Source organism: Saimiri boliviensis, chromosome 3, assembly GCF_048565385.1.
Source record: "Saimiri boliviensis isolate mSaiBol1 chromosome 3, mSaiBol1.pri, whole genome shotgun sequence".
Taxonomy (NCBI): domain Eukaryota; kingdom Metazoa; phylum Chordata; class Mammalia; order Primates; family Cebidae; genus Saimiri; species Saimiri boliviensis.
The window spans coordinates 62,843,915-62,959,057 of record NC_133451.1 but is presented as its reverse complement, the minus strand read 5'-3'; the positions used below and the strand labels follow the sequence as shown (position 1 = coordinate 62,959,057).

The window sequence follows — 115,143 nt, the reverse complement described above, 5'->3', positions numbered from 1 at the left end:
AAAGTCAATGGTAGCTAGAGGGGATAGTATTAAATCTATAGATTAATTTGGGCAGTGTGGCCATTTTCACAATATTTATTTTTCCTAACCATGAGCATGGAATGTTTTTCCATCAGTTTGTGTCCTCTCTTATTTCCTTGAGCAGTGTTTTGTAGTTCTCCTTGAGAGGTCTTTCACATTCCTTGTAAGCTGTATTACTAGGTATTTAATTCTCTTTGTAGCAATTGTAAATGGAAGTTCACTGATGATTTGGCTCTCCATTTGTGTGTTATTGGTGTATAGGAAAGCTTGTGATTTTTGCACATTGATTTTGTATCCTGAGACTTTGCTGAAGTTGCTTATCAACTTAAGGAGATTTTGGGCTGAGATGATGGAGTCTTCTAAATATACAGTCATGTCATCTGCAAATAGAGACAATTTGACTTCCTTTTCACCTATTTCAATAACGATACTTCATATGCTTTCTTGATTGCCCTGGCCAGAACTTCCAATACTATATTGAATAGGAGTGGTGAGAGAGGGCATCCTTGTCTTGTGCCAGTTTTCAAAGGGAATGCTTCCAGTTTTTGTCCATTTAGTATGATATTGGCTGTGGGTTTGTCATAAATAGCTCTTATTATTTTGAGATACATTCCATCAATATCTAGTTGGTTGAGAGCTTTTAGCATGAGGTGTCATTGAATTTTGTTGAAGGCCTACTCTGCCTCTCTTGAGATAATCTTGTGTTTTTTGTCTTTGGTTCTGTTTATGTGATAGATTATGTTTATTGCTTTGCATATGTTCAACAAGCCTTGCATACCAGGGATAAAGCCAACTTGATTAAGATGGATAAGCTTCATGATGTACTATTGGACTAAGTTTGCCAGTATTTTATTGAGGATTTTTGCATCAATGTTCATCAGAGATATTGGCCCAAAATTTTATTTTTTAGTTGTCTGTCTGCCAGGTTTTGGTATCAGGATGATGTTGGCCTCATAAAATGAGTTAGGGAGGATTCCCTCTTTTCTATTGTTTGCAATGGTTTCAGAAGAAATCGTCCCAGCTCCTATTTGTAACTGTGGAAGAATTCAGCTGTGAAACCATCTGTTTCTGGACTTTTTTGATTGGTATGCTATTAATTGCTACCCAATTTCAGACTTGGTTATTGTTCTATTCAGGGATTTGAGTTCTTCCTGGTTTAATCTTGGGAGGGTGTAAGTGCCCAGGAATTTATCCGTTTCTTCAAGATTTTCTGTTTTATTTGTATAGAGGTGTTTATAGTATTCTCTGATGGTAGTTTGTATGTCTATGGGATCAGTGGTGATATTGCCTTTATCATTTTTTATTGCATCTATTTCATTCTTCCCTCCTTTCTTATTTGTAATCTGGCTAGCAGTCTATGTATTTTGTTGATGTTTTCAAAAAACCATTGTGACCTGAGTCAAGTCGGGGTCACCACCTGAGACAACGACCACCACCTGTGGAAGTCTGGCCTGCAGACCCTCACTATGATAGATGAATACATGCACTCTCACACCATTACAGTGATTCAAGGGGACTAGGGATGGTCATTGGTTGCTTTCAGAGGGCAAAATGCAACCAATCGACCAAGACTCCCATACTTCTATTTATTCCGTCAAATTTTATACCAGAGGTTCTAAGTTAACACACTTGAGGATAATTAACATGGTTAAAAGAGTGGTTTTATGAATGATAAAGGCTTTAGGTTCTGGGCCCAGAGTAAACACTATTAATGGATAACAGTGTTTGATCTCCCCCTGAGAGGACCATCCAGAACAAAGTTTACATGAGTAAACAGAGTAGAGACAAAGGGACGTGAGGTAAACAGACTTAAACTGGGAAAGTGTCTTAACATCTCTATCTCTTTCCTATGCTAATGTAAATGAGGCAGCTGCCTTCAGCTTGTCCCAATAAAATCTTTTGGCCTTCCAAAAGTCCTAAAAGACTAATCTAGAACTTTCCATAATATTTTTTGTAATATTTTGCCCCAAGTGAATCTCAACAAATGAGCTCCTAGATTCATTGATTTTATGAAGGCTTTTATCTGTCTCTATCTCCTTCAGTTCTGCTCTAATCTGAGTTATTTCTTATCTGCTGCTGGTTTTGAATTTGTTTGTTCTTGCTTCTCTAGTTCTTTTAATTTTGATGCTGCAGTGTCAATTTTAGATCTTTTCTGCTTCCTCTTGTGGGCATTTAGTGCTATAATTTTCCCTCTATACACTGCTTTAAATGTGTCCGGGAGATTCTAGTATGTTGTGTCTTCTTTCTCATTGGCTTCAAAGAACATCTTTATTTCTGCCTTCATTTCTTTGTTTATCCAATCACCATTCAGGAGCAGTTTGTTCAGTTTCCACATAGTTGTGCATTTTTGAGTGAGTTTCTTAATCCTAAGTTCTAATTTGATTGCACTGTGGTCTGAGAGACTGTTTGTTATGGTTTCTGTTCTTTTGTATTTGCTGAGGAAACTTTTACTTCCAATTATGTGGTCAATTTTAGAATAAGTGTGATGTGGTGCTAAGAAGAATGCATATTCTTTTGATTTGGGGTGGAAGGCTCTGTAGATGTCTATTATGTCTGCTTGGTCCAGAGCCGAGCTCAAGTCCTATAGACCCTTGTTAACTTTCTGTTTCTGTTTGCAGATGCCCCTCCCCCACCAAGCTCAAATGTCCCAGTAGAGCTCAGATTGCTGTGCTGGCTGGGAGAATTTCAAGCCAGTGGAGCTTAGCTTGCTCACCTCTGGTGGAGGTGGGACCCACCGAGCCAGACCCCTTGGCTCCCTGGCTTCAGCCCCCTTTCCAGAGGAGTGAATAGTTCTGTCTCATTGGCATTCCAGGCACCACTGGGGTATGAAAAAAAACAAAACTGCTGTGGCTAGCTCAGTTTCTGCCCAAATGGCCACCCAGTTATTTGCTGGAAACCCAGGGACCTAGTGGTTATGTAGGTGCCAGAGGGAATCTCTTGGTCTGCGGGTTGTGAAGACTGTGGGGAAAGTGCAGTATCCAGGTCAGAGTGCAGGGAACAGTCCGTAATGGCTTCCCTGGGCTAGGAGAAGGAGTTCTCCAGCCCCTTGCACTTCCCAGGTGAGGTGACACCCCACCCTGCTTTAGCTAGCCCTCCTTGGGCTGCACCCATTGTCCAACCAGTCCCAATGAGATGAACCAGGTACCTCAGTTGGAAATGTGGAAGTCACCCACCTTCTGTGTCAATCTCACTGGGAGCTGCATACCAGAGCTGTTCTGTTTGGCCATCTTGCCACTGCAATCTAAAGGCATCTTTTAAAATGGGATTTATAGGGATTATTGACCAGGCATGGTGACTCACTCTTGTAATCCCAGCACTCTGGAAGGTCAAGGTGGGCCAACCACTTGAGGTCAGGAGTTCAAGGCCAAGCTGGTCAACATGGTGAAACCCCATTTCTACTAAAAAAAATCGTAAAATTAGCTGGCTGTGGTGGTGTGCACCTGTAGTCCCAGCTACTCAGTAGGCTAAGGGAGGAGACTTGTTTGAACTCTGGAGGTGGAGATTGCAGTGAGCCAAGATCATGCCACTGCACTTCAGCCTGGGCAACAGAGCAAAACTCCATATCAAAAAAATACATAAATAGATAAATAGGGATTATAATAATAATTTATTTATGGGGTACTATAAAGATTACATGAGCTAATGTATGCATTTCAATTTTAGCATGTAAGAGTATAAGGCCCTAGATGTATGTTAACAGTGAAGAAATTGACCCAAACTGAACATTTATCTTCTTTCCAACACTGAGTATTCTATATTCCTTATCTGTGATTTTGATGAGGACATCTGTTAGATCACCAGTCCCCAACCTTTTTGGCACCAGGGACTGGTTTCATGGAAGACCATTTTTCCATGGACAAGAGAGAGGAGTGGTTTCTGGATGAAACTATTCCACTTCAGATCATCAGGTATTAGTTAGATCCTCATCAGGAGCTCACAACATAGCACCCTTGCATGCACAATTCACGATAGGGTTCACAATCCTACGAGAATCTAATACCACCACTAATCCAACAGGAGGTGGCACTCAGGTGGTAATGTTTGCTTGCTCGCCTGCTGGTCACTTCCTGTTATGCAACCCAGTTCCTAAAGACCATAGACTGGTACCTGTCTGTGTCATGGAGATTGGGAACCCCTGTTGTAGATGCTTCTTGGGAGCATTTGTTATTCACTTCTCTGAGTTGGGTATAATTTTGATTCTTTTAAATTAAGCCATGAGAAGAAAATGTCAGAAGAGCAATATTACCTACTACTCAGGGACTTAATAGTATGTAGAAAATGAGCTCGGTACAGTGGCTCATGCCTGTAATCCCAGCACTCTGGGAGGCCGAGACAGGCAAATCCCCTGAGGTTGGGAGTTCAAGATCAGCCTGACCAACATGGAGAAACCCCATCTCTACTAAAAATACAAAAATTAGTAGGCATGGTGGCTCATGGTTGTAATCCCAACTACTCAAGAGTCTGAAGCAGGAGAGTCACTTGAACCCGGGAGGCAGAGGTTGCACCAAGATTGTGCCATTGCGCTACAGCTTGGGAAGCAAGAGTGAAACTCCTTCTCCATAATAATAATAATATATAGAAAATGTAGCCGGGCGCGGTGGCTCAAGCCTGTAATCCCAGCACTTTGGGAGGCCAAGGCGGGTGGATCACGAGGTCAGGAGATCGAGACCATCCTGGTTAACATGGTGAAACCCCGTCTCTACTAAAAATACAAAAAATTAGCTGGGCATGGTGGTGTGTGCCTGTAATCCCAGCTACTCAGGAGGCTGAGGCAGGAGAATTGCCTGAACCCAGGAGGCGGAGGTTGCGGTGAGCCGAGATCGCGCCATTGCACTCCAGCCTGGGTAACAAGAGTGAAACTCCGCCTCAAAAAAAAAAAAAAAAAAAGAAAAGAAAAAAGAAAATGTAAAATAAAATGGTTGTTACTAACAACAATTTCTTCCTCAGAAGACGTAATATGAGCAGTCAGAACACTTCTCTGTTTTGAAGCAATTATTTAGTCATGGTCCAAGACTTGACCACTTAGTATGGGCAAACCTTTGTGCCCTATGTCTCTTCTCTCTAAAAAATAGGGCCATAGTAAATCTACTGTCAATAATAATAATAACAATGTTTATTATATTAATTTATATATTATGTTATTATTATTGTAGCTACTTTTTTTGTACTTACTGCTATGTGCCAGATCACACCTATGCTTTACTTCCTAAATCTGCACAGTGACTTTCTGAGGTAGATATTTTGATTCCTAAGTACTGTCACAGAGGAGGACACAGAGTACAAAGAGGTTAACTGATTAATACAATCAACTGAATAACTCCTAAGTGGCAAAGTCTGGATTCAGAGAGCCCCAATTCCAGAGTTCTTAAAGAGATACAGATAAAATCTTGAAGAGTTCAGCTGCCTACCAGTCTAATCACTAAGTGTTTTATTAATTTCATAGAGGTTAATGGAGTCCCTTGAATTACTTAACACTTTGTTGTTGTTGTTGTTGTTGTTGTTGTTGTCTTGTGCATGGGTGTGTGTGTGTGTGTGTGTGTGTAATGGAGTCTCGGTCTGTTACCCAGTCTGGAGTGTGGTGGTGCACTCTCAGCTCATTGCAACCGCCACCTCCTGGGTTTAAGCCATTGTCTTGCCTCAGCCTTCTGAGTAGCTGGGATTATAGGTGCCCACCACCATGCCTGGCTAGTTTTTGTATTTTTAGTAGATAAGGGGTTTCACTATGTTGGCCAGGCTGGTCTCGAACTCCTGACTTCAGATGATCCACCCTCCTCAGCTCGTAAAGTGCTGTGATTACAGGAATGAGCCACCACACCCTGCCATTGTTGTTGTCTTTTGAGGCAGGGTCTCATTCTGTCACCCAAGCTGGAGTGCAGTGGCATGATCACAGCTCACTACATCCTCAACCTCTCAACAAGTGATCCTCCCACCTTAGCCTCCCTAGTAGCTGGGACTACAGGCATGCAAAACACCACACCTGGCTAATCTTTTAATTTTTGGTGGAGACAGAGTCCTGCTATGTTCCTTAGGCTGGTCACAAATTCTTGGGTTCAATCGATTCTCTTGCATTATCCTTCCAAAGTGCTGGGATAATAGGCACGAGCCACAGCTCTTCCAGACACTTGTTAAAATGGCAGATTGCCAGACCCTACAAAGAGCCTCAAATCTGATATCTGGTATTAAGACTAGAAATCTGCACTTTTGACAGGTTTTCCTGGTGAATCATATACACGGTATAGTTTGAGAACTTTTGATGAAAAGGATGAATTTTGAATTCCCTATTTCTACATTAAAAACAATGCCTTGGGAAGTGCCTGCTTTGTAATAGATGTTCAACAAATGCATGTGGGAAAAAACCCAAGGAGCCAGGAAGGGAAAGAAGCAAGGATGACTAATCAGGCTACTTAAATCTTGGATAAAATTAAGCCTTGAAATGAAGGAAAGGAGGATAGACTAGATCCTCTACAGACATTTTGTGCTTATTAATTTCAAACTTCGGTCAGCTTTCTGCCTTATTTTTCTTTCTCCAAAACATTAGGTACCCCTGGAAAAACAAATGCAAAGATTAACTAAGTATACATTTAACCACTCAATTTTTAAATGCCTTTCATTCTTTTCTCCTTTTTATTACGACTTTCTCTGCTTGCACTGGCATGCAAACTGGTTATGCTGGTCAAACGAGTCAATTCAGAGGAAAGCATTAATTTAAATGAGAGCATGCTTGTGTTGAAATCTTCCAGAGGCACATATAGTCACACGTGCACAAAAAAAGTGGCTCCACATCTGTGTTTCAGTTAGCCCAAACAATTTATTAAATATTTCTGGAAATTTGTCCTGGAAGTTGTATTAGAAAGTTTGGCACAATTAAGTCCAAACATAACCAAGTGAGAATTTCCCTATTTTTCAACCACTTCCTTTCCCTTATCCCCACCACTGGTCAAACAGAAAAGAAAAAAAAAAAAAAACAAACAAAACAAACAAACAAAAAAAAACAGTGATATATACTTCTACCACATTCCACTATTTAGAATAATAGAAAATTAAAGCTAAAATACTAAGAGCCCTGCTTAAAATTTTTATAGCATTTTATGCTTATAAATGTACTTTCATATGCACAGCTAATTTGATCTTCACAATAACTCTGTGGCTGACATTGTCCTCATTTTATAGATGAAGAAATTAAAGCCACTTGACTTGCCCAAAGTCAAGGAAAGTTCAATTTCTCCTCTCTCTCTCTCTCTTCTTTCCTTCCTCCCTCCCTTTCTTTTCTTTTTCTTTCTTTCTTTCTTTCTTTCTTTCTTTCTTTCTTTCTTTCTTTCTTTCTTTCTTTCTCTTTCTTTCTTTTTGTTTTCCTCCCTCCCTCCCTCCCTTCCTTCCTTCCTTCTTTCCTTTCTTTTTCTTTTTAGACAGAGTCTCATTCTATTTCCCAGGCTCAAGTGCAGTGATATGTACAATCCTGGCTCATATCAGCCTTCACCTCCAAGGCTCAGGGGATCCTCCTGCTTCAGTCTCCCAAGTATCTGGGACTACAGTCATGTGCTAACATGCCCAGACAATTTGGGGGGGTATATTTTGTAGAGATGGAGTTTCTCCATTTTGCCCAGGTTGGTCTCAGAACTCCTTGGCTCAAGTGATCCACCCACCTGAGCCCCTCACAAAGTGCTGGGATTACAGAGAGGAGCCACTGCGCCTGGCCATCAATCCAATTTGTTACTGGACAAATGAGAAAATGAAGGAAGAGAGAGAATAATTTATATAGAGTTGATTGAATGCTGATCACTGGCAGAACCCAGAGTTCTTGATACCTTCTGTTTATTCTTGTTTTCTTCTCTTCATTAAATACTTGTTTGATACTTTTTACATGATAGGCATTCTGCTGGGGCTCCATAGTAACTTAAAATTTATCTATAATTATAATTGCTGTAATAGAGACATGTACAAATATAGTGGGAATGTAACTAATAAATGCAAGTTAGTCGCTCACTGCTTGCAGAGCCCAATTAACAAAAGCAAGGCCTGACATAAAAAAGGTGATTTATTTCCAAAGCTAGCTTAGGGGAAGAAGCACAGGAGTCTTGCCTTTAAAGGTACTGCTTTGTTTCTGGAGCAAAAAGCAGGCACTTTTTGTTTTTCTATTAGTTTTATTCATTTTCTTTTTAAACTTGTTATTCTACTTTAAGTTCTGGGATGCATGTGCAGAACGTGCAGGTTTGTTACATAGGTATACGTGCGCTGTGGTGGTTTGCTGCACCAATGGACCCGTCCTCTAATTTCCCTTTCCTCACGCCCAGCCCCTCAACAGGACTTGGTGTGTGTTGTTCCCCTCCCTGTGTCCATATGTTCTCATTGTTCAACTCCCACTTAGGAGTGATAACCTCAAGCAGGCACTTTTAAAAGGCAGAAGAGGAAGTGAGCAAGGTGAGAGGTCTGTGTGTTAGGTTGATGCTTTATCTACCAGGAAGTCAAGCTGGTGACTTTTGACATCTTTGTGGGCAGGACTATGGTAAAAACTCCCTAGCTAGGAGAGAGTAGTGGGCATGTTTTTCGATTGTTATCTCTTGAAGCAACCCTCTGGTGCGTAAGAGTTACATAGCAGGCATGCTTTGGTCCATAAATTGACTGTTAACTCTCAAAGACAGTTCCATCTTAGAGCACATAGATGAACTTACCCTTCAGGGAGCGTCTGGTGAAGGGGATGGTAAAAGGCTATATTTCCATTATTAGAAGACAAAGTAGAAAGTGGGGAACAGAGGTGTATCAGTCCATTTTCACATGGTATAAAGAACTACCTGAGACTGGATAACTTATTTAAAAAAGGTTTAATTGATTCACAGTTCTCCATGGCTGGGGAAAACTGAGGAAACTTACAATCATGATAGAAGATGAAAGAGAAGAAGTACCTTCTTCACGAGGTAGCAGGAGAGAGAGAGCATGAAGGGGGAACTGCCATGCACGTTTAAACCATCACATCTAGTGAGAACTCAGTCATTATCATGAGCATAGCATGAGGGAAACTGTCCCCATGATCCAATCAGTTTCCTCCAGGTCCCTCCCTTGACATGTGAGGATTACAATTCAAGATAAGAGTTGGGTTGAGACACAAAGCCAAACCATATCATTCCATCCCAGCCCCTCAGAAAGCTCATATCCTTCTCACATTTCAAAACACAATCATGCTTTCAAACAGACCCCCAAAGTCTTAATTTTTTTCTAGCATTAACCCAAAAGTCCAAGTCCAAAGTCTCATCTGAGATAAGGCAAGTCCCTTCTGCTTATGAGCCTGTAAAATTAAAAGCAAGTTAATAACTTCCAAGATATAATGGGGGTACAAGTATTGGGTAAATGCTCCCATTTTGAATGGGAAAAATTGGCCAAAACAAAGGGGCTACAGGCCCCACGCAAATCAGAAACTCAACAGGGCAGTCATTAAATGTTAGAGCTCAAAAATAATCTTCTTTGACCCCATGTCTCACATCCAGAGCATGCTGATGCAAGGGGTAGGCTCCCAAGGCCTCAGGAAGCTCTGTCCCTGTGCCTCTGAGCAGGGTACAACCACCACAGCTGCTTTCATGGACTGGCATTAAGTGCCTGCAGTTTTTCCAGGTGCATGATGCAAGCTGTCAGTGGGTCTTCCATCTGGGAATCTGGAGGACAATAGCCCTCTTCTCACAGATCCATGAGGTGGTGCCCTAGTGGAGATCCTGTGGGGGGGGCTCCACTTCGCATATCTCCTCTGCATTGCCCTAATATGGGCTCTGCACGAGGGCTCTGCCCCTGCATCAGACTTCTGCCTGGACATCCAGGTATTTCCATACACCCTCTGAAATCTAGGTGGAGGTTTCCAAAACTCAACTCTTGTTTCTGCATACCTGAAGGCTTAACACCATGTGGAAGCCATAAAGGCTTGGGGCTTGTACACTCTGAAGCAATGGCCTAAGCCAGGCATCCCCAAACTTTTTACACAGGGGGCCAGTTCACTGTCCCTCAGACCATTGGAGGGCCACCACATACTGTGCTCCTCTCACTGACCACCAACGAAAGAGGTGCCCCTTCCAGAAGTGTGGTGGGGGGCTGGATAAATGGCCTCAGGGGGCCGCATGGGGCCCATGGGCTGTAGTTTGGGGACGCCTGGCCTAAGCTGTACCTTGTCCTCTATTGGCCATAGCTGGTGCTGGATCAACTGGGAAACAGGGCATCATGTCCCAAGGCTGAGGCCCTGGGCCTGTCCCATGAAACGAATTTTTTTCCTCCTAGGCCTCTGGGCCTGTGATGGGAGAGCCTACTGTGAAGAACTTGGCTATTAACATTTGGCTTCTCTTTACTTTTACAGATTTCTGAAGCTGACTTGAATTTCTCCCCAAAAAGCAGGTTTTTCTTTTCCACCACATGGTCAGGCTGCAAATTTTCCAAACTTTTACACTCTGCTTCCCTTTTAAACATAAATCCCAATTTCAGATTATCTCTTTGTGTACACATATGACTGTAAGCTCTTAGGAAAAGCCAGATCCCATCTTGAATGCTTTGCTGCTTAGAAATTTCTTCTGCCAGATATCCCAAATCATCTCTCTCAAGTTCAAAGTTCCACAGATCTCCAGGCCAGGGGCAAAATGAAGCCAGTTTCTAGAGTAAAGCATATGAAGAGTGACCTTTACTCCAGTTCCCAATAAATTCCTTGTCTCCATCTGAGACCATCTCAGACTGGACTTCATAGTCCATATAAATATCAACATTTTGGTTAAAACCGTTCAGCAAGACGCTAGGAAGTTCCAAACTTGTTCCCACGTCTTTCTGTCTTCTTCTGAGCACTCCAAACTGTTCCCACCTCTGCCCATTATCCAGTTCCAAAGTCACTTCCACATTTTTAAGTAACCTTACAGCAGTGCCTCAAACTCTGGTACCAATTTTCTGTGTTAGTTGTTAAACAGCTTTAAAGAACTGCTTGAGACTGGTTAATTTATATTAAAAAGGTTTAATTGCCTCACAGTTCCACATGGCTGCGGAGGCCTCAGCAAACTTATAATCATGGTAAAGGGTGAAGGAGAAGCAAGCACCTTCTTCACAAGGTGACAGGAGAGAGAGAGTAAAGGGGAAACTGCCACACACTTTTAAACTCTCAGCTCTTGTGAGAACTCACTATCAAGAGAATAGCGTGAGGGAAACTGCCTCCATGATCCTATCCCCCCACACCAGGTTCCTTCCTCAATACATGGGGATAGATTACAATTTGCAATGAGATTTGGGTGGGGATACAGAGCCAAACCATATCAATTGGGAAAGGAAAAAGATAAAAGAAAATAATAATAGTTATTTGTTTCCTTTTTCTTAAGAAATATGGGGATACTCAGTTATAGGAACACAAAAAGGACAACTAATTCTTAAGGAGAGATTGACAAATTGCTTGGTGAGATGCAGAATGAGCTGAAACCTGTAAGGAAAAATTGTGTTTTTCAGGCAGTAAGTACAAAGAGAACAGTCTAGAAAGGAGCACATGACTAATTACTAGATTTATTCATTCCCATCGTGTGGCTCGGGGGTATTGTATACTATTCCTGCTGTAATACTTGCCTCTCAGATATGTAAATCAGCCATTGTCTGTACCTTAGCTCCTTTTCTCCTTTACCCCCACTGCCCCACTGTACTGCAAGTGCTGGAGGTGTGAGGTGAGGAAAGGGCTAATTCCCAGATCCCTAGCATGAGTAAGTTAGCAGATTTAAAACTGAGCTAATGAGGCATCCAAGAAAAGATGTCAAGGAGACAACTGACATCAGGTGCGAAGTCTGGCTGAAGTAATCATTCCTATATAGATGGCATAGATTATTAAAATACAGGAGCTGATGAGCTTGCCAAAGGAAAGCTCTTTAAATTTCAGCTGCCTCAAAACAATCTTGTTTACAATGAGAGGAAGTTAAATCCAGCACACATTACAGTAGAATCTACAGAGAAAGGTAGCTATGTTTAGATTGTGGTTTTCTCAAAAAGGAGAGTTGAAATATTTATCTTAATGTTCATTATGTACTAATAGAGTTAGGGCAAAGCTCTCTATTTTGATCTATGAGCTATAGAGCAATTGAACATTTTTCACCCCGTATTATATGATCCTTATTATTATGCTTATTTTGGTATTCTATTTTTCCTTCATGTTTGCAGATAACAAAAAGCAATTCAAGTTTTTTTAGAGGAAAAGGAAAATACCGTGAGGATAGAATGCAACCAGGCCTCAAGAACTGCAGCTGAAATCTAGAATGCTTTAAGACAAATGAGATGCGTTTCCCCATTCTGGTTTCCCTTTACATATTTTATGCTCCTATACTGGAAGATAAATCTTACTTGCTACTCAGTCCACATAATGGTCAAAAGGTGACTGCCTATAACTTCAAATATTCGAGTTACAGTTTCAGTCACACAAACAAAACAATTCCCAGTCTGATTCCATTTCCAGATTCTGGTAGAAATGACATTGAACCTATTCCTATTCCTATTTACTCTCATCAGCTGTGGACTAGATATACTACAACATCATGCATATATGGCTACTGAGTTCTGTGTATCTGAGGAGCAGTTAAGCTTAGTGGTGTGCTGAAACTTGCTTGTAATGACTTATAAGAGCCAGCTGTTAAATTTTTAAATTTTTTGTAGATTGGTTGTTAAACATAGAGTTATTAAAAAATAAATTATACAAAGTAATATTAAATATGTTAAGTAATCTATATTAAATACAAAAGTAATAAATATTCAAAATTCACCACGTCCTGATTCTTTCAACTATAACTTAATATTATTTGTTCTTGAGGTTATTTACATTAACAATTATTGCATCTGTATGGTGAAAATACAATAAAATTGTGTTACTAATTTTTTCCTGTGTTCAGTCATGTGATGCCACATTGATAGTTTGAAATTGGTCATGGTAGGAGTATATTTACACCACAGAAATTGACAAGCATTACAAATAAGTTTTGTTTTGTTTTGTTTTGTTTTCTGGAGAGCTGGTTGTTAAACATTTACCAATTCACTACTAGTTAAAATAAGTCATTATTAGAAAATAACCTTTTACCTCACTGCAGTATCTACTGCTTCTACTATACTAGAAGATAACTTCCTTCAAAGTAACAATAACACATTTGCTTGCAATATAATTTTTTCTTCCAGTTTTTGGCATTCTAATTAAGTTATGAGAAAGCTGATACATGGCTTGGTTATCGTGATTAGAATTTAATTATTCATGACACTTCCAAAAAAGCCTGCCATCAGAGTGTTTATGTCCCCTCACCTCCAAAATCCATTTGTTGAAATTCTAATCCCCGAGGTGTTGGTATTAAGAGATTGGACCTTTGGATGGTGATTGGATCTCTAGGGGAGAGATCTCATAAATGGGATTAGTGCCCTTATAAAAGAGGTCCCAAGGAGCTTGTTTTCTCCTTCCACAATATGAAGACACAATCTATAATACTTTGTTATAGCAGCCCCCCAGCAATAAAACATACCCACATACAAATGTTTTTGTTTCTTTTTTCTTTGTCTGACAGTATCTTACTTTGCCAACAGGGCTGGAATACAATGGCGCAATCATAGCTCAATGAAACCTCAAACTCCTGGGCTCAATCACACCTGAACAATTTTTGTAGAGGTAGGGCCTCATGTTTACATTCTACAAGCATTTTTTTCTTTCCCAGATATAGGATCTAGCTCTGTCTTCCAAGCTAGCATGCAGTGGCACTGTCATAGCTCACAGCAGCATTGAGCAACCCGGCTCAAGCAATCCTCTCACCTCAGCCTCCCAAGTAAGTGGAACTACAGGCATGAGCCAAACACAGAATCACACCCAGCTGAGTTTTTAATTTTTTGTAGAGACAGGGCTTCATTATGTTGCCCAGGCTGAACTCTGATTCATGTGAGCACAGGGATGATTCTGAGTTCTGTCTGTTCCTTGTTCTCGAGGAATTTCCTTGTGAGAAAATTGCGAGCCAAGTATATAGCATTTTTATCTTTGCAGCCATCTTATTTTGGAATAGAATAGGAAGCAGGTGAGCCCGTTGCAGTTCCAAGGTTGACTTCCTTTTGGCTTAGTGATTTTGGGGTCCCAAGATTTATTCCAAGAGTAAAGTGAGTTCTCCCAGGTTGATAATAATGATGATCAATTACTGAAGTACTTAGCACTAACATGCATGCACACAGCAGGTTAGTGGTGAGTACTTCACATATCACTTGATGAAGAAAAAAACTATTGGATTAGCTGTCCTAGTTAAATCAAATAAAATGAGGTTCAAAGAAGTAAATAATTTGCTTTGGGTGGTAGAGCAGGGATTCAAGCCACATCTCTGAGACTGGAGTCAGGGCTCTTCACCTCTATCTTACACTTCTCCAAGTTCACATAGCTTCTAAGCAATAAATGTTTGCTAAAATGCTAATCTTATGCCCAAGCCCTTACTCCTAAGCAATGAGAAAAGGTATGACAGATTATATTTTCAAATGTGTTTTGGAAAATCACAGAGTTAAGACCTAGCCTAATATTTTTCAGATCTGAATTGACTCTTGAGAGTTTCTTTTCTTCTTAGCAACAGGTCCTGAGGACTGCAGTTTCCTTGTCTCTTCTCTTTGGAGTGGTTGTCCTGGAAATCACCCCTTAGAATTCTTTTTTACTTATGATTGGCTACTAAAAATGCCACTGTCCCACCAGTTCTAACCTTCTTGGCTCATTCTGAAGTCAAGCTAAATACATTATTTATTAAATGGTGGTGGTGGTGGTTGTCATCTTTTTTTTTTTGGCATTTGTTTTGGTAATCTCTGCAGTATAAGGAGACAAAAGTCACATACACAAGAATTGCAAGAGTTGTAGAAATTTCAATGTTCTTTCTAATTTGCAGTTTTTGACTTTCTTTCTTAGGTTGTATTTTGAGGCCTTACTAGATTCTTTATCATCAAAGTGGTATCACAAAAACTCTGTCCAAGAAGAGGGTCACTGGGAAATTCGGTGGAAATGTGCTTCTGAATGTCTACATGGCATTAAGTGAAAGTATATATGATTGCACCCTATTTCCTGTTTGGAATTGGAAGTAGAGTGCCTAGTGTCAATGTGATGGCCACAGTAGAGTTAAAATGGTTAAGTAGCACTTTTAAGCAGAGGAGCCTAAGAGATTGTCTCTTGGTTTCCCAAGATATAAAGAGAACTAGAAGGCTGGGCATGGTGGCTCATGCCTGTAATCCAAGCACTTTGGAGGCCAAGGTGGGTGGATCACCTGAGGTTGGGAGTTCAAGACCAGCCTGACCAACACGGTGAAACCCCATCTTTAAAAAAAAAAAAAAAAAAAAAGAGAGAGAGAGAGAGAGAACTAGAAATGCCAATGCAACTCTGGAGGGATATGCAAGGTAGCCACAAACTAAGTGCGTTTTTCTTCAAGGAGCTACCACTGCAAAGGCCAGTGCAAAGGTCAAATGGAGTATGCATATGAGTGAGTCTTCAAAAATCCAAAGTACTGGCAAGAGCTGAAGTAAGGACTCTGGTCACCCTGGGGAGATGGTGGGTTGTGATCCTTATAAGCAATTGCCATACATTGGCTGGGCCAAAAGAAGAACAGAACATGAGTTACAGCCATCTCATATACTTCAAAACAGAAACTGAAGCCTAATCACCAAGATAAATAAGATGTACTTTTATTATGTCTTCAAGTTCAAGAAGAGGAGAATATTTGGGTCAGACATTCTTCTTAGCTTGGGTAATGTTCTCTGATTGTCTCCTTTGTATAAATCAGGATCCTATCAGAAAACAGTTAGCATGAATGCCAATTAGGGCGAGTTTAATCAAAGGACTTACAAAAGTATGGGCAGAGTGTTAAGGAACTATAGAAGATAATGACTTACTATCCAAATCAGCCAGCTTGGGCTTCCATAACAAAATGCCACAGACTGGATGGCTTAAGCAACAGAAATTAATTTTCTTACAGTTTTGGAGACTGGAAAGTCCAAGATCTAGGCTCATTCTAGCAGGAAACAATATCTGCTGAGGGCTCCCTTACCGACTTACAGACAGCTGTTTTGTCCTCACATGGCCTTTCCTTGGTGCCTGAATGAGAAGAGAAAGCAAGCTCTCTGGTGTCTCTTCTAATAAGTCCATTAACCTAACTGGATCAGGACCACACCCTTATGAACTCATTTAAGTTTAATAACCTCCTTAAGGTCTTATCTTCAAATATAGTCACATCAGGGATTAGGGCTGCAACACAGGAATCTAGGGGAGGATGGAGTTTATTCCATAGCACTATTCTGGGCCTGGATGGGCAAGTGGAGGGAAACGTTACCAGAACCCAGATAGAATAGCCGTATAGATAGGGTTGACAGGGAATTGGAGATAGAGAAACAGAGCCACCCTCTGCCCGCAGTTAACCCTACATGGAGGGAGCCATGAAAGCAAATAAGTCAAAACTGTTACTTTCTTCCTATCTTCAAATGCCTAAACTCAACCAAAACTAAGAGAAGATAAACAATTACTGTGTAGTCCCTATGGATGAGCTTCTTAAGATACAGAGCAAAATGGAAAATTGATCGGGGTGGCCAGAGATATCCAGCACACCCTATATCAAGATGCCACCAAGAAGGTGGTGCAGTGGCTCACACCAACGGAATCCCACCACTTTGGGAGGCTGAGGGAGCCCGAGGTGGGTGGATCACTTAAGGCCAGGCGTTTGAGACCAGCCTGCAACATAACAAAAACCCATCCCTCCTAAAACAACAAAACATTAGCCAGGTGTGGTGCTGCGTGCATGTAATCCCAGCTACTTGGAAAGCTGAAGCAGGAGAATGCTTGAACCCAGAAGGCAGAGGTTGCAGTGAGACAAGATTATGCCACTGCAGTCCAGCCTGGGCAATAGAGCAAGACCTTGTCTCAACAACAACAACAAAAGATTAAATGTTTTCCCGGAAGAAACTTAGCTCCTAACAAAGTAAAGATAACAAGTCAGGTGTGGTGTCTCATGACCTGTAATCCCAGCACTTTGGGAGGCTGAGGCGGGCAGATCACTTGAGGTCAGGAATTTGAGACTAGCCTGGCCAACATTGCAAAACCCTGTCTCTACTAAAAGTACAAAAATCAACCAAGCATGGTGACACTCATCTTTAGTCCCAGCTACTCAGGAGGCTGAGGCAGGATAATCGTTTGAACCTGGGAAACGGAGGTTGCCATGAGCCCATATCACACCACTGCACTCTAGCCTAGGCCAGAGTGGAGACTGTGTCTCAAAATAATAATAATAATAATAACAATAATCTCTTATAAGACTGTTATATGAATTAAGTGAGGTAAAATATAGGCAGCGCACAGCAGATTGGCACAGTCAGTGCTCAGAAAATGTCAGCTACCAATATTACTAAAAAGTAAGCAAAACATCTTGGGAATTCCAGAATTCTATAAATATCCCAAGAATGAATAATCAAGTTTTCCAAAACAGATATTTGTAAAGTTTATCTTTATCATTTTTTGGAAGTACTTATATTTTGAAAATCTATTTTCTGTTATGAGACTTAATAAACCAATATAATTGCTATTAAAGGATTCAAGGCAGCATTCTGTGGTACATGTAAAAGCTAGGTGAAAATTTAACATTGACATCCTAGTGCAAAAGAAAAGGCTTAGGTACCCGATCTTAAATCTGAAGATTAATACATTTCCAAATTTAAGAATACCCAGTGATATTTAAATATTCCCTTTATTGATTTTTCAATTAAAAAATATAATTGCTGTTATTATAATTAAATCACCAGCTTTTTCAGAATATTAAATGAGATAACATATCTGAAAAACAAGTTATAAGTAAACATATTGGTAAAATGTTAGCTATTTTAAAACTACATTATATGCTAAATTGTACAGGCAGGAACTCGTCCCAACACAGGACTCTTCGACATTACACTGTTAAAGAAAACCAGAGTTGAATAGTAGCTAAAGTAGAAAAACCAAATTTTATTTAGCAACTATTGCAATGTAGGAAAATCAACCTCAGTATGGAATTGGGCTCAATTCTAAATACAGCATGAACAAGGAGAGATGTATAGCTAATGAACAGGGTGGGGGTCAGCAGATGGAAAATTACTAAGAGGAAACATTAGGGGGGGTCTTTGTCCATTTCGTGCTGCCGTAACAGAATACTTGAGAATGGGTAATTTATAACGAACAGAAATGTATTAACTCATAGTTCAGGAGGCTGGGAAGTTCAATGTCAAGGTACTGGGATCCAGTAAAAGCCTTCTTGCAGCATCATTCCATGGCGGAAGGCAAAAAGTCCAACAGAGGGTGGAAGTCTCCTTTCTATACTGGTATCAATCCCACTAATTGGGGTGCAGCCTTTACTACCTAATCACCTTTTAAGTGTCTCACTTCTTAATGCTGTTACAATGGCAATTAAATTTCAACGTGATTTTGGAGGGGACAAACATTCAAATCATAGCAAGGGGTAAGAGGAGATTCTTGCTAAACCATTTGACAGTATTCTTTCCAAAATCAGGTTAGGGTAATCAGATATCATCTGGGGGGAAGTGGAGAATAATCAATTTGATCAGATATTTAAGGTGATCAGATATCACGAGCAAGGGATTCTTACTAAAGTGAGTCAATAGGATTCTAGCTAAAACCGGACAAAGACAGACGTGGAAACCTAAGGTCAAGGACCAGTTAACAAAAGGGATCAGAGGAGCCTAAAGTTTGGTCAAGGTCAGAGTCTTTGTATTCATCCATGTAACCACCACAACAATCAAGATACAGAACATTTCCAACTCCCAAGAAGGTTTCTCATGCTCCTTTGCCATTAAACTTCTCCAACATTCTGCATCTGGGAACCACAAATGTGATTTATTTCTTAATGATTAGTGTTGTCTCAACCATATTGTGTCCAGCATCTTTCACTCAGCATATGTGTGAGATTCATCCATATTGTCATGTGAAGTTTGTTTGTTTTATTGCTGAGAAGTATTTTGATTGATTGATAAATATGACACAATTTGTTAGGAGGGGAAATATTGGGTCCTGTGATAAGTATTTGTTTAGATTCATAATAAATAATAAATTATTACTATTTTCCAAAAAGGTTGTATCATTTTATATTCCTATCAGCAAAGCCTAAATGCTCTAATTGCTTCATATTCTTGCCAACACTTACTATTTTCTTTCTTATTTATTTAGTTACTTATTGAGACAGGGTCTTACTCTGTCACCCAGGATGAAGTGCAGTAGTGTGACCAGGGTTCACTACAGCACTCTCCTCCCCAAGCTCAGGCATTCTTCCCACTTCAGCTTCCCAAATAGCTGGGACTGCAGGCATGTGCCACCATGCTCTGCTAATTTTTAAAAATTTTGTAGAGATGTCTCAAATGACCATAATATTTGTGACTCTACTTTTGGACACTGTGTTCTCATCTGTTGATATATTTGTCTTACTTTACATAAATACCATACTGTCTTGATACCATAAGTTTGTAATAAGTCCTGAAACTAGGTAATGCTAGTCCTCCAAAAGCGTTCTTGTTTTCCAAAATTGTTTTGGCTATCATATATCCATTACATTTTCTTGTAAATTTCCATTCATATTGTGAATTTCTGTTTAAAAGTACACTGAGGTTTTGATTAGGATTGTTTCAAATCTACAGATGAAATTAGGTAGAATTGACATCAATATTGCCCAATGCTTTTTACACTTTTTGTTACTAAATTCCACTAATCTCAATTCATAATTTGTTATCAGTATAAAAGGAACTGATTCAGAAGCATTATATTTCTTTTTACTACATATTAAAATTTTTTTGGTAATTATTGAAGTTTTTTAAAAAATTTTATTGTAGTAAAAACTTGAACATGAGATATACCCTCAACAAAATGTTAAGTGCCCAATACAGTTTCATTAACAGTGGCACAATATTGTTCAACAGATCTCTAGAACTTATGCATCTTGCAGAACTAAAACGTTATACCTGTTGAACAGTAACTCCCCATTTCCCTTTCTCCACAGTCCCTGGCAACCACCATTTTACTCCCTGTTTCCATGAGTTTGGATATTTTAGATACTTCAAAGAAGTGGAATCATGCAGGACAGTATTTACCCTTCTCTGACAGATTTATTTCACTTAGCATAGCATCCTCCAGGTTCACTCATGTTGTTACATACGGCAACATTTCATTTTTTTGTTTGTTTGTTTTTTTAAAGACACAGTCTCCCCTCTGTGGCCTAGGCTGGAGTACAGTGGTGCGATCTTGGCTCACTACAACCTCTGCCTCCCAGGCTTAACTGATTCTCATGTCAGCCTCATGAGTGGCTGGGATTACAGGTATGCGTTATCACACCAGGCTAATTTTTGTATTTTTAGTAGAGATGGGGTTTTGCTATGTTGGCCAGGCTGATCTGGAATTCCTGGCCTCTAGCCTCTAGTGATCAACCTGCCTTGGCCTCCCAAAGCGCTGGGATTATAGGCATGAACCACTGTGCCTGGCCGATTTTCTTCTTTTTTAAGACTGAATAGTATTCAATTGAATGTATATGGGATCACACGCCTGTAATCGTGTACAGTGCTGTACATGACATGCCTGTAATCCCAGCACTTTGGGATTTTTGGCTGCTGAGAGACAGGCTGGAATTTGTACCCAGGTCATGATGACTGCAAAGCTTACTCTCTTAATCATGACACAATAGCTTCAGACCATGTTCAACACATCTAGAGTTCATCCTTTATAACATCAAGAACTTTTCCTCTTTTCTAACATGACTGAATTAAAAACCACATTTTTTACAGGTATGCTCTTGGTTTTACATAAACTTGTTTCAGTTTATTTTTCAAAACAGGGTCTCACTCTGTTGCCCAGGCTGGAGTGCAGGGACGCAAACATTTCTCACTGCAGCCTTGACCTTCAGGGCTCAAGCAATCCTCCCACCTGGACCCCCAAAGAAGTTGGGACTACAGGTGTGCACCACCACATGCAGCTAATTTTTAAAATTTTTTGTAGAGATGGGGTTTCACCAGGGTGCCCAAGCTTGTCTTAAAACTCCTGAGCCCAAGCGATCCACCTGCCTCTGCCTCCCCAAGTGCTGGATTTACAGGCATGTGCCAGTGCAGCTGTCCCCATCAATTTATTTTAATAACAAAGATGCAAACATGGAATTTTATTTACATTAAAAATTACTCCTTAGTTCTAATAGGACAAATATAGAATCAGCAAAAATGGCATTTTGATATCTTCTAAATTACTTGCCTGGTTTCTTTTGCTCTTCCTTATAAAAATTAGTAGAGGAAACTCAAATACACAAAAAAGTAGAGAAGAGAGTATAATATCTACTTACGTGTGTGTAAATCAAAAGGTATCTGAGGCAAGTCTCAATCAATTTAGAAAGTTTGCCAAGGTTAAGGAAGAGCCCGTGACTGCCTCAGGCTGTCCTGATGATACATGCCCAAGGTGGTCCTGTGCAGCTTCGTCTTTTACATTTTAGGGACACATAAGACATCAATCAATATATGGAAAATAGCTGGGTGCAGTAGCTTATGCCTGTAATCACAGCACTTTGGGAGGCTGAAGCGGGTGGATCACTATGTCAGGAGTTTGAGACCAGCCTAGCCAACATGGTGAAACCTTGTCACTACTAAAGATACAAAAAGTACACACCTTTAATCCCAACTACTCAGAAGGTTGAGGCAGGAGACTCATTTGAACCTAGGAGGCAGGGGTTGCCCAGGACACAGGTAGCTAAAGACAAGTGGTTGCATTCTTTTGAGTTTCTGATCAGCTTTTCACGGAATGCACAATTTATAGGAATAGTCACTCATGTCTTAGCCTGGCTTAGTGGAACAACAGGGCAGAGGAAGCCATCAGATATACATTCAACTCACGTGAGCAAAGGGATGACTCTCAATTCTGTCTGTCCTTCGTCCACAAGGAATTTCCCTGTGGGCAAATTGTGAGGGAGGTGTGTAGCTATCTTATTGAGAAATAGAATAGGAGGCAGGTTTGCCCTTTGCAATTTCCAGCTTGACTTCCTCCTCCAGCTTAGTGATTTTGGGGAGATTTTCCTTTCACATATGTATTGCTGAGCTTCAACAATTATTAATTTGTGGGTAGACTTGTTTAATCTATTCTCCCACCCACATCCCTACACCTGCCACTAGTTTATTTTGATAAATCCCAGATACCATATAATTTCATTTGTAAATGTTTATTATTATTATTATTATTATTATTATTATTATTATTTTTGAGATGGAGTTTCACTCTTCTTACCCAGGCTGGAGTGCAATGGCGCGATCTCGGCTCACCGCAACTTCCGCCTCCTGGGTTCAGGCAATTCTCCTGCCTCAGCCTCCTGAATAGCTGGGATTACAGGCACACGTCACCGTGCCCAGCTAATTTTTTTTGTATTTTAGTAGAGACAGGGTTTCACCATGTTGACCAGGATGGTCTCAATCTCTTGATCTCGTGATCCACCTGCCTCGGCCTCCCAAAGTGCTGGGATTACAGGCTTGAGCCACCGCACCCGGCCGCAAATATTTATTATTATAATTACTGAGACTGAGTCTAGCTCTGTTGCCCTGACTGGGTGCAAGTGGCACAATCTTAGCTCACTGCAACCTCTGCCTCCCGTGTTCAAGCAACTCTCCTGTCTCAGACTCCCCAGTAGCTGGGACTACAGGCACCTGCCACCACACCTGGCTAATTTTTGTATTTTTAGTAGAGACAGGGTTTCACCCGTCTGGTCAGTTTGGTCTCAAACTCCTGACCTAAGGTGATCCACTCGCTTTGGCTTCCCAAAGTGCTGGGATTACAGGCATGAGCCACCAATTCTGGACTGCAAATACTTTCATATGAATCATGAAATTATAGGAAATCCTGCAAAAAACTTAACTTATTACAACTAATAATACAAATAGCAATTCCTCAGGATCATCACATATTCAGTATTTAGTGTGTGTGTGTGTGTGTGTGAGAGAGAGAGAGAGAGAGAGAGAGAGAGAGAGAGAGAGATCCAAATTAGTGTTCAGTTAAGGTCCTAGAATAGAAACGGGTCAGTCCTGGTGGCTCCACACCTGTAATCCCAGCACTTTGAGAGGATTGCTGGAGTCCAGGAGTTCAAGACCAGCCTGGGCAACATGGCTAAGCCCATCTCCACAACAAATAAAAAAAAATTTGCTGGGTGTGGTGGAGCATACTCGTAGTTCCAGCTACCCGGGATGCTAAGGTGGGAGGATCACTTGAGCCTAAGGTTGCAGTGAGCCATGATCACACCACTGCAATCAAGCTGTAGTGAGACCAAGTCTCAAAAAAAAAAAAAAAAAAAAAGTACCACGTTATAGACTTACTTGTCTTTCTCTGAACAAGCAATTAGTTTGTCAGTTTGTCTCCATATCATGAAGTTACGTTTTTTCAGATTTTTCTTTCCATTTTTCAGATTTTTCTTTTCAGTTATAGTGCAGTGAAGCAAAATTAGATTTTCTTTATGTTGGACAATGATTTTTAAGCAAGTTTCTCTTACAGATTTACCACACTATGTAGTTATGTATTTATTGGTCACTTCGGTAGTTTCAATTCCTCAATGGTCTGCTTAAATCAATTGTGTGCCCCAGGGCCTTGATACATGTTTAAATTTGTTGTTAATTACAAAGATGTATTAAATATAATTCTTTCCCCAATTAGAAACAAAACTAGGCCGTAGGCGTGGTTCACTCTGTAACCCCAGCACTTTGGGAGGCAGAGGAGGGCGGATCACGAGGTCAAGAGATAAAGATCATCCTGCCAACATGGTGAAACCCCGTCTCTCCTAAAAATACAAAAATTAGCCGAGTGAAGTGGCGTGTGCCTGTAGTCCCAGCTACTTGGGAGGCTGAGACAGTCGCTTGAACCCGGGAGGCGGAGGTTGCAGTGAGCCGAGATCACGCCACTGCACTCCAGCGAGGGCAACAGAGCGAGACTCCGGCTCAAATACGCAAAACAAAAAACTAGTAGGCGTTTCAAATGAACAGGTTGCATGCAGCACTGCCTTTGGGTAACAGTGGGACCCCAACTAAGAAAATACCTCAGGTAAATTTAAGGGATTCGCCCAGACCTTTTCTAAATAAGATTCCGATTTCCTGAACTGAATGAGGAGTATTCCAGAGCGACTCTAGCTAAGGCCTGTCAGGTCCTCCACTAGCGGTTTCCCGTAAGAAAACTGCCCAATCTGGGTATAGGCAGCATAGCAGGAACGCCACAAAAAACCCAGGAAACCTAATCTCTGCATAAGACTCCTTCCAGGTACAAGTAAGCGAGGGCAGCAAAGCGACGCGCTGACGTCATGTCACGTTCTCTTGCACGTCCCGCCTCCCCGCCCCTCTCCGCACTGTGACGTTCCCAGAGAGGAACGAAGCGTAAACAGCGCAGGGCATTTCGGGAGCGGGATTGTTTCACGCAGGAAGCAGGCTCCATTTTAGCGCCGCCCGCCGTCGCCATCTGTTTCCCTTCCCTCCCCCATACCCTCGCCCGTATCTGAGCCCCAACGAGAAGGCTGGCCCTAGGCCGCTGGAGGCTGCAGTGAAAGGAAGGAAGGGAGAAAGGGAATAAGCGGGAAGAGTCGAGAAGGGTGAGTGTTAGGAGGCCAGGTGCGACGCGCGCAGCCGGGCGGACGGGCGGACGGACTGACGGACCGGCCCGTGCCTCTGCTGCCGCGGCTGCGGCGCCCGCGCGAGTCGCGTCTAAGCGGCGGCGGCGGCAGCGGCGGAAACCGGAGGGGAGCAATGGCGGCCGACAGTCGGGAGGAGAAAGGTTAGTGCGGAGAAAGGTGACGGGCGGAGGCGGGGCTGGGGCTCGGGAGCCGGGTGATGGAGCGGTGGTCTTCGTTGAGGGGAGGGGCGGGAGTGGGGGTGGGGTTGGGAAGCTTAGCTTGCCTCTTGTGGAGCCGGTCGCCCCCACCGAGACACTTGGACTTACTGGCGGAGACCAGGCCTGCCCGTTCGTCCTCGGTCTCCATATGGCCTAGCACTTCATCTCGCGTAGGGTTTTTCTTTCATCCAGATTTCACGCTTGACTTTCCGTTTAGCTGTCCTGGGCGCGGCTGAGAGGGGGCCTTTCTGAGTTGCAGGCTCCTAGTTTTATTTCCTGGTAGGATCATGCGGATGTAATGCGTATTTTCAGGACAACTATTTCTGTTAGGCTAAAATTTGAAAACCCCTGATGCCGCGATCAACACTTGTAGTGTGGTAAGTGAGCATGTTTAAGATTAAAGTGGCACTGGCAGATTATAAATCTCGAGAAATAGCTGCAAGTAACTTCTGACTTTTGCTGTTAAATAAGCAAATTGAATCACCCGTTTTGTTCCTCGAATACTTATTTTGGAAAAACATCGTATTTGGAAAAACGGATACTTAGTTTGGAAAGATCACGATGTGACTTAGGCTGGCAAAGAAATCCTGGGTTTATGCTAGAAAAACGTGTGTAGCTCCCAGAGGTTGCAATCAGAAACAAATGGGTGCAAGTTATAGAAAGTTGGAGGGGTAAATTTCACTGAAATATAGTGAGAACTGATGTTGATAAAATGGAAAGATATACTGAGCTCCCAAGCCCTAGATGTTAATGTAGGTCCTGGATCAATATCTGTCTGGAGAGTGACCTAGATTAAATGCTACTTTAAGATCTTTTTCAATCCTAAGATTAACATAATAGTCTTGGAAAGATTTTAGTTAAAAATATGGCCACAGTCACTGCTCTGTGTCTCACAGATCTCTTCTGTGTGGCTAATTGATTTGGGGGATTTGTGTAGGGGTTTGTTAAGTGGGCTCTAGAGTCAACTTACATTAGGCCTGTGATCCTTTTTTCTTATTTTTTCTGGTTTCTACATCAGGAGAGTCTTCATGCTTCAGTGAACTGCCCTAGGATAGGGACAAGCTTGGGAAGTGGAGTGGGTGGGAATATGTTTAAGATACTACTCTTTCCTAAAAAAATGTCCGTTGGCTTTTTTTTTTTTTTTTTTTTTAAAGAAATCCAGAAGGAATGTGAACTTAGGATTGCATGGTGTTAGTGAGTAAAGGAAACTGCTTTTAATTAGGTAGCTCAGTTATTAAAATAAAAAGATTATCTTAATTAGTATTCAGCAAACATCTGATTGTCTTTATAATTTACGAGTTGTTGATATTGGAGTCTGTAGTGGTTTTAATAGGAGAAATGAACCAAACACAAAAATGAGTAACATTCAGTACTTCTCAAGAATTCATTGTCTAAGATGAAAATATTCACAAGTCACTCATACGGTAGACCTAGTAATGTACATTGAAGAAGAAAAGTAGATGATTTTAAAAAGTTTTGCTTTGGAAATGATTAAATGGTGATAGTGCAATGCAAATACATAAACTCTTTAGCAGCTATTAATTGGGAAGTAGTAATGTCACCTATTGGCAATACATAGGATACATTTCCCCACTTTTGAAAAGGTGCTTTGCCTCACATTTGCTTAGCTTTTTTTTAAACTTAATTTTTCATTACAATTTTGTATTTAAAAACTTTAATATAGGTCCTTTATAGTTTAGAACAAAGATTGTTTCTGGGCTACATGGAGAACTAGCACATACCTACTGGAATTGTTTATTTCGTTTTGGGAGAGTTCTAGATAACCTGCAGGTTGTATCATTTACTTGATCAACACACAGCTAGCTTTATAGTTAGAGTTAGAATCAATGCTTGGCTCTTCCTGTCTTAAGGAAAAGTGGGACTGGAAGTACTTTATTGTCTTACATTATATAGGAAATTATAAACCCTATAAAAATCTTAGCCTGTCACAAATGTTAACTTCCTTCTCAAATGATTCCATTAATACGGAACAGTCAAAAGACTTGGTCATAGAGTTCTTCAGTTACGGGGTTTTGAGTCTGATCTGGGTAATAAAGACATTAATTTCTATAATAATTCTATAATCTTCTATAATACTCATACAAGCTGAAGCCTATGTAACTGGACAGATTGCTAGCTCCCTGTGATTCCCGTGGTGAATATTTGCCTAAGAAACTGGATTTGAAAGGAGCCATTAGTGAGTAAAGTAAGGGTTACTTTGAACACTGGCACTGCCCTATCTTCATAGTTGATCTACCCGAGACAGTTACTAAATGACTAATGGCATGTAGCATATGCAGTGCAAATATATGTTGACCAGAGGGGCGATTGGCTTCCCAGGCAGGTTGGAGTGGGATGGTACGTTATTTCATCACACTACTTAGGACAGCGCAAAATTTAAAACTTACAAATTGATTTGTTTCTGCAATTTTCCATTTTTATATTTTTGGACAGCGATTGACTTGGTTGATTGGGGGTAACGGAAACCCTCAAAAGCAAAGCCTTGGATAAGTGAGGGACTACTGTATGTATACACACAGTTGTTGTTGAGACAGGGTCACTGTCACCTAGCCTGGAGTGCAGTTGGACAGTCACAGCTCACTGCAGCCTCAACCTTGCAGGGCTCAAGTGATCCTCCCATCTCAGCCCCACTAGTAGCTGGGACTACAGGTGTGTGCCAACATGCCCAGCTAATTGTTTTTACTTTCAGTAGAGATGAGGTCTCCCTGTGTTGCCCAGGGTTGTTCCAAACTCCTGGGCTTAAGCAGTCTGCCTGCCTTAGCCTCCTAAAGTGCTGGAATTACAGGTGTGAGCCTCTGTACCCAGCCATTATACATAAACAGTTACATGCAAGTGTATATATGCACGTGCACACACACGGAGTCCTGCCATCTAACAATGAAGATGGGCATTGTTAGGTGGTTTCGTTGTGTTATAGTGTATTTACACAAACTTAAATGGTATAACTTACTACATGTCTAGGCTATATGGTATAGCCTATTGTCCCTAGGCAACAAATCTGTATAGCATGCTACTGTACTGAACCTGTAGGCAGTTGTAACACAATGGGAAATATTTTTGTATTTAAACATCAAAATGGTAAAGATAGGCATTATAATCTTAATGGAACCACTGTTATTTATATATGCATTTTATCATTGACCAAAATGTAGTTCTGTGGCACATGATGACTGTGTGCATACTGTGACCCTCACTATAGTAATTTCTTAGGATAAAGTGGCCTTTCCTGGTTCACTTTAGTTTGGGCTCTGTAAAGCATAGAGTATGTGATTGATATTCCAATGTATTTATTTTACCTATAGTAGAAGTAAGGTAAAAAATTTAAAATGCTATCCTTGCACTTCAATTGTATGTTTTTTGGAAGACGGGGATTTTGGATGGGAAATCTTAAGTTTTTTAACTTCATTTAGAGGAATGACAATTTTGAATGACAAAAAAAGCTGAGAAACTGGTCTAAATATACAATGTACATTGCAAGCTAATAGAAGGGAAGGTTCTAGTAATCTTACTCCTTTGCCAAATCTCACTAAAATTATATTAAATGAATTAAAACATAATGTATTTTGGTACCTTGTGTTAGAAAACAAAATGTATATAAATATTTCACTTTTCTTTCTTTAAATACTAAATCTTAGTCTGATGCTGGAACCTTACATATTAATAAATAGTACTGTCTTCTGACCCAGAAGCTTCTGCAGTAAAAAATGACTGTCCTAGATAAAAGTTAATTTTCTATCCTGATATCCCTGGAGTTAAGGGTTGTAATCATAAAGTCGAAGAATAAAAAGATTATGGTAAATTTTAAGTTCCCATGTTGACCTAAAATAAAAATCCCCCAGTCAAGCAACAAACAGCTAGCTTTGTTATTTCTGACATCTTGTCAGTTTTTGAACAGGCTTTAAAAATATGATGATTTATTTTATTTTGGTTGTGGGGGAAGACAGGGTCTTACTCTGTTGCCCACAGTAAGTGCAGTAGTGCAGTAAGGGCTTACTGCAGCATTGACCTCCCAGACTCAGGTGATTCTCCCACTTCAGCCTTCTGAGTAGCTGAGACTATAGGTATAGGTGCGCACCACTAATTTTTGTATTTTTTGTAGAGGTGGGGTTTCGTCATTTTGCCCAGGCTGTATTAAAATTCTTGAGCTCAAGTGATCTGCCCACCTTGGCCTCCCAAAGTGCTGGGATTACAAATGTGAACCACAGTGCCTGACCTGTTACTCTTTTTATGTCCTTGTTTACTTCCTGTATCCTGGAATCTGTACCTTTACCTCGAAACTCAGTTTGCTAATAGTTTGTGATTATATTAATGCAAAATATTTACAGATGATTGTACTTTCACAGAAGAATCTAGCAGGCAACTGTTTTATTTTTAATTGAAGCAACACTTAAAAGTCAGGCAATTCCAAATACAAATCTGGGTTTCAGAGTCCTCTTGAAAATGTGGACGATCTGACACTACAGTGCTTGCAACTGTCAAGGAAATTAATCTGCTGGAGTTGAGTAGGATTGTCCCCTTTTTCTTTCCTCTTCTTTTGCAAGTTATTATGTACTGTTATGCTAAACTAGTGTCTGATATCCCTGTGCCTTAGTGTATTGAACTGAGCCTTCGTCTGTTTTGAAGTGTAAGATCAGTGTTACGTGGTGTTGCAGATGTGTGTGCATGCTAGAATCTGGTGGATAAAGTACTTGCTTAATACAATAGGTAATATATCATTTTTTTATTTTTTATTTTTTATTTTTTAAATAGCAACCATGTTCTTTGTTCAGGTAGTAATAGTAAATACCCTGATTCACCATATACCAACCCAGACTGTCTCATGCAAAACTTCGACATATGTACCTTCTTTGTGTCTTAACAGAGGACTGTCAGAATTGCTCCAGCTCGTTGTTTTCAGGTGAAAATCTGGATTCTTAATAATCAAATAGTATTTTTTTAAGTAGGTGTTCATATTAAATCCTTAGAATTATTTAAAACAGCATTCAAGAGCCGAGTTTATCCTATAGACTGCTAGTGTATAACGTTTGGATGGATTTGAATTTTAGCTCTACGTGTAAATACTGTTTAATGTAGGATTCTTTCATTAAGCTTATTGGTTGCACGGGCACATTATTTTTGTGACATTTTAACTTTGAAACAAAATTTTATGGATTTTAACCTGAGGTCAGGAGTTCAAGACTAGCCTGACCAACATGGCAAAACTCTGTCTCTAGTGAAAATACAAAACTTAGCTGGACATGGTGGCGGGCGCCTGTAGTTCCAACTACTCAGGAGTCAGAGGCAGGGAGAATTGCTTGAACCCGGGAGGCGCAGGTTGCAATAAGTTGAGATCATGCCACTGCACTCCATCCAGCCTGGGGAACAGAGTGAGACTATGTCTCAAAAAAAATTTTTTTTTTCTTTTTTTAGAGATTTTTAAAATGATTTTTAAGGCAGGGCATGGTGGCTCATGCCTGTAATCCCAGCACTTTGGGAGCCCGAAGTAGGTGATCACCTGAAGTCAGGAGTTGAAGACCAGTCTTGCCAACATGGCGAAATCCTGTCTGTACTTAAAATACACAAATTAGCCAGGCATGGTGTGGTGGGTGACTGTAATCCTAGATACTTGGGAGGCTGAGGCAGGAGAATCACTTGAACCTGGGAGGGGAACGTTGCAGTGATCCCAGATTGTGCCCCTGAACTACAGCTTGGGTGACAAAAGCAAGACTCTGTCTCCAAAAAAAAAAAAAAAAAAGTGATTTTTAAAGTCTGTATAGTTCTCTATATAGACATCTAAAAAATGCTTTCAGTGTGAAGTGTTATATGTCATAGAAATTAGGATTTTTATAGTGCATTGATTGTTTGTTTACAGACCTTTTCTTTCTTTTTTTTTCTTTTTTTTTGAGACAGAGTTTCGCTCTTGTTACCCAGGTGCGATCTCGGCTCACCGCAACCTCCGCCTCCCGGGTTTGGGCAATTCTCCTGCCTCAGCCTCCTGAGTAGCTGGGACTACAGGCACGCGCCACCGTGCCCAGCTGATTTTTTGTATTTTTAGTAGAGACGGGGTTTCACCATGTTGACCAGGTTGGTCTCGATCTCTTGACCTCGTGATCCACCCGCCTCGGCCTCCCAAAGTGCTGGGATTACAGGCTTGAGCCACCGCGCCCGGCCTACAGACCTTTTTTTAACCTGGCATTTGCTAATCTTTGTTTACTGTTATTATTCTTGGGTTGGGGTGCTACTGTCAAACTATTGTGAAGTAATTGAAAGTGTACATATCTCTTTATATAGAATATCAATAATGTTAAATTTCAGGACAGAGGAAATGGTTGCTTAATACAATAGGTAATAGTATCATGGTTTTTTGTTTTGAAATTGTTAAAAACATTTCAGGTAGGTTAAAGAGTCATCCTAAAACTAGTGAATATTACTTTATATCTTAAAAGAATATGCTAGGGATAATTACACTCTTTAACAGCTGTAGCTTGTGAGAGTACTAAAATGTTTCTTTTATAATTAATTCATTCTACATTTTAAAAATGATTTAAAATGTATACAAAAGGTACTCTTTCAAGTCAAGTGAAGGATATGGCCAGAGGAAGCAGCTTACTTTAGCTTTGTAACCTAATACTATAAGCTTTAATATTGACCTGTTTAAATCAGTTTTTTGTTATTAAAAATGCAGCTCACATATATAATTAAAGTCTTTACCATTAAAACTGTATGTAGTAGTTTTGGAAACATCTGTATATTACATATGACACTTCTGTCAACAGTGATTGGAGTATGTGTCCCCTCTCTTTGAACCTAGGTAAACTTTTGTGATTGCCTCTATGAATAAAATACTGTGAAAGTGTTGCTGTGTTTCTACCTGGTCTTTTCTGTGTTAGGACATACACATTTAGAGTCCTAAACTACTGTATAAGACGTCTGCCTACTCTGTGATTGCCATAGTAAAGAGTAATCACACAGAGAGAAATCTGGAGAAGCTCCAACTCTGAATCTTAACAGCCTACACATCAGCCAGACTTGTCAATGAACAAGTCTTCAAATGATTTCAGCTCCAGCCCTAGCCCCATTTGCAGCCGCATGAGAGACCCAAGTTGAGCCCCAGAACCATGAGCCATAATGAAAAATGTTACTGTTTTAAGTCAAGTTTCAAGGTGATCATCTTATACAGCAGATCATTAAAACATGTATGTATATACTAAACCTGTTGTGTTGAAGAAGGGATTTCATTTTGTGTTCTGGGCCAGATTTTATTTATATGTATCATGTAACCTAGTCATTAACAAAAGAGTTGGGGCAGGCAGGATTTATTCAAGTCTGATAGTGATAAGGAAGGGAGAGTCTTACAGGTTGAAAAACTCATCAGAAGATTCAAATGTCCTCCTTTTCCTTTCCCCAAAACTGAACTTTTTATTCTAAGTTCCTCTTATCAGAGGTGAAGAATCTTGAACTCAGAGACTGGGAATTTCCTGATACCTGCATTATCTTAACCTCCAAGACTTTTTCCCCTGTATATTATATTCCAGTATATATATAAGGAGTTTCAATGATGGAGAAAAGTAACTTAAAATTTGGTTATTTATATTATGTCAGGGATTGGCAGAATTCTTTGTAAAGGGCCAGATGGGCTTTGTGGGCTCTAACTATGTTATCTGATACGCTCTGCTTTTTGTTGTTGTTGTTGTTAATAAATACCTTAAAAATTTAAAAACCATTCTTGCAGGCCTTTCAAAACAGACAATGGGCTACATTTATCCTGTAAGTTTTAGTTTGCCAATTTGCGATAAAACCACACAGTTTATTGATGTCATAGACTGTAATACAGATAAAAGTATTTATAAATGAGGATGTTATAGTTGATTTTAAATATTCCAGTAAATTTTAAATGTTGTAAAGTTAAAGATACAGAGCTTTCTGGTACACTAATTTGAAATATATGTTCTAGTATGTATGGCCTTTTAACGTTTTGCATTTGTGTTCTTTGCACTTTGTTTAAAGGTGCTTTTAATGTTCCCCATCTAATTAACTGTAAATTTGTAAAGTGGGCACTTCATACTAATATTCGCCTCTTATTAGACAAGAGTATTTGGTCAACTCAAACATTTGAGCTTCTATTTCTTTATCTGCAAAGTAATGAATGATTAAACATGCCTTATTTTATGTGATTTGTATATATGATACGTAAAAATGATAAAATTTTGAAGTGACGAAGTGTTTTTCAAAAGTAAGCCTTGGTTAATTGTTGTCTTGAAAAATATCGTAGGTGTTTTCTAAAAATACAACCAATGTCTGAATTTGAATTTGTTAAAACTTTTTAAAATAGTTAGACCCCTTTTGCTAGGAAAACCAAGATTTGAGTGTCCTTGAAACTCAAATTTATTTAAATTAACATTCTGCAAATTCTTTCATTCTGTATTAAATTTAGCATGTCTAAAGTATATAATATGTAAATGTTCATGGTTTGAGGGTGCTATTTCTAATTAAGAGCTAGCGATCTTATGAAAAGATTTCTGTAGCATTGTATTTGCATATTTCATTGTGATTGTCTTAAGTTGTTTTTTTTTTTTTTTTTGCTTTCTATAAATATATTTTGTTCTGTGAAGATCTATTGGATCTACTTTTTTACTGATTAGAGAGCTTTGACCCAGTACTTACTAAACATCTGTAAAACGTGGACTGCCTCTAGCAAACTATTTTTTATTTATAATGTAGAGTCCAGAAATAGTGTTTGCCACCATTCAGATCTTGAAGGAATTTTGTCTTAGCAAAAACATGAATCTAGATGATGAGAGAAGCTTTTTTGTTTGACGTATCTTGATTTTGAATAACATTTTTTGAAAGTAAACAAAACTAAAAACCCAAATAGTATGTTTTCATTTTAGAAAAATGGTAAGGCACATGTCAGCATTGGGACCACTCAAAATCATAAATTTTGCTATTCCAGACGTAGTAATTTTCAGATATCTTTAGAGACTGTGTCTCCAAATATAAAAGAAAATGTTATCTTTACCATTTCCTGTGTAACCTTCTCTTCTTATCGTTCGTATTAACTGTTCTCTTCAGTCACTGATTTCTTTCTCACTTTGGGGAAAATTTGAATCTCATCTAACCTATTTATAGCCCCCAAGTTAATTAATAGACCTTGCTATAATTCAAGTGGGCTTTGTTTCTTTCTTTTTTTTTTTCCTGGAGCCACCAATAAAATTGTTCTATCTTACCAGTTTTCATGGTACACTTCTCCTTTGCCACACCTTAAGTTTGTAAAGATTTTTTTGACACTGGAATAGTTAATGTTTAAACATTTACTTTTAGCATTGGTACGTTATTTTAAAATTTAAAGTGGTGTTTGCATGTATTTCTGAGATTGTTGGACAAGGTGGAGGTGAGGACAAAACTGAGTTTTATGCTTTCATGATCATGGAATATGTCAGTATAGTCATAGTTGCCTTCTCTGAATAAGTTTTATACTTTTACAGTCCATACCAGCAGGCTGCAAACTTTTTTTATTATATAGTACATTGGTAATTTTTTCATTTAACTTTCATTTTGACATAATTTCAGATTAGCATAACAGCTACAAGTGCAGTGTAAAGAATTTTCTTTTTCTCTATAACCACATTCTGCAAATGTTAACATTTTGTCACATTTGTCTCTCATTCTGTGTGTTGTGTATGTGCACACTTTTTTTTCCTGAACCATTTGCAAGTTGCAGGCATGATACATCTTTGTCCCTAAATACTTAAATATGTGTTTCATAAAATAAGGACTTTCTTTGACTTAACCATCGTACAGTCAAAATTAGAAAAATAACATTGATACTCTCTCTGATCTACAAACTTTATTCAGATTTCCCCAGTTTTTTCAATTATGTCTAGTATTGTAGGCTGTGTTCAGTTATCATGCCTCTCTAGTCTGCTTTGATATGAAATACTTCTTACTCTTTGTTTCATGACAGTGACATATTTGGATACCCTTTAATTTGTGTTTGTCTGATGTTTCCTCATGTAGGTTCAGCTTTTCCGTTTTGCATAGAACATTAAAAAGCGTTCTGTTCTCAGAGCATTATAACAAAAGGTCCATCATATTGATTTGTCCCATTACTGGTGATGTTAACTTTGATTATCTGGTTAATCTGACCTGTGCGACATTTCTCCACTGTAAAGTTGTTTTCCCTTTGTAATCATGGAGAGTACACATTTTGGTAAATGTGTATTTCTAAGTTGTACATACATATTTCTGTACTAATTTATTGTGCATATTTTAAAGCCGTCACAAAAGTTTGAAATTAAAGAATAAAGTAAAAGTAGAGACATTTTTATATTTTCTTCTTAAACTCGTGTATCTTTTCATGCCCTCTGAGTTGTATACTCCTGGGAGTATATCTCACTCTTATTGCCCAGGCTCAAGTGCAATAGCGTGATCTTGGCTTACTGCAACCTCTGCCTTCCAGGTTCAAGTGATTCTTATATCTAGCCTCCTGAATAGCTGGGGTTACAGGCACGTGCCACCACGCCCTACTAATTTTTGTATTTTTAGCAGAGACGGGGTTTTGCCATGTTGGCCAAGCTGGTCTTGAACTCCTGGCCGCAAGTGATTGGCCTGCCTCAGCCTCCCAAAGTGCTGGGATTACAGGCATGAGCCATTGTGCCTGGCTAGTTCTTTACCCTATATTGTTTTATAGAAGTTAATCTTGTGTGTTGATCCTGAAGTAAAAGCTCCTAAGCGTTTGTTGTCTCACACTAAGTACTTAAAAATACATGCTTAATAATAGTAATTTTTCCCTATTATTTTCTGATTTCTTTTGCAGATGGAGAACTTAATGTTCTAGATGATATTTTGACTGAAGTACCAGAACAGGATGATGAACTGTATAATCCAGAGAGTGAACAAGATAAAAACGAGAAAAAGGGTATGTAAGAGTTCTACTATTTTTGTTGAAATAACAGCGTAGAGGAGACTCAATTTCTTAAAAGAAGTGACTCTGCTTTTTTGTACTTGTTCCTTGAGGCATTTAACACTAAATGCACATAACAAACTGGCATCCATATGAATTGGGGTAATCTGGTTTTTTCTAATACATGAAACTAATCAAATACATGGATTTATTCCAGTAGTTGAAAGCTATGTTTTCTTTCTGGAGCAGAAATATTTCAGAAGACTTTTAAAGAAATAAGGCCTTTCCCCCCTTCCTGATATATATTATTGTCCATCTTTGGTGAAATAAATGGAATATTACAAATACTTCTGTGTTTTTTTACATTATTTTAAAGGATCAAAAAGAAAAAGTGATCGAATGGAATCCACTGATACCAAACGACAAAAGCCTTCTGTCCATTCAAGACAACTGGTTTCTAAGCCACTGAGCTCGTCTGTTAGCAATAACAAAAGAATAGTCAGTACAAAAGGAAAGTCAGTCACAGAGTATAAAAATGAGGAATATCAAAGATCTGAAAGAAACAAGCGTCTAGATGCTGATCGGAAAATTCGTCTATCGAGTAGTGCCTCCAGAGAACCTTATAAGAATCAACCTGAAAAAACCTGTCTCCGGAAAAGGGATCCTGAAAGGAGGGCCAAATCTCCTACGCCAGACGGTTCTGAGGTAGTAAATGTTATTGCAGATATAAAACAGAAAGCCATTCATTTTGAGGCTTTAGAACTGTTTATTCACCCTGACCTTGTCTTTTATATGACTGCTGATTCCCTTTTTCTTTAAACATCAGAGAATTGGGCTTGAAGTGGATAGACGTGCAAGCAGATCCAGCCAGTCTTCTAAGGAAGAGGTGAACTCTGAAGAATATGGCTCTGACCATGAGACTGGCAGCAGTGGTTCTTCTGATGAGCAAGGCAACAACACCGAGAATGAGGAGGAAGGAGTTGAAGAAGATGTGGAGGAAGATGAAGAGGTAGAAGAAGATGCAGAAGAAGATGAAGAGGTAGATGAAGATGGAGAGGAGGAAGAGGAAGAGGAAGAGGAGGAGGAAGAGGAGGAGGAGGAAGAGGAAGAAGAAGAATATGAACAGGATGAGAGAGACCAGAAAGAGGAGGGAAATGATTATGACACTCGAAGTGAGGCCAGTGACTCTGGCTCTGAATCTGTCTCCTTCACAGATGGGTCCGTCAGATCTGGTTCAGGCACAGATGGATCAGGTACTACTTTTTGTGTGTAAAAGTTTCTCTTAAAAAACACTTGATAGGTTTTGGTCTTGAAAATGTTTAAATTATAAAATTGTTGAGGAGATGGGGGATATTAATAGGTTTGTCTTGTGATCCTTTATAATTACATACTGTTGAATGTTATAAATACATTTGAATAATCTTGGATAAGAGTTGCATATTTAGTAAGGGCATTTCCTAGCTACAAATAGGTTGTGTTATAAATGGACACAAGTCCATTTGTCTCTATATAAGGAAATATATTTCAGATTTTAATGTTGTAAATTCTTAGATTTTCATACCAGTTAGCAGTTTATTTAAACACTGATGTATTTGAAGTATGTTCATATGAAACCTGTTCACTGGGTGTTACAGTATTTCCTTAGTAAAATGCCCCTAGATTTCCATTATATGGCTGGAGAATCAGATTATTTCTTTTTTCCCTGGGAGCACAGACTTTTTTTCTAATTCAGTGTCTGTCAGTTGACTGGCTAAGACAGGGTCTACAAGAGGACTGGGGTATAAGGTGTAAGATGGAGATGAAGACTATAAATAAAATTCTTGTGGAAAAATTAGGTAAGAGCTGTCTTGAGTCATTTCTTCAATGCTACATATTCTGCTTCTTTATTCCTATGAGACAAAAATGTATGACTATTAGGTATTTATAGGCACTATGCTTAGGGCAACCTTTCTTGGGGTAGGGTACAGCAAGGAGAGGTCAGGGTATTTACAGAGCACTGTATGATGATTATAATGGCTGTCTTATGTAAAGATGCTACCAGATTGCTACATAAGCAGAATGTGCTAAACATAGGAAAATTAACTATTCTTTTGAAATACATTTACAGTTTCATTATTATAGAACTTTATCGTTTATAATAGTACACTGTTATGTGTATAATATAGAAAAATACTTGAGTTGCCAATCACTAGAAGATATCTGGCCATCTGCTCTACCTATACCATATACAGATGTATATATTTCTACTATATACATTATGCTATATATTTATACTTTATAGTATGTATACTGTATACAGTATAGGTAGAGCAGATGGCCAGTTATATTCTAGTGTTTGGCAACTGAAGTGCTTTCAACCTTTTGTTCACTAGAATTCTAGGTTTGGGAGTTAAGATAGGCTTTTCAAGGGAGGTAGAGTTAAACTGAATAGATGAGTAGTTGGATTTGTTGTAAAAACTTGTGGAGTCTTTACTTCTGTTCTTCCATCGTGCCTTTTGCAAACTGATAGGACGTATTTTTTTTTCTTTTCTTTTTTTTTTTTTTGACAGTCTGTCTCTGTCACCCACGCAGGAGTACAATAGTGCGATCTCAACTCACTGCAACCTCTGCCTCCTGAGTTCAAGCGATACTCCTGCCTCAGCCTCCTGAGTAGCTAGAATGACAGGCATGCGCCACCACGTCCAGCTAGTTTTATATTTTTAGTAGAAATGGAGTTTCACCATGTTGGTCAGACTGGTCTTGAACCTCTGACCTTGAGTGATCCACCCACCTCAGCCTCCCAAAGTGCTGTGATTACAGGCGTGAGCCACAGCACCTGGCCAGGGTATATATTTTTTATAATTTAAGATAATGGATAGAGAAGAGATACTTAGCATTAGCAATAAATACTTCCCATTAGCAACATTTCAAAAAATGTTGAAAGTATTTATTGTGGAGAATGTGTGAAACCACTCCCATGTAGGGAATGTTTTGTTACAATATCTTCTTTTTTTTTTTTTTTGAGATGGTGTTTTGCTCTTGTTACCCAGGCTGGAGTGCAATGGTGCGATCTTGGCTCACCGCCACCTCTGCCTCCTGGGTTCAAGCAATTCTCCTGCCTCAGCCTCCTGAGTAGCTGGGATTACAGGCACGTGCCACCATGACCAGCTAATTTTTTGTATTTTTAGTAGAGACAGAGTTTCACCATGTTGACCAGGTTGGTCTCGATCTCTTGACCTCGTGATCCACCCGCCTTGGCCTCCCAAACTGCTGGGATTACAGGCTTGAGCCACCACGCCCGGCCCACAATATCTTCTTTTTGGTATCTCTGTTATTTCTTAGACTTTAATGTTTTTATTGTTTACATTAAACAAAGGGGACTGACTTAAATGAATAGGACCAGAAATCTGCATTTTTTATTTATTTGTTTTTGAGACGGAGTCTCACTCTTGTCACCCAGGCTGGAGTGCGATGACACAATCTCCATTCATGGCAACCTCTGCCTCCGGGGTTCAATCGATTCTCCTACCTCAGCCTCCCAAGCAGCTGAGATTACATGCACGTGCCGCCACACCTGGCTAATTTTTGTATTTTAATAGAGACGGGGGTTTACCATCTAACTCCTGACCTTGTAATCCACCCACCTCCACCTCCCAAAATGCTGAGCGACTGTGCCCGGCCCAGAAATCTGCATTTTTAACAGGCTCCTAGATGATGATCATAGTAAGATAACTTGATTAATATACTTTGTTTTTGTGGAGAAGACATTTCAAAATAAATGGTAACTGTAGTTTTATAACAAATATTGATCTCAAAACTGTTAATAGACCACATTTATTCTAAATGAGATACCTGCAATGTGGAACATGCTTTAGGTACTGTATTTACTATGGAGGAAATTATTTTTCATACATTAGTTTGTGAAAGAGTAATGGGTTGGTTTTGGAACTCCTTGATTAGGAAATGTCAGTTTTTAAATAAAAGTGATCACAGTTTAGTTTCTGTGTCATGAATTTTCTAGACTCCAGTTTATTTTACCTTATTTTCAGAATTTTTGGTAACTTTATAAAGCGACAGACAGGCTTATTCATGGAGCTTTATTTATTAGATGATTTTTATTGTTCTTTTGACCTAAGAGTAATAGTTGGGGGAGGCGGCCATAAACTTAAGAGCAGTGGGAGTTACTCATACAAAAATGAAAATTCCTTGGAGATTTCTCATGCTAATGCTAGATTTGGCATTATATAGGAACAATTGAGTAGGATCTTCTGCTTCTGTTATTTTCCCTGCATTATCTCAGAGATCTTTTTAGTAATTTTTTAATTATTATTGTTTTTGTCTTTATATAGAGACAGGGTCTTGCTGTGTTGCCCAGGCTGGTCTTGAACTTCTGAGCTCAAGTGATCCGCCCGCCTCAACCTCCCAAAGTGCTGGGATTACAGGTCCGAGTCACTGTGCCAGACCCTTTTTAGTACTTGGACCATAAAATATTCTTTTTTCACAGCAATAAGAGATACATTACACTCAGTGTGATCCATTTGTAATGCTTAGACTCCTGAAAGAAATATCCCTGGAGGAAAATTTAGAAGAAATATGTCAGACTTTTGAAAGAAATAATGAAAAAAGCTCGCCAAAGCAGTTGAACCTGTAGTCGTGTTTCAAAAATACTTGTAAAATATTGTTTCTACTTGCTCAAGCCAGAGGACCTGCCTTTGAGTCTAGGTTCTACCACTCAGCAACTGTGGGACCCTAGTCTAGTTGCCTAACCACCTGTCTAATCCAAGCTTCTTCATCTGTAATGAGAGTATCTTGTGAACTTGTTCTGAGGATTAAGGGAGATAGTACTTAAAAGCTTTTTAAATAGCTGTCATTATATAGTAGGAAGCTTTTTAAATAGCTGTCATTATATAGTAGGTTATTGTATACATGATCACTGATTATTCTTTTTCAGCTTTCCATTGTTTTTGTAAAAATAAGTATATGCATTTTTTTCCTTCCCTTATCTCTAAGCTGAAAAGCAAAAGGAGCTTATCATGGTATAATTAAGATAGCAGTAAACAGGAGAGCCAAATTCCATTTCAGTCCTGATTTATATGTTTACAAAGTTCCAAATTAAGCTTGGGACTGCTTTCCTAAATGACAGGTAATCCAAACCCTTTCTATTTACTGAAAAATTTCAGCTTTCTTACAGAAATACACAGGCTACCATTAAAATTGTAGGGGTAAATTTTGAATTGAATTTGAAAATAAGAGCAGTAATCCAGGGAGGAAATGGCTAAGAAGAATGAAATGGAAAATACAAAAACAAGCAATGGCAACCAGAAGGGAATCACGAATTATGGGGTATATATATATTGTTTTTCAGTTGTAAAGCTTTGGGTTCTGGGGTTCATCAGACTTCTTAAGATAGAATCAGAATTGGAATTGTGATGAAGAATGGCAGTGGAGTTTAAAAAGATAAGGACTTAAGACAGTGTTACCTGGTGCGTAGAAAGGACGCAGTTTTGAAAGAAATTGTTTTTGCTTTGCACATTTTTCCCTATCTTGGAAAATTTTATTCAAAGTCCACCGATGGCAATTAAGGACCTGATTTTGCAGTTACTTCATGTGTTTTTATTTGACTGAAATTGATGAGAGAAGCAAGATGCCCTTAGTTGTTAGACAGTGTTTTTAAAAAAAAAAAACATTCTTCTGAGGAAATTGAGGGATCAGGAGAGAGGAGCACAGTCTAATATAAGGGCTATACAAAAATTAGACATGTAATGATACATTCTTGTTTGATTATTTCTCTTAGTTTCTGTGTTATATATATATATTTTTTTTTTAAAAAACTCTTGTTTGGTTCTTTTTAGATGAGAAAAAGAAGGAAAGGAAGAGAGCTAGAGGCATATCTCCAATTGTTTTTGATAGAAGTGGAAGCTCTGCATCAGAGTCATATGCAGGTATTCTCATTTCACTTGTATTTGTGATCGTATCTGACTGATTCTAATGTAATCTGCTTTAGAAAGTGTGTGGAGGCTGTAGTTTAGTGTGAACTTGTTGATGTCCATTAGTACTGATTTTTGGCATGTTCAGTGTAATAATTCTAGAGAAAACTAAGCTTTTTCTTATTATTTTAATCCTGTTCTGTTACTGCTTAAGTGGAATTTTCACTTTTTTTTTTTTCTTGGAAGATGATGATTCAGTGACTAGTTTTCTGAGTGGGAAACTGTTCAAATATACATACTTTTTAAAAAATCCAAACAACCAAAAAGCAAAACACTCGTACACATTGAGAAGTTCTTTTGTGTGTGTGGGTGCGCCAGGAAGAATAATTTGTCTTGAATGAGAATTTTATGTGACAAGACTGTAGAAATTTTGTCTTATCTCTATTAAAGCTCAATCTGAACAAATGTACTTTGGCTAAATACAGGTTCAGAAAAGAAGCATGAGAAATTATCATCTTCCGTTCGTGCTGTCCGAAAAGGTATCATTTAAATTTGAAATTGTTTTCATTGCATGCTGCATAGTCCTTATTTTGCCTTATTGGTTCTCCATTAATAGCTGCTTTTAATGTAGTAATGTTCCGATATATTACATGAAGAAAAAAATAATATCTTACATAGAATGCTCTGTGTTTGCTTCTTACTATATATCTTTTAGGATAATACCAAACATTTCAGAATATTTTAGTTTTTGGACAAAATGGGATTGTGTGTGTGTGTGTGTGTGTGTGTGTGTTATAGATGTGTGTGTATAAATATGTATGTGTATAGCATAATGGTCCATTACCACTCTTGAATCCGATTAAGAAAATCTATAAAACTCAGTAACTATTTTCATTCTTATATATGGATTTTATATATCGGAACATCACTAGGTTAGGTTTAACTTCTTGCAATATGCTGGTTGTCTTTTTCTTACCTTTGCTTTATTACATGTTGTGGCTTAGCCTTCCAGGTTGAATGGGTGATTGTTGCTTTTTAAAAGTTCAGCTGGGTTGTGGAGGGCTGATTTCAGTTAGTACAGTTTTGACCCCTTTGTGTGATAATGGCCTGTGGTTAATCAATTTGGGTTTCTTTTTTTCAGATCAAACCAGTAAACTCAAATATGTGCTTCAAGATGCAAGATTTTTCCTCATAAAGAGTAACAACCATGAGAATGTGTCTCTTGCCAAAGCTAAGGTATTAGCATCAGTTCTGTTGAAACTATCCTAATACTAACATTTTTAAATGGGAAAATAGACTTGTATTGCATCAAGTAGCATAAAGTACTGTGATTTTCATTACAGTTTTAAAGATCTGCATTCCAGTTGCCATTTAGGATATGGTTTGTAGTCAGTCAACTTGCTTGTAATTTAGTTTTGTTTTTTTTTAAAGATGATTTTAGGAGTCGGAATATTAAATCTTGAAGGCTATACAGTTTAACTTTTTGCTGTAAAAGATCCTGTTTCTATTGATTTTTGTTTCTGTACTAAGTGGCTCATTTATTGTGCTAACACTTCTAAAAGTATCTGTAGTTAATCAATTTTTTTATGTTGCTGCTTGATTTATACTTTGAGGTTCTTTTGAAATCATTCTTTTATGGAGAGTTTTATTTTTTTAGAATTAAGATCATGGGGATTTAGAAGAAAAAGGAAGAATTAGCTTAAAGGCCCCTCCAGACTTTGCAAAAAAGATACGCATAGTTGCTATAGGATGTTGTAAGATACTAATTTCCTTTTTATGTTTGGCTACAAAATTACAGTTGCGTGTTACACTAGCTGTTATAATGTTTTGCTATTCTTGGTTTAAGTTGAGTAACTGTACAGCTTCAACTGATTTTCAGAAACATAAAACTAAAGCTAAACATTTTTCTAGCCATGTTTCTGTCAATATTCTATATTTCTAACTTCAGGACACCCATAAAACTTTACAAACAGAAGGAAACAGTATACGAGATAGCCTTATTCTTATCTCCAACTGAAGTGGATTTAGGCAGAAGTACACTTGGCCCTCAGTATCCACAGGGTTCCTCATCTTTGGATTTAACTAACTGGATTGAAACATTAGATGAAAAAGGAATGCTAAATAATACAACAGAAAATACAAATTTAAACAGTGTAACAACTATTCACATAGGATTTACATTGTATTAGGTGTAGGTATTCTAGAGGTGATTTAAAGTATATGGAATATATGCGTAGGTTATATGCAAATACTATGCCATTTTATATGAGGGACTTGAGCATCCTCAGATTTTGGTCTGCATGGGTCCTGGAACCAGTCCCCTACAGAGACTGAGGAACAACTGTAAGCACTTAGTGTGCATGTCGTTTGTATGAGCAGATTGGTGTGAGCTGAATGATGGCATAGCATCTGTCTTACCTTATTATTCTGTTTCTTTTTATGTGTTAAGAATGAAGAATTGGTTAAAATGCCTTAGAAATTAACAAATATCTTCCAGCTCTAGGTAAAACATAGGCCTCTTCAGTCAAACTGTTGATACATAAATATTTGAACTTAAAAATTGCTTTAAAAAATGAACTTAAATAGAAAAATGCTAGATTCTTGACTAATACAGTAAGTTTTAATTTTTTGATTAGGCACAGTTTTTCAGGAATACAAACTTCTAAGTTGTGATTCATCTTCAAACAGGATGTATTTACCATTGTAAATGCTTGTACTAATAAAATAATTGTAGGTGATTGGTTTTACTGTATAGAATTCTGGTCCCTTTTATTTGAACCCCACCTGTATGTGTTTACTAGTAGCTTTAATCTTGTAAAGTTGGTAATTGTCTCCATTTTTCTCTTAGGTTTTTATAAATTATTACTACATTATTCTGACAGCTGATAAATCAAACCTTTCTTCATTATAGATTACTTAAATTGAAAGCACACCAAAACATGTAGCCTTTTTTTTTTTTTTTCAAATATAACTGAAAACCCAAAAGAGTTGTAGTTAATTGCACTTTGTGGTCTCTATGTTATTTGTATAGGGTGTATGGTCCACGCTCCCTGTAAATGAGAAGAAATTAAATGTTGCATTCAGATCTGCAAGGAGTGTTATCTTAATATTTTCTGTCAGAGAGAGTGGAAAATTTCAAGGTAAGAATAAATATAATTTGGACATGTAAACACATTTAATTATATTAGCATCTACATATTATATTATATTATGATTCTCTTAGGGTTTGCAAGACTTTCTTCAGAATCACATCACGGAGGATCTCCTATACACTGGGTGCTTCCAGCAGGAATGAGTGCTAAAATGCTGGGAGGTGTCTTTAAAATTGACTGGATTTGCAGGTAAATTAGACACTTTAGTATTGATAACTGAAGTTTTGAATATGCTGCCAGTTTAGCATAATGTGTTAAAGTAAAACCGTCATCATATGCTTACCTTGTTTACTACCTTTATCATCTAATGGAGGACACAAACAACAAAGGTGTATTAAGTCTGAAGTTGTATTTGTTTTCTGTTTTAGTAATATAGCAGTAAATGAATTGGACAGTTGTTTGAAATGTCTGGCATATCTATATAATTTTAGTAATTTAACATGTCAACTATTGTGGAATGGGAAATACTCTGACTTGACTAACAATTTCAGAGATAACTAATTTAGTTGTGGACAATGCGTTTTTTTTAAGGAGGTTAGCAAATGATGTTTTAGTTGCTATTGTGATCTTTTAAAACTGCGTTACGATTTAACTATTTATTAGAAAAATAATAAGGCTTCTTTTGAACAGAGTTGTCACTATTTTTAGGTCCTTACTGCTTACTGAATTATTTTACACGAAAAGCTCATTATTTAAGTGATCTTTACATGGCATACACAAATCTATTACCTATAAAATTAATTTTTGTTAAAAAGTGAAAGGAGATGGTTACTTTGTGAGTTTTAAGTTATTTATGGGTATTGGATCTTGAAGAGCACAAAGGAATTGGTTAAGAAAAAAATGCTGTGCATATGCAGGAAAGCAGACTAAGTCAAGGAAGAGCATGGAAACAAACTATGGGGGGTGGGAGGATATATGTTTGAGTAGGATCAGGAGCCACCTTTTTTTTTTTTTTTTTTTTTTTTTTTTGAGACGGAGTTTCGCTCTTGTTACCCAGGCTGGAGTGCAATGGCGCGATCTCAGCTCACTGCAACCTCCGCCTCCTGGGCTCAGGCAATTCTCCTGCCTCAGCCTCCTGAGTAGCTGGGATTACAGGCACGTGCCACCATGCCCAGCTAATTTTTTTGTATTTTTAGTAGAGACGGGGTTTCACCATGTTGACCAGGATGGTCTCGATCTCTCGACCTTGTGATCCACCCGCCTCGGCCTCCCAAAGTGCTGGGATTACAGGCTTGAGCTACCGCGCCCGGCCGAAGCCACCTTTTTTAATGAAGCAGATGGTAGTAAAAGAGAAGATCAAAGGGCAAAGATGGGTAAGAATGAATGAATATGAGTCAGTCTAAACTTTCATTGTAGGATAGTGAGCAGCTGTGAAGATAGGGGCAGTGATAAAGTAGAAATGCCAATACAGTCACTTACTGCATAATGACATATCCATTAAGAAAGAATCTTGTCCCATAAGATTATAGGACCTGTAAGTGGTACCTATAGTACCATATTTTACTATATCTTTTCTATGTTGAGATACACAAGTACTTTTCATTGTGTTGCAGTTACCTACGCTGTTCACTACAGTAACATGCTGTGCAGATTGGTAGGCTAGAAGAAATAGGTCTTACCATATATCCTAGGTATGTAGTAGACTATACCAGTTAGGTTTGTTTAAATGCATTCTGTGATGTTCACACAGTGGAATCATCTGATCAATTGTATCCTGTCATTAAGTGACACATAACTGTATTAGGTTGATAATAGCATAACAAAAAGTTATCAGAAAAAAATACTACATCTGATTATTACTTTCTGTGGGGAAAAATTGGACATCATCTAAATTCTTTGAAGTAGAAAATAGTTAAATTATAGTTTGTCTCTTAAATATATGTGGAAGTAATTGTGCACATATCCTCATGGAAAGGTACAATAAATGAAAAAATACATAATTGTGGTATTGGAATGCAGTGTTAGGTGGTGAGCATGTTATGCTATCCCCCACTTCCACTCTATTGCTCCCAGGAATTTAAAAATACAAATTTATAGTTCGTTAGAAATCAAAATTATAATTAAGTTATAATTAAAGTTTGAAAATCTGGCAACAATTTATAGGGGAAGGAGTGATTACTTTTTAGTAGATAAATTCATATTTTTTAAATTTTGTGCGTGTGTGTGTGTGTGTGTGTGTGTGTGTGTGTGTGTCGGTGTCCGTAAAGGCCAGAGGAAACATGGTAATGTAACATATTTGCAGGTGTTGCTTTCTTGAGAACAGGAGAGAAAATAATTGTCCATTTTTACGTGGGCGGCAGCAGATTTTGTTTTGAATGTTACTTATTGTGTTAGCCTTCATTTTTACATTACTGATAAAAAAAATTTGTTTCTTAATTTTAAGAATATTTTTTTCATGGATTATTCATCGTGTTCCTCTTCATTGACTCATTGACTATTTTACTAACTTGTTTGAAATGTGTAAAGTGGCAGAAGAGGTAAAGACAAACCCAAATTGACTGTCCTACTATTGTGAGGTATAAAATTATGGACAGTAAAGTACTTTTATTATTTTAAAGTAAGTTTATAGGTTTAGATAAAAACATTTAGAAATATTTTTATACAATAAAACTATAATTTTTTTAATACTACTGAGTTCTGTTCAAGAGTAATTTTACAATACTTTATAATTCTGGAGGGCATGTGATATTTCTAACATTGATATTTCCTTAGGTAAATCACTTGAACTGTGAGTTTAAATTCTATATAGTGAGAATTACATTTGAGTCTCACAATTAAAACGATTTAAATTTAATAAATACAAATGCTAAGGACTTTGCTATCAATAGCAGTAACTGCTGTTAATATTTTTTTCTTTTTCACATATGAAAGTCACGAGATTTCAATTTAAGGACCCTTTCGATTTAATAAAATAACTAGACTTAAGCTTCTTTAGGTGTTATCCCTCGATGACTTGTATTAGTAGTATCTGATTGTTAAAATGCAGAATCTTGAGACCCACCTCAAAACCTGTTAAAATCCCTGACGGTTCAGGTGGTTGGTAGGCATGTGGAAGATTGGAACCAGATAAGTGTCATGTTTTAGCTGAAAAACAGAGGGAGGCATAAAAAGTGACTTACTAAGATTTCCACCTGTAATTAGCTCAAAATAAGGCATAATCTATGAAATATTTATCCAGAATTATATTTACTGACTAGGTTTTATATTCATGTCCATTCTAAATAACCCATTTCTCTTTTCTTTCAAAGTCTCTACATTATTCCTTTTAACTTTAATCAACAAACCACATTCAGCATATAAAGCCTCTGCATGGCTGGGCATGGTGGCTCACGCCTGTAATCCCAGCACTTTGGGAGGCTGAGGCGAGTGGATCACTTGAGGCCAGAAGTTCAAGACCAGCCTGGCCAACATTGTGAAACTCCGTCTCTACTAAAAATATAAAAATTAGTCAGGTGTGGTGGTACATGCCTGTAGTCCCAGCTATTTGGGATGCTGAGCCATGAGAATTGCTTTAACTCAGGAGGCGGAGGTTGCAGCAAGCCAAGATGATGTCACTGCACTCCAGCCTGGGCAACAGAGTGAGGTTCTTTGTCAAAACAAAATAAACAAAAAACTGCACAATTTTACATTCTTTTGTTCAATTTCCCCTATTTGCAGAATCACTTAGGTCAGAGAGTCCCTCCCATGTTCTCAAAGAACTCACAGTAAAGATAAGTTGTATCTGTATGCTTCTTTATAACATACCTGCTTAGAACGTTTAACTGTTAGGTTGCTTGTTCTATAATTGTGATCTGAGAAGAAAGGATAAAGTAAGAATGATATATAGACCACGGACCCTGTAATTTCTCTTAATTTATTCTGAGCCCTGTTTTGCCTCAGGCTTCACAGTTTTCTGTGATGTTCTGGCTGAGATTAACTGTGTTGAAACAGTGAACAGATGTCTCTTGAATCTAGTTAGAACTAGTGCCACCAAAGAATCTCAACCCCAAATGATACATCTAGCTTGGCATATGCTTTTACTTCTACTTTGGATCATGGGGGTTTAATTGCTGACATTTAAATAACAGAGATAATCCCATTTAAAACCTTCCTGTATTTTGGTGGCTGTAGGTTTTCATTTATTCCTTTCATATAACTGTTTTAAACTGGCAATTAGAAGAAAAATCTAAAGTATTGAACAAAATACAAAGAAAACCAACTAGATCGCTGCCTCTTAATATTCTAAGCTTTGGTGTGGACTTATTCTAGTATTTCTTCTTCTGACAGCCTGCAAAGGGGAAAAAAACCTTCTTCACTCACTTTTGATAAGTGAAGTAAGGTGCATATTAGACAAACCAAGCTTTTAAGTGATACTTGGTGTTTTCATTACTCACTGACCACTGTTCCGTGTGTGTGTGTGTGTGTGTGTGTGTGTACAGTCATGGAACATACCACCTTGTTAATTTAACTCTAAAATAACTTCTGATTCCCTGCAAAATGTCAAAGCTTTTTTTTTTTTGAGGTTTAAAAAAAATTATATGAAATCCAAGCGTTCATGCTGGGTGCAGTGACTCATGCCTGTAATCCTATCATTTTGTGAGACTGAGGTGGAAGGATTGCTTGAGCCTAAGTGTTTGAGACCAGCCTGGGCAAAATAGTGAGATCCTATCTCTAAAACATAAAAATAAATTTAAAAAAAGATCTGAGCAGTCAATATTCACTTTCAAGAAAATTCATGTAAGGTTATGTGTGTGGCATGTTCACTGGACAAAGTTACTTACGTTTTCCTCTTTTCTTTATGCCTCTGTTCTTGCCCTTCTCTTTGTTTCAAATGTAACCCTGCTTAGTTCTCTACATAAGGCTTTACCTGGGTCGCTTTTCTTTTAAACTTATCTCATGTGCCACTTCTTTCATAAAGCATTTTTTGTTTATTTTTCTTCTTTCAAAATAGATACAACCACCCCTATTAAGAAAACAAATCTGTATTGTGCACATGGTACCCATTCTCTTTGAAAATTGCGCATAATTGTTTTTCTTTGATGGTGATGGAAGAAATGTTAGGGATGCAAACTCTTGTTTTTCTCATCTTTGTCCTTTGTTGAACAGTTTCGTTTGTATTGTAGGCACAGTGAATAGTTCTTTAAAGTATTTATCTATTTTGGCATTATTTGTTTTATGCAAAAATAGATAAAACCTTATCAGATACTGTTAATTTACAGTTTATTCTTGGTAGCTAACAACTGTTATGTGTCATTTTTGTATTCATATGACATTGTGTTAGTTTGACAAAGAAGTAGAAAAATACAGGATATCTTTTTAAGTTTGGTAAGACCATTTTGTCCTATGGCTGAGAGATCTTAAAACGAGGTTATTAGTATTTAAATTATATAGATACTGCCCTTGATTTCAATAGAGGGCATAATTAATACAAATATATGAACTTATAAATATTTATTGCACAACTCAAGCCATTCTATGGGTAGTGAAGAATATTGCCATATTGAATGAGGGACTATACTTGGATCAGGGAAAGCAGCCTTCAACTAAAATTAGGAGACACTTCTATTTTCATTTGATGTTAACAACTGGATTAAGATCCAGCTTCTTTTTGATCAGTTAATAAGTACTTTTTGAGTTCACAGAAACAAGGGATATGCTAAATATTTTTTGTGTCATTTCATTTGCAAACTGCGTAAAGCAACTATAAAATATATGGTGATATTCTTGTTATCAGAGGAATAGATTCAGGCTCAGAGAAGAGAGCTGGGGTTTAAACCCCAATTTGTATTGGTTCTCAAGCCCTTGCTTTTAAGCTCTTTTTAGAAAACTGGAGAACATGGAAATTGCTAGTCTCTCACGAGTCTTTCTGTAGGGAAAGCACTGAACTATATTAAGTGATTTTTAAAATTTTAGTCATATTTAAGTCACAATACAGGAATTCACTACTAAAGGTAGTGAATTCACTACTAAGGTCCTCACAGGATTCTGCAGCAGAATGTAATTGATATTACTTTGTATTTAGGCGTGAATTACCCTTCACTAAGTCGGCTCATCTCACCAATCCTTGGAATGAACATAAACCAGTAAAGATCGGACGTGATGGACAGGTTTGTGGTTTTAATTGATTCTTCGAAAAACATACATTTAATCAATCCTTCTATAGATCTTTATTGGATTTGTTTTAACCATTTTTGATGAAAGAGATCATGTATTTGAGAAAATAGTCTTATCTGAAGTTATAATTACTGTGATTAAGACTAATAAGACATCCATTAATATTGAAATATAGGTAGCTTTATATGGTACTTTCATATAATTGAAGGAAATATTTTTAAAGAGAATTGGCCAGATTTTGATTTTTTTTTTACTCTATTATCACTGTCTAACAGATTCTTCAGTTTCTGTAATACATTTTAGAATTGTTACTAAGTATATGTGCTTATGTTTTCTGAGTTGAAAGCAATTTTCTGAAAAGATTAAATATATTTAGTCAGGTTTTCAAATTTGCAAAAGGAATTGAAAATGTGGAGTAATTTAAAATAAACCAAAACCTTTGACCCTTGTAATTCTCTCATGTAATTCGGAACCAGAAATTATATTTTTTAATATTAATTGTTATTTTTTTTTTGGAGACCAGTTTATGCAAGTGGCTAATTTTTGTATTTTTGGTTGAGACTGGGTTTCACCATTTTGCGAGGTTGGTCTCAAACTCCTGGCCTCAAGAGATCCGCCTGCCTGGGCTCCCAAAGTGCTAGAATTACAGGCATGAGCCGCTATGCCTGGACGCACAGAAGTAATACGATGTTTTATTCCTCATAAGTAAAAATGTTTGTAATTGAAAGTGATTTAATTTTTAAAAGTCCATAGATTAGTCTGCCTTTGTGGTAAATTTAATGAATTTCAGTGCATTTTGTAGATTATAATTATCAAAGTTGCTGGCACATACACTAACATGTATTTTTCCTGCATTGTATTAAGATAAATGAGTTTGCTCTGATATTTTTGTATTTTGCACAAAGAAATATTCGCTTTTTTTTAGAGGGCGATTGTCACAGAATTTTAAGCAACTGCATTTGTGTATTTAACTTTGGAGATTCTGCACTTTTAGTTATTACCCTTCATATAAATATATACGAAACACTTCTGAAATATTTTATAAATCTGGAAGTCTTATTCGAATCCCATATGATCATCAGCCTTGGAAAGAAAGCCTCAAAGTCAGTTTTTGTTCTACTACATCAGGAAAATACAAGCCTGTTGAAAGGGTCTGTTTTTGTTTTATAAATTGCTACTTTCCTATTCTAGGAAATTGAACTTGAATGTGGAACCCAGCTTTGTCTTCTATTTCCCCCCGATGAAAGTATTGACTTGTATCAGGTCATTCATAAAATGCGTCACAAGAGAAGAATGCATTCTCAGCCCAGATCTCGAGGACGTCCATCCCGTCGAGAACCAGTCCGGGATGTGGGAAGGTTAGAAACGTTCTTTGGACTGATAATAGGCACATGTATCAGAATAACATGATGGAGGAATATGATTCGTCAAAAGTTTGTCCTGCGGTAAAGAAGAAAGAGAAAATCCTCAAATCAAGCTGCATGGACTAGTTTGTGGCTTCATTGAGGATTTCACATGGTCACCTTGGTCTCAGTCATTTTTCAAGAGGAAAATGGGGATCTTTCCTTATGCAGAAAAAATTATCTGATAACCAGTGATAACCAGTTCAGATTAGATAATACTCTCATAATACAATGTATACAATTGAAATGAGGTAGGCATTTGTTGCTAAGAACAGGCTAGAAAGGAAGAGGAGGAAGTCTTTATTTGCAAAAATTGTTAATATTTTGTAAAAAGCCTTTTCTTTCAGGTGTGTCTCTGGATAAGCCTTATCAGATATGGGACTTTTATAAAGGATCACTAATATTTTTTCAGAAGATGACGCCTCATTTAGAGGATAAAATATTTTAAGTTATTTTGATATTCAAGAGGAGCATTATTGGGACTATTTCAGATTTTATCACCGTGATGTGTTAATCCTATTGCCAAATATTCTCTAACATGTACCCAGTGAATTCATACATCTTGCTGATCTTCTGAAAACAATAGGTTCTTTCCAAAGGGGATCAAGTGGCCCTGGGAGACCCGGCAACAAACCAAAAAGAAGGGCTGTTGCTGTGTCTGTTTACAACTTTTCCAGATGCTGGCAGTACCTGTGGACTTAAAGTGTTTTTTAGAGGATCGCCATGTTATTGATCACTACTTTATGAACTAAACAGCATTTTCCAGAAAAAGGGGGTTTAACTTGTTACAGAATTGGAGAAGTCTTTGCAAAGAACTGATTTAAGCCCTTCTACCCAACACCTTCCCCTGTGTAGATTTGCACACAGCTAAATCTAAAATATTCTGCTAAAGACTATTGGATGTATGGTTGATGGGATGAAACCTTTGGTTAAATTTCCTTTTGGTGGAAACATCCTGTGGTAGGTACAGATAATCCAACAAGAGTCCCCATTTCTTTGAGCTTAAAAAGGACACTGTCGAGTAGGTAGGAGGAAACCTGGCAGAGCCCCTTATTTTTGGCCTAAAAGGACTGAGCACCAAGGATGTCTTTTGAAGTTTTAAGCTAAGAGGTTTCCAGTGCAATACAGTATATACAAGTGAAGTTTTTACCTCAGTTTTGCAATGGACTGCAAACTATACTTATTACACCACTACACCTTCTCTCAAGCCTGCCAGGGCCTCCATTTATGTATGTGGCTTACAGCTTAAAGTCAGTAGTTGGACTACTATATGAACTGTTACTATCATGTTTTATACCGGTCGTAAATGCACTCCCCAAACTACAGGAAAGCGGTATGTTTATTTTTTAAACCAGCTTTTAATTTTCTTAGTATTATTTATTGTAGATGCAACTGTTTTTATTCTGTTGGGGGGCTTGGGATTATTGCACAAAACTTTACAGTTTGAGTGAACTTATGTTGAAAAAGTTAATGAAAGCAGTTGGTATGCAGAGGGATAGCTGAAAACTAGTGAATGCCAGGTTGTTATCAAGTTTTTATTACATCTTAAGGGTAAAAAGATACATATATTTTCTAAATATTTTGGACTTTTTTTTTGTTTAATTCTTTATTAGCTGCTAAGTAAATTGAAGTGTATTTAATGATGTGTTAACCCAATTTATGGAAGACAGTAAAGAACAGCCCTCTGTAGTCAGTAAAATTTCACCTTCCAAAGAATATATTTTGAACTAGTTTTATGAACTCTGTTAAAATTCTGACCCATTACTTGCCGATTTATAAAAGCAATTTTATTTTGAGGCATTGTCTCTGGAAAAAAATTCCCTTAATTCTTAAATGTCATTAAATGTAGAAAGAAAAACTAAATGTTAATAAGGAATATTAAGAAATTAGTTTTTTAAACTATTAAGATTTTTAAAACTTTCATGTAAAGTTGCTTTTAATAAGTATCAAATTTTCTGTGTGATCATGTAAAATCATAATTTTGTGCAAAGAAGAGGAAAAATAAATTCTTAATTTTGTTTAGACGTAACCTAAAATGACATTTATAAGTTTTAAATATATAGATTTTAGAGTTACATATTGTACAATGATGATAGGTTTTCTATTTTTATTTTTCAACTGAATGGAGACTTTATTTGAGAAAGTGTTTTAATTGTTAAACTGGTATTTAGTTTGAGAATGGCTTTGTTTACTTTTGTTTAGACTACTAAAATGTGACTTACATGTTTTGATCGGACTAGTCTGCAGTTTCCTCATTATAGCATGAGATGGCAGAGGATATCTGCTTCAAGCAGTACATTTAAAACTTGGTTTATAGGAATTAATTTGAGAATCAAAATGTAGGAATTTAAAAATAATTTGCTTACTAAAAATTAAGATGTTAATTTAAAGTAAATAATGGATTATTCTTTGTACTTATCTCTGTCAGAAACTCTTGCTTTACTCTTTGTTCTCCCAGCAGTTTTTGGTTTAATTTCTAATATGTCTAATTTGTGTAGGCGTCGACCAGAAGATTATGATATTCATAACAGCAGAAAGAAACCAAGGATTGACTATCCCCCTGAGTTTCACCAGAGACCAGGTTAATATTTTATAATCCTGCAGATATTTGATTTCAAATTATTGAAAAAAAGAAAACAAAAAACCAAAATTCACAATCCTACAGTTTTAAAAGTGAAAAAAATTCAAGACCTGACTACTTAAATCTTGGAAAATTTTAGTAGTTCTCATTAGTGTAATTCTTCCCTTAACTTTGTTAAGGTTGTCTAATCTATTCCAGTGTAACTCATCATGCCCTATTAATTAACTGAAATTGCTAATTTTGCAAAAATGGAAACTTACCTGCACGTGTTTAAGATGAACTCTAGTTATGAAAAGCAATAATCTTACATTCTATCAGGTTTTTTTGTCCTTGTGGTAGTTAGCATTTCATGTGATATATATTCATAAAAGTGCCTTTTTTTTTTTGTAATCTTTATGTCTTTGGAGAAGAATGGGAAATATTCAGTATGTAATGTAAATATAGCTTTTCAGTTTATCCCTTACTGGAATTTAAAAGAGCAAACTATATTCAAGAAAGGATATCATATATTTAGAACAGAGTCAGTGATACATTTGTGAAACTTAGGCAGTTAGGAGGTTGATGTCAGTGATCATCATAGCATTATTATATAACAAGTGGCTTGATAAGCCTCATTCTTCCAAAATAGGAGATTCTGTTGTAGAAAGTGAAAATAGTTTTTCCCTAGTAACATGACAACTCAAATGTTTTTACATTTTAATTTGTTGGATTTTTACTAAAAGAAACAGGGGAAAGAATATTTTTCTAATCACCATGGATTTTTCATTTAGACTGTATACATCTTCATTTTTGCAACATTTGCAATTTCCCCCCATTTTAAGTTTACATTTTGAAAAGCTTGTCTGTGGTTTACTTGGTAAGGCCTATATATACCCAAGGTGAAAAGTAAACATTTGTTTTAAGGGAGTCAGTCCTGTTATAGTGTGCTCAAGATAGTTCCTATGCCCTTGCCTTCCCTATGATACAAAATGAAGAAATTTTCTGATTAGCAAGATTTGGACTGTGAACATAGAAGATTCATATATGAAAGCTTCTCTAGCAGTTTACAATTCTACAATATAATTATTTAGTTATTTCCTAGATTATCATGTAATCTGAGAAGAAAATTTGAAAAGGGGATAATACAGTAGTAGCATCACTTAAAGTACATATTTCATGGAAAGAATTGAAACGAGTGGTAAGGAAGGTTTAATTATAATGCCAAAGTAGAAAAATATAAATTTGATTTACTCAAATGCTTGATGTTTGAACAGGGTATTTAAAGGATCCACGATACCAGGAAGTCGACAGGTAAGTCGGGTTCACTCTTGCCTAGCTTTGAATTACATTCTTGGAACTAGTTTATGAATTACCTGAATTTAGTTTCACAAATCTTATTCCCAACAGACGATTTTCAGGAGTTCGCCGAGATGTGTTTTTAAATGGGGTAAGCATTTTATTTTATCTTTAATAGAGATAAAGTCAGGCTCTGATTTATTTTGCAGTTCTGTGATAATTTTTAATTATATTGACATTATCATCTTTCATTTTAGTCCTACAATGATTATGTGAGGGAATTTCATAACATGGGACCACCACCACCTTGGCAAGGAATGGTTTGTATTGCTCTTATTTTTACAAGTTATGTAACTTCATTTGCAGTTCTAATATTTCGGGTGCTTAGTCAGAATATGATTGCTACAGTTACTCATTAAAGAGACTTAAAATACAGGTTTTTGGCGGTAAATAATTGTATGCTGTCTTTCAAACTAAAGACTAAAAGTTATTTGTGTTAATAGTACAGGCTTAGTACTGTAATAGCATATTATGGTAGTGATTAGTAGTGAAAGGTCTGCTTGGGTTCAAATACATTTCTTTTTCTTCCCAACTGTATGACCTTGGGTCAATTTCTTAATATAACTCTTAGTTTTCCTCATCTGTAACATTTCATGGGTATTCACTGATTCTTTGGCTCATCAAATGTAATATTTAGTACTTACTCTGTGCAAGGTACTGTGCTTGTTCTGATGATGTCCTGGTGAATGAAATGAACATCATGACTGTCCTGGTATAGCTTAATATTTAATGTAGTAGTGTCAGTCTCACTGTCAAGAAAATAAATTTACAAAGTATTTGTGAAGTTTAGCATAGTGCCTCACTAAATTTAATTTTCTCGGTAAAATAAGATTAATTAAACCCTGATTATTCCTGCTGTTTAATTATTTCCTTTAAGAAAACTGAATTTTTCTCTTAGAGTATATTTTAGGATGTTGAAGATAGCTGAAGTATTAATTTTTGAGAAATAAAAGAAAAGAAATAAAATTTTAAAAAAGCTTAAGTAGCTTCTATGTTTCTTCACATACTATCTATTTTAAATGCTATATGTTATATGACCTCTTCATCTGACTTTTGTTTCACTTAAGGTATACGGTTTTACACCATTATATGCAGATGATTATGACACTTTTCCCTTTAGACTCTAGGAAATTTTAAAAATGGAAATATTTAATATATAATCTTGATAGTAACTATGAAAATAATCTTTGATCTACACTTTATTCATTTCATAATGGCATTTAAAAAGTTAATTATTTAAAAGTTAATTAGCTCCTGGACCTTTTTTTTTTAAGAGATGGTTTCATTTGGTCTCTCAGGCTGGAGTGCAGTGGTGTGAACAACTCCTGGGCACAAGTGGTCCTCCTGCCTCAGCTTCCTGAGTAGTTGGGAGTACAGATGCATGCCACTGTGCCTGGCTAATTTTTTTTTACAGAGACGGGATCTCACTCTGTTTCCCAGTCTGGCCTCCAACCCCTGGCTTAAGGGATTCTTCTGCCTCAGCTGTCTAAAGCATTAGAATATGGGCGTCAGCCATCATACTTGGCCTGTTGATGTTTTTAAGAATAGATATATACAAAGTGGTTAACCAGTTCACCAGTTGTAGAACTAGGATGCCTGATGTTGTATGCCTGCTTCACCACTTAACAGTATGCGACTAATAAGTAGGTTACTTAACTCCTTGTTGCCTCAGTTTACCCTTTTGTAAACTAGGAACAAGAGTATCTATCTCATAAGGTTGCTGTGAGAATTAAATGAGACTAGTAAAGTGCTTAGAACAATGCCTGGCTCACAGTAAGCACCATGTAAGTATTCGCTATTTCCATTAGTATTTACAGAAGTAGAAAAGTGTAAACATGTTATATCTTGGATGATGTATATACTTTTCAACAAACAAAAAGGATATTTTGAAACACTTTAATGCCATCAAAGTAAATCTCTAGTTCAGATTCAGTTATTTGTTTAGGATTGGTGGTTTGGATGAAAGGTTCTAAGAATTAGCTTATTTACAAAGGTATTTGGTAGATTTTTAATGGAAATGGTTTTCCCTTTTTAGCCCCCTTATCCAGGAATGGAACAACCTCCACACCATCCTTACTATCAGCACCATGCTCCACCTCCTCAGGCTCATCCCCCTTACTCAGGACATCATCCAGTACCACATGAAGCAAGATACAGAGATAAACGAGTAGTAAGTGCACAAGGAGGCAAAGGTGTGAGGGAGCTATTTAGAATTCTGTAGGTAATTTAAATATGGGGAGACTAGAGTATGGTGAATGACAGACCATTGTGTATTCTTACTGCAGACCGTTTTGGAGTAATTCTCAGTTTGTTTTTATTAAAAATGCCTGATTATGCCTCTTTGGATTATATAGATAGAATATATTTCTTTCACTGATCAAATCACGAACTGCTTAAGGCAAACTCCTACAAATATAACTCCTTTTAGGTAAATGTCATAGGTATATATATACGTACCTGGGCTGTGTTCTTTCCATATTCAGATTTTAATTATACTATGTAATTAATATTGTTAATAGGTATTTCTGAACTTTTGTGAATTCTGATCCAAGTTTTGTAGGATAGATGGTGTATAGCTGATGAGCTCTAATCTCATTTAGTCATTTGTTTTTATAGTCTATCAAATGTTAAAACTAGTAACTGAATTGTTTTACCTCTGGTTATTGCGATGATGCTAGCAGAAAATAATAACCAGATTGTTATGGTATGTAGCAGAAGAATAATTGTCCTTTATTAATTGGTTCTGTTAAATTATTTGATAAGGTTGATGTGAAAACTCTCTTCGATGCCTTCAAAATAGGACCAATGAAAAAAGATAGAGACTCTAGCTTTTTTTTTGTTTCTGGGTTTTTCAATAGTGGGGCTGAGTTTATTAAATGCTTCTTACTTATTTTTTACTGATAGTACTCTTATTTTAAAACGTGGAATTGTCCTCTGGCAGGTGTTGGAAGCATAATTCATATGCATATATGTTTGATAGCTTAGAAAGTAGTTTTGTTGTTAAAGTAGGATACACAAGTTAGAATGTTTTCCCCTCCTTAGGGTGATGAGTTGTGCCAAATAAACACCTTTTTATTTTCCCACTTAAGATGAAGAGTGAGCATATTTGTGAGAGTAAGAGCAGCTTTAGTCTATCTTTGAGACATTTTATGTGTTGTCAGTAACTTCCTTATCCTCATAAAGGTAATAATTTTCTCTAAATCAAATAATTTGAGAGTACTAATTAACCAGTTGACAAACTTTAAATTAGTAATTTGTTTTTAGTTAGGCATACAAGAAAGAAATCATACAGTCTATTTATGATGAAATCTTAGTTGACTAGATGGGTTGTGGTGTCTTAAAAATTCCTGTAAGTGATCACGTGGCTTTTAAAATACAAAGTCTAAGATTTTTTTTCCCTGAACTGTATTTCTCCTTTTTAACAAGTTCTGTTTTACGGATCTTTGTGTAGTGGATTTTTGGTTAGTATACATATTCTCTGCTTATATAATCACATATTATTATATATAAAGGGTAATGTGAAATTGTTTTTGAATCTTACTTTAGCTAAGTTTTGAAAAGGGACCAAAATCAATAAGGTGAGCTGAGAACTCAGAGTAGAAAGTTCAAACTAGAGCAGAGGCCAAGTTTAGGAGCGGCCACATCTTTTCCTTGCACATCATGTAATTGTAACAATTGAGTTTGAAAGAAAATACGGAATATAATACTTTCTAATTTCACCTTAAGAGGGCAGAGTTGGTTCAGTTTGTAAAATTGAAGTTGGTAGAATTGGAGGAAACATATAGAGCTGGCCTATTCCAGAAAAACATTGGTGACACTTAGCATAATTGGCAGCATATATGAATAATGGTTGACGGTCATCACTAGTTAATTTCTTTGGCCTAAATTTTACTGAAGGGATCAGATGGATAAGTCATTAAAGTTAAATGGAAAACTGCATGAAGAGATTTGAATAATCTCTTATAGATATCTAATGAGACATCAACCTTTTTCCAAACTATGTCAGCATGTTACTTTCTGGGAGTTAATTTATTAATGCATTTCTTTAGAGTGTTCTCTAAAGAAACTCAGTTACCTCATAGGGAATTTTTTATTTTTTATATATATTTTAAAATTGTTCACATAAATTTTTTTTTTTTAAATCAGAGATCCACTTACACTATTTGCATTTTTGACATACCTAATACATTTCGTCCCTTTTCTAGCATGATTATGATATGAGGGTGGATGATTTCCTTCGTCGAACACAAGCTGTTGTCAGTGGTCGGAGAAGTAGACCCCGTGAAAGAGATCGGGAACGAGAGCGAGACCGCCCTAGAGATAACAGAAGAGACAGAGAGCGAGATAGAGGACGTGATAGAGAAAGAGAAAGAGAGCGATTATGTGATCGGGACAGAGACCGAGGGGAGAGAGGTCGATATCGAAGATAATCCGCTTTTGGAAGCAATGATTGTTTAAAGATACAAAAAAATCTTGTATTTTTTTTGTGTGTGTTTACAAGTAGTAAATTTATTTTCAGCTGTCTACCTATAAAGTTCATTGTGTAGAAGAATTTATTATGACCCCCCCCTTTGTTCCGAGCATGCAGTATCATAAGAACTGGAAATACTCAAATCCGCCAAAAATGCACCGTTGACAGTTGAATTGACACTTTTGTTGAGGCAGAATGGAACAGTCCAAGAATGTAGATATTGATTCTTTCTCCATAAATGTTCATCTTATAGTGTGTTCATCCTAGAGTTATTGTTTTGTTTTTTTCTTTTTTTATCTTGATTGATAACTGCCATGATATTTTACTTTGATGTGTTTCTACATGTAGTTGCACACGGTTCAGTAAAAATAATGCTGCTATCAAGTATGCAAATATTGAAGTATGATGGTTTGTATGGCAGTGTTGTAGCAGCCTCTTGGTTTTTTTCCCCTTTGCCTCTTTTTTTTTTTAAACTTATAAAGTCACTTTTTATTTTTCTTCAGTCTTCAATGATGAGAGCAATATTAAGAAGACATTGGTATCTAATTTTTAATCTTTTTAAATGAAAAATTCCTATGTTCAGTAGCGTGGTTGATGCTATTGTTTAGCCTTCCTCTCCAAACTGTATACGTTGGCTTGGAATGTTCACAACTTGCGTGCGTGGCAGCGGAAGATGATTCCCATATTCTACATTGCTACTGTTTTGTATAAAATAAATTGGTAAAGATTGACACTTATCTTCTGTATTTTTTTTCTTATCTAATTGCAAGTTTTATTATGCAATAATGGACATAAAAGAATGCTGTTAAGGGATTTTAGGAATCACATTTGCTTTTTTTGAGGCACATTTTAGCAGAAGTGATTGACCTAGGAGTAATTAAAAGCTTGCTTCTCTTTCTAATATAAGATACACAGAGTTATGTTAGTATTTTGGCTAAGTATTTATACACCTGATAACATTTTTGAGTGTACTCTGATTACAGAATCGTTTATTTAGGTTTTCTATTTATTGTTTCAGTCTTCGGTAAGTGAAACTACTTTGTACATGCCTTCTACTTCATAAATGGACTTTTAACTCTCTTAACATTAGTTCTGTATTTTAAGTTAACTGTCCAGCTCTCCCAGTGGTAACCAGCTATAACATAGAAATAGAACTGCTCAAGAAAACAATTTATGAAATAATTTTTTGAATTCTAATTTTCTTGAATTACACCTGGAGTTTTGACCTTTGGAATTTGGCCTTTATAAACATTAGGAATATTTGAATATTTGACTAATTTTTTTTTATAGTATCAAACTTAGTTTGTGTAACAAGTTGCCATAGTTTTACATTTAATCTATATTGGCTTGAAAAAGAACATGGGCACTTTACTCTTACAGGATATTTAAAACTGTAGTTTTATTGCATTCATTTTCATACTAGCATGCAGAGTATCTTCCCCTACATTCACAGTAGTTTTCTTTACCAATGACAAAACTAAAGCCTAAGGATTTGTTTTAAATCTACATTGTGATAGAGAGGAAAAAATAACCTTTTAGGAAACCTGAGTTCTAGTTTATGCCTTGCTTTTAATTAAACCAGTTGGTGGTATGTGGTAAGTCACTTCACTGGCATTATGTTTGTATTCTTCAGTAAACTGGACAAGATGATGATCTGCAGTTTTTTAGGAATTTCTGTAACCGGTTACACAAAACTGGTAGGTTCTGTTAAAGGTATTTTCCAGAAATAATAGTAAGTTATAAATAATACTGAGCACCTTGTATGCAACAGACAGCTTTGTGCTTTTAGAAAGAGACTCATTTAAATGGGCTCAGAGAGGCTAGTAAACTTGCCCAAGATTAAAAAGGTAGTAATTGATGGGCCAAGATTTTATCCATGTTTTTATTAAATTTGGTGTTTCTAAAGAAGCCACCTCATCACTTTTGAAAAAAATAGCATATAAATTAATGTCTGAATTGATGGTACAGGCTTATATTGAGGTTTTTTTTTTTTCTTTGAGATGGAGTCTCACTCCATCGCCCAGGCTGGAGTGCAGTGGCACGATCTCAGCTCACTGCAACCTCTGTCTTCCAAATTCAAGTGGTTCTCCTGCCTCAGCCTCCCGAGTGGCTGGGACTACAGGCACGCACCACCACACCCAGCTAATTTTTGGAATTTTAGTAGAGGGGGTGGTTTCACCATGTTTACCAAGCTAGTCTCAAACTCAACCTCAAGTGATGTGCCTGCCTCAGCCTCCCAAAGTGCTAGACTTAGAGCTCTGTGTGAGCCACTGCATCTGGCCTGAGATTTTTAAACATTAACATTTTCTCCAGGCTTAATTTTAAGCACAGGATTTTTCGAAAGTTCCCATCCACTTAAGATGTTAAGTCATGCTTTGTGTATTGGGTGTTAAAAGAGTTTAGTATTGAGTCAATCCTATTTTAAAAAGCTAACATTTTTACCAAGTATCTGGCATTATTCCAAACCCTCGTGTTGGCTCACATAATCCTCACTATTTTCTCCCTTTCTGATTTTTTTTAAATAAACTGACAGGAATATTGTATTAAAAAAATGCAATATTTAAGCTGGGCGCAGTGGCTCAAGCCTGTAATCCCAACACTTTGGGAGGCTGAGACGAGAGGATCACGAGGTCAAGAGATCAAGACCATCCTGGTCAACATGGTGAAACCCCGTCTCTACTAAAAATACAAAAATTAGCTGGGCATGGTGGCGCATGCCTGTAGTCCCAGCTACTCGGGAGGCTGAGGCAGGAGAATTGCTTGAACCCAGGAGACGGAGGTTGCGGTGAGCCAAGATCGCGCCATTGCACTCCAGCCTGGGTAACGAGCGAAACTTCGTTTCAAAAAAAAAAAAAAAAGATTTTTTTTTTTCCTGTACAGAAGAGTATATAAAATCAGAATTTTTTATTTAATATTTGTACACATTTATGACAGCATTTTTCACCATGAGAGACTTGGTTTCTTTCATGTACTCTACAGTACTGTGATTCTAAAAGTCTCCAGAAGTATGATGTGTTCAGGTGAAAAACAAAATTCAGCCGGGCGCGGTGGCTCAAGCCTGTAATCCCAGCACTTTGGGAGGCCGAGGCGGGTGGATCACGAGGTCAAGAGATCGAGACCATCCTAGTCAACATGGTGAAACCCCATCTCTACTAAAAATACAAAAAAAACTAGCTGGGCGTGGTGGCGCGTGCCTGTAATCCCAGCTACTCAGGAGGCTGAGGCAGGAGAATTGCCTGAACCCAGGAGGCGGAGGTTGCGGTGAGCCGAGATCGCGCCATTGCACTCCAGCCTGGGTAACAAGAGCGAAACTCCGTCTCAAAAAAAAAAAAAAAAAAAAAAGAAAAACAAAATTCAGTTATTCAGAATTTAGAAATCCAGTCAAGGGTTTTATTGGCTAGAGTAATAGTTCGAAGGAGTGAGAATTCAAGCATGTAATTTTTAGATTTGATTTCCTCTATAATGGCTTTTTCTCAAGATAGTCTACTTTTTCAGAAAATAGCCATTATCTCCAAGCTTCCATCATGTAGTTTCAGTGGTAGGAGACTTCTCCTCCCAATGTCCGTATTAATTCCCCAGAAGGACTGAATAGCCATGTTGGCTCTGGAGCCAGCCCTAATCCAATCTGTATGTGCAGGGAAATGGAGTTCTTTGACTCCCAGCATGGGAGGTTAGTTGTTACGGTCACCTCTATGAGGACTGCATCGGGAAGGATGGTTTCCAAAAGACATGAACAGACAAAATTTAACAGATGTCCGTTAAATCATGATTTCATAGAAGTTCTAACACCTGAATGGGTCTGACTTCAGAGTATTTTGTCATCACAGGTGTGCCTTCTTGCTCTTGGATATCTCTGCGTAGATTCTGCTGTAGAATGCCATGGTCATTCTGAGGGCCACATACATCCTGTCATATAATGTTAAACCTTTGGTCATGTCAAGGGTATGGATTTGAAAAAAAGAAGCAATTGTTGCCAGCATTTAACTGACCAAGCTAGAGTTTCTTGACTCACCATAAGGGTGACTGTGACACATGGATAATTTTATCCTGATGTGTAAGATTTTATTTGGATAGGAAAATTCCAAATGCAGTTTGAAACACATTAAAACTGAGGCACACAGGAAAGAACAGGCTCAAGTTTATAGTCTTCAATTTCCTTAGTAGGAATAGGAATCCTAAGAGCATAAGCAATCCATGCGTAGGATTCTATTTATCATATGGGTCATTCAATCTCTAATTTTTGGGGAGTGGAGGTTCTCTTATTTCTAAAGCTTACACTTTTTCCCTTTCAGATTCTTCTATGTCTTAAATATAGATTATTGACTATTGTATTAAGTACTAATATCAAATACTGTTGACTATATGCCTTAGACTGTTGACTATTAACTGTTTTCACTTGTAACCTTCATACTAGAGATTTGAAAGATTTATAGTCAAAAATAACAGCTCTGAAAAGTTAAGGAATATATAATATAAAAAATGTAAGGCTGGGTACAGAGGCCAACACCTGTAATCTAGCACTTTGGGGGGCCACCTTAGGTGGATCACCTAAGGTCAGGCATTGGAAACCAGCCTGGCCAACAGTGATGACACCCCTCCTCTACTAAAAATACAAAAATTAGCAGGACATGGTGGCGCATGCCTATAATCTCAGTTACTCGGGAGGCTGAGGCAGGAGAATTGCTTGAACTTGGGAGATGGACATTGCAGTGAGCTGAGATTGTGCCATTGCTCTCCAGCCTGGGTGACACAGCAACACTTTGTCTCCAAGAAAAAAAAAAAAAAGTTACGGCAACAAAAATATAAATTGTTGGGAAGAGAGTAAAAATCTAGAATAATTGTATATGATCTATGTTAGGTGATTACTAGCTTAAAATAGTATATTACAACTATAACAGGTTTTATGTACGCCCATGGTAATGACAAAGCCAAAAATTACAACAGATAAACAAGAATGATGAAGGACAAAGCTTAGTACTACAAAAAATTACCATATCATAAAGTTAAACAAGAGAGGAAGAAATGAACAAAGAATCTACAAAACAACTACAAAATCAATTGCAAAATAAGTCTTTACCTATCAATGATAACCTTGATTATAAATGAATTAAATTATCCAATAAACAGTGGTTGAATGGATTAAAAAACAATATAACTATGTGCTACCTACAAGAAACCCACTTCAGCTTCCAGAACACACGAAGGTTGAAAGTAAAGGAATGGAAAAAGATACTCCATACAAATAGTAACCAAAAGAAAGCAGGGGTAGCATAATATGCATGAGATAAAAGAAACTTCAAGGTAAAAACTTATAAAACCAAAGATGATCATTAATGATAAAGGGGCCAGTTCAGCAAGATGGCATAACAATATATATGCACCTAACAACAGAGCATCTAAATTTGGCCAGGGTTGGTAGCTCACACCGGTAATCCCAGCACTTTGGGATGCCGAGGCAGGTGGATCACCTGAGCTCAGGAGTTCAAGACCAGCCTGACCAACATGGTGAAACCCTGCTAAAAATACAAAAATTAGCTGGGTGTGGTGGTGAGCACCTGTAATCCCAACTACTCAGAAGGCTGAGGCAGGAGAATCGCTTGAACCTGGGAGGCCGAGGTTGCAGTGATCTGAGATCCATTGCACTCCAGCCTGGGTGACAGAGTTAAGATTCCATCTCAAAAAAAAAAAAAAAAATTTACAATGTACACGAAGGAAAAAAAATAGCAATACAATAGTAGGCGACTTTAGTACCCCACATTAAACACTGAAGCACTCAACCAAACAGAAAACTAAGGAAATACTGGATTTGAACTGCAGTCAACACCAAATGGACCTGAGAGACACAGAACTTTCCATCCAAGAGCAGCAGAATATACATTACTTTTCACCCTAGTACCCTACATTAAACACTGAATAGCTCAACCAAACAGAAAACAGCAAATACTGGATTTGAACTGCAGACTATACTAAATGGACTGACAGACATAGAACTTTACATCCAAGAGCAGAATATGCATTTCTTTTCTAGTGCACATAGCACATTATGCCTCAAAAAGCTAGAAAAAGAACTAAAGCCAAAGTTAGCAAAAGGAGGAAAATAACACAAATCAGAATAAAAGCAAAAATAAATCTTTGAAAAAAATAAGATTGGCAAAACACTAGCTGGACTTTGACAAAAAGAGGGAAGATTCAAATAAATAAAATCAAACATGAAAATGGAGGCATTACACCAGATGCTTCAGAAGTAAAATGTATTATAAAGGCCAATTATAAATAATTATATGCAACAAATTGGAAAATCTAGAAAAAAAAGATAAATTCATAGAAAAATAAAACTTTCCCATTATAATCAATGGGGAATGACTGAAAGCTTTTCCAGTAAGATCTGGTATAAGGCAAGAATTCTCACTCTAATCACTTCTATTTAACAAGAATTAGAGCAATTAAATAAGTTAAACAAATAAAAGGCATCTAAATACGAAGTAAAACTATTCCTGTTTATAGATTATATGATTCTATATGTTGAAAACCCTTAAAGATGTGTAAAAAACACTGTTGGAGTAAATCAGAAAAGTTGCAGTGTACCAAATGAACATAGAAACAAAAGTAATATTTCTATAGACAAAATCACCTAGCTAAAAAAAGGAATCAAGAAAACAATCCCATTTATAATAGCACACACAAAAACAAAAGAATACATTTAACCAAGGAAGTAAAAGACTTGTACAATGAAAACGATAACATACAGATGAAAGAAATTGAAGAATACACAAATAAATGGAATGATATCTCTTATTTATTGATGGGATTAATATTTTAAAAATGTTTAAACTACATAATGCAATACGTGAATTCAACACTATTTGTACCAAAAGTTTAATGGCATTTTTTACAGAAATAGAAAAAAAAATCCTAAAATTTGTACAGAACCACACACACAGATACACACACACAAACTGAACAGCTAAAGCAATACTGAGAAAAAGTTGGGGGCATCAAACTTCCTGATTTAAAAATATGTTACAAAGGTATAATAAATAGAATTATACTGGTAAAAAATAGAAACATGGACTAATGGAAGAGAATAGAGAGCACAGAAATAAATGCAAATATATATAGTCAACTAAATTTTGACCAGGGCACCAAGTGAACACAAAGGTGAAAGTATAGTCTCCAATAAATGGTGCTGGGAAAACTGTATTTCCACTTGCAAAAGAATGAACATGAACCCTTATCTCACACTGTACATGTGAGATACAAGGCAAAAATAAACTCAAAATGGACAAAACACATAAATATAAGACCTGAAACCAAAAAATTCCTATAAGAAAACATAAGGAAAAATCTCTTCAACAATGGCCTTGGCAGTGATTTTTTGGATATCATACTGATAGTTCAGATTACAAAAGCAAAATATATAAATGGGATTACATAAAACTAAAATGCTTCTTCACAGCAAAAGAAACAATCAATAAAATATAAATTCAGCCTACTGATTGGGAAAATATTTGCAAATTACATATCTGATAAGGGGTTAATGCCCAAAATTTATAAGGAACTCTTACAACTCAATACCAAAAAAATGAATAACACTATTAAAAAATAGCAGGGACCTGACCAGAAATTTCTCTAAAGAAAACAAAAATAGCCAATAGGCATATTAAAAGTGCTCAACATCACTAATCATCAGGGAAATACAAATGAAACCACTATGAGATATCATCTCACATCCATAAGAATAGCTGTTACCAAAAATGCAAGAGGCAAAAAATATGCTGGTGAGAGTGTGGAGAAAATAGTGAACCCTAATTCAGTATTGGTAAGAGTGCAGAATGGTGCAGTCATTATGAGAAACAGTATGGAGGTTCCTAAAGAAATTAAAAATAGAACTACCATATGACCTAGCAATCTCTCTTATGAGTATAAAACAAAAGGAAATGAAAATCACCACTTTGTAAAGATATCTGCACTCCCATGTTCATTGCAACAATATTCACAATAGCCAAGATATGGAAACAATCTGTGTCCATTGACAGATGAGTGGATGTGTGTGTGTGTGTGTGTGTGTGTGTGTGTGTGTGTGAGAGAGAGAGAGAGAGAGAGAGAGAGAGAGAGAGAGAGAGAGAGGGAGAATTATTCAGCCTTTAAAAATATGGAAATGCACCGGGCACAGTGGCTGATGCCTGTAATCCCAGCACTTTGAGAGGCCAAGGCAGGCGGATCACAAGATCAGGAGATCAAGACCATCTTGGCCATCTCTACTAAAAATACAAAAATAATTTTAAAAAAATTAGCTGGGAGTGGTGGCATGTGTCACCCAGCTACTCGGGAGGCTAAGGCAGGCACTTGAAGCAGGAAGTTGAAGGTCGCAGTGAGCTGAGATTGCGCCACTGCACTCCAGCCTGGAGACAGTGAGACTCCATCTAAAAAAATATACAAATAAAAAAGATGGAAATGCTACCATTTGCCACCACAAGGATGGACAGAGAAGACTTTATGCTAAGATAAATAAGCCAGAGATAGAAACAAAAATATTGCATGATTTCACTTTCACGTGGAATATATATGTTTAAAAAATCTCAAATACACAGAGAACAAAACAGTGGTTGCTACTAGCAGGGGTGATGGGTGGGAAGAGGAAATGGGAAGATGTAGGTCAAAGTATACAAATTAGCAGATATGTAGAATGAGCAAGTTTAGAGATCTGACGTACAACATGAGGACTATAGTTAATAGAGTTGTATTATATTAGTGACTTTTATTGAATAAATAGATTTTAGCAGCTCTTGTCACACCAAAAAGTAACAATATGAGACAATAGACACATTAACCTGCTTCACTGTAGTAACCATTTTAGGATAATGTATATGTATCCATAACATCACATGTTACCTCAAATAAACATTATCACTTTCCCTTTATATGTATGAAGTTTTTCAAGAATAGGGGTTAATTGGTTAGAAATTCTACCAAACTTGCCTCAGCATTTTACCTTGTGAAAGTTACCATAGACAGCCTAAACAATTTGCGGTCAAAATGGACATTGAGTCTTAACACTTGAATAAGATTTCAGTTTTATATTGCTGCCAATAAGAACACAGACAAAAATAATATCTTAAGAGATCCTATAGTACATAAAGAATGCTTCCTTTCTGCTTACATTTTAGAAGTATGATATTAAGTTAGAATATGTTGATTCTTGTGTTCCTTCATAAGGAATATCATCCTATATGCTGACAGAACTGATACAAGTGTTAGAAATTATTTCGTCTGTAGCCCATGTATATTTTTCTATGCTTCTCTATCAAGTAGCTATGATATAGCAAGACCCATGTTCCCCAAATGAGCTTTACTGACGTGTACTACAGTCTTGGAATAAGGCAGAAAACACCTCCTCTAAGAAGGTAAACCGCCATTGTATTCTCTAAAATGTAAAGTTCGGGATCTCAAGTAAGAATAGGTTTAAATACTGGAATAAATGAAAGTAAATCCTGCAGGAGTCATTGCAGCCAGCAACATGTTCAAGGTAATTCAAAGGTTCATGAAGCCAACCATCCTCCACTTGTTCACCTTCAAAATCTATACAGCACGAAAAAAGGACTCATCTCGCAAAAATCCTGTGAAGGTTAATGAGCTTTCGCTCTATTCGGTTTCCGAGGGTCAGCTGAAGTGTGTAGAGGAGTCAAAGAGCCAACTTGAAGAAGGCATCTCGCAGTTCTGACGCTAGCTAGTGTGAGCCATGTAGAAGTTTGTGTCAGGGAACTACTCCCAAACTAAGCCTAAGATGCAAAATTTGGTTCAATGTGGGATAGACAGCTGTGAATAACTCCAAAATGGACCTCCTGGATTTTTTCCAAGACTTGGTGTTATTGGTTTTGCTGGCCTTATTGGACTCCTTTTGGCTAGAGGTTCAAAAATAAAGAAGCTAGTGTCCCCGCCTGGTATGGGATTCGCTGCCTCCATCTTATCTACAACAAGCCATCATGTTTGCCAAGGTCAGAGGGGAGAGATTATATGACTGGGGTTTACTCGGGTAAGTAATGGAAGATTTGTGGAAGGAGAACTTTTTTTTTTTTTTTTTTTTTTGAGATGGAGTTTCGCTCTTGTTACCCAGGCTGGAGTGCAATGGCGCGATCTCGGCTCACGGCAACCTCTGCCTCCTGGGTTCAGGCAATTCTCCTGCCTCAGCCTCCTGAGTAGCTGGGATTACAGGCAGGCGCCGCCATGCCCAGCTGATTTTTTGTATTTTTAGTAGAGACGGGGTTTCACCATGTCGACCAGGATGGTCTCGAACTCTCGACCTCGTGATCCACCCGCCTCGGCTTCCCAAAGTGCTGGGATTACAGGCTTGACCCACCGCGCCTGGCAGGAGAACTTTTAAAAGCCAGGAAATGTGAAGAATTCACCTGGAACTAAGTAGAAAACTCCACGCTCTGCCCATCTTAATCAGTTATTGGTAAACACTGGAAACTCCATACAATAAATCAATATTTCGAGAGAAAAATGGAGGAGAAGTCAGTATTGAGTGTATTAAAATGGCTTTCTTCTTCAGGAAAAACTAGACCAGGCCTCTGTTATCTTGGGTGTTCCCATCCTACAAGCAAACTAATCTGAAAATCGTTTCACCTAGAGATAATGTACAAGCCTTAGAGTGCTTTGTTCTCATGTTGCTATTTCTGTACCTAATTAAAACCCAAGTTAAAAAATGAAAGAAAGTAAATGTTGGGTTTGTCTGAAAATATAATTGAGATCATATACTTATATTGTTGAGGAATAGTGTTTCTTTTAAATTAGAATACAGGTGAAAAGCCTCAACCCTTACAAAAAAATTTTAGCATTTCCACTTGCTCATCTGATCCATACATCAACTTTTAAACCAATCCACAGGATATCTGTTCTCTGGGACTTAGGTTGAAAATGCAATGTTAATCTGTTAGAAGACCAGTTTCTATAAAATGAGGAATAATATCTAAAGTGCTTGGCACAAATTGGTAGTATTAGTAATATAAACAAAACAGCAATAATGATGAGTCAATATTACTCTGGATCACTATGTACCAGAGATATTTCAAGTGTTTTATCTATATTAACTATTTTCTCCACATACAGAACACAATATGAGGTTGGCCTATTATTGTATGAGTATACATAGTCATCTCTATGAACATTCTTTTTTTTTTTTTTTTTTGGATAGTGTCTTTGTTTGTTGCGCAGGCTGGAACACAGTGGCATGATTACAACTCACTGTAGCCTTTATCTCCTGGGCTCAAGTGATTCTCCTGCCACAGCCTCCCATGTAGCTGGGACCACAGGCAAGCGCCACCATACCCAGCTAACTTTTAAATATTTTTTGCAGAAACAAGGCCTCACTTTTTTGTCCATGATGGTCTCAAACTCCTGGGCTCATGTCTGCCTTCTGCCTCCCCCTCCCAAAGTGCTGGGATTATAGACATGAGCCCCTGCTCCTAGCCTCTGTGAGCACTCTAGTCTAGTTGTCTGCCATCTGTTGCCTGAACCCTTGGAAGAACATTCTTCCAGAAGTTCCCTTTGAAATGGTTCCCCTTTCTATAGTCTTGCCCTTCTACAATCAACTCAGTGACTAAACTTTGAGATTTTTTTAAAAAAGGAAATCTGATAATATCTTTTTTTTTTTCTTCCAGAAAGGTGATTTTATTTAGGTAGAGAAAAGAGAAGCAAAGGAGAAGAAGAAGGCTCTACTAAGAGTATGGAAGGGGATTCCAGAGGGGAAATCCCGGATGGAGTTCCACCGTGTGGGAGGGGGATAATATCTCTTTTTTGTTTAACTTTTTCACTATCTCCCCCGTGCCCTTAACATATGCTCAAACTCCTATAGTTATCTGGCTCTATCCTACCTCACTAGCATCATCTGCTTCGTTACTTAGCCTTTTCCTGCAGAAATAAACTTAGGATCTTTGGGAACTGTCCTTACTTCTCTACTTGCTTTTCTTTATGTTTCTTCCTCTCCCTCTCATCCCTTCACCTGTCCCTGCATCTTGTTCAGGGCTCACCTTAATTATTACTGGCTCAGAGATAGTTTCTGTAATCTCCTCTAAATGTTTCATTAGCATTGTGGTCTTTCCTTAAGATAACACTTTTCACACGATTTTTTTTCATTACTTGCTTATATTTTACCTTTCAAAGCAGAAGATAAAATATATGGGAGCAGAAACTGTGTCTACTTTGTTTCTATGCAAATCTGACACTTGTATATTTTAGTCACTATAAATATTCTTTAAATGAATAATTGATTCTTATGTGTGGAATAATAAGAGCTTCATTTAACTGGCTATATTCTCAAAGTCTCCCAGGTATCTCATGTTATTTTGTAATGATAATGAAATTCACATACTTGTGATAGTACAGAAAAGAAATATATCAGTTTCTAATTCACAGGTCACTTTCCCCACTTTTCGTATCTATCTCACTATAAGACAAACACTCGGAATTAAGAATACAGTCATTCCCCCTGAAATGCAAAGCAAACAGAATAAAACAATTAAGAATAGGTTTACCTTAGGCAGGGGTCGACACGTTTGCAGTAGAGTCCTACAACAAATTCAAAATTAAATAAGAGTGAGAGAGGAAACTCCAAATCCCAATAGGCTCGAATGAGCCACATTTCAGCTTTTCCCACTGTCTCAGATAATTGTAGTGCATTTTCCTGAAGAAAATAAAATTGTCATGTGAATATACCAGGCAATTTTCTAAAATTATTTGAATTAATGGAGACAAAAATGTTTGTGTCTTGTTAGAGCAAATATAAATATGCAAATTTATACATAATGTATATGTTTTATAGATGTTGTTCCTACATATGTAAATAAAATGTGTGGGTAGACTCTAATGTCACATCAGTATATCCATAATAATGAATGGTTATTAAAATGAGTCACTATAGAATTAAACATAGATTTTTTTTCTCTTTAAAAGTACAAAAGTAACCACTATAAATTTAAAAACTCTTTGTATTCCACCATCAGTTAATCCTACAGTAACCATAGACATATCTTTTTCAAGAATATTCAATCTAGTTTCTAAAATTTAGGAAGCTACCTATTTCCTTAATCTTTAATTCTCCAAATGAATTGCAATGTTTTAAGGTTTATAGTAACTACTACTACATTTGATTCATATTAGTTGACTAATATTAGTTTATTGATATTGAAAGTAACAGCTGGAAAATTTTTACAAATTATTAAAATAGTTAATTGTGGTCAGCTTTATTTAGGTTCATATTTTCTTTCATGGAAAGATACAGTTTTTAAAATATAAACTAATAATTATATGTTAACTCTCTTCAACAAGATTTTAGTGCTTAAAATACATGATTTGTAAGCAGTTGTTGAGGAAATAGGAAAGTCTGAGAAACCTCAAATTATAGATTTTTGCGTCTGAGACAGAGACACTATTCACTCAAATGTGAAAGAATCCTCATAATAATAATAATATAGAAAAGTATTTTAATTTTCTAAATTAGGAAACTAAGTTACATAGAGGAAACAATGTCCTAATGCTATATAAATAGTTGTAGAAATGTATATGTAATCTACGTGTCTGCCCTCACCAAGACATTTATTGAAATTTCTAATGACTATTTTAAGGACAAAATAAAAGCATTGTAAAATGGATATGTAATTGCTTAAGAGAAATACTCAGTGGTTGAATTTGCAGGATTATGACCTAGTGGAGTGTCCTGTACAACTGATGGTCCCAGAATTCTAATTGACCCTGTAATGTCAGCCTTTCCATAGTATTTGTGAGACTGGTTGATCATCTTATATTTTCATTTTGTCATTTCATTTACAAAAAACACACCTCTCTGATTTTATATTCCTAGAAATTCACCTTTAATGGCATAAGGAAAGTTAGGACTGAACCACAAATTAAAAACATGACTTACCTAGAACTTCACTGTAAAACTGGTCTCACTTCTTCATATCAAATGTTTGGAAGCAAAAGTCAAAATAAAGCACATTATATAATGTTTCTTACTTTCTCCATGAATGTCATTGAACCACTTAATTCTGACAGAATAACAGCTACATAGGAAGGCATAAATAGAAATCCTCCACTATAATTCTCAAATGTGTAGCCCACAGAAGTGAAGACTACACAAAGGATATTTTTAACAGCTCAGCCAGTAGCTCTCCACGGGGACCAATGGCATTTGCATGAACAACATCAGACCTTGATTCTTGTAGGTTTGTCATAAGTTTCTTGTTCAAAACTACATCTTTACTGAACTTTTCAGTATAATCAGAACATTCCCAAAGAAGTTCTTACATTAGTGAAAAAATATGTTCAAAATATATATTTTGGAAGATCATGTATTCGTTTAGTAATCTGTTGTGTGGGAAAAAAAAACTGCAAAATTATCTTTAGTTACAGATGCAGAATAAACCTCAAATGTAGTAATAAATGATATGTTGTGGTCAACAAGAATGGAAGCTGACAATGTTAGAACGGTCACTTCATAACCTCTCTGCACAAGTTTATCCAGGGTTCTCTTTATATTCATCCAATGACTGTATTCCATGGGCCACACCAGCACCTTTCCACAGCTCCCACAGCTAAGGTAATCGCCCAGTTGTATCAGCAGGACTGAAGTCCATTTCATAGCCATCTTGATGAAATACAATGCCTCTTTTAAACTGTTGTTCCCTCTGCCATTCTTATGTTTTGTTTTTATGGAAGAATAAATCAATCTGGAAATTAAAATATAACTCTTACACCTCAAAGTAAATACACTATGTAAGTAGTCTGAACACGTCAATGGCAAGTAGAAAAACAAAAGGTAGATGGCCCTGGGCTTACACAAATGTACTTAATGTTTCTTTTGCATTTTTAAGTGCTTTCATCCAGCTAAGATCAATGATTTTGAATGAGCAAGTCATCTCTTTTATGTAATATATTTTAGAATATTGCCAAAAGTAGTGGCAAGAGAGAGGCTCTTTTGTCTTCCATCTCCTTGACACAGAACTAGAGATAAAATAATCATGTGGATGAATCGGCATTTTTTAGAGTGTTTTTATGGAAAGACTTTAGTCATAACTTTTTGATAGATAATTCACAAACTATGTAATTCATCCATCTAATGTGTATGTATTAGTCTGTTATTATGCAGCTAGTAAAGACATACCCAAGACAGGGTAATTTATAAAGGAAAGAGGTTTAATTGACTTACAGTTTCACATGGCTGGGGAGGCCTCATAACCATGGTGACGGGCAAGAGAGAGCTTGTGCAGGGGAACTCCCACTTATAAAACCATTGGATCTCATGAGACTTATTCACTACCGCAAGAACAGTATGGAGGAAAGCACCCCCATGATTCAATTATCTCCACCTGGCTCCACCCTTGAAATGTGGGGATTACTACAATTCAAGGTGAGATTTGGGTGGGACACAGCCAAACCATATAAGTGTACAATTGAATGTTTCATTGTATATTAACAGACTTGTGAAACCAGAAAATAATTTTAGAATAGGTTCATCCACCAAAAGGAAGTACTTTATTATTTAGCTGTCTTCCCCACCCTGTGCAATTTCTGCATCTCCCAAGTCCTAGGCAACCAGACACTAACCTACTATCTGTCTCCATGGATTTTATTTTTCTGGATATTTCATAATAATGGAATCATACAATATGTGGTCTTTTGTGGTTGGTTTTCACTTTTAATAATATTTTAAAAATTCATTCATGTTATTTAAAGTATCAAGATTTCATCATGCTTATTTCCAAATAATGTTGTGTAGTATGGATATACTACATTTTGTTTATTATTCATCAGTTAATGAACATTTGAGTTTTTTTCCCATTTTTGGCTATCATGAATAATGTTATTTATTAAAATTCATGTACAAGTTTTGTGTAGACATATTTTCATTTCTCTTGGGTATATACATAGAGATGGAATTGCTGGGTCACATGTTAGCTTTATTTTTAACTTTTGAAGAATTATTAGATTGTTTTCCAAAGTGGCCTTATCATTTTCCAGTCTCATTAGCAATATATGAGGGTTCCAATTCCTCCACATCCTTGACAACACTTGTTATTAATTGTCAAAACAAAAAACATTTGTTTATTAGGCTCTTTCCCTATTGAACTGTTTTGTCACTCTTGTCAAATATCAACTGACCATTAACATACGGTATATTTCAGGATTCAAAAACCTATTCCATCAATCTATATATGTCTATCTGTATGCCTATGCTGCATTTTCTTTATTACTGTAGATTTACAGTTGGCTTCAAAATCAGGACATATAAATACACCAACTTTGTTCTTTTTAAGATTATTTTGCTATTTCTAGGTCTCTTAAGTATCTAATATGAATTTTAGGATCATCTTGTCAATGTATGCTATGAAGTCAGCTATGGTTTTTATAAGGATTGCATTGAATTTATATATTATTTGGGGGAGTATTGTCATTTATAAAATATTAAGTGTTTCAGTTCAGGAAATACTTAAGATGTGTTTCCAATTAGAGGTGTCACATACAAATGGAAAAACATTCCATGCTCATGGATAGAAAAAATAAATATTGTTAAAATGGTCATATTGCCCAAAACAGTTTACAGATTTCACGCTATTCCTATCAAAGTATCAATGACATTTTTCACAGAATTAGAAAAAAAAAACATTCTAACATTAATTTGGAACAACAACAACAACAAAAAGCTCAAATAGCCAAAGCAATCCTAGGCAAAAAGAATAAAGCTGGAGGCATCACACTACCTGCCTTAAACTATACTACAAGGCTACAGCAACTAAAAGAGAGTGATACTGTTACAAAAACAGACACATAGACCAGTGAAACAGGTCATAGAACCCAGAAATAAAGCTGCACACTTAAAACTATGTTGTTTTTGAACAACACTGACAAAAACAGTGCTGGGATAACTGGCTAGTTATATGCAGAAGACTAAAACTAGATACCTTCCTTTCATCATATAAAAAAATTAACTCAACATGTATTAAAGATTTACATGTAAAACCTAAAACTAAAACTCTTGAAGAAAACCTAAGAAATATCATTGTGGACACAGGCCCTGGGAAAGACTTCATGACAAAGACTCCAAAAGAAATTGCAACAAAACCAAAAATTGATAATGGGTCAAAATTAAACTAAAGAAACTATTAGCAGAGTAAACAGACAACCAACAGAATGGAAGAAAATATTTGCAAAGAAAGAATCTGACAAAGGTTTAATAACCAGAATCTATAAGGAACTTAAACAAATTAACAAAAAATAACCACATTAAAACAATGGGCAAAGGACATGAATGCACGTCTCCAAAGAAGAAATACATGTGGCCAACAAGCAAATAAAAATGCTCACTATCACTAATTATTATAAAAATACAAATGAAAACCATAATGAGAGATCATCTCACACCAGTCAGAATGGCTATTATAAAAAACCCAAAAATAAGAGATGCTGACAAGATTGCAGAGAAAAGGGAGCGCTTATACACTATGGTGGGAATATAAATAATTTCAGCTACTGTGGAAAGCATTCTGGAGATTTCTCAAAGAACTGAAAATAGAACTACCATTCAACTGAGCAATCTTACTGAGCACATACCCAAAGGAATATAATTGTTAAACTGTGAAGACACATGCATATGTATGTTTATCATAGCACTATTCACAACAGCAAAGACATAGAATCAAACTAGATGCCCATCAATGGTGGACTGAATAAAGAAAATGTACATATACACTATGGAATACTATGCAGCCACAAAAAAAGAATGAGATCACATCCTTTCCAGCAACATGGATGGAGCTAAAGGCCATTATCCTAAGCAAATTGACACAGGAACAGAAAACCAAATACTGCATGTTCCACTTAGAAATGGGAACTAAATATTGAATACACATGGGCACAAAGAAGGGAACAATAGACACTGAGGTCTATTTTTGGGTGGAAGGTGGGAGAAGGATGAGGATCAAAAACCGATCTATTGGGTACTATGCTTATTACCCGAGTGACTAAATTATCTGTACACCAAACCACTGTAACACACAATTTACCCATATAATAAACCTGAGCATGTAACTCCTGAACCTAAAATAAAAGTTGAAAAAAAAGTTTAGGGCTGCTCTGCCTATGGAGTAGCCATACTTTCATAATACATTTGTTTTCACTTACTCTATGGACTTGCCCTAAATTATTTCTTGCATAAGAGCCAAGAACCCTCTCTTGGGATCTGGATCAGGACCTCTTTATAGTAACATCTTTCTGGTGAACCATGAAGAGACTATACTGAGGAGACCTCCCCATCTCAAAGGAAATAGATACCAAATGGTCGATTTTGAATAAGTGGGGTGCATTTTACCCAGGTAGAGGATGGGTCTGGGTTACAGGCCCAACTTAGGGGGATTTGAGTTTCTCCTAAGAGAGAGAGGGTTAAAGGCCCTGCTTAACAAAAGGGAAGAACACTTGAACAAACTTGTGTTTGAGGCCCAAGTTAGGAAGGTTAGAGTCCTTCCTAAGATTTAGAGGGTGAGAGACCTCTCTCACGCTAAAGTTCCTCTTGGCTAAGAACAGATTTGGCACTATGGGATGTTAACCATTATTATGTTTGGATTAATCTGTCTTGTACTCTTTGCTGACGGTTATGGGTGACAGGACTAGGCATGTGCAGGATCAAAAGACCTGGGGAGCTTTTTCTCCCTAAAAGTGGAAACTTGAGAGCTGATGGGGCCGCTGGAAAAGATCCCTTCACTACTGACAAGTGGCCACCTGAACTTTAGATTCAGTGTTATTGCTATGAGCGGGTCTTTCTCTGGCCTCCCTGAACACCTCGCCTTCTGCACACTGCCACAGCCAATGCTCGTCTCCCTTTCTCTTTTCTATCTTTTCTGTTACTCAGGGCAACTGTCTGCCACTTCATCTTGCACAGTGAACACATGTTGAAAATATCCTTGGGAGCTTGACCTTGTAGCTACCTGGCAATATTTGCTCTTGGTCTCTGCCTTGGGATCAAATTTTGGGGTTCATGTCATAGTTAGCCCTAAAAACTACCTTGCTCACTTAAAAGCCATTGCAAGTTCAAAATTGGCTGCTCTAGGGCTCCTTCTGGGAATGACGATGGAACCACCCAATGCTGTAGCTCAGCAGCTAAGGCTTTGTCTTTTCACAGTGGTGGCCTGAGTTCAGGGTTCAATTCCTGGCTTAGAGAATGAGTACTTTCTGGGTTGCTATTGTGTGAACTTTATTATTCATTAATTCTCTTTCCCTCCATGAACCATCTTGAATTATTTTTCTCTGAGCACCTGGGAGGTTACCTTTGGTAAAATTTAAAAACCAGAGATACTGGTGGTTTGGCATGGCTAACGTCTGCTAATAGATTTAAAAGGACTTTTTTAAAAGAGTGCTATGGTTAAAAGTGAGCTTATTCAAGCTTTAGCAGCCTAGGACACCTTGGAAAAAACAGAGGAGGAACCAAAGACACCCTTTTGGGAAAAATCTCATGAAACCCCAGGAATTAGAAGTGGATAGATTCCTTTCAAAATCTAAGGCTCTGTTCTCTTTTGCATTGCATTATCTGAAAGTTTTGACTTTTGTGGGTAACAGAAATTATTTCACATTATGAGAGAGCTTTGTTGTATTATAACTAGGTAGAAAATATACTTGTGGGAAAAGGAAATAGCAGTGATCCACGAATACATGGCACTTTATGTGTTTAGATCAGAGAAGCATGCCCTTGGCCACCTAGAAGGCATGAAAATGCCCTCACCCCACACGGAATAAGACTCCCATGGGAGATGGACTGATTTCCTCTTTTGGGAATCCAGGTTTTGGTGTAAAAGTAGGACCCTTAATTTTGAGGGATATGTTTTGCCTTCCAGCTGTGCCTGCTTATTAAGCCCTAGAAACTACATTCTTTAAAGAGAAATTTAGAAACTAGCAAATAATAAATCGTACAATTACCGCATCTTTTTTTGTCTGTCTGTAAACTTTTATGTGTTGTGCATGTGATAGTTATTATTTCTAAATATGGAAGGAGAAAACAATTTTCTTATTACTATGTATACAGTTGTGCTAGAAATGTGTTTGTAATCCCATATATGCATCTATGTTCATTTAGAGATGAAACTAAAACTATAATTAATTTGTAAGTTCCTAAAGAAATTTAAAGGGTTTCCATTTGCAAATTTATGATTTCTTAGAGTGTCTTGTATGAGTTATGGCCACAGGGTTCTAACTGACCCTATAATGTAAGCCCCTTCAGAATATTTATGAAATTCATAGATGATTTGATATTTTCATTTCCTTATTTACCTATAAAAGAAAACTTTTTTGATTTTATATTCATATAAGCTCACCTTTAAATGCACAAAGAAAGTTAAATGTTTATGCTACCAAGTAAAAACATAACGTACCTAGTCCTTCTCTGTAAAACTGATCTCCTTTCTTTTCATTAAACATTTGGAACCAAAAGTCAAAATAAAGCACATATATCATATTTTTACCTTCTCCATAATTTTCATTTGGCCACTTAATTCAGACATAACAACAAATAAATAGTAAGGAAGAAATCAAAGTCCTCAACTACATTTTTTCAATGTATAGCCAAGAGAGAAGCAGAGACTATACACAAAGGACATTTCAATATCTCAGACAGTAGCTCACTGCAGGGACCACTGGCATCTCCAAGAAGGACATTGTCTTAGTCCATTTGCATGGCTGTAGCAAAATACCTGAGAGTGGATAATTTATAAAAAAGAGAAATTTGCTTCACACAGTTCTGGAGGCTGGAAAGTTCAAGATCAAGGGGCTAGCAGGTTCATTGTCTGGTGAGAGTCTCTCTGGTCTCTGCTTCTAAGATGGCCCCTGGAGCATGAGTCCTCTGGAGGGGAGAAATGCTGTGTCCTCTCTTGGCAAAAGGCATAAAGACAAAAGGGGGCAAACTCTCTCAAGTTCTGTTATAAGAGCACCTAGCCCCATTAACAGGGGAGAAGAAAGACCTTATGGCCTAATCTCCTCTTAAAAAGTCCACCTCAATACTATCACACTGGCAACATTTGAATTTTTAAGGGGACACACTAAAACCATAATATATGTCAAACCTTCATTTTTATAGTTTTGTCATAAGTTTCTTGTTCAGAACTATATCTCTATAGAGCTTTTCAAAGTAATTAGAATATTCTTCCCAAAATATTTTTGTAGTAGTGGAAAATTTGTCCAATATGTGTCTTTTGGCAAATTATACACCCATTTCCTGACTCATTTTGTGAAAAAAAAATCCAATTCAACTCTACTGTAAGATTTAGAAAAAAATTTCAAATTTAATAATAGTTTATCATGATCAAGCATAATGGAACATGAAGGTGTCAGAATCTCATGAACTATCGTCATGAACTATCAAGACAAGTTCATTCAGTAGTGTCTTTAAATTGCTCCACTGATTATATTTCATTGTCCACAATAGCACTTTTCCATAATTTTCAAAGCTAAAGTAATAATTTAACTCACTTTTTTATTGTGTTTTCTTATTGAATTTTAACTTTTCTTTACATTTTCTTGATACAAGTAACTTATCCGATATGTGGTTTGCAAATATATTCTCTAATTTTGTGCCTCATCATTTTATTTTCTTGATGGTATTCTTTGATGCACATAAGTTTTAATTTTTATGAAGCCTAATTTCTTCATTTTAATTTGGTTGCTTCTCGTCTTGGTGTCATATCTAAGAAACCATTGCCAAATTAAATGTCTCAAAGATTTATCCATATTTTTTGTATTTAGAGTTTCACAGTTATAGCTCTTTTGTTTTCCCACCACATTTGTTAAAGAGGTTATTCTTTCTTTATTGTATAGTTCTGACATTCTTGTCAAAAATTAATTGACCATAACATATGGCTCTACAGTTGGTCCTTGAACAATGTGGGACTTAAAGGCACTGATCTCCCAGGCAATCAATAATTTGCAGATAACTTTTGACTCCCTAAAGCATAACTCATAGCCTGCTGTTGAACAGAAGCCTTTGCAATAACATAAAAAGTTGATTAAACTGTATTTTGTATGTTGCATCATTACTACATTCTTAAAAAAAACTAGAGAAGGCTGGGCACGGTGGCTCATGCCTGTAATCCCAACACTTTGGGAGGCCAAGGTGGGCAGATCATGAGGCCAGGAGATTGAGACCATCCTGGCTAACACAGTGAAACCCCATCTCTACTAAAAATACAAAAAAAAAAAAAAAAAAAAAATAGCTGGGCGTGGTGGCATGCACTTGGAGTCCTAGCTACTCAGGAGGCTGAGGCAGGAGAATCACTTGAACCCAGAAGGCAGAGGCTTCAGTGAGCTGAGATTGCACCACTGCACTCCAGCCTGGGTGAAAAAGCAAGACTCTGTCTCAAAAAAATAAATAAACAAACTAGAGAAAAATGTTACTAAGAAAATTATTGATGTGGCTTGACTGTGTTCCCACCCAAATCTCATCTTGAATTGTAGCTCCCATAATCCCCATGTGTTGTGGGAGGGACCCAGTGGGAGGTAACTGAATCAATGGGTGGGTTTTTCCTGTGCTGTTCTTGTGATAGTGAATAAGTCTCTCAAGATCTGATGCTTTTATATGGGTAGTTCCCCTGCACATACTCTCTTGTCTGCTGCCACATAAGATGTGCCTTTGTTCCTCCTTCATCTTCTGCCATGATTGTGAGGCTTTCCCAACCATCCAACCATGCAGAACTGTGAGGCCATTAAAACACTTTCTTGTTTTTTAGAGGCAGTTTCACTCTTGTTGCCCAGTTTGGAGTGAAACAGTGCAATCTCGGCTCACCACAACTTCCGCCTCCCAGGTCCAAGAGTTTCTCCTGCCTCAGCCTCCTGAGTAGCTAGTATTACAGGGATGTGCCACCACATCAGGGTGATTTTGTATTTTTAGTAGAGACAGGGTTTCTCCCTGTTGGCCAGGCTGGTCTCAAACTCCCAACCTCAGGTGATCCACCTGCCTTGGCCCCCAAAGTGCTGGGATTACAGGTGTGTGTCACCACACCCAGCCCAACATTTTTGCTTTATAAATGACCCAGTCTTGGTATGTCTTTATTAGCAGCATGAGAATGGACTAATACCAGGAGTGGGGTGAGATTCCCTCACACAGAGTCCCCACTGGGGCACTGCCTAGTGGTGCTGTGAAATGACCGCCATCCTCCAGACCCCAGAATAGTAGATCCACCAACAGTTTGCACTGTGTGTCTGGAAAAGTTGCAGACACTCAACCCCATCCTGTGAAAGCAGCTGGTATGGGGGCTGTACCCTGCAAAGCCACAGAGGTGGAGCTGCCCAAGACCATAGGAATCCACCTCTTGCATCAGCATGATCTGGACGTGAGACATGGAGTCAAAGGAGATCATTTTGGAGTTTTAAGATTTGACTGCCCCACAGGATTTCAGACTTTCATGGGGCCTATAGCTCTTTGTTTCGGCCATTTTTCCCCATTTGGTATGGGTGTATTTACCCAGTGCCTATACTTCCATTGCATGTAGGAAATAACTAACTTGCTTTTGATTTTATGGGCTAATAAAGGGAAGGGACTAGTCTTGTCTCAGGTTAGACTTTGGACTTGGACTTTTATGTTAATGCTGGAATGAGTTAAGACTTTGGGGGACTGTTGGGAAAGCATGACTGGTTTTGAAATGTGAGGATATGAGATGGAAGAGGGGCCAGGGGCAGAATGATATGGTTTGGCTGTGTTTCCATCCAAATCTTTTCTTGAATTATAGCTCCCATAACCTCCAAGTGTCATGGAAGGGACCCAGTGTGAGGTAGTTGAATCATGGAGGTAGGTTTTTCCTGTGCTGTTCTCATGATGGTGAATAAGTCTCATATTTGATGGTTTTATAAAGGGCAGATTCCCTGCACATGCTCTCATGCCTGCTGCCATTTAAGATAAGCCTTAGCTCCTCTTTAGCCTTTTACCACAATTTTAAGGCTTCCCAACCCATCTGGAACTGTGAGTCCATTAAACGTCCTTTTCTTTAAAATTACCCAGTCTCAGGTTTGTCTTTATTAGCAGTATGACAAAGGCTAATATAATTCTAAAAAAGGAAAAATATATTAACTATTTATTAAGTGGAAGTAAATCATAATAAAGATGTTTATTCTCATCATTTGTATGTTGAATTGGCTGAGGATGTTGAGGAGAAAGGGGTTATTCTTGATGTTTCAGGGGTAGTAGAAATGAAAGAAAAACTGTGTAAGTGGACCTGCACAGTTCAAACTCATATTATTCCAAGTTAACTGTATTTCTGAATTCTAAAATCTATTCTGTTGATGCATGTGTCTATCTATATGCCTGTATCGCACTTTCTTGATTACTACAGATTTTTGAACTATTATTGTTTGGATTGTCCATTTCTCCTTTCATTTCTCTCTGGTTTTTCCTCCTGTATTTTGGACTCTGTTAATAGATGCATATATACTTATTATTGTTGTACATTGATGGATTTACACTGTCACAATTATAAAATGTCCTTCTTCTCTGATAACATTTTTGGTTAGAAGTCTACCTGCCTGAAATAAGTATAGCCACTTCAGCTTTATTATGTTTGCTATTTCCTTATATACATCTTCTATCTTTTCCTAGTTGTATATGTAAATTTATAGCATGTCCTATTACATAGCATATGGTCAGATTTTAAAAAATGGTCTGTAGTATGTGTCTTTTGATTAGATTTTTAAAATTCATTTACATGTGGTGTATTATTCTTATGATTAAATTGTCTTTTGCTATTTTACTATTGATTTATAAATACAGTTTTAATTTTTTAATATTTTTTGCACTAAGTGAACATGTTCCAGTATAGCATTTTAATTTTTAAATGATTTTTACTATTTTTCATAGTTATTTTCTTAGTGATTGCTCTAGGGCTTGCCTTGCCAGATATATATGCTAAATTGTGAGAATCAACTTCAGATTTATGCTGACTTAAATTTCTGTCCTCTGTAGAGATATTATTCACATATAGTTCCAGTCTCTTCCCATTTTTGTGATATTAGCATTACCTTATGGGTAAATAGTAAGTATATATATTTATGGGGTATGTGAGATATTTTGATACAGGGATACAATATATGATTATCACATTAAGTTAAATAGGATATCTATCCCCTTAAACATTTATCATTTCTTTGTGTTACATGTGGTATTATTAGGATATCTATCCCCTTAAACATTTATCATTTCTTTGTGTTACATGTGGTATTATTGTTATAGATATTGCATCTATGTATGTTACCAACCCAACATTACATCGTTATTATGACATTATATAATTGTATGTCTTTTTAGAAATGGAAACAATTTGGGGAGCAAGTATATATTTTATCATTGATTATACCAATCATCTTATTTACCATTATTGGTTCTCTTTAGTAAAAGGTGAAAGATTTATATAACCTGAAGAGAAATCAGAATATTATTGGTTCTCATTATTTGTTCCTGTGGATTCAAGTTACTATTTGTTGCCATTTCTTACCATAACAAAGCTTTCCTCCCAACCATCTCTTTTGTGCTGTTATTGACAGACACATATATGTATAGGTGATATGCCCAACAATATAACTGTATGTATACATGCTCTATATACTTCCTTCTAAAAATTTTTCCAAAAAAAAAAAAAGGAGAAGAAATGTGGATTTAAACTGTCTTTATAATTATATAATGACCTTTATTGTTGCTCTTTGCTTTATTGTGTGGATTAGACTTGCTTAATTGGTTTCAATCTGAAGAGCTTCTTTTAGTGCTTCTTGTAAGACAGGTTTGCTAACAGCAAATTGTTTTTGTTGGCTTGGGAATGTTTTTTATTTCTCATTCAGTTTTGGAAGATAATTTTATGATAGAGAAATTTCTTGGTTGAATTTTTTTCTTTCATTAGTTTGAATATGACATGCTAGTGCCTTATGGGGTCTATAGTTTCTAGTGATAACTCAGCTGTTCATGATTTTGGAGTGCCCTTGTATGTCATTAATTGTTTTTCTCTTCTTTCTTTCCCATTTTCTGTCTTTAGCCTCAGCCTTTCTGTATGATATTTCTGTGATTCATTCTCTGTTGTTTATCTTGAAATTTGTTGTATTTCTGGCCTTTGTAAATTAATGTCTCACATTTGAAGAGTCTTCAGACATTATTTTTGTAATTTTTTCTGTTCCCTTCTCTTTTTCTTCCTTTTCTATTACTTTCACTTTTTATATGTTGATGTGCTTAAGATTGTCTCAAAATTCTGTAAGACTCTCTTCGTTTTTTTTTTTTTTTTTTAATTTTCTGTCCTCTGTTCTTCTTTGTACAATGTCTACTGACCTACCTTCAAGTTGGCTGGTTCCGTCTTCTGCTATCTCAAATCTACTGTTGAATTCCTGTGATGAATATTTTTTTTATTTCAGTTATTGTAATTTTCAACTGCAATACTTCTATTTGCTTCTTTTTTTTTTTTTTTTTTTCCCTATCCAGTCTATCATCGTTGGGCATTTGGGTTGGTTCCAGGTCTTTGCTATTGTAAACAGTGCTGCAATGAACATTCGTGTGCATGTGTCCTTGTAGTAGAATGATTTATAATCCTTTGGATATATACCCAGTAATGGGATTGCTGGGTCAAATGGGAGTTCTATTTTTAGGTCATTGAGGAATCGCCACACTATCTTCCACAATGGTTGAATTAATTTACACTCCCACCAACAGTGTAAAAGTGTTCCTATTTCTCCACATCCTCTCCAGCATCTGTTGTTTCCAGATTTTTTAATGATCGCCATTCTATTTTTTTTTTAATTTTTTTTTCTTTTTTTTTCTTTTTTTTTTAAATTTGCATTTTAGGTTTTGGGGTACATGTGCTTCTTTTTAAAAAATATAATTACTATCACTTTCCATATATCTTCTATTGGAATTGTTACTATACCTGCTTTTCCTCTTTTGTATTACTTCTTTCAGGTTCCTGAACATATTTATAATGATTGTTTTGAAGTTTTTGTCTATTAAATCCAACACCTTATCTCTTAAACAGGCAGATTCTGTTGCCTGCTTTTGCCTTATGTGGGAATCATACTCTCCTGGTTTCTTTTCAGCATGTCATTTAAATTTGTGTTAAAAACTCTACATATTTGATAATAGATTATAGCAACTACAGATATTAGATATGCACTTTCTGTGGATTTCAATCTGTGGCTGATGACTACATGGACTATTTTAGTGAAGTGGCTTTCCTTTGCAGTGTTAAGCTCCATATTGCTATGCAAGGGTGCAGCCTTGGCATGCCCACATGGCCTGTAATAATGGTGGTTGTATTAGGACATTCTTTGACTACCTCTTTTACTGCTGAACCCTGCTGTTAGCCTTCACAAGTTGCTGATTACTTTTGATAATGGCCTGAGAGTATAAATTGTTCCACAGTCTGATCCAATAAAATTCAGTGATTCGTTTGCATTGATAGTTTTTGAGGTCAGTATTTGATCATTGTTCAGAACCCAGGAAGATTTTTTTCTATCTGTATCTTTGATTTCCTCTAATAAATTAGTTTGCTTGTGGTTTAACAGCATTTTTCTCTTCTGAAGTTAACAGCTTCCTCTTAATTATTTACCAGAAAGCCTCCGTGTTTTCAGAGCACTCTTAGGATTAAAGTTTTCACAGTGTTCCAAATAAAACAAGTCCTTTTGGAAAGACATTTGTAGCTCAGTGTTTATGGCCTGACTCTCCCCTAGGCAGTGTATCCTGACCTTGACTATAGAACTGGGGGCACGGACAGTGGTGCACTTCTACTTTGGCCTTTATTCTTAGTTTTCCTTTTCTCTTGTGGAACCTCCAGCTGGGACAGTGACTATTTGGTACTCAGTGTTCTCTGTGCTGTGCATGAGTAGATCCTCTGTGTTATGACTGTGGCTGGATGAAATATGGGAAATCCTTCTTAGCCAAACTTGCCTGGAATTTAGCCTCTGTAACACGTACTTGGGTGTGTGTATAAAAAATTCAGGGAAACATCCCCTCCCAACAAGATACCATAGTCCTTAACTGGGAGCTTCAAAGAGGTGGGAACCCTGTGGTATTGTTTATACTACGTTGGAATGATGGAGTTTCTGTCACCATTAATTAGGAGGTGGGCAAATTAGCATGTTGTGGTTTAATTTCACCAAGAAATAGTGTATTTTCTTTAGCACTTATTTCTTATTTGTTTTATGTTCTAAGGACAATTCCTAGAAACTGTAAATGATAGTTAAAAAAATAATAATTATCACTAGTTACTCTTGTTTTACTTGGGAGCTGGTCTGTGGAACTTTGCATCCCATGCTGCCATTTGGAAAGTGACTGGTACAAGATTTTCTTGTAAAATATCTCTACCATCTGCATATATTGTAGCAAAAAAGCAATCAGGAAACTAAAAGTACATTTTTACACATCAGAAAATAACAATTAAGCATATGTGAAAATTAAGGGAGAAAAACTTCACTTTGTTAAAGGCATATTCCTGTATGATTTTTTTTTGCTTGTTTGTTTCTGTTTTGATTTTCTAATAGCCATTAGAGCGATTTTTAACACACGATGACAGATTACCAGGCTGGGGGATGGTTGAATGGGAAGTAACTGTCTAATGTTTACAGACAGTCTTTTAGTGGGATGAAAATGTGTTGATTCTAGATTATGGTGACAGTTGCACAACACCGTGACTCTATTAAGTGTTACTGAATTATTCACTTTAAAATGGTAATTAAAATTTATTGTAAATAAAATGAAATTTTATTGTAAGTGATTTTACCTCAATTATTAAAAAAACACATGGATGGTTAGATTTGGCCCAGAAGCCTCAATTTACCAGCCCTTGGTTTATACCATAAAGTTAATTCCTACATTTGAAGTAGCATAGGCTTGCATTTTTATCATTTATATTTGAACCATACTACATTTTTAAAATATGTTAGGTAATAAAAGAACTAGAATCATTGTGGAAATTTTTCTATTTGCTTAATAGTAATTAAAATGAATACAAATTTAAGTTGCTATACATTGCATTATTTTTACCAAATTAGTGCATTCATCTTTTCGTCAACCCCATGAAGTAGGGTAATGTTAAGGGTCCTATACTGCTAGTTACAAACAGCACATTCTACAGGGATATCAATTTTACAATATGATTTCAGTGCAAAAGCTAAATAAGCCCAAAAATAGGGCTCAGTCTAATATGTATTATATATGTATTGTTGTGGATATAAACAGAACTCTTAGGACTATTTCATGAAAATTCCAAACCAGATTACCAGACTTCTGACTGCCAGAAACTCTTAACCTCCAGCTTATAAGAGATGTTTTCAGGGAAAAATTTAAGAAACTCTTGCAATTTTTAAGGTGAGTTATAAAAGATCATAGAGCTGAGAAAACCATAAGTAACTTTTCCACACTGCTTGTAGTTAAATAAGTAAAGCCAAAAGACTCCAAATTAAAAGTATTCTCCATAAAACTTACATAGAATAAACACAAGTGATTTAGTAAAAGTATAACAAGATAGAATTAAAACTGAATTTAGAATTAGCAGTGATGCCTCCTTTCAGAAATCTATATTAGTAATTAGTAATATTAAAATTAAGCATCTGAATACATTATTGTCTAACATTATCTCTCCCTGACTACTATATACTAGCTCTATTTCATTTCTTTCTTACACACACATATACAAACATTTACATAATATGCCTAATAGAGGCCATCTGTTTCAGATGACACATCTCCTTCCAAAGAAACTGAGTGGTGAAGTCATTTTAAAAATACCCACACTCTATTAATTTCTGGTAATATAAAATTTTCTATTCTAAGTTATTTGTATCAATCCTTTCTATAGCGTTTGTTGCGATCTTACTCTTGTGATGGTGAAAATTCTTTCTTCACAGGAAATGGAAGACGTGGTCCTCAGCTCAACAGAAAAATGGTGTTGGTGGTGTTTTCTGTGGGATCAGTGATCATGAAGCATGAAAGAAGAAAAAGCCAGAGTGATTGTATCAGCACTTTCCCAGATCCCACAAAATGTTAGATAAAGTTCCTTAATTGAGGACAGCTACTGAATGAGTCTGTTAAAGTGTCTGATTGTAGAAATCTCCTGTGTGAAAGGTAGACTGTTGGATGGGTCTAATTTATCTCAGAAAGCACTTAAAAACACATATATTTATATATACACACTTTGCACATGCTAAAATGAATGTCTTTTATTGATAACTTTGGCATTAACATTGTGATTAGAGATACAAATCTTTACAGGTATGGTATATTATACAGTTGATATTATACTTGTGTTACAGGTAGGGACACAGAAGTCACCAAATTCTGCTCTTCTTTTTCCTCCTTTTCCTTAGATGATTCCTGAGGGCACTAGAAACACTAGAGATGCTATTAGAAAACAGTTAAATTTAATGGGCCCCTGTACTTGCAAAATAACCCTAAGCTTGTATTTAAAAGCCTCTGAATTGCATCATGCAGTTTAAGCTTTCCATGTTATCCCTGTCTGTTTTATGTCTCCTAAATGTTGGAATAGAGCACTGAACAATGCTCACTAACTTTGAGTGTAGGTACCAACCAACCCAGGTAGATTTAGAGAAAGAGAAAACCAGGCTGAACTGATAAGCCTGAGCTTGCCAATGTTTCAAGCCAGAAGTTAAGAGAAAGGGTGAAGATGGACTGCCGCCCTTAAGGTGAACCCTGTGTATTATAAAACGTGACCTCACAAAAAATGTGCTACTAATAAACACCTTGTCCCAGTTGAGGAAGAAGAAGGAAATATAAGAAGCAGTAAAGTGGAAGCAAGTGTATCATGGGAAGAGGTTCAGATGTCCCCAACTTCAAAACCGTATCAGTAATGTATTTTCTAATGTATAGAGTACTCCTGTGGTATTAAGGTATTTGTGAAGTACTTTTTAGTTTTCTGTCTGATATTGCATTCTAGTTACCTATACTAATTTTTTGGCTACAAATATGAAATAATTCTAACACTCATATACCAAGTAAAAGTTAAAAGAATTCAAAGTGTTAACTGTCAGTTCAACAAAATTAAGCATCATCACAATTTTGAACTTCTTTTCAATAGCTTGATTACCTTTAAATTAAGACTAGGCTGTTGATTAAACATTTGAAGGATTTTCAAACTCAACAATCATGATGGTACTCAAAATTCATATTCTAGATTACCACTTCAAATTTTTCTTAGAAGTAGTGTTTAATAATTTGTCATCTAAAAGAAGTTATACTTTTTAAAAATCAGAATTATTTTATTTCTCACAAGCAGATGATTCATAGACTTGCTTTTCTGTAAGTTAAAATATTTAAAACTTTAATAAAATGATGTATGGAACAAATAAATATAGGTCAATCCCTTTCAGCACAACTCAAAAAATTAAGAGGTTATATTAAGGTGGAAAATGAGACCTAATATAAAAAGTAGAGACATAAAACAAGTATAGCTCATTAGAAATTTGCTATAATTTTTTGCATTATAATTATAATCATGTGTAACACTTTCTTTCTTTCTTTTTTTTTTTTTGAGATGGAGTTTTGCTCTTGTTACCCAGGCTGGAATGCAATGGCACAATCTCGGCTCACCGCAACCTCCGCCTCCTAGATTCAGGCAATTCTCCTGCCTCAGCCTCCTGAGTAGCTGGGATTACAGGCACGTGCCACCATGCCCAGCTAACTTTTTTGTATTTTTAGTAGAGACGGGTTTTCACCATGTTGACCAGGATGGTCTCGATCTCTTGACCTCGCGATCTACCTGCCTCGGCCTCCCGAAGTTCTGGGATGACAGGCTTGAGCCACCGCGCCTGGCAAACACTTTCTTAAATATGTGAATTTGTCATTATAATTTCATTTGTTTAAGACACAATTTGTGAAACATCAAGGTTGTATTTCATACCTTAATTGAATATAAAAGTAAGTATGAGAAATGTGAGTATTCCTATTTACGTCAGTGTTTTAATAGTTCTCATTACTCAGCCTCTCTTGTCTCCATTTCCTTATCTGTCATATGAAAGGCATTTAACTATGTGATCTCTTAATCTGTTTAGAATTCCAACTGCTATAAGGTATTTTCTGTACCCTAACAGCTTCTATGAAGAATTGATGACAGGAAACCAAGTACCTTAGTACCCAATACTCAATGGCATAGGTGGATCCCACAGAATGAATGTCTTGATAAGACATGAAAAAAAAAAATACTGAAAACATGAGTAATAGCCAGGGTGATAATAGTTAAACAGGAAAAAATTTATTAGACATTTATTGATAAAACATTTAAAAATAAAATTTTCTTCATATTTATTTTCTAGTTTAAGGAGAAAAATACATACTTTAAGGGGTTATGTTGTTATTTTCTGAGACAAGATCTTGCTCAGAAATGAGCCACTGTGCTCAGCCTGGGTTGGCATTTTTTAACCCAGAGTCGCATTCTTTATGGCCAGAATCAAAGTACCTTACTTCAAATGCAGTTACATATCACAGAGGATTTTCAACAACTTCCTGGATTGTCTCTCTGTCCTTTGTTCTGCAATCTTACACCTATCTCCCCTACTGCCTCTGAAAAATAGTAACACCTCTTTTAATGAGTGATTGCATTTTCTATGAGAAAATACTTCACAACTTTATTATGAAGTGATAATACATTTCATGATAAAGTGTGGCCTGTCCTTCCTCTGATTCCAGCATGCCCACTCCACTCCCTGTTGCCTTGCCTTGGACACCCTACATATCACATTCAGTGACATCACCGTTTCTTTAAGAGAATGCATTTTTATTTGCTTCCCTCTCTCTTTTCACACTTGCTCCTTATTTATTGTGAATGTGCTCTTTCAATTTTTCCTCCTGGCAATCTCGTACTCATTTTTCAAGTCTCAAGTCTCACGTCACACAGTACCTTTTTCATGTAGCCTTCACTTACTCCCCAGCAGTCTTAGGTGCTTCTTACTCTGAGATCTCAAAGCATTTTAATGCAGTTTAATGCATGCAATAACGCTGTTACATAGAAGACACTTTATCTTTCATTGCCTTATATTGTGCATTTCCCATCTTATTTTTCAGATATACAATTAGCAATCTTGCTAAAAGCCACCCAATCCTAGATCATCCCCAAATCAAAGCTTATATAATGTATGGTGGTACAACAGTGTCTATGAGATAATCTAACATGGGGTCCATCTGAGGGCATTCTTTTGTTTGTGGACCAACACGACACTGCTCACGTGAAGGCCAAGGAAGCAGCTGTTATGTTGGACTTGAACACATAGTCAAGTACAGATTTGCTCGATTTATAGAAGACAGACATATCTGACCCTTCACGGGGATAATTTTTTTTTTTTACTCTGCTTATATATTTTACAGGAAGGCCAATGTGGCAACAGTATGGCTGAAAATGAATACAGTAACAAGTATTTTTTTTTTCCTTAAGACAGAGTCTTGCTCTGTCACCAGGCTATAGTGCAGTGGTGCAATCTTGGCTCACTGCAACCTCCGCCTCCCGGATTCAAGCTATTCTCCTGCCTCAGCTTCCTGAGTAACTAGGACTACAGGTGCAGACCACCACACCCAGCTAATTTTTGTATTTTTATTAGAGGTGGGGTTTCACCATGTTGGCCAAGATGGTCTCAATCTCTTGACCTCGTGATCCACCTGCCTTAGCCTCCCAAAGTACTGATATTACAAGTGTGAGCCACTGCGCTTGACCACATCAAATTTGCTTAAGTTTTAAAAGACAGTCATCAATGAGTTTTTTCCAGTGCTTTTAGTGAAAAATTTTATAAGAGGTTTAAGGATAGTGGACAAATTTTGAAATAGCCATAGGCAGAAGGAGAGGCATCACGGATGTTGGTCACTGAATAATTACAAGAAAGCACTGAGAACAAAGTTGAAGTAGGGAACCATGAATATTATAATTGCTAATCTGCAGAGTTGTCATTTTCCTTCAGCATGGAAACTTTTCAAATGTTTTAAAGTTTTCTAAAGTGGTTTATTTTCAGTAAAGGAAAACAACATAAACAATCACTAATTGCCATTACATTCAATGCATCCTGAATTTCCTATGTGAATACTTTGATCCCCTCAATGATAAAAAATAAACCACTAGGCTTTCAAATTTACCCAATTAAAACTATATAAAAAAAGGATACTGCTTTTAAATGTAGGCATATTCTTAGCTCTTTTGGTTGTGTTTTTTCATCTTATTTGGAAAAATTATAAAATCAAGAAATATTTTACTTGGAAGAGATAAGTTGGAATTTTTCTAGTTAAAAGGCAAAATTTCTGAAACCAAAACTATTTGGTTTTCAAATTATTCAGTACATACATTAATTTGTTATAATATTACTATTACTATTTTTAATCTTACTGTTATGCATACATTTTCCTTTTTTTTTTATGACCTACATAAAAATACAACATTTTGTTTAAGGATATATTGACAATAATAATACAGGGGACATCAAATGTCTTTAAAGCTATGTTACTTTAATTTTAGCACAACTGATGTTCATCCTAATAAGTACCATGAGAAATATGTCTTCTTTTTGTTTTTAAGAAACAAATATATCTTTCATTTAGTGGTTTAATGTAAAAGTACATCTCTGTAGTATAGATATCTTTCTACACTTGTTGCTTTTTAATACACGCAATGCTGGTGTACAAAAATGAAGATAATTTTTTTTGAGACAAGATCTCTCTCTGTTGCCCAGGCTGGAGTGCAGTGGTGCAATCTCAGCTTACTGCAACCTCTGCCTCCTAGGCTCAAGCAATCTTCCTGCCTCAGCCTCCTGAGTAGCTCAGACTACAGGCACCTGCCATATGCCTCAAAATGTTTTATTATTTTTTAATTTTGTAGAGACAGAGTTTGCGATGTTGCTCAGGCTGGTCTCCAACTGCCAAGCTCAAGTGATATGCCCACTTTGGACTCCAAAAATGCCAGGATTACAGGCCTAAGCCACCATGCCCAGCTCATAATTTCTTTATTAGCTGATACATATTGAATGTTTATAATATGAAAGACATTTTATTAGTTTTTTAATGTATTAAGTAATTTCTTCATTTTCCCATTAAATTATAAAAATATAACAGGATTAGTACCCACTCTCAAAAATCCAATTCTCCCATTCTGTTTTTTAAATAAGAGGAAATGATCTCCATTGGTATTGCTATGGTGCCATGCTACAGCACTTTGTGGTTTAATATTTGCCAGCCATATCCCTATATACACCTGTTTTCCTCATCTGTTTGTCCATATAATTTCAACAGTAGAAAGAGATGCAACTGTCATGCCTCAAAGTAAAATGTTGAGCACTTTCCAGATGCTAAAATAAGAATACTAACAAGAAAAACAATCATCACAGTACCAAGCATTAACTGAGAGTTTACTATATAACAGAAGTATACTATATAATAAATATAATTTTAAGAATTAATACATTATGGCTCACAAAAATCAAATAAGAAAGGTACTTTTCCTATATGTTACACTTAATAAGAAACTGAGGAACAGAAAGAATTAAAAAAAAAAAAAGACAAGACAACCCACCTTCACATATTTAAACATTAATTCACTGTTATAAGGTCAACACCAAATCCTGGTCAGTACAAACTCCTGAATACCCCTGACGGAATGTGGCCCTGCACCTCATCACAGACTTGCCTTCTACCTCTGGATTTTGTTACTGTTTTTAACCTTGCACAGTCTTGAAGAAGTCAAACCTAAATGTTATACTTCCAGACATCTTCACTATAGCAGTATTATTGTGAGGATGGACAGATATATATATATATATATATATATATAGAAGAGAGAATGGAGACCAGAAACTGACACACACATATAGTCACCTAATTTTATGACAACTGCACAACTACGATTTATTGGGCAAACAGCTGTGCATTTCAGGAAGTGGTTCAGAGTTAATTGGATATTCCATTGATACGGTTTGGCTCTGAGTCCCCAATCAAATCTCCTCTTGGACTGTAATTCCCATGTGTCCAGGGAAGGATCTGGTGGGAGGGACTGGATTATGGGGGCAGTTTCCCCACGCTCTTCCTATGATTCTCAGTGAGTTCTCATGAGATCTGATGGTTTAAAAGTGTTTGGCAGTTCACGCTTTCTCCCTTTCTGTCTCCTGCTGCCTTGTGAAGAGATGCTTGCTTCTTCTTCAACTTCCACCAGGATTCAAAGTTTCCTGAGAACTCCCCCAGCCATAAGGAACTGTGAGTCAATTAAACCTTTTGTTGTTTATAAAGTACTCAGTCTCAGGCAGTTCTTTAGAGCAGTGTAAAAACAGGCTAATAAATCTGTATACCAAAAAGTGACTGAGGCAGACCTCAGTAGATTCAGTGATCTATTTTGCCAAGGTGGAGGACATGCCTGGGAAAAAGAAATACAAGTTACAATAGTATTTGTGGCCGGAATTTTTTCAAACAGGGTTTGGGAACTTCAATATTTAAAGGAAAAAGAGCAAGCAGGAGGGGAAGAAAAAAAAAAAGAAGGTAGGGCAGGCAATGAGTCAAGTGGTTACATTCTTGTGAAGTTCTGATTAATGCTCAGTGAATATACATTTCACATTTGGAAGGAAGAATGTAGGGGGTAGGTCAATTATGCATTTGACTTTTGCTCAGTATATCTACATTTGCCATAAGATAATTTCACAAATTTATAAGAAACAAAAGGAAAATAGGTTTTTTTGTTTGTTTGTTTGTTTGTTTTTTGCATGACTCAGTGGTCAAGCTTAATTTTCCCGTTAGTATAGTGAGTTTGGGATCCTGAGGTGGTTTTTTTTTTCACAATTCATATAAAAATGTGAAACTTGACCTCTCTTCCTTATACCATACAGTACAATAAATTCATGCTAAAGAAGATAGATAATTAAATATGAAAAGCATAATCATTGTATTAGTCTGTTTTTACACTGCTATAAAGAACAACCCCAAACTGGGTAATTTATAAAGGAAAGAGGTTTAATTGACTCACTGTTCTGCATGGCTGAGGAGGTCTCAAGAAACTTACAATCATGGCAGAAGGTGAAGGAGAAGCAAGTACCTTCTTCATAAGGCAGCAGAAAAAGAGAGAAAGCAGGAAAAAAATGACCGCTTATAAAACCATCAGATTGTGTGAAAACTCACGCTGTATCATAAGAACAGCATGGGAAAAACTGCCTCTATGATAGAGTCACTTCCCACCAAGAGGGAGATGATATGGTTTGACTCTGTGCCCCACCCAACTTTCATCTCCAATTATAATCCCTCAACCCATGGGAATTACACAGAACCAAACCATATTATTCCGTCCCTAGCACCTCCCAAATGTCCCATTTACATTTCAAAACATGCCTTCCCAATTGTCCCCCAAAAGTCTTAACTCATTCCAGTGTTAACCAAAGGTCCAAATCCAAAGTCTCAACTGAGTCAAGGCAAGTCCCTTCCTTCTCCCTATGAGCCTGTAAATACCATGTTCACCTGTAATTGCCATGAAAGCAAGTTAGTTACTTTTGAGGTCCAATAGGGTAAATTTTTCTATTCCAGTGGGAGGAACTGGCCAAAACAATGGAGTCACAGGCATTATCCAAGTACAAAGTCCAGCAGAGCAGTCATTAAAGCTTAAAGCTCTGAAATGATCTCCTTTGACTCCATGTCTCACATCCAGGGCACACTGATGCAAAAGGTGCCTGCTTCATGGGATGACATTGAGTGCCTATGGTTTTTTTCAGGTGCACAGTGTAACCTGCTGGTGGATCCTCCATTCTGGGGTTTGGAGGATGGTAGCCCTCTTCTCACAGGTCCACTAGGCAGTACCACAGTAGGGACTCTGTGTGGGGGCTCCAACCTCACATTTCCCCTTTACACTTTCCTAGCAGAGTTTTTTCATAAGGTATCTGCCCCTAAAGCAGACTTCTGCTTGGACATCAACAGGACACAAAAAAGCAGCCACCATCAAGAAAAGTGTGACAATTGGCCTTCATTAAAATTAAGAACTTCTGTTTATGAAATGACACTGTTAAGAGAACGAAAAAGAAAGCCACAGTCTGGATATAGATATATTTGCAATGTATACACTGGATGAGGTTATCATATCCAGAATATATAAGTTGGAATTGTAAGATTACATAATGCTAGGCATAGAAGGAATGTCATAGTAAATCTAGATCTAGTTTAGTTCAATCTTTTAAGCCATGAGGAAAAATGCTGGTGGGTAATATAGCTGAAACTAGAACAAAAGACACACTGTTCAAAATACTGGACTATTTTATTATATGTACAACAAAGTCTAATAAAGATTATTCAGAGACTTAAGCAGCTTTAAAAAAACTTATTTTGATCAAATTTCAGACTCATAGAAAAGTTACAAATACAGTAAAAGGAGTTTCCTTATATTTTTCACTCTACTTCTAATGCAAACATTTTGTAGAACTATAGAACAGTTATTGAAAACAGCAAATTAACATTAGTATCATATTAGTAATTAAAATATAAGACTTATGTGAAGTGTTAAAAATCTGGCACTTGGATATACAAGACTGTACTAATAATTTCTTTCACTATTTTCAATATAGGCCAAAACCCACCGATCGCATCCTTTGAGGATTAGAATTCTTTAAAGTTTTAAAGGAAAGATACGTATTCTTTTACATCCTAGAGTTTACTTTTACTAAAACTAATCTGATGCCTATAATTCCAGCACTTGGGAAGCTGAGGTGGCTGGATCACCTGACATCAGAATTTCGAGACCAGCCTAGCCAACATGGTGAAACTCCATCTCTACTAAAAATACAAAAATTAGCCAGGTGTGATGGCATGTGCCTGTGGTCCCAGCTACTTGGGAGGCTGAGGCAGGAAAACCACTTAAATCCGGGAGGTGGAGGTTGCAGTGAGCCAAGACGGTGACACTGCACTCCAGCCTGAGTGACACAGAGACCCTGTCCTTCAAAAAGGAGGGTGGGTGGCGTGAGGCAAATGATTCCATACCTGTGAGACTTTATTTAGTGCCCAGTAAATGCACAGTTTACATAAGATAGGTGAACATTTGAGGGAAAAAGGGGAGAGAGAAAGCAGATGTCTCAGGGAGAGGTGAAGGAATGATTAATCTCATCTTACCTTCATTCTATTCCTGGGAAAACAAGTTAGCAGTCTTTTGAAAAAGCTGGTTTCTGTTTAGGTGATTTATTACCTAGTATAATACCTATGTGACATAGCTGAATTTCTAACTTGCTGCAATTTTGCTTATTTTTAGAAACGGGAAGGCATGCAGACTGAAGTTCCTCCTCAGGAGAATCAGTCAAAAACCAGTTAGAGTCAAGATGGCTGACAGAGTGGCCTTAAATAGATCTCAGACTTCATTATAATTCAGTTTTCATTCTAAATAATGCATCCACCAGCACTATAGTAGCTAACAATCACCACTGACAATGACCAGAAGAAACCATTAAAGAACAAGAACAAGGTTGGACTCTGGGTTCTGATATCATTACCCATTTCTGGAAAGGATATGAATATTCCTCCCCTCACTTTTAATGTCCAAGCCTTTCCTTAAAGAGATCCTACATTTTAACTCCTCACCTCTCACTAGATGAGAAATTGATCAGTGAGCTATGTTCCTGCTTCTCCTTTTATTGGCCATCAAATAAAGCTTGCTTCACTTGATGCTCATTTTTGATTTCGTGTATTGGCTTTATGACACCAAACAGGGAAAGATCCCATTTTGAGGACTACTGAGTTTATTGGTAACAGGAAAGAAAATTTAATGACAGTTAGCAAGGGGCGGGGGGTGGTTATTATGAGGCGTGACTGATCTCTCATGCCACTATGGCTATAAATGCAGGCTTTCTCTGGGGTTCCCTTGGTCAAAAGGAAATCCATTCATTCAGTTGTGGGAACTCAGGATTTTTTTTTTATTTCTCAAGTCACAACCCTTTCCTGACACAAAATTCTTTGAATTTTTTTTATAGAGAAAATTTACCTAGTACGAAGGTGATTATTATATATCTGTCATTCACCTACAATGGTAGTTGTTTAAAAGAACTATCACAGCCTAGTACAGCTCTGAGCAAATGTATTGAGATTCTTATAAATCAGAATCCTATATTCGTATCTGTATCATTCAAAAGTATACATAGCTCTGAAATGAGGTTACCACCACTGCTGACAATGTAAGTTTATTTTAGTTCTCTGTTGATAAATCTCCAACACACTGAAAAATTCTAGTTTATATGGCTGTGTTAGAATAACAAATATGTTTGGTATTCTGGTTCCAGGCACAAGAGCTCCTAAAACCCTTGGAATTTTCTGAGTGTTAGAAGTTTCTTTTGTTATTCGTAATGAGCTCCTCAGATTCTTGAGGCTGAGTAATTAGAGTGATCCTAGTACCCAGTTAGTACAGCACCAAAGTGTTAGTATCTTCCAAGTTTCTAGAATTTCCAGGGGAACTAGGAAATTAAAATACTGACTTTTGGTTTATTTTTTTTTACTTTCTGGGGGAGTTTTGCAAAAGTCAATTACAGAGTCATCTCAATTAGGTCATTAAAATTCTTGTTAGGTGACATGATCCAAAAGCATAACAGCATGATAAATCAAGCAAATACCACCTACATTGTTTGTACCTTTATTTTGTGGAAGCTGAATCCTGGTAGTTCCAAAGAGTAGAATGACTGACAGCTGTTCCTTACAGTTCTGTCATTTAAGGCAGACACAGCCATCAATGAGCCATGACCTAGAAGGGAAGGAGTGTTCTCAAAGAACAATAAAATTCCTCTGTAGATGGCTGCTAGTTAAAAGGGCAGCCCACATTTTCTTCCGTCTGCCCACAAGTTTTTTCAGTAGTTGCTAGTGTTGCTTCCTTCTGCCTTCCCATCTCTATTTCTGTGCACGCCTCTGACCAAAAAGACGTTTATGTTCAATGACTCGAAACTTTTTTCAAAAAGTAATTTTGGTAGGCAAATGTCATAAATAAACTTTTTTTTTTTGAGACAGAGTATTGTTCTGTTGTTTAGGCTGGATTGCAGTGGCACAATTTCGGTTTATTGCAACCTCCACCTCCTGGGTTCAAGGGATTCTCCTGCCTCAACCTCCCGAGTAGCTGGATGCCACCACGTCCAGCTAATTTTTGTATTTTTAGTAGAGACAGGGTTTCACTCTGTTGGCCAGGATAAAAGTGTTAGATATAGTGAATCCCAAGTTGCTCTTCAAAGAATCAATATGTCAGTATGTTAAGTTCTCTTATTATTTAATTCTCTATTCTAAAGTTTAACTTCTTTATAATTCCAGTAAACAACCTTCTCCACCGGTTCTAATCAGTAGCTCATATCTGTTCTCCTGGCCCCCAGCTCTTTCCTGACTCATCGCGGTCAACTGCTTCAGTCACCTGATCTGGTCACCTTCTTTGACTTAGGTCACTCCTGGCTACCTGCTCTGACCTGCCCCTAACCGTCCTTCTGCTAAACCACCCATCCTGCCACTTCAGCTCAGACCCCTGCTCTCTTTAATATAGCCAATCAGGATTAGCCTAGCTTGTGCGGTCTAACCCTAGCCAATAGGGGAACAACACAGCAGTAGGGACAACCTCTCTCAGGCATAAGTATTCCTTTTCCTCCCTTGTCCAAATGTGTGCTTGCCATTGCTCCACCTGTGAGCTGCACCCTTCTATAGAAGTAAATTGCCTTGCTGAGGAAATTTATATTTGAGTGCTACTTCTTTTACAACATCAAAAATTCTACTTACAACAAAAGTAAAAAGATTTTATTTAGTATAGCTCTTTCTCAGTTGTTATAGAGTAAATGGAATTACAAGAGATAAAATCCAAAGAAAATTCTCAGCTCTAACTAACACTGTGGTCATCTCCCTCTAAATTTTGATTTTTATTTGTTTTTCCAGTCCTTACACACCATCTAGTGGACATGTTGGGTAATGACTAGAATGTAAGTGGTAAGAGCAAAAAGGCCTGAATAGTCAGTGAGCCAGTTTTTGAGTAAAGAAATAATCCAAATAGTTAAGCTTTTAAAACTATCATTAGTTACTTAGTTTGGGTTAATTATATTCCTTTTCTTTCCCAAATTTCTTAATGAGAGCAATGCTGAAATGTTAATCAACAATGAGAAATTTGTAACAAATACAACACATCCCCTAATATTTTCTCAAAATCCATCCTTAGCTAAAGATGATAGTACATTAATTAATTTGCTTAAAAATAAAATATTTTATCACAAAAATAAAAACTGTAATGTCTTTTAGTTTACACGACTTCAGTTATGGATTTGGACTTTTGAGTTAATGCTGGAATGAGTTAAGACACTGGGGGACTGCTGGGAAGGCATAATTGGTTTTGAAATGTGAAAAGGACATGATATTTATGAGGGCTCAGGGGCAGAATGATATAGTTTGGCTTCGTGTCCCCACCCAAATCTTTTGTACAATTGCAATTCCATGAAGTGGGAAGAATCTGGTAGGAGGTAATTGAATCATGGGGGCAGTTTCCCCTTTGCTGTTCTCATGATTGTGAGAGAGTTCTCATGAGATCTCATTGTTTAAAAGTGGCAGTTTCCCCTGTATGCTCTGTCTCTTGTGACACCATGTAAAACATGTTTTGCTTCACCCTTTTCCACCATGATTGTAGTTTCCTTGCCTCCCCAGCAAGAAAGAACTGTGAGTCAATTAAACCTCTTTTCTTTTTCTTGGGTAGTTCTTTATATCAGTGCAAAACCAAACAAACACAGAGAACTGGTACCAAAAGTGGGGTACTGCTATAAAGATATTTGAAAATGTAGAAGCAACTTTTAAACTGGGTAATGGAGAAAGGTTGGAACAGTTTGGAGGAGTCAGAAGAAGATATGAAGTTGTAGGAAAGTCTGGAACTTCCTAGAGACTTGTTGAATGCTTTTAATCAAAATGCTGATAGTGATATGGACAATGAAGCCAAGGCTGAAGTGGTCTCAGATGGAGATGAACTTATTGGGAACTGGATCACAGGTTACTCATGCTATCTTTTTGGAGAAGAGACTGGTGTCATTGTGCCCCTGCCCTAGACTTCTGTGAATTTTGAACTTGAGAGAGATGATTTAGGTTATCTGGTAGAAGAAATTTCTAAGCAGCAAAGCATTCAAGATGTGACCTGGCTGATTCTGAAAGTGTTCAGTCATATGAGTTCACAAAGAGATGGTTCGAAATCGGAACTTATGTTTAAATGGGAAGCAGAGCATAAAGGTTTGAAAAATTTGCAACCTGACCACAAGTTAGACAAGAAAAATCCATTTTCTGGGAAGGAATTCAAGCTGGCTGAAGACATCTGCATAAGTAACAAGGAGCTGAATATTAATAGCCAAGACAATGGGGGAAATGTGTCCAGGGCATGTCAGAGATCTTCACAGAAGCCCCTTCCATCACAGGCCCAGAGGCCAAGAAAGGAAAAATGGTTTTGTGTGAGCCAGGCACAGGGTTCCACTGATCTGTGCAGCCTTGGGACATGGTGCCATGCAGCTCAGCTGCTCCATCCATGGTATAGCTTAAGCTGTTGCTTCAGAAGGTGCAGGCCCCAAGCCTTTGTGGCTTCCATGTGATGTTGGGCCTGTGAGTACACAGAAGACAAGAGTTGAGGTTTTGGAACCTTCACCTAGATTTCGGAGGATGTATGAAAACACCTGGATGTCCATGTATAATTCTGTGCAGGGGCGGAGACCTCATGGAGAACCTCTACTAATACAATGCAGAGAGGAAATGTAAGGTTGGAACCCCCACACAGGGTCCCACTGGGGCACTGTCTAGTAGAGCTGTGAGAAGAAGGCCACTGTCCTCTAGACCCTAGAATGGTAGATCCACCGACAGCTTGCATTGTGCACCTGGAAAAACCACAGGCACTCAATGCCAGCCTGTGAAAACAGGCACATGAGCTGTACCCTGCTGAACCACAAGGGTGGAGCTGCTCATGGCTGTGGGAGCTCACCCTTTGCACCAGTGTACCCTGGATATGAGATATGAAGTCAAAGGAGATGTTGGAGCTTTAAGATTGAATGACTGCCCAGCTGGGTTTCAGACTATCGTGGGGCCTATGGCCCCTTTGTTTTGGCCAGTTTATCCCATTTGGAACAGGAACATTTACCCAATGCCTGTAACCCTCATTGTGTCTTAGAAGTAACTAACTTGCTTTTGGTTTTATAGGCTTATATGAGAAAGGGACTTGCCTTGTCTCAGATGAGACTTTGGACTTGGACTTTTGTGTTAATGCTGGAATGAGCTAAGACTTGGGGGACTGTTGAGAAGGCATGATTGGTTTTAAAATGTGAGGACATGAGATTTGGGAGGGGACAGGAGTGGAATCATACGGTTTGGCTCTGTGTCCTGATCTTACATTGTAATCCCCACATGTCAAGGGAGGAACCTGGTGGGAGGTGATTGGATAATGGGGGTAGTTTCCCCATGCTGTTCTTGTGATTGTGAGGGAGTTCTCATGAGATCTGATGGTTTTAAAGTAGCAGTTTCCCCTGTGTGCTCTCGCTTTCCTGACACATAAGATATGTCAGTCTTGCTTACACATTCTTGTAACATTCAGCCTTGCTTCCCCCTCTTCTTCCACAAAGATTGTACACTTCCTGAGGCCTCCCCAGTCATGTGGAACTGTGAGTCAATTAAGCTCCCTTTTTAAATAAATTACCCAGTCTTGGGTAGTTCTTTATGGTAGTGTGAAAACACACACACACACACACACACACACACACACACACATATATGTATATATATATCTTTCATAATAGTGTAACAGAACTTTCTGGAATCCTTTAGTCAATTACTGTTCCATGTAACACAGAAACAAAGCAGTGGTTAAGAGAAGTAGAAATGAGAGATGTCTTATCTGAATAAAATAAGAAAACAAAAGATGAATTGAGAAGTCAAAGAAAATAAAAACTAATCCATATTTTGTATAGAAAGCCTAAATTATCCTAGTAATTTTATAATGAATTACCCAAACAATATCATGTTGTTCATGATATATATTCATCTCAATTTGAACTATGTGTAATGCACTATGTGTAATTCCTATTTAGCGTAGCACTAAATAGGAATGCAGAGCAGAATAGCCAAAGCCCTCAATCTTAAATATATTATTTATCTATCAGGAAAGATAAAACAATTGATTGTTAGCAATTTAGCATATTGCAAAGGTAGCATCTGCTGAAGAAATCTAACAACAAAACTCTTCTAACCCAGAAATTCTCTCCACAAAGGTAGTAGTGAAAGTAGGCTGGGTGTGGTGGCTTACTCTAATCCCACCACTTTCTAACATGGTGAAACTGCATCTCTACTAAAAATACAAAAAAATAGCTGGGCGTGGTGGCACATGCCTGTAGTCCCAGCTACTTGGGAGGCTGAGACAGGAGAATCACTTGAACCCAGGAGGTGGAGGTTGCAGTGAGCTAAGATTGCACCACTGTACTCTGGCCTGGGTGACAGAGCTAGACTTCTTAAAAAAAAAAAAAAAGGAAGAAAGGAAGAAAGAAGGAAGGAAGGAAGGACAGAAGGAAGGAAGGAAAAGCAAGAAAGCAAGAAAGCAAGAAAGAAAGAAAGAAAGAGAAAGAGCAAGCAAGAGAAAGAAAGAAAAAGAAAGAAAGAAAAAACACTTTTTTAAATTTAAAAAGTATAAAACCAGAATGTGATGGACATCACAGGCAATCAGCTAAGAAGTTGCAAAGACCAATAGGAATCTCAATGTTTAATATAATTGATACAACCCATTACATACAAGTTCTAAAGATAAGCAATAACTAGTTCTGAAGTAAGTGAACATAGTTCATCCTAATGTCACATGGTAATTGTATGATCATCTGTGTTAACCAGTTGGCTTTAACCAGAAAAAAATCAAACTTCTTGGAACTTTTTGAGGAGATGTAATTTTGTAACTTGCAGCACGGTTCCCAAGAGATTAAGCTCCCGTCTTTCTGCTGAAATTGGGAGACAGGGGCACTATCTTCCATGATATTTACATTTCAAAGAGATGACCCCCACATTTTAAGAAAGACATTCCTGGGTCATAAAGTTGACAAAGGCCTATTCAGTCTTCAGATGCTCTAAATATTTTTACCTTAGTTAAGCAATATTGCAATTTGGCTAGTGAGGTCTTAAGCCCCTGGGGAGCAAAGAATTCTATCAAAGCCAAAGTATCAGTTTTGCATTGCTCTTTAGTTTCTGAGATTACCAGAAAATTATTTACATTTTAAATAATTGCAAATCTCTCAGTGGAACAAATTTTTCTAAGTTTTTTCATAAATGACTAGAGAAAACAGAAAAGGGAGTCATAAAACCCTTGATGAGTTTTTTGTAATAAATACTGGACTCTTTCATATGTAATAAAACAAACAATTTAGACTCATCTGCTAGAGAAATAGAAAGAAGGAAATTACAGAACATAGATCAATAACGGAAAAAAAATTGTAGACAATGCTATCAAAGTTAGAATAATTGCAGGGTTAGGAACCACAGATCTTTAGTAGCCTGCTCAATCCAGGAACTGACAGTCTCATTCTATCCCACCTTCTAGAATTGTTGGGGAAATATAATTAGAAAACAAATTGTCTCCCAACCAATAAATCTCTCCACAAAGGTAGTAGAGAAAGAAAACATTTTTATTATTGAATCAGCATTAAACCGGAATTTGACATATGTCACAGGCAATCACTAAGGAGTTGGCAACCATTAAGAGGTTGCAAAGACGAAAAGGAACCTCACTGTCTTATACAGCCAAACAGATACAACCAGTGCATACACATTTACAGGATTAATCCTCAAGTAAGAGGACTTGACACCACCCTACTTCATTCTAACTTTACCTGGCAATTACCTGAGCATCTGTTTTAGCGAATCGGATTTACTCAGACAAAATCAAACTTTTCACATCTTCTTATGGAAGGAGATAGTTTTGTAACTTGTAGCAAGGTGCAACTTAAGTTAAGGCTCATATCCTGGCACAGAAACTGAGAGATAAGGGCACTATCTCCCGTGATTTACATTTCAAAGAGATGGCTCCCAGGTCTTGAGAAAGACTTTCCTGGCTTATAAAATTGACAAAAGCCCTATTTAGTCTTCATAAGAATTACATACACTTCAAAGAAAGATGAAAGTATTTACAATTACGGTTTTTCTAAAATAAATACCGAAAAGGAGGGAAGGGAAATTTCTTAATTTTCAAGGGAGAATTAAGACTCCTATTTTTAATGATTATTTGTCCTTACACACCTATTCTAGGATATGGGGCTAGTTGCTATTTACTGTAATGTTCTCTCAGCTTTTGGGATCTTGGCCAAATTTGAACAGAAGGAACCTCACAAGTAGTTATGTTAATATAAATGTTAATTAGAGTGTTTTACATTATTAATGTAAGTACTGATTTGCAGTCATGAATATGTAACATAAATAGAAAAATCTGCTTTTGGAGTTGACAAGCTAACCACTTTTTTTGCCAGGCTGTGGGTGACAGTCATCATCAGACACCAATTTTGGAAAAACTGATCAACTTTTGTCTGGGAGGAGTTCTGTACAGGGCCCATGGCCATGGCAGGACAATATATGAAGGAGAAGCCAACACCATTGTGGAGCCTCTCTGATCAGCAGGCAGTGACTGGTAAATGTATCTTCTTGTTTTGTTGAGTAAGTTTATAAGCTTGGCTCAAGTTAGGGATATTGAGTATTAACCTAAACAGTATTCAACCCAAACGAGTTTTGTCTGTTGTACTAAAGCTAAAAGGCTAAAAGTTAGAGTTAAATGAAATTCACAAATGACCTCATAATGGAAGAGCAGAAAAAACATTTTGACCTGATTTTATAGATGAAGGAAGGTAAATATGTAACCACCCAATGGGTTTTTCTTGCCTGCTTCCCAGACAGAGCTGATTTATCAAGACAGGAGAATTGCAATAGAGTTTAATACATGTAGAGCTAGCTAAATGGGAGATCAGAATTTTATCATTACTCAAATCAGCGTCCCCTCAAATTCTGTCCAGGGTTTTTTACAGATAGTTTGGCAGGCGGAAACTAGGAAATGGGGAATGCTGATTAGTTGGGTTGGGGATGTCCTCTTGTGCTGAGTCAGTACTGGGTAGGGCCATAAGACCAGATGAGCCAGTTTACCAGTCTGGGTGGTGCCAGCTGACACATCAGAATGTAGGGTCTAAAAAATACCTTGAACACCAATATTAGGTTTCACAATAGTTACTTTATTCATAGGAGCAATTGGGAAGATTAGGAATCTTGTAGCCTCTAGCTGCATGACTTCTGTGCCATAATTTCTAATCTTGTGTCTCATTTGTTAGCTTGATGAAGGCAGTTTGTTCCCACAGCAAGAAGGGAATTTGTTTAGGAAGTGCTGTTATCATATTTGTTCCAAAGTTAAATTATAAACTAAATTTCTTTCAGAGTTAGTTTGGCCATGCCCAGGAATGAACAGAGGTAGCTTGGAGGTTAAGGGCAAGATAGAGTCAGGTCAAATCTCTTTCACTGCCATAATTTTCTCACCATTATAATCTTGGCAAAGAGCCAAAATTGGATATCAATACATAACACTTTTTATGTGTCTGGAAATTTGAATATATCTTTTTAACTTCATCCTCACTATTTTCTATTTTTAAAAAAACAAAAATGAGACTCTGAGAGTTTAAGTAATTTGCCCAAGGTCATATAGAATGTAAATAACCCAGCTCAAATTTGTAGCCAGAGTTTCAAAATGTATCTTCTTCCATTTTACCATATTTTCTTCTCTAGGAATTTAGAGTAATTGAAAGAGTAGAGAAGGCAACGGCAAAGACTCTGGAGATTTTTTTGGGTCTGAATTTCAGCTGTCACATACTAATAATGAAATGCTTGGCAGGTTATTTAACCTCTTCAGGCTTCAGTTTAACAATCTATAAAATAACAAGTAATAACCTACCTCATAGGGTTGCTGTGAGAATTCAGTTGACATGAAAAGCTAAAATCTGGGCAAGATTTATTGTCAGGAAAAAATAGGGTGTTTTATGAGAATTGTAAACTTAAAGTAAAATCCTAAGCCTCCCCCTTTACCTAGGGGAGAAAAACCTTAAAAACTGAATTACTGGGCATGACAGTAAGGAAGGTCAGACATGCCGTGATATACTTTCTCCCTTTTAGAGTTTAGACATAACAGCTGACCAGTGTTAATGTTAAAATAGAGATCTTAAGACTGACATAACAGACAGGTACTTACTCCTTTAACCAATTACGAAGTAAAGAATCTTTGTATCTACCTATAAACTGTAAGCCACTCCCCTTCTAGATATCCCACCATTTTCAAGTCAAACCAATGTATACTTCCCATGTATTGATTAATATCTTTGCCTGTAACTCCTGCCTCCCTAAAATGTATGAAACCAAACTTTAACCACTTTGGGCACACTTTCTCAGGACTTCTTGAAATTGTGTTTTCTCTGGGCCCATGGTCACTCATATTGCCTCAGAATAAACCTCTCTAAAATTATTTTGCAGAGTTTGATTTTCCTGTTAACACAAAAATAATAAGAAATTATTATAATAAGAAGTAAAATATAAAGTAGGTGAAGGACAAAAATGATGTCATATGTCTTAGGGACATTAAATAAGAACATCATTTTTTAATGATGTAAAGTAGGTTTTTGTTGGATAACTATTAATAAATATGATAGCAAAAGCAGGTTGTGGATAGTTATGGAGAACTTTGAATACTATCCTAATGCATTTACCCTGTAAAATATGAGAATTTTTTTTTTTTAAGTAAAAGCAAGTTTATTAAGAAAGTAAAGGAATAAAATAATGTCTCCTTCATAGACAGAGCAGAAGTTTGGGATACTAAACTAAGGATATTTATAGTTTTTTTTATTATTATTTGCTAAACAAGGGGTGGGTTATTCATGAGTTTTCCAAGAAAGAGGTGGGCAATTCCCAGAATTGAGGCTCCCTCCCCTTTTTGGACCATATAGGATAACTTCCTAATGTTGCCATAACATTTGGAAGTTGTCATAGCACAATTGGGATGGGAGTGTCTTTTAGCATGTCAATGCATTATAATAAGTGTATAATGAGCAGTGAGGATGACCAGAGGTCACTCTCATTGCCATCTAGGTTTTGATGGGTTTTGGCCGGCTTCTTTATTGCAACCTGCTTTGTCAGCAAGGTCTTTATGACCTGCATTTGGGATGACCTCCTATTTCATTCTGTGACTTAGAATGTCTTAATGTCCTGGGAATGCAGCCCAGTAGGTCTCTCAGCCTTATTTTATATGGCCCCTACTCAAGATGAAGTTGCTCTGGTTCAAATGTCTGACATATTTCCCCTTTCTCTTTTATAAGATAATCTTTAATACTAAGAGTTGCAGAAGGATGAAGATCCATCTTTTGTAACTTCTTTATGGTGAACAGGGGCAATGATATTCTCACCTAATTATTATGGCCTCTTGCATTCAGGGTAGAGAGTAGTTCAGTTAGAAAACATTGGTACGTTGAGGGTCACTCATAACCCTTGAGTTCCAACAAAAAGTGATATCTGGAAGATTAATAGGTGTTCAATTTAAGAAAACATTAGATAAGCTTATCCTGCATTCCTGCACAAAGATACAACCACAATATATTCCATAATAGTAAAGCAAAATAAGTAAAGTTATCCCAAGTAAATTAATAAGAAGGCTTTCCATGAACTGGGCAATTGTTGAAACCAAGCTGATATGGGTTGCTAGCTGATTCCAACATGCTCAGAATTAGAATACTGATCCATATTTTTATATTACCCATCTCTCCTGTGTCTCCAGAGCAGCAGTCAAAGACCACTGGTTGCTTCACAGGAAAAAGCTGGATCAGTATAAATTACAGAAAAAACTCAAAAACAACTGATGAGACTAGAATCTAGTAACAGGTGTAACACAGTTCTTGAAACATAATTTTTTTTCTCTCCAGTTTCCCATTTTTACTAAAGATAAATCATGTTAAGACTAATTTTCTTTATTACACTTGATTATTTGTATAAAGCTCAGCAAAAATAATTATTGTTTTACATAGCCTTTAAAAAATTGGCTTGGATGGAATTCTGCTCCATAGAAGGAATCTCAGATAAGACTTTAAATACCAAGCCCAGCCATGTGTTTGTACTCTCAAATATCTATTAGTTGTGTAAATTCCTCTCTTCTTGAGGTCCCAAGGTAATTTGGAGCTTCTGGGCCTGTTAGAAAGTGACATTCTTTACTTACTGCAGGTCAGAAACCCTATACAGACTGTGTAGACAAGGTATAAGGCCAGTTTTCCCAGGGGGTTTTTACTGGCTTTGCAAGTCAAATTTGATTCCTTAAAGGAAAGCACAACATTCTAGTCAAAGTCTTGTTAAAATAACGAGTTTCTCCAATTGTGTCCTGTTGCAAAAGAAAACATTTTTATTGCACTTATGCAAATAACTATATTGCCGTAAGTTAAGAATACTCACAAATAGTCTCCAAATTCTGGAGAAATCAGGTAGAGAGAAACAAATATGCTCCACCTTTTATTCATGGGAGCATAATTTAATCAATTGTCAAAAACTGTAAACAGCTCAGAAGAAAAGTTTCCTTGGCTCTGAAGAACAAAACAAAGGATCAGAATGTTTTAAGCAAAAAGTCAAAAAGATCCTATCAGCCTTATATTAATTTAGTCCATGCAGTTAATTCCTGTCCTGCTTGATATTCATAAACATTTCAGCTCTCCATGACTCCTGAAAGTTTTTTCCTCTGTTCTAATGTCACAATCTCCTAACTTATCAGAAAACTGAATTCAAGAGCACCTGTGAAAGTTCTATAGCTGATTATAAACCACCTTTTAAAGCAGAGGAAAACAAGACAACAATTGTCCATGGAAAATAAAATGTCTTAGGGCAGCCTCTATTAAAGCTACTATTCACTAGAAATTTTGGTTATTCCTGTGGCATACAATAATTTTGCATAAAAATTATAGTCATTAATAACATGTACTAAGTCATCAGAATTATAGTAGTTTAAGAAAGGTTTGAAACACACATCAATAACATATTTATACAAATACAGCCCAAAGAAAACCAAGGACCACTTCATATTTGACAATGCTTCCTTTATAATTTTTATATCAAATAAGCCAATATGTCTCTTCTGAACTTTAGGGGGCTTAATATTCAAAAGATTACTTAGATCTGAAAAAGACATGATTGTAATTTAATTTTAGAAAGTTTTTCAAATATCAAAGGTTTAAAACACTTGACAATAAAAAATAAAATCCCAGATTACCATAAATTTTTGGTAAATTATTCATTTAGCCAAAATGATAACTTAAACATTTTAAGAAGGCAAAAATCTTTACTCATTAACAGAGGGAATACTTAACTTTTCAAACAATGTTTCTTCTTTCTCTTATTTTTCCTACAATTTATTCAAAAAGCAAACAAAAATTCTTTCTTTTTATAAGACAAAGTCTTGCTCTGTCACCAGGAGCCCTGCTGGAGTGCAGTGGCGCAATCTCAGCTCACTGAAACCTCCTCCTCCTGGGTTCAAGCAATTCTCCTGTCTCAGCCTCCCGAGTAGCTAGGACTACAGACTTGTGCCACCATGACCAGCTAATTTTTATATTTTAGTAGAGATGGGGTTTCACTATGTTGGCCAGGATGGTCTTGATCTGCTGACCTCGTGATCTGCCCGCCTCAGCCTCCCAAAGTGCTGGGATCACAGGCATGAACCACCAAAAATCCTTCTTTTTTAAATAAAATATAAAAATCTCGTTCAAAAGAGAAAACCAAATTTCACTGCTACATTAGTGTGTTATTATAATTATTATTTTTTTTCTTTTTCAGACAAACTCTCTCTCTGTTGCCCAGGCTGGGGTCTAGTGGCACAATCTGGGCTCACTGCAACCTCCACCTCCTGGGTTCAAGTTATTGTCATACCTCCACCTCTGGAGTAGGTGGGATTACAGGCATGTACCACCACACCCAGCTAATTTTTGTATTTTTAGTATAGATAAGATTTCACCATGTTGTCCGTGCTGGTCTCAAACTCATGGTCTCAAGTGATCAGCCTGCTTTGGCCTCCCAAAGTGTTGGGATTACAGGCATAATCCTTCATGCCCAGCCACGTTAGTGCATTATTGAGTCAAACCCAATTCTTAATAAAACTTTACAGACAAATCTATTCAATTTTAATGTCTGACCATGAAATAAGAGTCTCATAAATCTTTTTTTATAATCCTTTACAATTTTTGTTAAAGAGCAGATCAGTGCTGTAACAAAAACCTTTTGTGCTTTGACTCCCATGTTCAGTTATCATATTGCAGTTTTACATTTTTATTTTTATTTTTTAATTTTTTAATTTTTTATTACTATTTTTTTTTTGAGACGGAGTTTCACTCGTTTCCCAGGCTGGAATTCAATGGCGCGATCTCGGCTCACCGCAACCTCCGCCTCCTGGGTTCAGGCAATTCTCCTGCCTCAGCCTCCCGAGTAGCTGGGATTACAGGCACGCGCCACCATGCCCAGCTAATTTTTGTATTTTTAGTAGAGATGGGGTTTCACTATGTTGACCAGGACGGTCTCGATCTCTTGACCTCGTGATCCACCCGCCTCAGCCTCCCAAAGTGCTGGGATTACAGGCTTGAGCCACCGCGCCTGGCAAGTTTTACATTTTTTAAGGTGTCAAACTGATAGGTTTTGCGTCATAATTCTTCCACACTCAATAATGTATACAAAACTTTCAAGATTCCTTTTTATTATTCTTTATATTATTTTATGTTTTTAATGATTAATTATTTGTGACATGAGTAGGGCTCACATTTAGCATTTAAGTGTTAAAAATACATAGTTTTTAAAAAATTAATGTGCATTAGAGAAACTATACCTGAGACCAAAAAAAGAAAGATTATTAAAAGGCAACAGAAAAATTTTACCTTGTAGTTATATTCCTCATACAACATTTTTTTTAAAAAACCTACAATTAAAATGCCAGATTATTTTAACAGAAGAAGGGAATGGATGCTAACATTCTTTTCTTGTAGAAACAGTTAGCCCTAGATAATGATAGACAAATATGTTTAAACTTTTGCTAGAAACTGAATGAGATAATTACATTATTATCATTATATAATTTGAATATGAAATTTTTCAACTTGCCAGAAATTATAAAATATAAAGAAATATGCTTAATTCATTCAAAGAAGAAAATAACAATAAAAATAAATCAATATGAGTCATAAAATAAGATGACAGAAACAAGTCTAAATATGTACATAATCATAATAAACATAAATGAGTTAAATTCATTTAAAAGACAGAGATAATCTGCCATAAATTATCAGAAAAGAGACTCTATGACAGACATTTGCAAATAGTGCTTTATCAAACAATGCACACAGAAGTAATATCTAGAAAAGAGTGAGGAAGCAAGATTTGGAAGGGGAAGGAATTGCCACAAGGACCTCAATCAATATCACACAGAGCTCTGAAGCTGAGA

The 115,143-nt window shown here is 36.9% G+C and overlaps 1 protein-coding gene and 1 pseudogene across 6 annotated transcripts; both read left to right on the top strand.

The window, feature by feature from the left end:
* The first annotated feature begins 24,394 nt into the window (after positions 1–24,394).
* Positions 24,395–61,419, top strand: YTHDC1 (YTH N6-methyladenosine RNA binding protein C1). 6 transcript variants are annotated; one of them, XM_074396220.1, is made up of 18 exons: positions 24,395–24,781; positions 35,655–35,756; positions 36,118–36,446; positions 36,568–36,994; positions 40,070–40,162; positions 41,573–41,662; positions 42,133–42,186; positions 42,789–42,883; positions 44,679–44,787; positions 44,871–44,988; positions 50,801–50,885; positions 52,084–52,250; positions 54,794–54,876; positions 56,130–56,166; positions 56,239–56,302; positions 56,409–56,471; positions 58,247–58,381; positions 60,417–61,419. In XM_074396220.1, the coding sequence occupies exons 1-18, from the start codon at positions 24,754–24,756 to the stop codon at positions 60,639–60,641; spliced, it is 2,304 nt and encodes a 767-aa protein (XP_074252321.1). In that variant the 5' UTR covers positions 24,395–24,753; the 3' UTR covers positions 60,642–61,419. The 6 variants fall into 6 exon arrangements, with proteins under 6 accessions (XP_074252321.1, XP_074252323.1, XP_074252322.1 ...); XM_074396221.1 differs by having other exon boundaries at positions 24,396–24,781; positions 56,263–56,302; XM_074396222.1 differs by lacking the exon at positions 42,133–42,186.
* A 91-nt stretch (positions 61,420–61,510) lies between these two features.
* Positions 61,511–70,770, top strand: LOC141583947 (MICOS complex subunit MIC26 pseudogene; annotated as a pseudogene).
* Positions 70,771–115,143: the final 44,373 nt, after the last annotated feature.

Excerpts from the sequence above, each read along its gene's own strand:
- YTHDC1 (XM_074396220.1), top strand. The coding sequence starts at position 24,754 with ATGGCGGCCGACAGTCGGGAGGAGAAAG. Across the intron at positions 42,884-44,678 it reads TGTCTCTTGCCAAAGCTAAG|GGTGTATGGTCCACGCTCCC; the intron begins GTATTAGCATCA and ends TTATTTGTATAG. Across the intron at positions 50,886-52,083 it reads AGATCGGACGTGATGGACAG|GAAATTGAACTTGAATGTGG; the intron begins GTTTGTGGTTTT and ends TTCCTATTCTAG.